This window comes from Talpa europaea (genome assembly GCF_964194135.1).
Source record: "Talpa europaea genome assembly, chromosome: 1".
NCBI lineage: Eukaryota > Metazoa > Chordata > Mammalia > Eulipotyphla > Talpidae > Talpa > Talpa europaea.
Window position 1 is genome coordinate 6,715,955 of NC_140073.1, and position 138,924 is coordinate 6,854,878.

Here is a 138,924-nt window from a genome sequence, read left to right on the forward strand (position 1 = left end):
GCTTGCTCAGGGCAAGGTTAATCCCAATATGTGCCCTGGCATCCCTTTATTAGTGTACTTGGCCCACTGCATGCCAGTTATCCCTGGCAGGAACCCAGAGTAGGAATTCTGTATTGACAGTCCCTAGCACATAGTTGTTGCTCAATATCTGCTGAATGGATCAATTTTAAAAATGAAGGTGAAGATGCATAGTTGTGGGAGACCCTTGCCTTTAAAGAGCTCCCAAACTGATGCCTGGGTGGGGGAGGTGGGCTGAGCACAGACTGAAGAGGTGAACAGTCCCATTGGGGCAACGTTGAAGAAATAACCATGGGGCTCCTGAATTCCTGGAGAGTTCAAACTGGAAAAATCAGGGATGGCTCCCTGGAAGAAGTGGCGTTTGAGATGCGCTCTGGGGGGATGAAAAGACACAGCAGAAACTCAAGAACAGTTTGTAGCTAAAGGTACGGCATCAGGCAAGACAAGGGGGGCCAGTGGGGCCATACTGGAGACGACTCCATTTCAGGCTCACACCTGACTCTTCGAGTAATAGGGAATCATGGACGGTCTTTGGCCAGGGAGCTGGGGAGCGCGGTAATCAGACCTGATCTCAGAAAATCACAGTCAGGGAGGGCACTGGCCTGCGGTAGAATAAACAAGCAGCTGCTTAGGAGCCGCTGCTGAGGTGGAAGGGAAGAGGCTGCCAGGCTGACTTAGGGAAGCACTTACTAAGTTCGCAGTGAGGGTGAGCAGCCCCACAGCAAAGGGTCTGAAGGATCTGGAAACCAATTAAGTGTGGGGGAGGCATGTGGGGACTGGTCTGGGGCTTAGGAGAGTAATGGAGCCCTGACACACCTGGCAGGATCCCAGGGAAGGGCCGCTTCTCCGAGAAGGCAATGAGTGCACCCCACCTGGGTGGAGATGCTTCATTAGAAGCAGATGCCAAGTTTGGGAGGGAGGTCAGGGCCCCAGAGACACACTTGGGAGCTGGGTTGAAGCAAAAGCTGAGGCTGTGGGAGGGGATGAGATCAGCAGGAAAGAGCGTGGGGTAAGATGGAAGATGGCGGCTGAGGACAGAGGGGTGCCCACAGTTGGGGGGTGGAAGCAGGAAGAAAGGGGATCCAGGAGCAAACAGAGCAGCCTGAGCGGTGAGGGGGAGGTTCCCCTACATTCTCCCCTTTCCAGTGCTGTTCCTCTGTACCCCTCGCCCCTCCCATGAGCTGGACCCAACTGGCTCAAGAGCAGACCTGGCATCTGTCCTATCTCCAGAAGCTCGCAAGGCGGAAGGCAGCCAAGCCCACTGGTTGAGCTTAGGTTCTAGAACTGGGCAGAGTGGGTGGGCTCCCAGCCGCCCTCCCTGTCCTGGCTCCTGCTGGCGGGGTGACCTCAGGCAGGCCATGCCTGCTCTGATCCTCGCCTGGCCCGTCCCCTTGCCCTGGGGATCACAAGGCGCTCCTCCTCAGGGCTCTGACTATTAGTGGTATAATGTGCGTTATGCACTTGGCGCTGGGGCCTGGCAAGCCCTCAGAGATCCGTAAGTGGTGGCTGTTGCTGTACTATCACTGCAGCAGGGCCAGGACTGGATTCCCGCGCTGGGTCTGGCCCCACTAAGGGGCCCGCAGCGCCCTCAGCGAGGGAGGGGGCCTGACAACCCGAACTGCCACCTCAGGCGCCCTGGGGCCACTCCTGTGACCCTCCCCAGCGCAGGGCAGGCCCGGTGGGACCGGGGTGGGGGGTGGGGGGCGGTCACAGCCCTCTTGGGACCGACACCATTCGACCCGCTGAGAGATGGGTCCCAACCCCCACTGAGGTCTTCAGCTCCAGCCGAGGCCTCAGTCCCGGAGGGGTGGCTCCTTGGGGCGAGTCGCGCCCCCCGCTCGGGGTGCGGCAGCTCCCCCGCCGGCGCGATGCGTCCCCTGCGGTCCGCGGCCACCCGCCCGCTCACGCGCGCCCCTCCGCGCACGCGCATCCCCGCCCCGGCCCCGCCCGCGCTCGGCGACTCGGGGCGCTCCGGGCGGGTCGGTCCAAGTTGGCGAAGACGCCCGAGCTGGGGGGGCGCCCGTCGCGGGGCGGGGGCGGCCCGGGTCTGCGGCCCCTTCCCCTGCCCCCACGACTCTGCAGCGGGGGGCCCGCCCCGGCGCCTCTGCGCGATCCTGGAGGAGCAGAGGCGCGGGGTGCTGGCGGCACCGCTGGGGCCGGGCGCACGGAGTCCGCGAGGCTCCTGAGTGGGGGGTGCTGACTCCGGTCCCCCCACACGCGCTGCTCAGCCTCAGACTGAGACCTCGTGTCCTGTACCCGGCAAGCAGGTTAACCCACCCCGGCCCCCCCACCCCCCAAGCCCGTCTCTGCAGCCTGGGCTGCGCCGCAGGAAGAGACTTGCTCCCACCGGAGCCGGGCAGGGGGTTTGGGGGGTGCTCGGAGGAGTGGGCTAGACCGAAGCAGCCCCTCCCCCGGCTGGGCTGGGGCTAGGGGCCCACCGTTGTCGGGGAGCCCTCCAGCCCTGGGAGGCCCCCATTAACTAGGCCACCGCTGGGGCCAGGCAGTGGCTGCTGGAGCTGACCGGCTTGGGTCTCCGGGGGAGGTGGCCAACAAGGGCCAGGGCTTTGAACAAACCACAGAAGATTTCTGCGATATCAAAAGAGCTCTTAGTCACTAATACATGGGGGAGGGGGGCGCTGGCGAAAGAGCCGCTGCTTGGTTCCCATCAGCGGAGGATCAAAAAGCATTTGGTCAAAGAACCTTTAAATACCTTGAAAGGCAGGTGAAGCCTGTTCAATAGCCTCCTAGAGGGATTGAAATGCTGGTCTGAGCTGCCGGCTAGCTGGCTCCAGCCACTGCCACCGCGGGGGGAGGGGAGCTGGGGTGGGGGGTGCTCCCAGCCCAGGGGCGCCATCACCCAGGAATCACTGGGGAGGGCAGAACTGGGCTCAGGGACAGAACTGGAAGGGACCGTATAGACGTCTGTGTCAGGGGGTTTTCTCTGCACACTGCACCCCCCTCCCCATTGTGGACACAAAGCACTATTTGTGAAGATGCGTTTTTCTGAGGACACGTGTCCATGAGCTTATTACATTGCCAAAAGAGTCGATATCAAATCAGGATTAAAAACCAACAGCCTTGCGGTACAGAGTGGTGAACTGAGGCTCGGAAGGATGGACTGATTTACCCCAGGTCAGTCAGCTTGTAACCTGCAAGCCCAGCTGCCTCCACAGTGCATCCTGATAAGGGCCCCCATCCTTCTCAGGATCCCGGAGTTGCGGGAGGCTGAGAGGTCAGGGGTGTCTGGAAACAGAAGCCTAAGGCCAAGATTCTGACAAGGATGTCCGGAGAGAGGCTGGCCAGGAGAGGGGGCACCGGCTTTCATCATTTGGGGTGACAAGGGGTCACCAGGGTAACCCTGGAGAGAGAGATCTGGGGTTGGGGTGGGGGCCAAATTACAGGGAGAAAGTATGGGGATGGGAGTGGGGAGGGGCTTCCCATAACGTAGGCTTAGGACAGGAACGGGGTTCAGAGCTGTGGAAAGTGAGCTTGAATCCAGGTCACGGTGTCTGGAGTCACCCCCCCAATCCTGGCTTGCCATCTCCCCAGTATGTTCTCACCCAACTGGTGCCATTATTTGCCCTATTTTGGGGGCGAGCACACAGAGGCCCAGAGACACAATAACACACAGTAACACACTAGAGACACAGTAACACACTAGAAAGCCGGACAACTAGAGTCAGAAGCAGGATCCGAGTTTAAGTGTAAAATTCTTGGTGGCTGCTGTGGGCCAGACGCCGCCTCCTGGGTAGCAGCAGCGTGTGGTAGAAGCGCCACGACATTTGTGGTCACGAGATCGGAAGGGGGGGTATCTGACCCGCAAGCACTGGTTCAGTCTCCATTAGCGACCGGGGGTGGGGAGGGCCACAGCGATGGCAGCCGCTGCCTTCCAGGAGTTTGCTGTCCCCTTCTTTCTGGGGAGATGAAGTCTGTTAATTTTACGCTTTTCCCTTTTCAAACTCTTGGCCTCTGCAGAGGAGGGAGGGGAGCCCAGGGGAGGTGGGTAGCTGCAGGGACAGGATGCTCCAGCAGGTCCAGGCTTTCCAGCCACCTCTGGCTGCTCTCTGAGCCTGTCCCTGTTCAGCCCAGTCTTGCCACATGGACGGTGGTGAGGAGAGAGGTGTGTTTGTTGTCACGTGAGCGGCACAAACAGCTTCCTCAGCATTTTTATTAATAATTCAGCCTGTGGCCAAGGGGGTGGGGTAGGGGGGACAGGAGCTGTGGAGAGACGTAGCAGCAGAGACCAGTCCAGGTAGAGGCCAGCAGGGAACCCAGGAGCCCTGCCTCCCAGCCGTGGCCTAGCAACAAAGCCCAGTGGCCTCAGGGGCCCTGTTTAGGAGAGTGCAGGCCTGGCATCTGCTCCTGAGGGACAGAACGTCCCTCCCTGCTTCTCATCCCTCCCCTACCCGGCCCAGGACACCTGGGCCCTGATGACAGCACCAGAGCGGAAACAGGCCTGAGGGGTCCGCAGCACGCAGTGTGGCAGTCCTGGGGGAGATAGTCCTGCCAGCATTTCCTGCCACGTCATGGAACCCATAACACTGAGGCCAGCAGCATCATGGAATGAGAGGACCTCTGTGGGCCCGCCTCTACTAGAGGCCAGAGGGGAGAGGCAGAACCCCCAAGACTCAGGCCATCACCTGCTTGCCAGGGCAGGACCGGGGGACAGACCAAGGGTAACTCCCACCCTCTGAACTTTCTCGGGGGCCTGCTAACTTCCACAGACCCCGCCTCCTGCCCAGTCCTCCCCAAGTGTGTGGGAGACAGAACTCACAGTTAGCCTGGTTCTCACTGGTGCTCCAGCGAAAGAGAGTAGCCTTTGAGTGCAGCAGGGTGATTCCAGGTTAGACACCTGGAAGAACTTCCTTGACAGACAAACAGGGGAATGGAGAGTGTTTGTGGCATCTCTGTCCAGGATAAACAAGTAGCAACAATGGCATTCACTATCAAGAAGAAGTTCTGTGCTCCAAGTACCATTTCAAATGCTTTAATTGCATCATCTCATAGGTCTTCAGAGTCAAAAGAAACAGGAAAAGCCACCCAAGATTCCCGATGCCCCGATGACCTTGGGTTCCACAACCTTATCTCAGGGGGCTTGTCCAGCTCCGACATCCTAGAACATTGTCCAAACCCTGCTGGGAAAGAATGAGATGGGGAGTTTTACTTTCTCGCAAGGAACAGGCTGTGAGCTCCTGGGTGGGACCAAGCGTGGGTCCTGTCGTGAATCTCACCACAGATGGCAAAAAACTGGGAGTCAGGACCGAGACTCCCTCGTCAAGTCGCTGTGCCGTTAGCTCTGGGGCCCTTTACTTCATGAGTGAGTTCCTGTCTTGCTAGAAGCCTCCAGCTCCTGTCACCGGAAGGGTGGCCTGGATCATCTCTCAGATGTCCTGCAGACCCTGAAAACTCCAAGATTCTAGATGCTATAAAGACCTGTTGAGCTGCATGGATGGATCTGCTGTCCCCTCCCGGATTCTCAGGTTGATGGGTGTGGGGACTCCTGAATGGGAAACCTTTTTTGGGTGGTGCCCACTGATGAGTGGGCTGGGGGAGGGGTGTCACAGGGTGGGAACAGGAATATGTGCACTTATTTGCTCTTTCTCACAGCAGTGAGAGAGGCAGCTGGGGGAGGGATTGGAATCTGCCAAGGCTGGAGACCCTGAGTCCCAGCTTGTTGGCTGGGTTTTCTGGGTTTGCTAAAAAACAAGCATGCGGTAGCTCCTGGATCTTGGCTGTGTGCAGGGGAGATGACGGCGGCTGTGGAACATAGGGCCATCCATGACCAGGGGATGCGGGCTGAGATTTCTGGCCACTGAGGAATTGTGGGCTAGAAACTACAGATGCCTCTTTCCTTCCATTTTTAATTAGAACATTCAATCCAAGGAAATCTGTTCTCCACCGGAACCATCTTCACGGAGGTTTGCTTGGGGGAATTTCCTTATCTGTTTCTCAACCAGAAAAGCTGTGGGTGGAGGTGTATGTGTATGCCTGTGTGTGTGTGATAGGCTCCATGTGAGTTCAAGGGGCTGGGGTGTGTGTGTGTGTGTTTGTGTGTGTATGTGTGTGTGTGTCTGTGTGTGTTGGGGGAGACTTGACACAGAGGTGTCCCTGCGGGTGCTGGCTGACTACTGAACCAGTGGGGGTGTGGCTGTGCAGTATAAAGTCAGTTCAGTGGATTTCTCTGGTGCAAGGAGGCATCCTTGACTCTGGAGGATCTGGCTTACCTTCAAGATGCATCCTTGACTCTGGCTTACCTTCAAACTGCATCCTCTGTAGGAGGGGAGGGACCAGGATGCTGTGGCATGCCCAGGGATTTTGTCCTTTTGCCACCCCCTTCAGTCCAGGGCAAGGACAGGCCTGTACTGTGGACACCTCCATGTCTGTATCTGCCATGGTGTGTTTGTGTGCCACCGTGTGTGTCTGTGTGTGCGTGTGAGGGTGGGGGTGGAGGTGGTGGCGGTGGGTGTAGCTGATTGTAGTTGTGTGCGGGGAGTTCTCTACACCTGAGACCACCAAGGGTTACAGGCTTCTAAAATCCTGGGGAGAAGGGCCCCTTCTCCCTGCCCCAGAATCAAGCAGTACAATTCTATAGAAAAGGAACTGCGGTTCACCTCATTTGTACTGTGCTGAGCAGACAAAGGGGCAAAGAGGGCCAAAAGAGCCCCAGGGTTGGAAGGGAAAGAAGAACTTCCAACCCCCTGAAGTGCTCCTAGCAAAGGAAGAGGGGGTGTGGGGGTGCGGTGGAGGGTCGGTGCGGAGAGGGACGAACAGAGGCTGAAAGGTCTGTTCTCCTCTTCCGTGGGGCTGCGTTAAGCGGGCACGGTTATTAGTCCCCACCGAGGGTGGCGAGTCTTCTGGCTGCAGTCGCGTGCAAGCTCGCGGGATGGCCCGAGTGGCGGGCCCAGGCTCAGCGCTGGCACCCAGATCCACTCCTGGTTTTCGCACACGCCGGCCTGTCTTCCCGGGACCGCCGCGCGGTCGAGCCGGGAGCTGACGCCCTCCCGCCGCCGCCACGCGGAAGACCCGGAGTGGATTTCCGCGCCGTGGGGAACGGAGTCAAAGGGCCCCTCGGAGGCGGCGGCGGGCCGCGCGGCCCTGCGGGGTGCGAAGCCGCGGCCGGGGGGGGGCGCGCGCGGCCGGCGGGGCCCGCAGGCCCCGAGAGGCGAGGCCGGGGCTCGGCGCCCTCCGCGCGGGGGCGGGCGGGGCGCGGGGCGGCGGTGCCCTCGGGGCGGCCCGGGGGGGCGGGCCGGCCGCAGTGCGGGGCGCGGCCGGCAGGGGGCAGCAGCGGGCGGGGCGCGGCGGCCGCGGAGCTCGGCGGCGGCGGGCGGCGGGCGGCGGGCGGCGCCGGCGGTGCCCCGGGCGCGCTCGCACACGCGCTCACACACACATACACACGGCCTCGTACACACTCACACGCTCCGGCGCGCACCCGCGACGCGCAGCCGGAGGAGGCGGCCGGCGGCTCGGCGCGGCGCTCGCGGGCGGGCGGGCGGCCCCCGCTCCGGCTCCGCGCTCGGTGCAGCCGCGGCCCCCGCCCTCGGACCCGCCCCCGGGGGCGCCGGCCCCATGTCCTGCCGCCGCGGCGGAGCAGCGCGCGGCCGCGGGCGGCTCTGAGGAGCCGGGAGGGAGCCGCGAGAGGAGACCATGTACCGGGACCCGCAGGCGGCCAGCCCAGGTAAGCGCGGCCCGCGGCGGGGCGCCCGCCCCGGCGGGCAGGACGGCGGCAGCGCGGGCGCCGTCTCGGAGCCCGGCCCGGGCCGCCGCGCGCCGCAGCCGCGCCGACGCCCCCAGGGTCACCCCGGCCGGGGCGCGGGCGCGGCGCACCCCCTCGGGCCCCCCGCGGTCGGGGCGCCGCCAGGCTGCCGCCCGGCGCCGGCCTCGCCGTGTCCCCGCAAGGACCCCCCCCCCCCGCAGCCCAAGGACAGCGCGTGCGGCGGAGCGAGCAGCGCGGCCCCCCGCGGGCGCCCGGCGGTGCCCTCGGAGGTATCCCCGGGTCCCCGGCACCCGTCCCCGCGGGTGCCAGCGCCGAGGGACCCCAGGGCGAGGAGCCCGGCGGCTTTGGCCGAGGTTGTGGGCACCGGGGAGCGGAGTGACAGGCGGTGCCGGCCGTGGAAGGAGAGGGGGCCAGGGCCGGGGGATCTGGTGCAGGTGCAGCCGCAGGGGAGGGGGCCGCGGGGGGCGGGGAGCCGCAGGGGCGCTGAGGGGAGAGGCAGGAGTACCTGGGGAAAGAGCGGAGACTGGCGAGAAGGGGGTGCTGGGGAAATGTTCTCCTAGGCTTGGGGAGGGGGGAAGCAAAGAACCCCAAACTCACTCCGGTCCTGGGGGAGGGGGAGGGGCTGCACCCCTTTGCATAGCTCCTGGGGAGTGGCCCGGAGCCCACCGTTCTGCTTGGCCTCTTGGAAGCCAAGCCTGGGAGTCTTTCCTCCTTCCCATTCCGCCTTCCTCGGGAAATTGCTCTGCCATTTCCTCCTGGGCTGCCCACACCTCCTCACACAGTGCCCACCTGTAGGCAGGTCCCCTGCAGCTCCTGCCCGGGCTCAGTCTCAGCTCCACCTGGGGAGCCCCACCCCAGGCCCAGCAGCCCCAGTGTTTCGGTTCTGGCATTAGGGTCTCCACTTTGGGGTTTCTCTTTGACGCTAAAAGCATGACACCCCAGCCTGAGGACTTGCCGCTACATGAAGAGCCTCCTGGCTTACTGCTGCCCACCTCCTCAGGGTGGGGGCCCTGGGGGGCAGCTCTAAGGCCCTCTACAGAAGGGACCTAGCGCCCCAAGGCTTTGGAGAGAAGTCCAGTGGGCGCTGGTGTGGCCAGCTCTTGCCCCAGCCCTACATTTGCTCTTTGTCTCTGGGACCGCCGCAGCCTGTCCCTGCCCTGGGAAGAGTGCTCCCACCCCCATGCGCTCCTTGCAGCCCAGGTAGATTGAGGAGGACCTACTGGGTGCCAGGCACGGCGCTCACTCAGCACTTGGGTACAAGGGGGAAAAGGACTCGGTCTTCCTCTCGCGCCTCAGTCCCCTCTGCGAATGTCCTGTGGGTAGTAACTGAAGGGCCATGTTCTCTGGAGACCCCTTCGTCTGTCCCGACCCAGGTCCGCCACCCTGTCGTCTTCCCCAGGAGGCTGCCAGCTTCCAGCGCTTGGACCAAGGGCAGAAGCATTCTTACTTGTAACAGTAAGCCACTAGCTTACTCGGAAGCCACTAGCTTAGTTCAGAGACCAGCTCTTGGGTGCCAGGCTGGAAGGGGGGATGCAGATTAGCAGCTTCCCCTTTCCTCTGAGGCCCTGGGCCTGGGCCCTGTCCTCTTCCCCCGCCCCTCCCTGTCATTCCTCCCACGCCTGGGCACCACGGCCTCACTACTCCTCCCAGCACCGCTGCCCTCTCCACGGAGGCCAACGTGATGTGCCTGGCATCGTCTGGGCAAAGGGCCTGAAAGCCAGTGCTGCCCCCAGCATCCTGGCACCCCCAGACCTTTCCCTTTCCCCCATCCTCAGTGAGTTCCCCTGTGCGGGGCAGAGCCCAGTCTTGCCCTGCCGGTGGTCAGGCAGCCAGAGAGCCAGGAGGCCTGAGGTTGACCTCTTCCAGGTGTGGGCTCTGCTCTGAGGCACAGGCTGGAGAGGACAGCATCTGCTTTTGATCCTAGTCCCCCGGGGTGCTCAGTCTGACTTCTGTCCCCCCTGGCATCCCTGCTAACCTCACATAATCCCTCTAGTTCCAGGCCAGAGTTCCCCTCCCTCCCCAGCTTACCCCAGGCCCCCCAGACTCTGCTCCTCTGGCCAGAGCTGTGGGTACCCCATCTTTATGTCCCCTCTGCTCTTTGCCTGGCACTGGGAGGGAGGGAGATATTCAAATTAATTCCCTCCGCTCCCACAGGAGCCTGGACCTTTTATGTCTTGATCCCCTCATCCCGTTCCCAGGAACACCTGCGGCCCAATCCTTTTAAAAATCTTAATCTCCTGTGTTCTCCTGCGCCCCATGTCCCAGGCTGGCTCCAGAGGGTCCCTGTGGCATATCCTCCCTCATCCCACTCACTCAGCAAGTCCCCACAGGCCTCAGCCTCCTGCAGAGTGCCTGGCCCTGACAGATGCCATTCCCTCCCCACGTGGGCCCCTGGCCCCGGGGCAGTTCTCTCCCTGATCCATCATGGCTGAAGCAAGGGACTGTGGGAAAAAGCCAGCGCCCAGTAAAGAACGAAGACCAGCCCCCCTCCTACACACCCCCATGGGCTTTTGCTCCAAACTCTGCGCGGCCTCCCCCAGCCGTACTGGCAGCCTCCCCTCTGCCCCTTCCGAGGACTTGCAGCCCTCGGCCCCTGGCTGTTCAGTCTCAAGCTGGCCTGACCAGGCCTTCCTGTGTCCCTCAGGCCAGCCCGGCATCCCGGGCCGGGCATGGCCTCAGCAGGCCTGCAGGGGTCAGCGTTGCAGTGGGCAGGCTGGAAGGCAGCAGGGAGGGAGGAGGGAGAGGTGACCTTGCGGTGAGCTAGTGAGCAAGGCCAGCGAGGGAAGGAGCTCCCGGGAGGGAGGTCAGGTCCTGAGGGTGCCTGGCCTGCCCTCCAGGCCTCTGTGCTGGTCCCCCGGGTAGCAGCGCTTGAAGCCTCGTCTCACCTGTTAGTGAGCTCTGTCCCCGAGAGCAACTCCGCCCAGCAAGGGATCCCTCGGGGACAGACGCCGGGGTAGGGGACCTCGGCAAGGTGGGTCTCAGAAGGATCCAGGGGCAGAGGCTGTTGGGCGATGTGAGGGGCGGGAATTAGGGGTACAGCTGTAAGTGTAGATCGGGGGTGTTCTGTGAGGGCCGTGGGGTAAGGAACCAGGCCTGAGGGTGTGGGATGTTCCCAGGAGATCTGACACTGTATGGCCATTTCGTTGACAAATCCCTCCCCGCCCGGCACCCCCACCTGCCAGGCTGCTTGGGCCCAGACCTCCCTGGCCTGCATCTTGGGTCAGAGTCCCCCAGAGTCCTGGATGGAAGATCAAGCGCTCTCCCACAGGCCATGGCCTGGAGGGGACCCAAGCTGCTGTGAAGCTGGGGCCAGGGCAGCCAGTGCCCCCCAGCCCTGGATTACCATGGAGATGGAGCACTCCTTGGCCTGGGGTCGAGCTATTCAGTGGTCTGGTGGGGACAACTTGACTGAGGGGCTGGGTGCTCAAGGACCAGGGGATGGTGGGAAAGGAGAGAGCCTGAAAGCCCCCCTTGTGCAGGAAAGGGAGCTAGAGCTGTCTGGCTTGGGGTGGGAACACAGGCCTGCAGGTGACAGGCAGGGGCAGCTGGAACGTAGGTGAACAGGTGGGTGTCAGGTGGGCAAAAACAGACCCTGGGCAGCTGGGTCCTCCTCCTGGCTGGCCCCAGGCCTGAGGGGCGCTGAAGGCCCACCGGGCCAGGGGATGCCTGCCCTTCCCTCCCCTCCAGCCCTGCTGTGGCAGGAGGTCTTGGGAAGGGAGGAGGAGTGGGTGGTTCTTGTCCTTTTTCACAGCCCCTTTCCCCCACCCCTACTCCCCGCCCACCCTATTCTCTCAGGGACTTTGAATCCTTATTGAATCTGATGGACCGTTTTCAATAACTGCTTCCCCCAGGGGAGCAAAGCCCAGAACAACAGGGGGAGAAGTGTGGAGGGGCCCTGGTGGGGGGGCGGGAGGCCCAACCCTGAGCAGAGGGCTCTTGGCTGAAAGAGGCATCGTCGGGACAGACATCCTCCGAAGCACTGGGACATTTTGTGTGGGCGTGGGTGGCCCTCAGTGCCCTGCAGGTGGCACACTGGCTGGTGAGGTCAGCCCTCTGTTGGGGCGTCACCAGTCTGGCCAGGTGCCGGAGCCAGCCTGTGCCAGGCCCAGCCCGGGTGCCCGCCTGCCTTGCCAGGGAACCCCAGCCGGTGGTGCCAGGCGGATGGTGCCAACTCCATGGACATGGAAGTCCCTGACCTTCCAGGCAGCAGGGGCAGCCGTGCTGGGCCCTGTCCAGCTCGTGTCTGGAGGGCAGGGCTTTGGTCTCACCCAGCAGAATTCTCCGAGGGCTGGACCAGAGTTGGCAGACAGCGTGGGGCCTGTAGAAGGGGCTGGACGGCGCCCAGAGCCTGCGCCTGGGATTCTGGACCCGGTGGGTTGGAAGGTGGGTGGCAGGTGGGGTCTGCTCTGGGGGGCTCTGCAGCTTCCACCTGGAAGGGCCCTTGGGAAGAGGTGTGTCTGGGCTGGGAGCCGGCGTGTATCATCTCGAGCCAGGGTGTCTGGGGAGTTGACATTTTTGCATGATTAGTGTGCAGGCCACGGCGGCAGTGGGAAGGGGTGGGCCAGCGTGGTGTGTCCCTGCGTGCGTGTGCGGGTGGCAGCTGGACCTAGTGCCCTGCCCGCTGTAAACAGCAGCTAATGAGTGTATTTGTAGCACCGTGTGTTGAGGTGCATGGGGAGCAGTGGCGGAAAGTGCTGGGGGAGGGCGCCTCCCCTGGCCCTGTACACAGGCAGGGCCCGTGCCCTCCAGGGGCCCTGCCTGCCCCTGCCACACCCTCCCACCTGCCGACTTGGCTGCCTCTGAGGCCTCCATCTGCTGGGAGCAGGGCCTCACCTGGCCTTTCGGCAGGGCTGGGTGGAGGTGCTGCAGCTTTGGCATATTTTCTCTCTCTCTCTCTCTCTCTCTCTCTCTCTCTCTCTCTCTCTGTCTGTGTGTGTGTGTAACTGGGTACATCTGTGTGTTTGTGACTTTGTCTGATTTTGTGTGTGTGTGCCTCTCCCCTCAAGCCCTAGAAGGGCTCCCCCATCTTGGTAGTGGCCCTTCCTGAAGGGTGACGGGCAGGAGACTGGGGAATCTCCAGGGGGCGAGGGGGTGATCTGTTCTGCCCATCAGAGGAGACAGGAGAGCCAGCTCTGCGCCCCTGCCCTATAGGCTTTCATGGTTTCCGCTTGCATCACAGAAAAGGGAGAACCTGGGGCCCACACAGCCAGACCCCTGAGTCTCAGGGACCCCCCCCAAGTGAAAGAGAAGGGGTGCTGAGCGGTGAATGCCTGTGGGTGGGGGGTCTCATGGTGCCAACCAGTGCAGCGTGCCACCTGCCCACAGCCGGGGAAGGGTGGCCTAAGGTGTGGGAGGCCATGGGTGGGGGAGTGTGGCGCCTGCGTGAGCCCCGCGCGCGGGAGCGGAGGGGAGAGCTGTGTGGCTAATGTGTCCAATTAAATTACTTCCAACCCTGCCGCGGCAGCTGCTCCCGGCGGGGCCCTGGGTACAAATTGGATCCGTCTCATTACCATGGGGTGGTTCGCGGGGCCAGAGAGCGGTGGCCAGCCCCCGGCACGCGCTCTGCCCAAACTGGGCCTCGCATGGCTCCTCCTGCATTTACTCACTCCAGCACCCCTCGGGTCCCCTGGGCCCACACATTAGGGCTCCTGGCCATTGTGACCCCCGTCCCTGGCAGCCCAAGTCCCTCTGAACCCTCTCTCGCTCTAGGAATGAAGGTTTCATGCTTTAGAGGGATGCAGCTGAAAGAAGCCCCCCGGGTCACCCAGCACATACATCCACTCCCTGATATTAACAGCCACACAGTAATAGTCCATTCTTTTGTGTGGAGCGCTCAGTATGTGCGAAGCACTTTATGTGCAGCGGAGGTGGGGCTGCTTCTGCTGAGTCTTGGGTCCATTTGAGTCTCGGTGGACACTTGCCACGGAGTCCCTGAAGTGTGTCTCCACCACTCTGGCCTTGGTTTCCCCCCTGCTAAGTGAGGATGATGGTGATGCTTCTTCCCCTCCCAGGTGGCTGGAGGAGGAGGCGAGATGAGGCGGGAAACGCCTTTCGCACAGAGCCCGGCACGTAGTAAACACTCAGCCAACGGCAGCTGTTATCAACATTGCCTGTACCGAGTGATTGATGTGTGGGACGAGGGTTCCGGAAGCTCCGAGGACATGCCTGCTTCAGCCCCGCAGGGGGAGGAGCTGGGGAGGGCTTCACCGAGGCGGTGTCAGTCCTCTCCCATCACAACAGCAAAGCTGTCTGCACCCTGTGTGTGCCAGGCTGTTTTAAACACGTGACGTGCCTCGGCGCATCCTGAGACCACCCTGCAAGGGGAACTGTAGTTAGAAGTCAGCTGGGCCTTCCAGCCACACCGCTGGACCCAGGAGCATGAGCTCTGGGCTCAGGACCTTGGGTTTTGAAGGAGAAGTTAGAGCCTGCCAGGGCAAGCAGGGGCGAGGCAGCTGTGAGTGTGCTTGAACTTGGCGGAGGGAGGCCTTTGGGGAGCAGTAGCAGGAGTTGAGGCCCACAACAGGCAGGTTGGACCAGATTAGGAAGGTCCTGACATTCTGAAGTAGGAAAAGTGCTTTAAAAAAAAAAAAAAATTAGGCCACCAGAGGCCCATGGACGGCTTTCAAATAGTTCTTTATAAAGACCTTGATCCCGACAGTGGCGTATGTAAACACCCACCTCTGCCCAGCCCCGCCGCGGTCTCACCTGCACAGGGCTGAGTCCAGGCACCCATGCCCTAGGTCCTTGGCGACGAGCTGGACTGGGCCCTGCCATTGGGAAGCGCATGGTGGGTAATGGACAGTCATGGGGACAGCCTGGTGCAGACGGACAAGTGAACAGGCAGCCCAAGGGGCCTGGGGTACCAGAGAAAGCCTTCCAGAGGATGTAGGGCCACGGTGGGTAGGCCCAGTGCCCGGTGGGCATGGTTAATGCTCTTGAGGTTTGGTTCTACACCCCACCCTCTACCGTGGGATTGGGCCAGGCCCTGGGGGAGCCACATGGCTCACACTCCAGCTGCCAGGCCTGAGCTCCTGAGCCCCACCAGAGCCAACTGTCTCCACGGCAACCAGGCGGGCCGCCCCCCTCCCTGTGCCCACGGCCCCTGGCGCAGGGGCCCATTCGCAGCAGGGCCTGGGTACATCTTCCCACTTGCTTAGGAGGTCATCCCAGGGCAAACACCCTCACACCCAGGCGCTGGCAGCACACACACGTGTTGGTATTTGGGTCCACGCGCACGCATGAAGCCTGTGTGTGGCCTGCAGCAGGAAGCAGGAAGGCAAGTACCGTGTTTGTGGGGATTTACTTCCCTGGGGGAAAAGAGGACAGGTGGGCCCCCAAGAGCGTAAGGCCAGGCTCCTGCGAAGGCAGGCAGGAGAAGAGGCGGTCAGGAGGACGGGCAGGTCAGGGAAAGAAGCAAGGGAGACCCTCCCGGCAGTGCCTCGTGGGTGCGCAGACCACTGCGTCCTTCACTGGGTCTTCCCAGCATCCTGCAAGGGCCATAGGTGGTGCAGAGGCGGAGGCCCCAGGTGCCCACCAGCTCACTCAGCAGGGCAGGGCTGAGAGCAAGGTCTTCTCCGCCGGGCCCCACTGCCTGCTGCCTCCCTGATCCCACTAGGATCTGCGCCAGCCTGTGTCACCCGTCCCTCGGGAGGGAGTGCTGGGGACTGGTGTTGGAGGCAGAGCTGGACTCCTGGGGTGTCCCCCGGTAGTGCCGGAGGTGTCCCTAAAGCTTTTGTTCTCAGATCCCTGGAGTAGGGTGGAGCCTCCTTCCCACCCTATCTCTTCTCCCTGCCTGCAGGCGCCGTGGAAGGATCCTCTCAAGGGGAGGAGCCCCTCACTCCCTACTGGGCACCTGCCAGCCCTGGAGGAGCCTGATGAATTGGCTGTGTGTACCCCCCCAACCCTATTCCTCCCTCTCCAGCCCCCGCCTGGTTGGGGAGGTGCGAAGGGAGCGATTTCACAGCCTGTCAGCTGAGGCCTAAAAATACCCAGAACTCTGAGATGCTTGGGCAGGGGGAGGAGAGCTCAGGGACCAGGGATGGGGTGGGGGGGGGTGCGCGATGGTAACTTGGCCAGAGAACCTGTGGTGGCAGCGCAGTCCTGCCCGGGAGTGATGGGCAGCTTCCCCGTCTGGCCCTATATGTAGCAATGACAAAGGAGGGGGTGGCATCTCCGGGGTCTGGAGAACTGGGGTCTGGCACGGAGACTGCAGGGAGGGCTGAGTCCCAGACAGGAACCGTGGCCCCCCGCCCCCCAGAGCCTCCGGTCGATGCCTCTTTTTCCCTCTCCACCCCCGGGTTGGCTGGCGTCTTCGGGCCGTGGGAGCCGGGCTGGGTCTGTGCCTGCTTCCTTCCTGGAGAAGGTGCCTGCTTCTGTTGGGGAGAGGCGTGAGGAAGGCAGCGCGGATGGGGGTGCAGCAGGTGTGCGATGTGACGTGAGAGCCACCCAGGCACTAGAGGGGGCAGAGGAGAAGGGGTGTGGTGCCCACGTCACCGCCATGTGTCTGTGTGCTGAGACATGGTACCCGGCCCCCACGAGAGTCAGCCAGTTCCCCAAAAGGGGGACGTGCACGACCTGTGGCCGTGCTGGAGTTGCCCCGTTCTTGGTGCCCCGAGGGTGGTGGCGATGTCTGACCCAGCGTGGCTCTTCCAGACAGACCTTGGCTGAAAGCACAGGAGAGACACGCATGGTATCATGCAGACACACAACAGCAGGTGTGTGTCTCGCGTGGGAGCACAACGTCACGTGTCCCAGCCCTCCCGGGGGCACACACAGAGCTGGGGGGGCAGGGGGAAGAATGCAGAGTGGCAGCCAGGGCATGGACCTGAGGATCCAAAGGCCTGGGCTCACATCCCAGGTCTGCCATGAACTTCACTGTGTGACCTTGGGCAAGTGACTTAACCTCTCACTGCCTCCTTTCCTGTCTACACAATGGAGACGAGGGAGCGCCTCCTCCAGAGGGCTGCCAGGGGGGGGGCCTTTGAGTTCATGTGAACCACCTGGAATGGCAGTGCCACACCCACCATGTGTGGGTTCACTCTTCTTACTGGCCCTACCCTTTGACGGCACGAGTGGTTACACCATGTCCAGAGAGGGCAAATGACCTGCCCAAAGTCACACAGCAGGCTAGTGGCAGAGCCAGGACGAGAGCCTGGACTCCAGTGCCTCAGAGCCAGGACGAGAGCCTGGACTCCAGTGCCTCAGTGCTTGAATGAGCCTGCAGCCCCCCCTTGGGCTGCAAGAAGCCCCCTGTCCCACTCCCCTTCCCCCTATTGCTATTTGGGGCCTAGAATCTGCCAGGGCTGGGCTGGGATCTTGGGAGCTCAGAGATCTGAGCATCTTCAGATAATGTCGGGGTGAGGGGCCCACAGGCCAGCGGCCAGGCCACTGGTTAGCCTCGGGCTTGCCAGTTCCTCAACCCTCCCGAGTCTCAGCTTCTTCCCTAGGAGGGAGTCCCGGGAACGCACGCTGTAGAAGGGGGTCGTGGGGACTCGCCATCCTGCACAACGCGTCTCAAGCGGCTGGACAGCGTGCCTAGCAAGCGCTTAGCAGCACTAACGGCCGCCCTCACTGGAGCAGAGCCTGGGGGCTGCTGCACAAGTGGGACTTCTCTGCCCTCCTGCCAGCCCTGGCCACCGTCGCTCCCTCCTGCCTGCCATTCTGCACTGCACAGGCCTCGGACTGATCCGAGACTGAATTGCTGGCAACCGAGATGCCTTTATGTCTCCTGTTACCCAGGAGGGAACAAGACCCACCTGGGACTTAGCCCCTAAGCCCCCACATCTGGTCTCGTCACCCACTTGCTGTATGACCTTGGGCACACGCCTTCCTCTCTGGGCCTCGATCCTCCCTCTACAAAGTGGAGAGGTTGGTGCCATGTTGCTGTGTGACCCAGGAGGGCCCCTGGCTCAGCCAGCTGAAGGGGGTGGCAGGTTGGCAGGAAGGGAGGCCGGCGGCTGCCCTGGGTGATGGAGCATCTGGGGCCTGAGCTGGCTGGTGGCCTGCCATCGTGCCTGCCCGCACCTGTGGCTGCGTAGGAGGGCGTGCAGGCCCGACTGGCTGGGCACTGACATTGGGGGAGGCTCAAGGACAGTGACGTAGAGAGAGCCCTTCTTGGGGCCCTGGGAGCTGCCACTCCAGCCGTCCTCCCCCGCTCTCCTCCCCTGCTCCCCGGGGCTTTCCTTCAGCAGTTCCTCCTTCCTCCCTGTCCTTCCTCTCTCCTTCCCCTTCCCGGAGTCTCCCCGTATCTCCCTCTCTCTGCCCCTGCCACTTCTGTAGTCTTAACTGTTTTTTTCCAGGGCACCTTCTTCCTTCTCCCTCTACAGAGGGGAGTTGTGTCCCCACCTTCTGTGTCTCTGCTTCCTGAGATTTCTCCTCCTTTTTCCTTCCTGGGATGACGTGTCCCTGTTTCTCTGGATCTTCCTACCCACCCCCCCCACTGCTCCTGACTTAGGTGTCTCCTAGTCTGCGCGGCCTGTCTGCGCTCCTTCCAGCTTCTTATCTCCTGGCTCTCTCCCACTTCAGAGTCCCTCCTTCCCCAGTGTCCACTCCCCCCCTTTCCAGTTCTTAGAGCTCCTTACTCCTCCACCAACCTTCCCCTCAAAAAAAAAAAAAAAAAAAAAAGTTTCCCAGCCTCAGACAACAGGGCTGATTTGGGCATTTTCTGTGACTGGTTCTGCTACCCACTACCTCAACACCCCGCACCCCTGTGCGTTGAGAAAGGGGGTCAGCCCAGGGCCCAGGGACTGGCAGCCTTGCCTCCTAATTAGCAGAAGGTAATTGCCTGGAAAAAAATTTCATTTAGAATGAGACTCCAAGACTCCAAGTTGAGAGCTGAGCCAACTGATGGCCTCTAAGGAGCAGGAAGGAGAAGCGGCCCAGGTCAGGGCCACAGGATGCCCCTCAGGGAGTGCTTGAGGACCCCCCTGGTTTGCCCCCCAGTACCCTGGACTCTAGGAAGTGGGGAAAGAGCACTGGCTGGGTGTCGCACCCTCTTCCTCTGAGTTCTGACTCCACCACTCACCGTGTGACTTGGGGCAAGCCACTTACTCCTTTTAGCCTTAGTTTTCTGTCCTGTAAAATCAGAAGAGGCCGTCCCTGCTGGCCTCACCCCTTGGTCTCTTGAGGGTTGATTTGGACAGTGACTATGAGAGCACTTTGTGGGCTGTAAAGCATTGTGGGAGTGTGAAGTGTCACTGTCTTCCTCCATGTGGCTTTCAGCTGAGAGGGAGGAGGGAGGAGGGGCGGGTGGTCTTGGAAGCACCTGGAAGCAGTGAGGCATCCAGGACATGACAGGATGGTGAGATGGATCCATCTGAGCTGCAGAATTAAGGGCAAACAGACGTGGCTTCCCATGACAGTCTCCCCAGTTGCCACTCTGAGTGGTCACCTCGGCTCTCTTGAACACAACTTTCCTCACCTGTAAGATGCTGATCTTAATGCTCCTTAGGGAGGGGCAAGTGAGGCTAAATGAGATAAGGCTTCCAGAGCTGTTAGCACAGTGCTTGGCCTCTAGTAAGTGCTCAAAAAATGATATTAGCTGTATCTGCTGTAATTAAAGGCCATTATCTTAACTCCTTGCCTGGATTCAGAGAAATTGTGTTTGGGTGTTGCCTTCAGGTGGTTTTATTTGTTTGAGGACCAGCAAGGTGAATATCAAGTAGTACCTAGAAACACCACAGACCTGCTTCTCAAATCACCCGCACCTGTAGGGTGAGGGAACAGGTGTGGGCTGCATTTTTGACCTTCTCGCCTCAACTCCCTATTTTTTCCCTAGGGAGGGACTCTAGGTTAGTTTCCTGTTAGGTCAGGAGCCTCTGCCCTTTGTAGTCATCATGGTAGGACTGGCCCTGCAAGGGGAGGAAAGCTTGTGTTTTTTTAAGCATATCTGCCACGCCTCTTTGGGGGAGGGAGCAGGAAGTTTCAGCTGGTCACCTGGGTTGATAGTTCTTGTTAAACCAGGCAGCATGCACAACCCCCATCCACACACACTCCCTGGCAGGCAACGCACAGCCGGGCAGCCTGAAGGGTGAGGGTGTTGGGCATCCTTGCATCTTAGAACGCCAGATTGCCCCAAGAGGGGTGAGGGGGTGGCGGGGGCCAGACCGTCTGCCGCTCCTTTCCCACTCTCCCAGCTCCACAACTGGGGACCTTCTGTGTTCCTGCTCCGAGCGCAGTACCCGCGCCAGCCGCCAGGAGGCAGTGCGGCAGGCTTCCCTCGGGGGAATGGGATGTGACATTTGCTTTAGCGGGGAAGCTCGCTCTCCCTTCGAGCTCCTCCTCTGCAGCTGAGGACTTCACTGAGGATCTGGAGGTTGGCTGGTTGCTGCCGTGGCTTCAGCTGGTACCTCATCAGGGAAAAATTGGCGGAGGAAGGTGGGATCACTTCTCTGCGACCTGAAGAAGGTTCCAGTCGCTTAGATCACGCTCGCCAGGAGTAATGCACAGGGCGGCCAGGAGGAGGGCTCGTCCCGGGGCTGAGTTCTATTTCAGCACCAAGGACAGCGGCTGTTGCCGCAGTTTCAGCACCACGGACAGAGTCCGGGTCGTGCACGGACCTGATTTTTTTTTTTTTTTAAAGATTTATTTATTTATGCATACAAGAGCTGGAGTACAGGCCAGAGGTGCGGGGTGTAAGAGGATTCACCAGAGACAGAGCGGGGAACAGAACAGGCAGACTGATGAAATACACTGCTGAGGGGAGCAGCGGGTGCAACAGGAGAGGTCTGCTGCGCCATGTGGGACCCTCGCCCGGCTGGCTGGGATCGAACCCTCGCTGCAGAGGCCGCGGACAGCTTCACAGCGCGACGCTCAACCGCCTGCGCCACCAGGGGAGGCCCTCGGTCCTAATATTTATGGTGCAAGTGATGCCCCAGAATATGTCAGAACTGCATTTCTGAAAGAGAATCTCACATGCCCTATATTTTAACCAGATGACTTAGGGCCAGAGTGTTGAGTTGGCGTCTAAGGTCGCGCAGCCACAGTGACACAGTGGGAGGCAGAACTGGATCAGATCCCTTGTGGCCTCTCTTCATCCATCCCCCGACCCCTGGAATCCCACTGGTTCTCTCCCTCCTTCCTAAATATCTCTTGGATCAGCTTCACATTATGTTGCATCCCTGAGAGTCTTTGAGCTGGTAAAGATTAAGTGTACCTCCCTCTCCCACTGAAAGCCCAGATCATGGATCTGAATTGCTGTTGGAAGATTCCAGCCCCTGTGGTTTCATGACTCTGAGCCTCAGGTGGGAGGGTGGACGGCAGGTGCCCTGGCCTGTAAGGAAGCCTGTGACTTGAGGAGGTAGCATTGAGTCATCAGCATGAGGAGTCTAAAGTGCTCCGAGATCCTCAAATAAAATATAGCACATCATTCCAACTCAGCTTCTTTGCAGTGTGTATTATTAATAACAATAAGATGCTGATTTAGGCCAAGGCGCAACAATGCATTATTCATAGGAGTAACTAGTGGTCAAGGCCTGCACTTAATCATCACACGTCCCTGATCCTGCCCCCGCTCCACACTCCTGGCGGAGAGGCCCTCCATCTGGGCTCCTCCTGTCCTGGTGGACATGAGGGTTTTTCATGGCTGCCTAGGCAACTCATCAGCTTTGGGATCAGGTTGGTGGGAAGAATGGCCAACTGCAGGCTAACTCCTGACTGGATACCCTTCTGCACGGGCTCCCTCTTCAGTCTGGCACCTGGAATGTCCTGAATGGCTTTGACCCTGATGACTCCGGATTCAGCAGTTCTCTGGGGTCTACATGACGTGTCTCTCCCTCCCCCTCATTTGAAGCTTAAGACTGAAGCCAGATGCAGGCGGCTTCTCCAAGGCAGGACCGGAAGTGGGGGTAGCTGTGGTGAGGGGAGGGGCATCACCAGCAGGAGATAGCCCATCCCCTCTCTTATGTGCAATAATGGATCAGTAACAGACATGAAACCCTCAGTAAACTTGTAGCACTTTGTAAACTGTTCTGCGCTGAACAAATGTGAGCTATTATTACCAAGGCCACGCTCTCTGCTGCAGGAGAAAGCAAAGGTAGGGGAGGCCTGGGTGAGGTCCTCGGAGCTCTCCAGGCCTCACTCTCTGAGGAGGAGTCGGTGTGCTTGTGGATCCTGACATGTCCCCGTCCAATTTCTTGCTGGAACTGCTCCTGGCCCACCCAGATAATCCTTCATTCGATGTTTACTCACTTGGCATCTCCTCTGAATTCTAAACTGTCTGCATCCAGGCGGCCTCTGCGGCCCCTGCCAGCGCTCTCTCCCTAGCTCACTCACGCATTATCTGTTTTTATTACAGTCAAGGTTGAGGAGGCTTGCTCCTGCTAAGCCCCTATTTGAGCTACTTGTAACTTTCCAAAACAATTCCCCTCGGGCCTCCTCTTTCACTGGCCTCGTTCCCACCTGGGGTGAGGCCTGAGGGGTCGTGGGTGCCTTCATCCTTCCTGAAGGACACTCAGGGAGACAGTCCAGAGGGCCTGGGGGCAGGGCCAAGACTCAGCTTTCCTGGGAAGTGAGTGCTGGCTCTCTTCCCCTCCTTATACCTTCCCATCTCAGTTTCTTTTCCGTATTACAAGGAGAGCGCTGCCCCTGTTCCCAAGGTGGGTGGCCCGGAGTGGGGAGTTTTATTAGAGTGGAAGAGGACAGAAAACTCAGCTTGACGGGAGGCCTGGAGCTGTGCCCTGCTCTTCAGGGTTCAGAATTTAGCTCATTGGTTTTCTCTTGCTTTTTCCCCAACTCTGCTCTTTTTCTGGCTTCCTTGTGTGCGTTGGGTCGGGAGGAGGAAGGGAGATGGGGTACTACCAAAAATGTCCCCCTTTTCCATGCCCGAACAGCCCTGGGGCTGGTAGGCCCTGCACTTGTGAATTCTCTGCCACCTCTCCCCATTTCCATCTGCTCAGCGTGCACGTGGACGGGTGCTTCCTCTGGAAACCTGTGACTCCAGCGTTCACTGCTTTCCACTTTGAACGGCATCCTGCAGCCAGGGGATGGGGGGGGGCAGTGGGACATGTTCGTCTTACTGCAGAATCAGGTGGGAGGAGGCACGGTCAGGACGTGAATGCGCTGGCAGATGTAGCCCCAATAGCCCCAACCAGCCCCAACACCCGTCGGCTACCTCCTGGAATAGTGGCTGCACTCCGGTCAGCACCAGAGACAGGGCCCTGGGCAAGTCCTCCAGCCACCCAACCTCCCCCTCAGGTTCCCACCCTGTCCAGCCCCAGGCACCCGACCTCTGGCTGCTCTGGGGACTTTAGGTGGGTTGAGCCTGTCTAGTGAGGTCAAGGACCGGACTGGTGGAGAAAGGAGGGATCCCCAGGAAAGGTCTGTATGTAAGAGAGGTCACTGAAAAAGAGCATGGCTCCTTTGGTAAAATTCTCGGCCATGGCCTCCCTGGTGGCGCAAGGGGTTAGGCACTGCACTATGACGCAGTCCGCAGCCTCTGCAGCACGAGTTCCATCCCCGGCCAGCCAGGGAGAGACCACATGGCGGGGCAGACCTCTCCTGTCTCGCTCGCTGCTCCCCTCAGCAGTGTATTTCAGTCAATCTGCCTGTTCTGCTCCCCACTCTGTCTCTGGTGGATCCTCTCACCCCCCCGCATCTCTGGCCTGTACCCCAGCTCTTGTATGCATAAATAAATAAATCTTTTTAAAAAAATAATGGTTATTTAAAAAAAAATTTCTTGGCCAGTGGAAGCCACCCTTTCCCTGCTCACTCTTTATTCTGTGTTCACTGAGTTTCTTTTCTTCCCTCTAACCTCCACATGACGTGCTCCAAGGTTCAGTTCCTCAAGGGTGGAACAAGAGTGGAGCTGCAGGGTTTGCAGTCTTACAGACTCCAGGGCCAGTGCAGCCTTTCCTCTCTGCCATGTGCGCTTGAGCAAGTATTTGACTCCCATGAGCCTTAGTTTCCTTCTTTGTAAAATGATCACACAGTATGTACCCTCAGAGAGATGCTGAGGACTGTGAACATGATTCAATGTTGACTATACATTAGTTACTATGATGAAGTAAGGAGAGCCCTGGTAAGAAGAGCGAATGGCCTGGGATGCCCCCAAAGGGGAGCAGTCTAGACTGGGAGAGTATGGGGTGATGGGACAACTTTAGAAGGGCTGGGTATGGGAAGTGTGCATTCACTGTCTGAGAGTGCATAGATTTCCAGCCTGTCCAGTGACTTCTCCATCATGTTCTGGACCACGGGTGATGGGGGACCCTAAGCAATGGGGAAACATGATCTCACCCCACTGTCCCACAGGCTCACCCCTAAGAAAAGGGGACTGGACAGAGAGGCCAGTTAATTCATGTTTGGAAAAAGAAGAGACTGCTGTGAGTACTTGTCATCAGGGAGGTCTTCCTGGAGTAGGTGGGCGTACCTGGAACCTTGAATAATTTCACGCATTTGTTCAGCACTTATGTAGCCTCTCCTAGGTACCAGACACTGGGGTACATAATGATCTGGGGTCACAATTCTCCAGCTACTCTCAGTAGGGGAAAGATATACAAAGTGCTCCTTATTAACCCATAATTATGAACCCCATAGTTACAGAGGAGGCAAAAAGGAATGTGGGAGGAAATGAAGACCCTCTTTGTCTAGGACCAGTGAAGGTGCAGAAGAGAAAGGAGGGCATTCCAGGCAGGGAGAACAGCCTATGCAATTCCTCAGGTCTGAAGGCGTTGACCTTGGAAGCAGGAGGAAAGTTGAGTGCAGCCAGGCTGGGCAGTGGAGCGCGTTACAGAATGCTGGCACATCGTCGCTCAGAGGGAGGCAGGTGTATTCTGGCAAAAAGGGACAAGCTCAAGCTGCCTTAACTCTCCACGCCTGTTTCTTCCTCTGTGAAATGGGCATAAGAACAGTAGAAGGTAATGGAGGTCAGTGCGCAGGTGCATGCAAGCTCCCTGACACAGGGTCTGCCACAAAGGCATGTGCTTGGGGAATGTTGGTTGTTTTTGATCCTGACAGGGCCCAGCAGGGGAGGTCGGGGCTTAGTATCATCATTTGAAAATAAAACACGGAGGCCTGGAATGGAACTTGTCCTGGGTTCCTTGTGGGGGGGAAGCGGTGGCACTTGAACCCAGATCATCTGCTGCCAATTCTCCTGCCCGGTCCACTGCCCTCCCTCAGGGGCAGCCAGGATGTGAGCAGGCCATGTGGGCGAGGAGGGAATTCCAGACCAGACCAGAGGAAGAGCTGCATGTTCACCTAGACCTCACCACAGCAGAGTAGGCTGGGTATCGGCTCATGGCTGTGATGTAAATATGTGTGTGTGTGCGTGTGTGTGTGTGTGTGAGAGAGAGAGAGAGAGAGAGAGAGAGAGCATGGTGTCCATGCAAGGGGTGAGTCTTTGAGGCTTCTGTGTGTTTGTGTACATGTGTGCACATGCAGAGGGGAGGCATGGCGTCTGTGCTGAGGCTGAGTCTCTGCGGCATGTGTGTATATGTGTATGGGTGTGCACACCATGGTGTCTGTGTCTGTGGCCTGTGTGTGTGCCTGCCCCCCCCCCAGCTCCCCTCCTGCTCCCCCCTGGGCAGCTGGCGAGCCTGCCTCTGAAGTCCATTCCTTCTCCAGCAGCTCCCGGGGGCATCCCAGCAGCCAGCAGCCCTGTTTGATTCTGTTCATCCATAAATCATGACTTGCTGAGGAGATGAGAAGCAGTAGGGAGTGGGGCTGAGCCCTGTCGAGGGACAGGGTCAGGTCTGCAGTTCACACCTGACGCCCAGCCTGACTTCCAGCTGTCGGCCCTGCCCCACACCCCCACGTCTCAGCCGCCCATTCTTTGATGCTTGCTCTTGGCCAAGCCTGGGGCCTGGCCTTGAAACATGAAAAGGGGGGGAGGGGAGCGCTATAGGATTGAGACAGACATAACCCCTGGCCTCTGTGCTCCCTCGGGAGGGCTGGATGAGTATCTCGTTGGCGCTCAGTGAGCGCCAACTGCGTGCCCCAGATGTCTCTAATACAGAGCACGTTGTCACAATGCCGTGGCAATAGCTGGCGTCTATTGCTGACTTATTCTGTGCTGGGCACTGTGCTAAGCGCATTATATGTGCTAATTCCTGTGAACCTCACAATAGTCCTGTGAGGCATGTGCTACTGTGAGCCCCCATTTACAGCTAGGGAAACCAAGGCAAGCAGAGATTAGGTGGCACAACCTGGAATAGGAGCCAGAATTTGAGCCCTGACAGTTGATCTCCAGAGCCCTGGCGCTTCACCACTGAGCCCGACGACAAGGGAACCAGCATTGTGTGGGAGCTCAGAGGCAGGAGAAATTCATTCCCACTAGGGAGATTATGGAAGGCTTCTTGGAGGAGGAACTTCTCATCTGGGTTTCAAAAAATCCAGATTTGTCAGACAATGATGGATATGGGGGAAGAAGGGACGGGATCCTGACTGTGTGTGTGTGTGTAAAACTCTGTCGCTGCAGCCTCTCCCATTTCTTCTCCCCCATTTTGTGTGGGTAACGAGGAGATAACATTGAACATAGATGAAATATTTGCTGAGTACCTTCTGTGCGTTGGCTGTGCCCGATGACATGGGAGTGAGCAGAGCAGATATGGCTCCTGCCTTCCTGGCCCCTGTATTCTGGCACACAGTAGGTGCATAATAAATGGCAGCCTCTGTTATTTTTCCTAGAGATCTGGGGTTCCTCCTCACTCATTCTTTCAATAAGCATTTACTGAGCGCCTGCTCTTCACCAGGCTCCATCACTGGTGCTAGGAAGACAGGGGTGAACAGACGAGCAAACCCCACCCTCCTGGAGCTTGCACTCCAGGGGAACCCTTCAGAGGTGGATCCCCCACCCCCACCCGGGAGCGTGTCTGCTGGACCCTGAGAGCCCTGAGGGCTGGCATGGTCTGGATCCAGCGGTGCCCACAAGGCCCTGTGGGTCATCACAAGCCCTGGGTTGTAATCAGCAGAGTCGCCCACCACCAGCCTGGGCAAAGGGGCAGCGATGTGCCTGGACTCAGCTCTTGCTCCAGAATAGCCCTGGGGTGGGACCCTGGAGGCCTGCTCTCCCCCTCCCGCTCACCCTGCCTCCCCGTCTCCCCATGTCATCTGTCTGCCCTTGTCAGTGTCTCACCCCCTGGGATCCAGGATGTCTCCTCCGCCCAAGGATAGGGCGTGGAACTCAGCCCTGCCAGAAGGCTGACTCGGGCTGCAATATTTTCGTTCCCCACATGTTAATATGCTGATGCTAAGGGGACTTGAAACCACGCATGTCCTCGGAGGCAGGGCTGGAAGGCCGGGTGGCTTTGCCTGGGGAAGACTGGAAGGGGACATGCGAGCTGTCGGCCAGGATTTGGAGGCCTGTCATGTGGCAGAGGGAGTCGATTCATTCCCAACAGCCTGGAGGGCGCGCTTAAGACCACGGGGTGTGGGGGGAATGTTCCAGGGAGACAGGTTGGGCTCAGTGCAGGGCACAGCAGGCCTCCTGAACAGTCGGTGGGGGGCTTGCTTCCTGGGGGTTGTGCTTTGATGGGGTCTGGCTCTGACTTCTGCGGTAACTTCTAGCGGGAGACGCAGTGACTCCGTGCTCTGGATGCGCTCACTCCAGCTGGCATGCGAGGACATGCGGCCCCCCCTGGTGACAACAGCGCGTGCTGACCGAAGAATCATGTCACTTTTGTTCACAATAGCGATGCAATTTGCAACGGCAAGAGTTGATCTCATCCTGGCTTCAGGGGCTGTCCGCGGGATGCTGGGGGGGCTGAGAGGATCCGAGGGGTAGCGGGCAGTACCTGGACGATGACAGCATCCACCCAGGCTGCAGGGGGTCCTATGAATGACACATCCCTTTTCTTCAAATGGAATTTTCTACAAAAACCCAAGATTTAAAACAGGGAAATGATGCCACTTCAGCTGAAGAGAGCTTGAGGGACCATAGCTTCATCTGCTCAGCACCCGCCTCTGCAGCCGCTGAAAAATTCCTGGGAACCCTAAGGGTTCCAAAGAGCACACTTTAAAAACCAGCAACCACCCATTTCTGTTGTATGTATGATGTCAAGGCAAAGAGTGTAGATGCTGAGCCAGATGGCTTGGTTCGATGCCAACTCCACCACCTAGTAACTCACTGACCTTGCACGAGGTACCCCCCTTTGTGCCTCAGTTTCCCCATCTGTAAAATGGGGACAATCAAAATGCTTCCCTCAGTTGTTGTTGTGAGGACTAAGTTATTACTACATGTGGGGCACCCAGAACACCAGCTCATCCTCAGAGGAAGGGTCAGCTCTTCCACAGCTGTAGGCACAGGTGTCCAAGAGGCTGAGTACCTTGCCCGGGGCCACACAGCTGGGCAGAGGCCAGAACTGGCCTCTCTTAGTTCTTCTCCCTTAGCCTCCACACCCAGCACTCATCCTGCTTAAGGTGCCCCTTCCCTGGGGCTCTGGGTGTCACTTGGACACCCAGAGGTGCCTGCTGCCTTCTGGGAGTGACAGGCTTCTGTCCTCAAGGGCTCTCCAGCATACAGCAGGGGTTGAAGAGCAGTTTTCGAGAAGGAACTTGTCGGGCAAAGAGAGGAGGGTGCTCCAGGGAGGTGAGCCCTTAGCGAATACCCCATGGCAAGAGGTATGTTGGGGAAGGGGGTCGAGGGGACAGCAAGGCAGGGGGTCCCCCTGGAGTTGTGTGCAGATCCTGAGTTTGCTACACCCTTCTGATCCCGCCCGCGCTGCTCAGAGACCTCCCATGGCTCCCCCTTGCTGTCAGGAGCTGCTCTCCTGCTCTCCACCACGTCACGCCCCAAACCTAGTCCAGCTCCTCACACAGTGGGCCTGGCACTTCTTGCCCCTCCTCGCCTGTGTTCTTGCTGTTTCCTCTGCGCTCGGCCCCAAGCCCCAGGTCACCTTCTCGGGGAAGCCTTCCCAGATCGCACCCTAGTTCAGCCATTATGTCTTCCCTTGAGCTCCAAGCACCTTCTGTGTACACCTGAGAAAAAATAATCATGTTATCAAGAAACTAATGATAAGACCTATCTATGAAGCGGCAACAGCAGCCCAGTAGGGCGGTGCCACTATCGCCTTCACTTGGTGAAGGAGAACATGGAGACACCGCGTGGCTAAGACACTCAGCTGGGGCCGCACAGCCACTGCAGGCAAGGCTGTGCTCACACGCGGGTCTTTCCTTGGTGTTTCGGATGTCCCGGATGTCCTGCCCTGGCTCTGGGGCACCAACAGGGTAAGACATTATGAGCTGGACACTTCTGTTTCCCACTGGCTGCTACTTATGTGGGCAGCACCTGATTCCCCTGGGGCTCGCAGCGATTCTTTTTGTTTTAAATATTATTTATGTATGTATTTATTTATTTATACAAGCACTGGGTACAGTCAGAAGCACAGGAGGGTGAGAGAATTCACCAGAGCCAGAGCGGGGAGCAGCGCAGGCAGAAGGACCAAAGTACACTGCTGAGGGGAGCAGCAGGCGGCAGGAGAGGTCTGCACGCCATGTGGGACCCTCGCCGGCAGCTGGGGATCGAACCCACACTGCAGAGGCTGCAGGCAGCTTTGCAGCCCAGCGCTCAACTGCTGTGCCACCAGGGGAGGCCCATCTCGCAGCGATTCTTCATGGAGAGCCATTGAGGAGAGCTCAGCCTAAGAATGGAATTGACTGTATTTAAAAGTGTGCCGAACAAAGGAAGGTGTGGGGTCCCCCATTTCCCAGCCCACACAGCACCCCCCAGACCTTCTGATGGGGCAGGGGCAATTCCTGTACAGACTGTAAAACGTGCACCCCCATTCCCTGAAGGCGCATTTGCCCGTTGCTATCACAGACCTGTCTCAGGGGGCTGATGCCTCTGCGCCGCGGCTGTCACGCCACGCGTCCTGCCCCCTCTCCCTCGGAAGCCTGGACATTAAAGATGGAGGCCCCCCATTTGGCCGCCATGGCCCTGAGTCTGGCAGAGCTGAGAGCTCCTGGGTGCGTAGCCCTGAGGCTGACAGCGAGCTGTGTACGGGGCTTCCTGGGGCCAAGGCTGTGGACTTGGAACTAGTTAGACAGGCACGTGCACAGGTGGCGGCCAGGCGAGGAGGCTTAGGGAGCTGGGGAGAGAGATGGGGCCCCGAGGCGTTCTAGGGGAGGAGGTAGTGAGCCTGACACCCAGGGCAGTGGTGCGGGGGTGGGAGGGAGCCCCGGGCACCCTGAGAGCTGGGGATGACCACTGCCCCCTACATTGCCCCCTCCCTGAAGGCCCCGCCGCAAAGCAAGAGAGACTGGGAGGCGAGAAGCTAAAGCCACAGGAACCGAGGCCAGACGTAAAGACACTGTCGGCTCTTAATTACCACCATCCCTGGCACGGAAGAGCCCACGCAGGCGCCTCTGTAAATAAGCAGCGTCTCCTTGACTTCAGGACTCACCCCAGCGCACACACATTTACAGCGCACTGTGCCCGGGCCACCTTCTCCCCGGCCGCTCCCCCGCAGCTCACTCCGGTCCGGTCTTGTCTTCCTGGCATTTGGTTTGGGCTCATGTTTACAACCACCTGTGGGAAGGCAGGGAGGAGGTTTAATTGACATTTCCAGGCGAGAAAACGGAGTGGTTATGAGACTGGTCCTAAGCCGCACAGCTGACAAGAGGCGGATTTGCAGACACTAGACGTCAGGGTTTCCTCACCTCAAGTGGGGGACGCTGAGCCCTGGCGTGGAACCTGCGAAGCAGCCCTTCCGCTCACTGCAAGCGGCTGGGGCCGAGCCCACAGGATGGGGGAAGGGGGCCCCGCGGAGCTCAGGTTGCGGAGGGCAGGTGTGCAGGGGCCAGCCTGGAGGGGCGCCCCGCTGAAGGGGCGAGATCCCGTGCTTGTGCTTGGATTCCAGGGATCGCCTCTGACCAAATGCGCGGCTGTTGAGTCTTGACCTAACTCAGAGGGATGGGGGATCTGAAATGACCCTTGATCACATCGGGCTGGAGCTGTGGCTCAGAGGACGTGGGGATGTGGGGTGGTGGGCGCCAGCTGGGCCGAAGAAAGCGCTGGCTTTACAGAGGGCTGAAGGGCACTCGTGTTCTCTCCCTTTGAGGTTGTCAAGTGTGGGGCATGGTGTGGACCCCCCGAAAGGGGTCAGCCCGTGCAACTTCCCCATTTTACAGATTAGCAAACTGAGGCCCGAGGAAAATACCACCCAGCAAGGCAGAGCTGGGAGTAGAACTTGGGGTTCAGAGCTGCCAGTGTGGGGGCCAGATGGAGGGGGCTGGCTGTCCTGGGGGGCTCTGGGCCAAGGGGGGATCACTGACCCTGCCCAGAAAGGATCTCACCTGTGCCATGTCCTCCCCAGGGGCGCCTACCCGCGATGTCCTGCTGGTCTCTGCCATCATCACCGTCAGCCTTAGCGTCACTGTCGTCCTCTGCGGCCTCTGCCACTGGTGTCAGCGCAAACTGGTGAGGCTCCTGAGGGCCCCGCCCCGCCCCCCGCGACGACAGGTCCTGCACACAGCCCGGCACACTTGGTGCAAGTCCACGCAGCCGGCGTGTGGGCCCCCAGGTCTGCGTGCGCGCCCGGGCCCCGCTCCCCACCGCGCGCGCTCGCTCACCTGCCGCGGAGAGACCCGCCGGCCCCCCCGCGCGCCCGCCCGAGCCTCGAGGCCCGGGCCCGGCCTCCTGCGCCCCCTCCCCGCGGCCCGGGGCGGGGCGCCCCACGGCCTCGTGGCCAATGAGGAGGCGCCGCCGCCCGCGCGCCCCGCCCCGCCGCCGGCACATCCATCCTGGTGCTGGGGTTTGTACAAGCACAAACGGCTCCTGTTCAGTTTTAACGAGGGCTGGGGAATTGGCGAGCGGGATTAGGCCATCAATAAGTAACGAGGCCGGCGGGAGAGACATTCATCACCCGAGGCCTCCAGGGGGGGAGCGGGGAGCCGCCCGCCGCAGCCCGCAGCTCCCCAGGGCGAGGGCGCCTGCCCCGAGAGCCCCCCACTCATCCCGAGCCTGCAGCCCCAGCCCAGAAGTGTGGTGGGGACTTTGGGGGCGGCAGGGGGCCACCCGCGAAGGTGCACCCAGAGGTGCCCAGGTGTGTGGTCCTCCCCGGGGCCAGTGGAGAGCAATCTCCGGAGAGCACCTGCCGCCTTCAGCCCGAGAAGGCTGCGAGTGGGGCCGGTGTGGGGTGCCGCCTCTGGGAGCCCCATTCTCTCTCTCGAGGCGCCTTAGGGGGCAGGGCAGTGGCCAGTTGCACTGTGTTCATGGGGGGCTTCATACCTCACTTCTACGAAAGAGAACAGCCAGGGCGAGGGTTTGGGGGTCTTGGAGAGGGGCGCTATGGGGAGGACCCAAAAGACCCACAATCCAGCAAGCCTCCTTCAGGATAGGCAAACTGAAGGACTGGGAGGGTGACCGCCCCCTTCCCCTGGGGAGGAGCCACGGAGAATGCCCCTTTGCCCCGGCGAGAGTGTGCTTGGTGTGAGCACCGGGCTGCTCTGGGGCTGCACTGTCCCTGGGTCTCCTCTGTCTGAGACTTGGGGGGCGGGGGGAGGGTGGCCACGTGCTCTGTGTGTCCTCAGAGGCCGGGAGTGACTGCGCTGGAGGCAGGCCCCTCAGGCTTGCTGTCTGCATCTGAAAGCAGGGGAAGCTGGATGAGCAGGTGCTGCCAGTGACCTTGAGTGGGGGTCTTTGTGCTGAGTGTGTCGACTTTGCGGTGTTTGGTGCAGTGTGTGTGTGTGTGTGTGTGTGTGTGTGTGTGAGAGAGAGAGAGAGAGAGAGAGAGAGAGAGATTTCATCCTGCATGGATGTGGATCGTCTCATCAGATCCTCGGGTGAGCTGATGCTCATGCCCGCCCCACTGTCCCAGCCCCCCGTGCAGCCAGTTGCTGCAGTATGTGTGTGTGTGTGTGCATGCACACACACGCATGTCTGTGTGTTCTGTTGGCACACTGAGCACCTCATCCCCACCTTACTCACCTGGGGACGGCAGTTCAAAGATGACTGCTTCTGTAGCAGGTGGGAGGCTGGAGAGAACTACCTTTGGCATCTGAGATGCAGAATCTCCCCTGAGCCCTGCCCCTTCTGCAGCCTCCACCCTCCAGGGAAGGAAGCCTCCCCAGGGGTCCACATCACAGCCTGTCCCTCTTGCCTTGCCCCCCAGAGCTGCTTTGTTACTTCTCCTCAACCCTGCCACCACCCCCCTTCCACCTTCAAGTTCCAGAAGCCAGAGAGCCCCCCCCCTCCTACTCCCGCAGGCTGCCTCCTTGCTTCCTGGGAGGGGTTTAAATGCCCCCTGCCAGTTGCTGGGCTCTCCTTGCTTGCCTGTCCCCTCAGAGTGGTGACGTGATACCTGCCAACCCAGATCCCATTTCCAAACATTAATAACTTCCTTAATCTCCAACTGGCTTTTTCCAGATCAGCCCAGCCAACCCCTTCCCTGAGAAACTGGCTGGTGGGTGGTATTGGGCTCCTCTCGAGCCTCCTAATGTCCCCTGGGCCCACCTCAGTTTCCTGTCATGCTTCATTAATGCCCCCCTCCCCCAAATCTAGTCCTGCCCTGGTTTCTGTCCCCCTGAGCACCCACTTTTGTGACAGCAGCAGCGAGAGAGGAAGAGTCTCTGGGCTATGGGAGGAAGAGGGACCAGCAGAAGCTTCTAGAATGTCCTGGGTGAACTAGGGGTGACCCACTCCATCCAGGCCTGGCCTGGGGGAAGGGGCAGCTGACCAGTCAGCAGAGGATGCTGGTCCTAGGCCAGTTCTCTGCCACTAGAGAGAAAGAAGAGAGGTCATGAGGTGGGGTTGGGGCTCTCAGTGGGACACTCGCTGTCCCCCACTGCCTGAGGGGCTGAAGAATGGAGGGTCCCAAAAGAGTCCTTAGCCACCAGGGAGCCGCTCTGGCTCCAGCCAGAACTGGAAGTTATTTGGGATTTGAACTTCTGGGTAACGATGGGAGGTATCCGAGAGACTGCGGCTTTTGTGGCCCAGAAGAGCTAGCAGCTCTGGATCTAGTTCTTAAGTTCAGGCCCAGAGGCAACAGCCTGGGCCAGGGACCCCAGAAGGGGGCATTCGAGGGGGCTTCCAATTAATGCCTTTGAAAACTTCCAAGTAGCAGGTTCTACAGCAAGGACTAGAGACCAAGCAGTCCCTGCCTGTGGGGGCCGCCTTCCCGCTGGAGGTGGTGAAGAGAGAAATGCCTGGTGAGAGCCTTGCAGGAAGAGGGCCGGGCTCGCATCGGGACCCCACGCCATCCCAGACTGGAGGAGAAGGAGGCTGGAGAGAGCGAGGGACTTGAGCGGGGTGATACAGGGGAGGCGCGCCACTGCTGGGACCAGGACCCAACACACCTGAGGTTTAGGGGTGCTGGAGGTAGGATGAGGGCCCTCCCACCCCACATACCCTTTGGGGAGCTTCCGCTCCCACCCCACTCTGGCTTCTGTGCGGGAAGGGGCTGCAGCTGGCAGCAGTGTCGGGGAACACGGCTGTGAGGCTTTTGTTGTGCTTTGAGGGGGGATGGAGTAATCTGCTGTGGTGGCTGCGTGTGGCGCACATGACGGGATGTTGGGGAGACGGGCGCGCCATGTGAGTGCGTGTGCCCATCCCCACTCAGCTGGGCAGGGCGGGCCAGGGCCTGAGGGGCTGCGGTGGGCAGCCCCAGTCCCTGCACACACCGCGCCATGGCCCCTGTCAGCCCTGGGCCCAGCCCAGGCCCGTGGCCCACGGTGCGCGTGAGGACTCTCGGTGGCAGCCAGGAATGTTAATGGTGCCCGGCTCTGCAGGAGCTAAATTTAGAAACCCAAACCGAGAAGGTGAATGGTGCTCACCTTCCGGCAGCAGGCCCGGTCCCGCTGCAGCCCTGGCTCATCCTCAGCTGGGGGACCTGGCCCCAGTTCTGCGTCTGCCCTGCCCCTTCCACTCCTCGGCCTGGTCTGAGGGACCCCGGGGGGCTGCGGAGGGGCCCTGGCCTCAGAGCCATGGCAGCCTCCTTCCTTGGCTGCCTGCCTCCCAAGCAGAGCGCTCAGCCCTGTCCTGCCTCACCTTCCCAGGTTACAAAGCCCCCAGACCATGCTGGACACGGCCCTGGGCAGGACTGGGCACGGGGCCCTCTCCCCACCCCCGCCACTCACGTCACTGGCCACTGCCAACCTTGCCCTGCAGGATGCCACCCCCACCATCTGGGGGCGGTGACGTGGACAGTGTGACGTGGCCAGGCGCCTGAGAGCCGTCTGTCCGTGGCAGAGGGAGATGTTTCCGGGAGCCGGGCCAGAGCCCCAGGAGACAGGCGGGCAGGCGGGGCCCCATTCCTGAGGGTCAGGGATGAGGTGCAGGTCAAGGGTGGGGCAGATCCTCCAGCCTGCTGCCAGTCAGGGAGCAGGTTGGAGGGGGCTGGCACCCCACAGTGGTGACAGCCTCACACAGCAGCCCCGGCCTGGATTCGGAGGCCAGGCTGCAGTCTCCTCCCGGTCCCCTGGGCCCTCGGGGAGGCGGGGAGGGCGCCGCCCCGTCTCCGGGATGAACCTGGGCTGTCTCCACAGGGCAAACGCTACAAGAACTCCTTGGAGACGGTGGGCACTCCGGACTCAGGGCGTGGGCGCAGCGAGAAGAAGGCCATCAAGTAGGTGTCAGGCTTCAAGTTCGGGGAGGGGGTGCACAAGCAGCCTGAGTCGGGGGAGCCCTGTCCCAGTCTGGCCACGCACACACTCAGTTTGGCCGCCACCCTACACCTCAGGGTGGCTCCAGGCCTCTGCCTTTTCCGCCTGTGCCTCTCAGAGCCCCCAGCCCCGGTTCCTGGCCTCTGCCTCCTGCCCCAACCCTGGGTGCTGGTTCCTCCATCCACCCTCCTGCCACGCACACTGTGCCCCCCACCCCGCACCTCCAGTCTCCTCCCATAATCCCTGCTCCCAGAGCCCTCACCTGGGGGGGCTGGGGCACCTTGCTCAGACCCCACCAATGTTCTGAGGGTGACCTGGAGGGGGACAGACCCCAGTGACGACCACTCAGAGGAAGCAGAGCCCTTCTCTTCCCCATCACCCCAGTCCTCACCCAGGTTTCCCCATTTTGCTGAGAGCCCTCTTCACGGGGACTGGAGAACCCCCGGCCCCTCTGGGATGAGGCTCTCCCTCGAGGACTCTGGCCTCACCAGTGATCCCTTTCCCGCCCAGCCCCAGCCTTCGCGAGGAGGCTGTCAGGTCAGAATACCTGGGGGTTATGCGCCCCCACCCCAGGCCCAGCCCACAGGCAAGGGGCTCTGCCTGAAGCCGAAGCCCCCCATCCCTGTGCCCTTGCCTCCTTCAACTCACAGTCCCTGCCCCCTCCTCATGCCACCCCCTGCCCTGCCCTGGTCTTTGCCCGCCCCCCCACTTCCCTTCCTCCTGCCCCCTACTCCTGAGGGCTCCCTCCCCGCCCCACCTCTGCCCCCTCCTCTTTTTTCATGTCTTGCTCTGACCCTGTTTGGGACTGGCTCAGAAGCTGCAGATGGGTGCATTGGGTTGGGTGGTAAGTGGAGGGGTGGACCAGGCCGAGGTTGGGGTGCAGAGGAGCCGCGGAGAGCCTTTGAAGCTGGTTTGATTGCACTCTACAGCCTTCAAAGTGGAGCCCTGGGAGTCTCAGGCTGTGCAAAGCCCAGGCCCAGGCTTTCTGAAGGTGTGAGGGGCCCCTGGGGGGGAGTGCAGGGCCAGCCCGGTTCCTGGGCCACCTCCAGACCTGCCCCTCACCCAGCTCGCTGCCCAGGGGACCTGCCCCTGCCAGGTAACCATAACCTTCCTGGATCGGGTGTGTGGCCGGGTCAGGAGTCCTGGAAAGGACCCATGGGAGGAGATGGGTTTCCCAGCAAGGGGAGGGCGCGGGGGGGGGGGGGGGAGGGCCAGGACAGCACCCTCCCCCACCCCACAAGGGCTGAGCCAAAGTGAGGGCACATGAGGGCCGTCCTGCCTCTCTGGTGGCCTGCAGACCTGCCTGCCCCCTCCCTCTGAGCAGTCAGGCCCACTGCCCCAGCGGAAGGAAGCCACCTTCCTCCGTGCCCCCAGGTTCCTGGGCCTCCTGCCAGGGCCCACAGCTGGTGGCAGGAAGCAGGGCTTCTCACTGCACCATCTCCCCGTGGACCTAGGACCTCCTCCAAAGGGACCGTCTCCTGGAGGATTCTGGGAAGCAGCCTTCTTTAGCTGTGCTTCTCAAACTGTGCCCCCCGGCATTTGCTCCCCCTAAATGATTACTAGTTATTCCATGAATCAAAGACCCTGACTAAGTTTGGGAAATGCCATATAGTCTCTCACCCTCTTGAAGAGACTGACATTCATTGTCTTACTAAAGGCGCCGACAAGTCCTGCAGTAGGGGAACCAGTTTCCCAAACTTCCTCCATTAAAGGTTCTTTCTTCTAGTCCCACAGCGGACAACCTGAGGGTCCCCAGAGCTCCCTGGATCACAGGGTGGGAGACCAGGGCAGGGATGCTCCTGGGGGCATCTTTCTCTGTAAGACACCTAGGGTTGGGTGGCCCTTGAATTTGGAGATGCCCGGCTGGGAGAGGGGATCAGAGGACCATTCTCGTGGGAACAGAGTCTTCTGTCCAGGGATCTTGGCCAGGGAAGGCCTCCTACTACCTCTGGGGGTGCCTCCCCCACGCCCAGCCCCATCAGCCCCTGTGAACTTGCTTTGAACCCCTATACACACAGGCACACGCCATATCCACCAGGCCATACCCACCCCTAAGTCAGGGCCCATGTCTCCTTGGGACCTGTGGCTTCTCACTGTCTTACCGTCTTTTGTTCTCGAGTCTGAGATTGAGAACCAAAATCAAGGTTAACCTTTGCAGTAGAGAAGCTGCTCCCCCTGAATATGTTTTTGGACGACCCTCGGGGGTATGTCATTGCACCCCCATTGCACCCCCATCCCCAAGTAGGGACCTCACCTTAGCCTTGAGCACAGCAGCAGCACATGCAGCCCATCCACATTACTCCTTCTCAGAGCCCCTTCCCTAATGCATTCCTGATGGCTCAGGCAGGCTACCTTCTGGAATGTTCCTTCAGCCTGTGAACTGCCTCTTCTCTCCCTGTGCGCCTAACTCTGCTCCTCTGGGCCTTTGGAACCTGACAGGCTGGTGAAGACCCTTGCCCTCCTGGGCTTCCAAGCCACACCCTCTGCTGACTGAGGTTTCTCCTACTACCCCCCAACTCCTCTAGGGAAGCCCCCCATCCATTCTCTGTGCTTCCAGCATATGTGCTTTTTTGGCACCACATGTGAAGAGGCAGGAATGTGGGCACTGAGGCAGACCCAGCATCTCCACTTCGGAAAGGGACCAGGACACAGGGTGAGGCTGCCCCAGCCAGCAGGGCCCAAGGCCCAAGGCTGAGACTGCCCAGCATCTTCCCCAGAGAAGGGTAGGCTCCCCGAAATAGGTCCCAGAGCAGAGGACCTGCTGGGCCTTGGTGACCCTGGTTACCCCCACTAAGGTCAGAGGCCTAGAAGCACTTCCCTTTTCTGGGGATGGCCCAACCCCCACATCTGCAATGAGTAGCGAGGGTCTCCAGCTCTGCTGGGCTCCTGACCATCTCACGTGAAGTTTGTATCCCAGTGTTTTTCAAAGGGGTTGGAGACAGGGGGCTGCAGGGGTTGGAGGTCCCCTCAAGTCAGTGGGAGGACGAGGAGAAGGGGGGCAGGCAGCTGGGCCTCTCCTGAGTGGCTCTGTGGAGAAGGACAGAAACGGGGAGAGCCTCAGGTGTCGAGAACCAGGCCTCCGCCCCGCGTGGGAGAGCCGCCGGCCTGGTGGTCACAACCACCCTTCTCCTTCGACAGGCGGGGGCCTGAGGCCTGGAGAGCTGGGGCCCCGGGGGTTGGCAGCAGAGCCCAATCTACCTTTTAGCTCTTTACAGCCAGAAACCAGCCCCCGTCCTTCTGCTCCCCACCCCACCCAGTCCTGGTCCCCCGTCCCTTCCCCCCTCCTCTCACCGTCTCTCTCTCTCCCACCAGCTTCCCAGGTGCGAGGCTCGTCCACCTGCTGCAGCTCCTCCTGGCCCGCGAGTGCCTGTGCGCGTGGCCACGGCGTGTGCCTGTGTGCGTGGCCGTGGCGTGTGCGTGTGCTGGGTGCAGGCTGCCCCCATCCCTCCCACCCCCCGCCTCTCTTCCTCCCGCAGGAGCGGACCCCGCCCCGCCCTTGTGCCCACGCGCCCGGCCCTGCCCCTCCCTCTGCCCCCGCAGGACTTGCAGTTCTTGTTTCTTCTTGTATCTCCCTGTTTTCTCCCCTCTCTCTGCCCCTCCAGTGATCTAGACAGAGACTTTTGGAATAACAATGAGAGCACAGTGCAGCAGAAATGGAGCTCCTACCCTCCCAAGGAGTTTATTCTAAACATTTCACCCTACGCCCCTTATGGCGACCCACGACTGTCCCTCAAGTGAGTGACTTTACTGGCTTGATCATATGTTCCGAGTATCCGCGCACGCCCTCCTCCCCCTCCGGCCCCCCACGTCCCCTCTCTCCCGCTCCCCTCCCCCACTCCCCCACCCAGGCCCCCCATGGGCAGGCTGGCCATGGAGACGAGCAACCCCTCCTGCCCCCCTCGCCTGCCCGCCCTCGCCTGCCCCTCCCCCAGGGCCAGCCACGCAGGAGCGTCCCCCCCATGCCCCGGCCCCCAGCTGGCCCCCGCCCCACCCCGCTCTGTGCAGTCAGGATGGGGTTGCCCGTTTTGGTCCCTCCTTCGGCGTGGCTCGCTTCCTCCTCCCTGCTGTGTGCTGCTGCCCTGGCTGCCCGGTGGTGGTGGTGGTGGTGGTCGGTGTCGAGGCGGTGGTGGCGGTGATGGTGGTGGTGATGATCTCTGACTAACACGGCTTTCTCTTTCTCCCTGCCTGGGGGCCTCCTGGCCTGGACAGCCCGCTCTTCCTCCGTCGTTAACCCTTCGTTGTCCTGTGGGATAGAGTTGGAGGTGGCTGCCCTCCCCCACCCCCGCCGCCCCAGCCCCAGGCGGTGGGGAGGGGCCCCCCCTCCGTTGTCGTGGTGCGTTGTTCTCCGACCCTGGCCCGCCCGGTCCCCTCTCTCCTCTCTGCAGGCTCCGCTGTTAACACATTTGCAGTGCTGATGTCTCTCTCTCTCTCTCTGTCTGTCTCTTGTCCGTCTGTCTCTCTCCTCCTCTCTCACTGTCTCTTTCTTCCTTTTATCTGTCATTGTTTTTCCTCCTCCCCCCACCCCCCCCTGTGGCCTGTCCTCTCTCCCCCACCGCCACCCCGGTGCCCTTGGCCCGGCTGCCTCCTGCGTGCCTCCAGTGGCACCCTCCTGTCGGGCGCCAAAGTGGCTGCCGCGGCGGGGCTGGCGGTGGAGCGGGAAGGCCGGCTGGGGGAGAAGCCGGCGCCGGTGCCGCCACCTGGAGAGGACGCCTTGAGAAGCGGCGGGGCTGCCCCCAGCGAGCCGGGCAAGGCGGGGAGAGGCCGCTGGCGGACGGTGCAGAGCCACCTGGCCGCGGGGAAGCTCAACTTGTCCAAGTGAGTGATGGCCCCATGGCCGCCGGAGCCAGGAGGTCAGGCCTGCCCCCGCCAGGGTGGACAGCGGGACCCCTGGCCTGCCCGCTGCTGCCCCCAGAGGTGCCGTCCTCGGCCCCTGGCTCATTCCATCCTCCACGGACTCCCATCGTCCTTGCCATTGGGCGCAACTCAGCCATCCGGGGTTGCATTCCGGCCTCCGCCCCGCACCGCTCCTGGCCAGCGACCAGACCATTGCATTTTCTGCCCCAGGGCAGCTTCATTTCAGCCCTGGGCTCATCCCATCCTCTTTGGCGGTCCCATCTCAGCCATCGGGCCATCCCTCCGCGGGCGGCAGGCCTGCGGGCATCAGCCGTCGGGCCGTCCCATCCTTGGGGCCGGCCTCCCTCAGCCTGTTTCCTGCTCATCTTCCCTCTTGCCGCCAGCAGGTGGCTCTAGACCAGCGGTCGAGCCATTTCATTTTGACCATCAGGTGACTCCATTGGCTGGGTCAGTCTTGCTTGCCCCACACCCATGTGACAGATCCCCCCACGGGCAGCGGCTGTCCCATTGGCGCTCCTGCATCTCAGCCGCCCCCCTCAGCTGTCCCAGTCTTGGTCAGCAAGCCCTCCCACCAGCTGTTGGGATTGTGTGTTCTCGGAAGCTGGGGCGGTGAGTCCGGCTAGCTTCTCTTTGCTGGCGAGGGTGGTCTGGACATCAGACAGAAGAGCTGTTTGCTTTGAAGTAGCTGTCTGAGCTTGCCAAGCGGCCAGTCCCACCTCAGGCGAGGAGCGTAGAGCCGGCCCCTGTGCTCAGCAGGTAGTACATTCCCCTCGCCCCACCCTGGGCCAGTTTTATTCTGCTCTTGGCTTTCAAACCTTCAGTTTCCCCTCAGCTGAGCCCTTCCAGGCTCAAATCCCTTGAACTATCACCATTGTCACCCACTGGGACGGAAGCTCCACATGCAGCTATTAGAACTGCCTCGTTCCCAGCTAATGGAGTAGCCTCTCGCTCAGGAGGCCGATAGCTCTGACCCTTCCTTAGCTGTCCTGTTGCCTCACTTCCGAGCCCTCCAGATGTCTTCAGAAGACCCGTGGTTGCCACCATCAGGGTCCCTGAGGGTCATTGTGCCGGCACCATGTTTCCTTGTTGACCCAAGAGAACACAGATTTCTCCCCTGACACCCAGTCTTAGGAGGGTCCCAGAGGGCAGCCCAGCCCCCCTCGGAGAGCCCAGTGCCCCGCCCTTCCCAAGCTGCTCCGGCCACAGACTCCAGGCTGGCGGAGGCCTCCATGCCCTCCACTGGCTCCAGGCCTGGAGGAACCAATTTTAGTTTCCTGTGACTGAGAGGTTGTAAATTGGACTAATTTTGGATGTGATAGGAAACCAAAATGAGGTCAGCAAGGAGGAAGAGGCGGCCGTCCAAGTGCCGTCCTCCCCCTGCTTCGGCCGGCCCCCAGGGAGCTGTGGGCCCACCTGGCCGCCAGGTCTGGGCCTGGCCTGGCGGTGGCCCTGATTCCAGGCAAGGCTGCTGCCCCCCCACCCCAAGACCCACGTTTTGCTTTTTCTCTCTTTCATTCTCTTACTATTCTCTGACTTTCTCTCTCTTTCTCTCTCTCTCTCTCTCTCTCTCTCTCTCTCGCTCTCGCACTCTCTCTCTCTCTCTCTCTCTCTCTCTCTCAGCCCACAGGGGCAGCCTGACTGTTGTCCTCTGGTTCCCAAGGCAAGCTCAGGGGGTGAGCAGAGCGGAAGCCTGGCTGCTGTGGTGAAAGTGGCTCTGAGGGCCCTGGGGCCTCCTGCCTGGGCAGCCCTAGGCTACCCTGAGGTCCAGCACCAGGCGTTGGCAAACTTTCTCTATAAAGGGCCAGGTAAGACGAGGCGTTTGCCCTTGTCATCCCAAAGCCGCCCCACAGTCGCTGTGGATGAGCTGTAAATTACTGAGACTATCCACTAAAACTTCATGTACAAAATCAGGTGGCTGGCCAGATGTGGCCCACAGGTCAGAGTTTGCCAACCCCTGCCCTAGACCATTGGATTGGGAGGTGGAGGGAAGAGACACAGAAGAAGGAGCTGAGCTTTGGCCCTGCCCATGGGTGCCCTATGTCCCTGCCCCGACCGCAGAGCTCCAGGTGGCCCAGGGTCTGACTCCTTCTGCCTCCATCTCCCACGGTACCTGCAGCACTGACCGGTGCCCCCGATCCCTGCACCCCACCTCATTAGTCTTCCTGGCAACCCTCTTGGAGGCAGTTTGGGGGGTATTTTTTACCCCCAATTTACAGGTGAAGAAACCAAGGGGGTCTAACTTTTCCAAAGTCCCACAGTTAGTAGGTGGCCTAGATGGGGTTTGAACCCCAGGTCTCTGACCCCACACTTGCTGGGGTCCATCCTGGTTCCTTCCTGCTGTCTTTGCCCCATTCCCAGCCGCTTCAGAGTTGCCAGTGAGCCCGTGGGGCAGGGGCCTTGCAGCTGCATAGAGGGCGGGACAGTCCCCCTGTTCTCCGTCAGATCTGTGGCAGAGTGGCCAGGCTCGTGGGTCCTGGGGCTCCCACCTCATCTACCCTTTCCTCGGTCTCCTCTGACTGGGGGTCATCCCCAGGCACGAGCGGCAGGAACACGGGGCCCGGGAGGGGCAAAGAGCTGCCCCGGAGCCCAAGTCCCAAGGCCGCTCTGACCATGCCCAAGGACCCTCCCTCCCCTCGTGGACAGAGCAGAAGAAATGCCGCCTCTCCCCACCCCCCACCCCGACTCCCCAAGCATTACTAGGCCGGCTCTGCCCTGGCCTGGATTTCCTGGCGTCTCCAAAGGCCAGTCGTACTTAGAACACAGAGGTAGCTGTTCCTGGCATCCCCTGGAGAGACAGTGGGGGGACGGCAGCAGCGCCCTCCCCCCCTCCCTTTCCAGCAGGACTGGCCACCACAGGGCCACCTTCGCCACGCAGCAGCCGCAGCCTCCGCAGCTCCCCAGCCCACTCGGGGGGAGGGGGCGCAGGCACCAGCCGAGCCAAGGCCAGAGGGCGGGCTGGGCAGGGCAACCTGGGGGCCTCCGGGTGGGCACAGGCCTCTGCGGCCTCTGGGCTGACATGGTGGCAGCAACCAGCAGCGACAACACCAATGGAGGCCTGGCGAGGTCCTGCAGAGCGCGCCCTGCACCGGGGCCTCCCAGTCCTGGCCCTCGGCTTCTTTCTCCTCCACTGTGATCCCTTCACCTGCTTCTCCTTTCTCTCCTCTCCTCCACCCGCCCCAAGTTTCGAGGACTCCACCCTGTCCACGGCCACTACCTTAGAGTCTATCCCCAGCTCCGCGGGAGAGCCGAAATGCCAGCGACCCCGCACCCTGATGCGGCAGCAGAGCCTGCAGCAGCCGCTGAGCCAGCACCAGCGGGGCCGGCAGCCCAGCCAGCCCACCACCAGCCAGAGCCTAGGCCAGCTGCAGGCCCACACGGCCTCGGTGCCCGGCCCCAACCCCCGGGCCCATGGCCATGGCCGGGGCCAGGCTCGGCAGGGCGCCTCCGCTGGCTCCAAGTACCGGCCGGCCGGCGGCCGCAGCCGCTCCAACCCAGGCAGCTGGGACCACGTGGTGGGGCAGATTCGAAACCGAGGCTTGGACATGAAATCCTTCCTGTAAGTCCCCCCTTGAGCGGGCCAGCCCCCACCCCCTGCCCCAGCCTCTTTCCCCTGTGCCTCCCAGAGTGCAGCCTGCCGGGCTCTGCTCCGGGGCGGGGTGCCAGGCAGACTGGCCGCCCCCCAGCCTTTACCCCAGCCTCTTGGGGCTCAAGTGCCCAAAGTCCCCCATGGAAGGATTCATACGTAGCCCACTGCTGAGCACACCAGCCCCACCCGGTGCCTCTGGGGCTCGGAAATGTGCCGCCTGAAAGTCAGTGTTGACACTAGGCAATGCTGCTAAGGTCCCAGATCTGTCCCCTCCTCCCTGCTGCTCGTCCCCAGCTGCCCCTGCGTCCCGTCGTCCTCGTGGCCCTGGCCAGTGCCCGGCTCCTGTCACCTATCTCCTCCCCTCCTCCCGAACCTCTGGCTCCCTTTCCCCCACTCCCAGGCCCTGCCTCCTCCCCTTGGTGTCTTCTCTGTAACCCAACTCTGCTCACCGTCCTGCCCCCGCTTCCTCTCTCCCTCCTTCACTTCCCCTGTCCCTCTGTGACCCTGTCCTCTGCCTCTGTGACCTCTGTAGCCACCTGTCCTCCTGCTCCTGCACTGACCCCTGAGGACAGACCTTGATGTTCTCTCCAAAGCTGAGAAAAAGTTGTTTCCCCTTCAGAACCTCCCTTCAAGTGTCCAGGCCTGACTTTCCCACAGGTCCCCCTCTTTGTCCATCCCCCCTCGTGCCCCTCCCCTCCCTGGCTGGTGGGCACCCGAGGTGGCCCTCTGCCTGCACCCCCCGCCCATCTGCACTCACCCTCAGAGCCCAGGGCAGGCCTGGGCTTCGTCCCAACATCGCCACCCCCTCCAGCCTAACGTGACCTTCCTTCCAGGCTCTCGGGGATGATTTATCTCCCAGGTGTCCCCTGGGAGCACTTTTCTCGGAGCAGACCAGCACGCGAAGCCTGGGAGAGGAGGAAGGGAAGGCCAAGGCCAAGGCCCAGCTCCCTGGCAAGATGTGGGGATTCTGTGGCCAAGCAAGTCCTGCCAAACACCCTGCCTCTGACCGAGACCCCCAGGGCAGAGGCCCCTGACGCCAGGGTCCTGCCACACCAGCTTCCTACCGCGCAAGAGGCCCGCGGCCCCACCTGGCAGGACCTGCTGCTTGGCAAACTGGAGTGGCCCATCTGCGGCCTCCACGCTGGGCCCTTGGGACTCCTGCGGGACTGGACGAGCATCCTCCCTCCCGGGCCTCCATCCTCTGTCCACCCTATTTCTGCGCACCCCCCCACCACCTCCTCTGCTTGTCAGCCCTCACAGCAGGGGTCTGCATAGCTTTTTCTATCAAGGGCTAGATTATAAATATTTTAGGCTTTGCAGGACACATGTGGTCCCTATCACATTTAAAAATGTACATCCCATTCTTAGCTTGTGGGCTGTACGAAAACGGGCCACCAGCTGTAGTCTGCCGCCCTGACCTCTGCCTCGCAGCGCAGCTGGCAGGTGGCTGAGACCCTTCTCTTGCCTCCACGCCCCTGCCCCGTGCTGGCGGTGCAGGTCAAGAGTCAAGGTGAGAGCACTGGCCAGGCCCCCAAGATCCCACCTTCTTGTGGGGATGGAGATATTCCTCCTGCTTATTGGGTGTGATCCCCCATGACCACCAACTTCTCCCCAAATTCTCCCCTTCTCAGCCCTGCAGCCTGCGATGCTGCAGAGAATGACAAATTGGGGATCTATGGAGAAGAGCTGCTTTGTTTTTAAGACGAGCAAAAGGAGTATCTGAAAAATGCATTAACCAGGGAAAAACATGTTGTTTTCCTTGGGTTCGCCTTCCCCCAGCTCAACTAGCTCCCAAGCAGCCAAATGGAATTTTACCAACTCTAAAACAGTACCGGTGGGCAGAGAACAAAGAAATGAGGATTTGTCCTGAGGGAAGGGGGGAGTTGTTTCCCAAAAGTTCGATGCCAACGCAGGTGTCAGCCTGGAATAACCGTGCCCAGGACAGAGACGACAACTGGAAGCAGCCACTCAGCTCCCTCACGCTCAGACCCCGTGGCCACCCCTGCTTTCTGAGACCCCCGGCCACCTTGCCCCATCCAGATGCCCTTCTTACAGAGTTCTCTTCTTAATAACCTCTCCAAGAATTAGCCACAGCCCGCTCTTCCTCCCTAAACCTCGCCCTCCTGGGTGGGAGTTGATGTGGTAGACCTTTTCACCCCATGTCCCTTGCCTCTGGAACATTCCATCGACTTTCATCTCCTCTTGGCCTTTCTTGAGTCCTGCTTTCATGCCTGCCTGGAAACCTTCACACCCCCTGCTGCTGCTGGGGGCATGACCCAACACTCAATGAGCTTCTGGAAAATGCCCACGAATTCAGATGTTTTTGAGAGGACACCTTTGGAAAATACAGGTGACCCTGCTGTGAGCCAGTGGTGGCCTGGAATGATGACCTTGACCTGTGGCCCCAGGTAGTGACACCTGTCCTATTCGAGGGCCTCTCTCGCCCTGTCCAATCTTCCTAGATTGGGCCTCCCTCAGAGCGGGATCCCTCCAGACCCCCCTACAGCTCCCCTCGGTCCTGCCAGGATATCTCCAGGCCACACCACATGCCTGCACTTTCTCTCCACCTTTGGTCTTCGTGCCTTCGGAACTGCGTCTTCAAGACCCCAAAGCCTTGGCGGTCACTCCCAGATCTTCAGGAAGGCAGATGCAGAAGGCCTACCACGGCCGGCACCCGTGCGGAAAGGGGTCCATGCTCCTCTGAAGGGCGTGTGTCCAGGGACCTGGGGGAGGGAGCTGCTGGCATCAAGGACACCTGCCGAACACAACCCAAAGGAACGTCTTTATCGGACCTTCCGTAAGCAGAGGGCTCGGTGCCCGCTGGATCCTGAACTTTCTAAGAACCTCCCACCTGGAAACCCACACCTGCTTGCACAGACCTGAAGCAAGAAGGCACCAGAGCCCTCCCTCTTCTCCCAGGGACCCTGTGGTCAGAGCCAGTAGCCTCTGGCCTTTGTGCAATTCAAATGAATTAGCCCTGGAAGTCAGGGTGCCCCAGGGCCTGTGCTCTGCTCCCCAGCAAAGTCCCAGGCACAGCAGCCTCGGCCATCCCTGCCTCCTCCCTCTCCAGAGAACCTTGCTCTGGCCCCCAGGGCGCAAGGCCTGGGGCATGGAAACGCCCTCCCTGCCCCCTCCCTGCCAGCCCCCTCTGCTCTACACCTGTTGACAGTGCTGAAGTTTGGTTTCTCTCCTGCAGGGCCAGTTTCTTACGCTGTTTTCTTCTCTCTCTTTGTCTCTGTCTCTCTCTCCTTCCCCTCCCGCCCCCGCCCCTGGGGCCTCCCGCTTCACCCCGGCTGGTGGGCTGCCCGCCCGGGCAGGGAAGGCCGGATGGTGGTGCTATCCTTGGTCTTAGGGCTTTCGGAGCAGGATGACTTTGCCAATATCCCTGACCTGCAAAACCCAGGAACCCAGCAGACCCAGAACGCTCAGGGGGACAAGAGGTACGAGCACAGGCGAGGGCCTGCGGCGCGACGGCAGCGGCAGAGAAGGAGGCGCGAGAGGCCGCCCGCCTGACGGCCCGGCTGCTGGACCAGGCGGCGGGGGCGCCGTGGCCTTCAGCAGATGCTGGAGCGGGAGGACAGCCCCTCCCCGGCCGGCGCCCTCACGGGGCCGCGTGGTGGTGTCCCTTGGGTCTGAGGCCCACGCGGCCGTCCTGGGACCATTCTGGATCAAGCCTGCTCCCCGGGCCTGCTTGCCCGCGCCTCGCCCGGAGCAAGCCAGCCTCTACCCCATCTCCCTGCTTGGCTCCCCTCTGCTGCCCTCATCTTTCATCTCTGCCCCACCCTGGCCCAGAAATCCCTGTTTCTCTGGTGGTTGATGGGCAGCAGGGATGTTAGGGAAGGGGCCCTGGCCCCGCTCCCTCATCCCCGCCACCTCAACCTCCCTCTTGCCTGGGGCCCGAGGGGGCTGTGGTCGCACACTCCACGGTGGGCTGAAGAGGAGGAGCTCCTGGCAGGGAGGGCTGGGGCATGGGAGGAGTCTGGTGGCCAGAAAGAAACAGGAACGCATCCCTGGAGGTCCCAGGAGGAGGGACGGGGGAAGCAGAGGCAGCCAGCAGGTGCCTCTCCCTGTGGCTTCAGCCCTGCTGCTGGCCCCAGACCCCTGAGGGGACCAGGAATAGCCCCTGTGGCCACAGCACAGCCAGGCAGAGGGCTGGGCGCTCAGCTGCGCGTGGGCTCGGGAGCTCAGCCTCTGCTGGGCCTGTCTCGGGGTGGTGGGGGGGTGGGGTGTGGACACTGCTCATCGGAAGGCAAGAGGTTGGAGGTCCCAAGGCCAGGGGTCCTGCACTGGCCGGGTGCCTCTCCCCTGGCCACGGGCTGGGCCACACACCTGTAGTCATGGGAGGAGGCTCGTCTCTGGGGGCAGGTCTGCTTCTCGCCAGGCCTAAGGCCCCACAGCCAGAACGCCGGCCTGTCGCTCCACTTCAGCCAGGGCCTCACTCTGCAACCCTGAGCAGGTCACAGCCTGTCCCTGGGCCACTGTCCTGCCTGTCAAACGAAGACTTGGACAGGGTGGCCCCTTCCAGCTCGGACACGCTACGCTTCTAGTGAGGGAAGGGGCCTGGGGGGTGGGCCGCTTGCCAGATCTGTGAGCTGGGCAGGGGACTGAGGTGTAAGAAGGGACTGTCCCAGGTGGCTGCCAGGGGCTCTGGGGTGGGGGCAGGTCGGCCGAGTCAGACGGCCAACAGGAGTCCCTCTCGTGGCTTCTGGAGAGCAGCCCTCTCATATCCTCCCCATCCCCAAGTCCACAGCCGCATGTCTGTGGCGGGCAGAGGCAGAAGTCCTGGGGTTAGGGTGGGGGGGGAGCAGGACCAGCTCTTTCTCTCAGAGGCTCAGGTGGTGTCACACCTCCCACCCACCTGGCGCTTCAGATGCTTCCTGAGTCTGGCCTCAGAACTGGGCCCCAGGCAGGCCAGAGGGCTGCGGGGAGAGGGCCGGGGCCACGGGAGGGCGAGAGGCTGCAGGAGGGAGGCTGGAGCCCTCTGAAAGTCTAAGAAACCGAGCCCCATGCTGGGGAAAGGTGTGAAGCGTGAGGGAGCAGATGCAGGCTGGAAACGAGATTTCACATCACCCATGTGTTAATTAACTGGCTCCATTTTCACCCACAGCCTATTTTTGCCTCCTTGCCACTTAGGTCTCACTCCATATTTTAACACACCCATCCCTTCTGATCATTACATCAGCTTGTCCCCTGCCATCCTGGGAAAGGTGCGTGTGGAGGTGGAGGCCCCGGGCCCCGCCCAACCTGACTTTCCCAGTGGACACATGCATTCCCACCTGGTCACACCCACCCCATCCTGGAAACTCATTTCTCATGGCTCCAGGGGTGTTCCCCAGGTGAGGCTGCTGCCAGGGGGTCCAGAACTGAGCTCTCCTTCCCCACAGTCTCCCCATCCCCAGGCTTGGCATTGGCACCACCCCCTGGGCGCCAGGCCCCTCAGGGCTCCACTTGGCTCTGGGACCTCGGGCAGGTGGGCCGGGGCCAGCTGTCTCGTCCTGTCCAGCTTTCGCCCCTAGACATAGGGTCTTCCCTCCTGCCCCAGCACCCCCTCCTCTACCGCAGCTGATCCCTGAGGTCAGCTCAGCTGGTGTCATACCCTGAACCTGCCAGATCTAAGGCCCCGGGGCTGTCCCAGGGTCACCCTCAGGGGGGTGGGTGTCCCTTGATGGTTGGTGGGGAGACAGGGAGCCCTAATGTGTAGGCAGCCAGCTCCTGGGAGACAGGAGCGACCAGGTCCCGAGGGAGGTGGGAGGGTTGGTCACCGCCCCTCTCCTGGGTTCCAGGTGGCTCTGAGGCCCCCCATGTGGGATCCCCCATCTCTGGGGCCCCAAGGACTTCAGAATGCCCTTGGCCCTGGAGGGCGGGAAGCCAAGGCCACCCTGGCCCACTCCTGGCTCTGCCATTCCACCTGCCCCCATCTCACCTCATGCTCCCACATCCTCGTCAGCCATTGCTCCTTGGGATCCAAATGGTTTCCAACCGTGGCCCCACCCCCACCCTGGTGGGGTGCAGGGCAGGGACCTGGCCACCCCATCGCTCTCCTCGCCCCGAAGCCGCCATGTTTCTTCTGTCCTGGTGTGTGTCTCCCGCCTCTCTGCCTCTCCTCTCGGCCGCCTCGCTCCTCCTTGTCCCCTTGTCCCCCAGCAGCCTCCTCCGCTCGTCTCCAACTAACCTTTCTTGGCCTCTCTCTCCCCCTCTCCTGCCCCCCATCTGCTCCTCACAGGGATGTCCCGGGCCGGTGACGCACCCCTCCGCCTCTCCCTCTGCCTCTGTGCTCTCTCTGTCTCTCTGTCCTGTGACCTCCGGTAGCTTCCGTGGCGCTGACCATCTCTTCCCAGGCTGCTTTGCAGCTGCGCTGACGCTGTGGTGTGGCCAAAATAACTCCGACTTTCTCATACCTTCAGCAGTCAACCTCGCGTGCTCTCCTCTCCTGCTCTATTTTTAACCTGACTTTACCTCTCCAGCTATTTCAATCTCCTCTTCCTCCCGTGCCTGTCTGCGTGAGCACGTGTCCGTGCGTGTGTGTCCGTGTGTGTCTGTGTGTGGTGTGCGTGCACTGCTGTGGCCGCGCCTCTGGGGGTGCCCGCATGGCCCGGGTGGGGCGCGGTGGGGTCCTCCCTTGTCCAGCCGAGGCCAGGGTCTCGGCAGGCGCGCCCGATGCTCGTGGCTTCTAGTCCCTGAAGCTGCTCCCTGTGCCTTCCGGTCCTGTCCCGACGCCCGCGTGCAGCTCGGCATGCCTGGTCTCCCCACGTGTGTCTCCCGGGGTCCCGTGTGTGCGCTGCTGGGTGTGTTGGCCCCTCTGCTGCCTGTGCCATCCCCTCCCCGTACCCCAGTATCGGTTCGTGTGTGCTCCTGTGTGTGTGTGCACGCCCTGCGGGGGGGTCCCGGTGTCCCCCCTCCAGGGCTGGCACCTTCCGCGCATGTCTGTCTTGCCTGCGGTGGCCAACCTGGCTGGCAGCTGGTCCACACCGAAGCTTGTGTCTGGCGCGTGGGTGGCGAGTCTGTGGCTCTAGTCCTGTGCGCTGTCCCTTCGTAGCCGATCCTGAGCCCCTGCTGCCGTCTGCCCGGCTCTTCCATGCTGCCTGCCCCCGCCTCTCCTCATGGATGTTCCAGCCTGGTCCCTGGGCAGGTTCTTAGTGCCCCCGTCCTGGCCTCCGGCTGGACGGAGCCAGGGCTCATCGCCTGGTGCTGGCCAGAGAGCGCGGCTTCCCAGGGACAGCGTGGAATCGGGTGCAGACAGGGCCTGGCGTGGAATGGTCAGGTCCAGGGGTTCTCGGCGGTGCCCCATGTTGCTCGGACCCTGGATGACAGCCTTGTCAATGTGCAGCCCTAGAGCGGGAGGGTGGGGCCAGGGAGCAAGGGGCGTAGGCTTCCCCAGCCAAGAAGTGGCTCTTCACAGCTAAATTACTTTCAATCAAAATCATTCGCCACACATGGACATCACGGACCTAGGACACTTCTGTCACCATAGAAAGTTCTGCGCACGGTGGCCCTGACCTCACCCGGCCGGTCTCACGTCGAAGGGCACCTATGTACTTGCTGACCTGAGCAAACAGAGGTGGGGCCTCCGGGAGCTAGACGCTGGGCATGTGCCGAGGGCACCAGTGCTAGACACTGGGCGTGGTGCCGAGGGCATCGATGCAGTGAGTTGGTCTGGACACGCCCCACGGAGCCAGCCCTGCCGAGCGGGCGAGTCAGGGTGGGGCAGGCCTTGGGTAGGGGTCACGCCCCAGACCATCGTGTAAGCAGTGACTGGAGGGCAGGAGATTTTTCTGGGGTCACCCGCTAACACAACACCCCAGGGGGAAGTCAAACTGGATCACACTGGGGTCCAGGCCAGGGGTGCCAGCTGTAAGGAGGGCAGGCCCTAGGCCCTGGTCTCTGAGGAAAACCAGGCCTCCCGGTGAACAAGGTGGCAGCTGCGTGGTCTCAGAGAAGGTCCTGCTGCCACCAGGCCCGTGGCGCCCAGCCCAGCCCACCTTGGCCTGTGCTCATTTGGACTCCCTACCCCCAGGTTGCCGGCAGGAGGGAAGGCGGTGAACACAGCCCCGGTGCCCGGCCAGACGCCCCACGATGAGTCTGACCGCCGGACCGAGCCCCGTTCCTCCGTCTCGGACCTCGTCAACTCCCTCACCAGCGAGATGCTCATGGTGAGCAGGCCCAGAGGCCAGGCAGGGGGAGGGGCGCGTGGGGAAATTGGCGACAGCGTGGCATTCGTCCGTCCACTCAGCAAGGCCGCCCACCAGCGCCTGGTGACCGAGGGAGCAGGGCCTGGGTGCTTTCCCGGCTCTCCCACCAAAGTGGCCTCTCTGTGCCTCAGTTTCCTCATATGTCAAGTGACAATAGGAATGCCCGTCTTCCTTCAGTCCCTGCCTGGGCTGAGCAGGGACCTAGGAAAGCCTACTCAGAGATATCCTTATGATCTCGGGAGAGGCTAGTGGACAGAGCACTTGGGGCAGAGGCGTCCCTTCCTTCAGAGTGGCGTCCCATCGAGGGGAGGCCTGAGGAGCTGCTCCCAGCCAAGGGGCCTGTCCTCGGGGCCTTCACCAACCCCTGTTGCTGGGGCAGGTGGAGGCCCGAAGTGAACAGGAGAGCAGTTCTGACCCCTGGATGGGGCCAGCTACGCTGGGGTACTCTTGTCCACACCCCACCAGGACCCCAGTCCGCAGGCTGGGGCTGCCCACCAAAGGCAGAATTTGTGGTTCCCATAGTGGAGGCAGCGGTGGTTCACACTGTTCACCCTGCAGAGCTCAAAGGGCACCACTCGGAGGCCAGGGCCAGAGTGAGGACATGGTGATTGGGCAGCTGAGATTTGCAGACAGGAGTCAGCTCCAGTCCCAGGAAGGCCTAGAGCGCACGTGAGGCTTGGGCCGTGGCCTGCTGTGATGCTAGTGAGCAGGGGCCCTGGGACAAGCCGCTCCCCCTGCCTGGACCTGGAGCCCCTCTCCGCTAGAGAGGAAGGGGACTGGGTGGCTCGTAGTCCTTCCTCAGTCCTGACATTCGATTCAGGGTTCCCTCACCCATAGTCCTGGCACCGCAGCCCCCACCGTCCCTGGGCTGGTCCCCAGCCCCCAGGTCCCACCTTTCTGCTGTTTAGGGTTCCGGGTGGCTTTAACCATCTATTCCCCTGCCCTCATCCAGCCCAGAGCCTCTCGGATGGGCATATGCACACGAATTGCCAGCACCTTAAGTGCGGGTTCCCAGTCAGCAGGCCCGGGCTGGGCCCAGAGGCGGCACGTGTCTTCCCCGCAGATTGGCGTGTCAGAGCTCCCCACTCCTCAGCTGGTCTCCCTCGGGCCTCCCCACCCTCCTCCTCCCTGCCCCACCCGCCATGCGCCAGCACTGCCCTGTCCATCCGCCCCCCATAGGTGGGCCTGGGCTGTGCTCTCCTTTGGGCCAGCCATCGCCACACACTGGCCTTCTTCCCTGCACAGCCTCTTAATTGGCTACAGCTTCCTGGTAGCAGGTTCCCAGGAGGGACGGCCCTTGCCCAGCCCGCCCAGGGAGGGGCCGAGAGGGCAGGCAGAGGAGAAGCACAGGCCCCGGCGCCCTCTCCTTGCTCAGTGGATGCTGAGATGCTGGATCTAACTGCCCCCCCGCCAGGCCGAGGCAGGGTCACTGGCCCATATGACCGCCAGGTCCCCCGCTGTCAGAAGCCGGGGGTCAGAAGACAGGAGTCAGGCTCCCACAGCTGGTCAGGAGAGGCGGCCGAGGCAAGAGGGGTCGGAGAGGAGGATGGGCCGTCGCCATAGCTCTTCCACCAAAATGGCCTCTCTGTGCCTCAGTTTCCTCATATGTCACGTGACAATAGGAATGCCCATCTTCTTGCTCTGGGCTGAGCAGGGACCTAGGAAAACCTACTCTGTGAGATATTTTTATGATCCAGGAGAGGCTGGTGGACAGAGCAAAGGAGGGTGAAGCACGTGGCTCAGGGCAGGCGCGTGCGTCGTCTGCGTTAATAGTGTGTAGAGGCTTCCCACCTGGGGCAGGTGAGTCCTCGCTGGCTTGGGGGGAGGTCTCAGGATTGGCCTGGGATTGCTTTGGTGGAGAGTGGACTTGCAAGGCAGGGAGCTCGTACTGCTGTGCCGTCTCGGACCTGTGACTTAACCTCTCTGAGCCAGTCTCCCCCACTAGAGAGTGGTGATGACGGCCGGCTGTTGTCAGGATTCAGTGAGAAGGTGATGTAAGAGTCTTCTGCCATGGTAGGTGCACACTGCGCGTCTTCTTACCATCTGTGCCATCTAGTATTTCAGAGCCTCGGGGTGCCCCTCCAACAGGAAGGAGAGGGTGCAGAGAACGTTCCAGAAGGGGAGAGGGGGAGAGAAAATAGGTGCCAGCAGTTGTCTCTCCAGCATGGCGCCCTGTTTCCCCCCTCCTGCACCCCAGCTCTCAGCCAGTCTGCTGAGGGGCTTTTATAAACGGATGCTGCATGGACCCCCCAGGCCCGGGGTGGGGTCTGGGGCCGGTGCCAGATGGCTGGGGTGGAAGGTTGGGGGTGGGGCCAGGATCTAAAATCTCCCTCTGAGCAGCCACAGTGGGAACACTTGGTTGGGAGGCCCCCAATTTCTTCCTGTTTTGTCCATGTCAGCCAGGGAGCGGGATGCCTCCCACCCTCCCCTCCCTGTGTCTGTGCGTTGCTGGGGGGCCCAGATGATCATGCCCGGGGGCTGGGTCTGGAAAGCAGGGTAGCCCTCCCCTCCAGCGGGCCTCAGCCCTGGTGAGTGGAACAATCCCGAGGCCCCTTTAAACAATTCTGAGGTCCAGGCCCCCACCCCAGCGCCATCAAATCAGGCTCCCCAGGGACGGGCCTGGGAGTCTATATTTTAAGATCCCTGATTACACAAATAGGCATGGCTCCTGCGAATTTGCCTCTCTCGCTTTGTAAATCACATATGCCTAGAGCCCCAGAGAGCCACCTTCCAGAGAAACACCTCGGGAAACTCTTGTGAGACGTGAACGGCCTCCCTCGCCTGCTTCATAGCAGGGCTTGGCGCTGGTGTACCTCACAGCACCCCTCAGGGCTGTGGCATGGTGGGGAGCCCAGGACCCAGGTGCGCCGCTCAGCTGTGATCTGGGGGGTAGGGGCAGACCCCGACTTCCAGGAATGGGGTGCGCACTGCTCTGGGGTTCAGGAGACAGGGGCTGTCCTGGCTCTGCCCTCCCTCCCTGTGTGTCCCCGGCCGAGGCACTGACCCACCACCTGAGCATCCTCACCTGAATGTGAACATGGACCTGGGGGGCCAGGGGCGGGCCTAGGGGGCCGGGGCGGGCCTGGGGGCAGGGGGCAGGGCAGCTCTCAGCAGCTGGACTGTGCTAAGCTGTGCGGACTTGGGGGACGCAGAATCCTTGCCAACCCTTTCCCCCTCCCCCAGCTGTCCCCAGGCTCCGAGGAGGACGAGGCCCATGAGGGCTGCAGCCGAGAGAACCTGGGCCGGATCCAGTTCAGCGTGGGCTACAACTTCCAGGAGTCCACGCTCACTGTGAAGATCATGAAGGCCCAGGAGCTGCCCGCCAAGGACTTCAGCGGCACTAGTGACCCCTTTGTCAAGATCTACCTGCTGCCGGACAAGAAGCACAAGCTGGAGACCAAGGTGAAGCGCAAGAACCTGAACCCCCACTGGAACGAGACCTTCCTCTTTGAAGGTGAGGCTGGTGCCCACCCCCCCAGCCCCCTACTGCCGCCTCCCACACCACGATGTCTAGATGCACACACGTGTGCTTGCACCTGCCCACGCAGGCCGGTGTCTTAATGCAGTTAACTTGTGTGCACGGCAGGGTTCAGGTTACAGTGCCCTGTGAAGCGGGCGTCACAGCCCAGGTGAGCAAGACGACCGCCCATGGTTTCAGCCCAGGCACAGGACCCCCAAGAAGGGCAGGCAGGAAGGCAGACACCCACAGGACCCAGAGGTGGTGCTTCTAGAACCACCGTCCTGCAAGTTGCGGGCACAGGTGTGGTCCAGGCTACCTGAGTGTGAATCCTGGCTCCATCTCTTCTAGCTGTGTGACCTGGGGCAAGTTCCTGAACCTCTCTGAACTGTTTCCTCACCTGTAAAAGATAATAAGAGTGAGGATTAAGCAGATCAGTAAATGGTAAAAAGCATTTACAGCTGTGCCGGATGCTTTATAAACCACTTTATGCCCATTTGCTAAGTGCCCTCCATCTGTTCCCATCCCCTGACACCTCCCGTGTGGACAGCCCCACCCCCCTGATGCTGGGGAATGATTAAGACTTCTCTTTGTGTCTTATCTCTGAGGATTCACGGTAACCAGGAAGCCAGGTGTGTGATCAGGAAGTGATTTCTGACCCAGGGACTTTGAGTGCCTCAACCCACTTAAAGAAGCCCTAACCCTTTCACCCAGGAGAATAAATCACACTGGCTCTCCAGAAGCTTCCATGTGCACCCCAGGGACGCTTTCCCATCTGGTGCCCCTTCTGCAAGGTGACAGCCAGCTGCTAAATAAAGCCTGCTAGCTACTAAAGAAAGCACTGAGGGGGAGCTAAGGGGTACCCTTGTGTTTATGGACCCTCCCCCCAGGTCAGTGTGGGGGCCAATTTGGAGATGGCACAGCCAGTGAAAGCCTTGGCTCAGGATGGGGGTGTAGCATTGTCCTGGATGCTGGGGCGGCCCTCGGGGCATTCCTGGTCTACACAGGACACAGGTGTGCAGATAACTAAGCCGCACGCTATGTGGCCACAGTCTCAGCACTCCTGGGGAGTGTCCGACCTGGCTGGCCCCTCCTCCAGCCTCCCCAGGGACGGTGACTCCAGCTCCAGACCCTCCCAGGCTCCCTCCTACTCCCCCTCTCCCCCACCCCACCCTCGCCTTAGCTCCCATTCCACACCCATCGCACCATCGGACCACTTCGCCGGCATTTATTCATTGGTTCAATTGTTTATTCACTTAACTTATTTATCGAGTGCCTACTACGTGCCAGAAGCCACGTTAGACACTGGGATCTAGTGGCTGAGGACAGAGATGCCTTCCCGGAAATCCTCTCCAAGGGAGGGAGTCAGCCTCCAGGGGAGAGCAAGAAATCTCCATTACAGCTGGTGATACATCCGTGAAAGGAAAGCTCTAGAGGGTAGAACCAGGGGCCCCACCCATCTGGGGCGCCAGAGAGCCAGCTGAGACTTAAAGGAAGAGAACAGGCCAGATGGCTGTGAGGGATGTGGCGGGACAAACCGGCGGGCTGAAGGGCAGGAGGGCACCTCGAGTGGCCGACCCCCGAGCCCCGAGCCCCGTCAGGAGCCACCCCGTCTTGAGCCGAGCAGGGAGAGGACAGCGGGCGAAGCTGGGGAAGGAGCCAAGGCCGGGCTCCGAGCCTGGAAGTGCCCCGGGGCCTTGAAAGGGTTTGAGCAGGAGCGTATCGTGATGTGAATTTCTATTTTTAAAAGCTCGCTCTGGCTGCTGTGTTGAGAATGGGCTGAAGGAGAAGCATGCAGCGGGAGAGCAGTTTGGAAGCTCTGGGGACTGTCTGGGCAAGAGGTGCCCAGCGGCACGGGTGAGGGAGGTGGCAGTGAGAGCGGACAGCTGAGGGTCCCTTCGGGAAGGCTGGTGGGCCGGCAAAGTGCTGGCAAGGGGCCTCAGGACGTGCAGCCCCTCCTCATTCTGTGTCTTGGCGTGGCCCTCTGTCCTAACCCTCCCGGGGCGCGCCCTCCTGCAGTGGGGCCATCTCTGCTGGAGCCCTCGCCCCGTGCCCCGGTGGCAGCACTGCTGGCGAGCAGAGGGGCAGCGGCTGCTGGGACGGGCACGTGACGACAGGGAGCAGATGCCCCATGCTGCTCTTCAGAGCTCTGAGCAAGTCGCTTAAGCCATCAGCGCCTTGGTCTCCCCGCTGTGAGATGGGCAGGAGACCCTCCGGGGGGCAAGGACCCCTGCCAGTTCTCCGCAACGCAAGAGTGTCTGAGAGGGTGCAGCCTGCTGTGCCCGGCCGGTGGCCCCTCAGCCTCCGCCTCACCTGCACTGTCTTCCCCCAGGTTTCCCCTACGAGAAGGTGGTGCAGAGGGTCCTCTACCTCCAGGTCCTGGACTACGACCGCTTTAGCCGCAACGACCCCATTGGGGAGGTGTCCATCCCCCTCAACAAGGTGGACCTGACCCAGATGCAGACCTTCTGGAAGGATCTGAAGCCATGCAGCGATGGGAGTGTGAGGCCCCGCCTCGGGCCCTGGGCTGGGGAGGGGCGGGGGGTGCTGGCAGGTCTGCCCCCAGTTCCTCCTTAACCTGAGGAAGGTGGAAGGCTGGGCTTGGGTGGAAGCCTGATGAGGGGAGTCAGAGTGACAGGAGGAACAGGCGGGGCGGGTGAGCACCCATGTCAGGGTGGGGGGCAGGGGCAGTTGGGCCAGCCAGGGAGCTGGCTATCATTTCCTCACCCGTCTCCATACCCCTCCCATGGAACCTAAGGGAACAGCCCCCCAGGCCTCCCCACAGCCCAGCCTCACCGCTCCCTCTGCGTCTCCAGGGGAGCCGAGGGGAGCTGCTCCTGTCTCTCTGCTACAACCCCTCTGCCAACTCCATCACCGTGAACATCATCAAAGCCCGGAACCTCAAAGCCATGGACATCGGGGGCACATCAGGTGCGGGCCCTTTCTCGTGACAGGGTGGGTGGGTCAGGGGAGGTTCTGGGGACACTGGGGTCATGCTGAATATGGAGCAGGGGACTGCATGGCAGCCCTCACCCCCAACCCCTGCGCCCCGCTTCTGGCCCCAGCTCCTGCTCTAGAGCCCTTGTTGGCTCCCTTTGGAGCATCCTCGGTGTCAGCCTCCCCTCGGACTCCATCCTTCCTGAATCAGGAGGAAAGGGCACGCTGCTGGGGAGACCTGGGTTCCAGCTCCAGCCCCGACACCACTTGTCTGGGGCCTCGGCAAGACCTGGCCACTCGGGGGCTGGTTTCCTCGGCGGTGCTCACAGGACCCCAGATGATGCAAAGGCTCCTTCCAGCTCTTCCGTGGTGCCCCACACCCCTGAGCTTTCCTTGCCCTCTAGGGAAAGCCTTCAGCCCCTTCTGCTTTGGCTTCCTCACCTGGAGGAAAAAGGGGTCCTGGGGAGCCCCACCTCCTGCCCCACTGATCCTTCCTCGACCCATCCCCCAGACCCCTACGTGAAGGTGTGGCTGATGTACAAGGACAAGCGCGTGGAGAAGAAGAAGACAGTGACCATGAAGAGGAACCTGAACCCCATCTTCAACGAGTCCTTTGCCTTCGATATCCCCACGGAGAAGCTGAGGGAGACGACCATCATCATCACCGTCATGGACAAGGACAAACTCAGCCGCAACGACGTCATCGGCAAGGTAGGAGCCGGGGGGCAGGGGCGGGGGGACACACAGCCAGGTCCGGCAAGGGTTGATCCTTAAAGAAGCAGTGGGTGAACGGCGAACACAGGGGGAGACGGCCCCCCCGGGCCTCCATTTCTTCTGAAAACAAGGAGGGTGAACGAGATCCCGCTCAGAGCCCGCCTGTGGGCTGTCAACTAAAGACAGATCGCCATGAGCATGAGGGAAGAAGGAGGTGGGAGAAAGAAGCTCCACAAAAGTCGGGTTTGGGCGAGGACCCTCAGACAGGGGGAGGTCCTTGGAGAAATGTCACCTGGGGCCCCATCTGCAGAGGGAGAGCTGGGGAGGGGTGAAGGGCAGGCTCCAAAGACCTGGCTTCTGTTCCTGCCGCGCGTGCTGCCTGCAGCTGCGTGACCTCAGGCCGGACGCGGCCTCTCTGACCTTCGGGGTCCTTATTTATAAACAGGAGCTGCCAATACCAACCCTGCAGCAGTCCACAGGGTCGTGTAGAAAGCGGCCTCTCCTCTGCATCTATCAACCCAAAGAGTCTATGCTGGGCCTTGCGTTTTCCAGGACACGGTCCTGTGACATCAGCCCTCCCGGTCTTCGGCTTTGAAATATCTACTGCTGTGGGTGGTTTAGTGTTGGGCACGGGGGCTCGGGAGTCAGACTGGGTCCTGGTTCCAGCCCCACCTGCTGTCAGTTGTATCCTTCGGAGCCTCACTTCTGCCTCTCAAAATGAGAATAAGAGTCCTAACCTCACTGTGTGCCGAGAGGACCAAACACTGAGGAGCTGCTTGTGCAGTACCTAGATCAGGCAGTCCTGAGACCACGCCAGTGGCTGGGGCCGGCAGAGGGATGCCAGAAGCCAGTGAGGGAAGGACAGGGCCTGGCCTCCTCGGGGGGAAACGGGAAAGGTAACCTGGGCACCCGCAGGGAAAAGGACAGAACTGGAGACGCCCCTCAGGTTGATGGGAATGGAGAACTTAGCTGTTGGGGGTGAGGGAGGTGGCTAGTGTCCAAAGAGCTGACCCGGCCCACCACCTGGCCAGGCCCAGGGAGCGTGACTAGCTGTCCTGGGTCACAGATGAGACTGTTCCCCAGGACGGCCATCACCCACACCCTGGCCTCGGGACCTGCCGAGCCTCTTCCTTGTGTAGCTCAGGCCAAGGGCCAAGGAACCACATCTAAGCTCTCCTGAAGCTCACCTGACCCCCTGCTGCTGACCACTAGTCACAGCTCCTTTTGAAACGATTCTACTTCCTGTTGGGTGAACCACAGCGAAGGTGGATTTGTCCTCACTTCAGCCCGGGTAGCTCAGGGCACCCCCTATTCTGCCAGCGTCAGTCACAAGCTAGGGTCAGCTGCACGTGGGGTCCCACAAGGTGTGAGCCCCTAAAGCAGAGGACAGCAGGCTGGGGCTAGTGGTGTAGAGCCAGAAAGACTGGGTCTCAGCCCCTCTGCGCCCTTCATAAATTCCGGGGTAAGTCTCTTAACTCTTTGCACCTCAGTTCCTCCATCTGTAAAATCGGGGTAACCATACACGGCGAGTCCTCACTTAATGCCATCCATAGGTTCTTAGAAACTGCAACTTTAAGTGAAGCACATATAGGCAGGTCCTCCACTAATGTCCTGTTGTCATAATATCACTGGGAAAAACAAAACAGCGGCCAATGAGTGTGACCTTCTTCAAGCACCTGCTATACCTGCCGCACAGGTGCGGATGTGAGGACTGAGCTGTAAAAAGCCCTGCTTCATGCCTGGCCTGTAGCAAGTGCCCGGGAGAGGGAGTGGCTGTGAGTAAGGAGAGAGAGTGCCCAAAAGGTAGAGCAGGGGGAGGGCGTGGGAGCAAGGAGCCCCCACCCCTCCTCCAACCCCCCACTACAAAACAGGCCCGAGTCCGATTCTGGCCAGACATGCCCAGGTTCCCCAGGGAGGCCAACGAGGAAAGTAGATCAGGCTGGGAGGGAGCAGGCAAGAAGGGAGCCCCAGGGGTAGGTGATCAGGCTGGAGGAGGCCTGGCTGTTTCCATGATCACAGGTTAGGGTGCTGTGGAGATGGAGTGTCTCCCCCCAGTGGGGGCATGAGGCAAGGCCTCCGCCAGTACCTCTAATGCCACCCTCTTCCCTTCCTCCCCAGATCTACCTGTCCTGGAAGAGCGGCCCTGGGGAGGTGAAGCACTGGAAGGACATGATTGCCCGGCCCCGACAGCCCGTGGCCCAGTGGCACCAGCTGAAGGCCTGAGTGGGGCCAAGGGAGGCCTGGGGGGCCAAGGGCCTGGGTCCCCATCATGCCCTCACCACTTTATGCACAATGCCCAGCCTGACCCCCCCTGCCGTGGGGGAGGGGAGGACCCTGAGGGCTCGGCCAGGGAGGGGGCCCAGGAATAGTTGGGCCCAGTTTCTAGGAAATACCAGCCCCATCCCCCACCAGTCCAGCTCTGGGGGAGGGACTCTGGGAGCCATTTTCCTGCTTTGCCCCTTTCCTTCCTGACTTGCTGATGCTAAAGAAGTGGGGGAGAGCTCGAGAGCCAGATGGGCAGATCCCTCCAGAGGCCCGCCAGGTGGGCATGGCCCCCCGTTTTCTTTAAGGCAGTGCCTGGAGGGGAGAGAGGCCACCTCCTCCCGGGTCCCCCATGCGGGGCCAGGAGAGGGGAGGCCGAGGCGTTTGGCCCCGGCCTGGCCAGGAGAGGCCCGTCCCGGGGCAGTTCAGGTGCCGGCTGGGCCCTGATGCCGGGATCGTATGCAGCCTGCTCCAGAGTCCTGGAGCACAGCCCTGTGTCCTGTGGCCACCGTGTGTGCGTGTGTGTGGGCGGGGCGCCCGGCTGCCGGGGCTGGCAGTGCTGGGCGCTATGCAGAGAGCAGGGTTTCACGAAGTGAGGTGGGGCTGGAGGCTGGCAGCAGTGCATGCAGAGCTGGGGGGTGGGTGAGGGGTGAGTGGGGCAGGGGCAGCGTGGGGTGGGGACGAGGGACAGCCGAGCTGGGCTGAGCACTGGGCTGCCTCCTGCTGTCTCCCGGGGCCGGCTCCCTGCCCTCCCCGTGCCGGCCTCTGCTCAGAGCTCCCCAGTAGCTCCTACCCCAGCGATTTCATCTCTTGAACACTGGCCCGCACATTTTAGGCACCTACTGTGTACATCCTGCTCCACTGGGACTCACCTGCTCCCTTTCTTCTCAGGGGTCCCAAGCCCCCACTAACTCTCTTCCCTGACACCCTCATCCAAAGACGCCCTCGGCCTTCCCAGAGTTCAAGTCCCAGCCATGTGGCAATATTCTCCATGCTTTCCTGCTTCCTTCCCCTTCCTCCCGTGGGTCTGTGCAGACCTGCCGCCACACGCGCGGGCCCCTCGCCCCCAGGCTTGTGGCCCCAGTCATTGCTGCTGCTCGTGGCCTCAGCTCTGTCGCCTGCACAGCCGCAGCCGCCCGTTTGCCTCTCCCAGTTCAGGCAGAGAGAGCAGGGAGTGTTGAGTCTGCCCCACACAGAGTAGCTGTGATTTCTCCGTGTCAGCTGCTGCAGAGACCGGGCCTGGTTCCCCCTGGAGGCCGCAGATTTGGGGGATGATCCCTGCTTAAGCCCCCTGATCCCTGCAGGTCCGGGCATTGACAGGAGCCAGCTGGTGAATAGCCTGGAATCCGGGGTCCGCGCGCCGGCACCTGACGTCCCCAGCACGCACCGCCAGGTGGCGCCCCAACACCGCAGCCTGGGCGTGGGCTCGGCCCACAGCCCTGCCCGGGGCTCACCCCGGTCCCGGAGGCGCTGGGCAGGCCCCCCTTGCAGAGTGTGGCCACCGCACGGGTATTGGGAAGCCATTTTCCTCCGGTGGGAAGGAGGCCGTAAGTGGGGCAGGAGGCCACGTTTTTGGCCCGTCTCCAAATTTTCTTCAATTGCCTCTCCCAGCCCGCCCGTCCCAGCCCGAGGATCTGAGCATCACACACAGTAGGTGAATCATTCTGTAGAGTCAAGAGAGCTCGTGTAAAGCAAATAGTCAACCACATTCTTGTAAATCCAAAGTTTTCTATATTGTAGCTTTGTTTAAAATGGGGGTCCGCACCGTCTTTATGGGGAAGGCTAGGGACCGGCCCCCAGGGGAGACAGGAGGGCAGCGACTCGGGAGGCTGTGTGGAAGCGAGAGGGTGCTGTGGGAAGTCTCGAGAGGCGGAGGGGTCCTGTCCACCTCCCCCGGAGCCGCCCTGGTTCCCCGTGCCCCGGCCCCTCCGGAGGAGGCCAGGGAGAGCGCCCCGCCCCGGGCCCGGGGATCGAACCGGCGCACTGAGCGGGCGGGGCGAGGCCGTCCCTTGCAGAGCCCCGCCCACGGAGCTCCCAGCCAATCACATGCAGAGGGCGCTTCCCAGCCGCGTCCGAGCACGCACCTTGGGGAACCCTGCTTGGGTTCCGGACCCCGACCAGCCGGGACGTGGGGGTGGACCTGCACGTGGAGGGCCAGGGCCGGGCTGGGGCGCGGAGGGGGCAGGTGGGGGGGTGAGGGCGGGCGGTCTAGGGCCACCGGAGAACAGGGATTGGGGGAACTTGAGGGTGGGAGAAGGACACCAGAGCCTGCCACCATCCCAGGACCTTGGGCACATCACCCGCACTCCCGAGGCCTCAGTTTCCCCATCTGTCAACTGATGGTAATAATACTTCACCTACCTCATAGGGGAGGTTGTGAGGCCGCTGTCACCTGACCTGGGGGTCGCAGTAGGAGGACTCTGAAGGTGCTACCCGTGAGCAAAGTATTATTACCGTTGCCTGAACGCAAGACCCACCTGCCCTCCCCCCCACAGAGCCTCCAGAGATAGCCGGGGCTGGCCTGGCCCCACTCTCTCTTCTCCACTGTGTCCCAGGCCCTTCACGAGCCTCATCTGCCGTCTTTGTGGGCGCCTAGACTTTGTCGTTACCTTGTTATGTGACCGTCTCCCCACAACTGCTATATAAGTCCCACCTGCCCCCGGACCAGGATCCTGTCCACTGGCCCCGGACGCCAGGGAAGGGACCAGGAAAACAGCCACAAAAACAGCCAGGGGGTGGGTGGCCCAGCGCCCCAGCCCAGCTGGGACCCCAGGGTGGGGATCGGTGGCCGCTGTTTGTATTGTGTTTGAGTCCTTCAGCGCAAGTGTTTTATATAAAACAGAAACCCACTATCACAAAAAAAAGTTGCAGTGAAGAGAAATGAAGAAACACTGAAGAAAAAAAGGAAAAAAAACCATACAAAATTTTTCCACCACACGCACCCTCCAAGCCAGCAAGATTTCCTCTTTGCAAAATCATATTTTTGTGGGAACGGGCGCTGCTTTTTGTGGCGAGGCCCGTTCTGACTAATAAAGGATCATGAAAAAGTAGGGCCTTGGCTTTTTCCTGCGTGGGTCCCAGCCCCCTCTCACCTCCCAGGGGAGAGGCAGTGGGGGGACGGGAGCCTGGGGCTGTCTCCCCTCCGCTTGTCACCTTTGGGCCTTGGCTTCGCTGGTGATGAGGTCCTTCCCGAGCTTCCAGCCCAGCCGCACTCTGGAATCCCAACCCACCAGCTGTCCAGAAAGCAGGGGAGGAGCCGCCCCTCCAGGGCCAGGGTTGACCCCAGGCCTCTGGAGAGCAGAGGCCTGAGGGGTGCCCCTTGGCTCACCCAGCCTGCCTTCTCCCCACCCCCCAGAGTAGGTCAGAAAACCAAAGAATGGCCCCTCCAGCCCTGCCCCCGCCCCCTCACCTGAGCTCCAGCTGGGTCACTGTGGGTTCAGGCTAGCCTCTCCTCCTCCTGCCCCTCCGCCTCCCCACCCCCAAAAGGACAGAGCTCAGGGTTTGTTAGCTGGACTCCTGACTTTGTCCTGCCCTTCTCTGGTTTAACCCTTTACGGTTAGAAAATCTCTTTCCCACTCAAGAGCCTTTGGCCAGTCCCTGCCCCTGGGCCTGGCAAGCTGGGTCCCAATCTCCACCAGCCCCTGTGGCCAGGCAAGCTAGTCCCTTTCCATCCCGTTTCTCAGTCCACAAAAGAGCAATAAGCTTCCAGGCCCTTGCCCTGCCCTCGCACGCAAGCCCAGGGAAATGGAGGCCCCCAGCTCTCCGGGTACCTCTGAAGGAAGGGGCCGCCTCTGTTCCAGACACAAAAGGAGCCCCTGCTGTCACTTGTCCATCTGCTGGCCCTGTCCCCGTCTGGACTAAAGGGGGCCTCCTGTTCCCCCATACCTGGGGGGGCACAGTTGCCTCCTGGCGCTGTGCTTAGTACATCCCCCGAAGCTGCTGCACCTCCCTGTCCCTTAATTTCTTACGACCTGGTTTCGAGGTCCGGCGGAAAGGTTGTTATATCTTTTGATATAACTACTGGTCTCTGTCCCAGAGATTGGAGGGCGCCCTAGGGTCAGGTAAGTAGCCCCAGAGCACCCTTCTCCCCAGAACCCCTTGCCAGGATTTCTCTGGGAAAACAGCCTGAGGCAGGGATAGCTCGTCGGGCAGAGGGGCAGGCCCTTGCTGCAGGCTCAGGGCCTCTCGGACTTCTGGCCTCTTCTCCTGCCCTCGTGGGCGGGGTCTCTTCATCCACGCCTACGCTGAGATATCTGCCCGGCCTCTGCCCTCGCTGTCTCCTGCCCCTGCAAGTCCCTCCTGGATGCCACTGCTTTCTGGAAGGCCGCCCTGGGCCCTGGCCTGCTCTCTTCTCCTCCCCACACAAAGACCACCAGAGGCCAACGCTTGAACATGCTGTATGCCCAGCCTGTGGCCCCCGACCAGCTGTGTCCCCTGAAGATGCCCTGCTCCCTGTGTCTGTGTCCTGTGTGTCCGTATTGTGTCTCGTTTAGATTGTGAGCCCCCCGGGCAGGGCCCCCCATCTGAACACATGTTCTGTGTGGCACACCTGGATGTGCTAATAAATGCCCATCCTCCGAACAAGTGTGCGCAGGTGTCTTAAGGAGGCTGGGGCCAGATGGCTGAGCAGGCCAGCGTGGCGGAGGCACCGAAGGGAGGGAGGTGCTCCTGGGCAGGGCCCCCAGTTCCTGAGCACCCTGTTCTCCTACTTCCCCAAAATCCTGGGAGTCGGTGGGAAGAAGGCGAAGGGCAGTAACAGCCAGGAGAAGCCAACCTCCACCCTGCCCCGCCTCTGCTGCTCTGGGGCCCGGAGGGGTCGCAGTCACGGGAGAGGAAGGGCTGAGGATGGTGTGGGGTGATCTCGTGTGCTGGGGTCCAGCCTGGGTGAGGAGGCCTAACAGCCAAGTATGGACAAGTCCCTCCCTCCGAGGGCCCAGCCTCTTCCTGCCCTGCTCAGACCCCACAGTCCCCACCGCCAGCCTTCCCGCTCTGACCTCAGCCAACTCCCTTGGCTTCGGCTCTGCATCCTTGGCGCAAACACAACTCTTCCAGGACCTCTTGCCCTGCTCCCCCCACGGCCCACCCACGCCGACTGTCCCCGGAGGCTTGGGTTATGCGCGCCCTGGGAAACTCGTCTCCCCATCTCCCTGCTCCACCAAGGCCAGTGGGAAGTCCCAGGCAGTGAAGCGAGGGCAGGCCAGGATGCCCAGGCAGTGCTCTCTTCATCACAGGGCGCCTGGGAGCCCCCCTGTCTCCGCAGCAGCCCCCCCACTTCCTCATGCAGACAGCCCCTCAATAATGCGGTCAAGCTGGGCATCAGCACCCACTTTAACCAAACTCTCTAACTTCCCAGGGGGAACTGGCTCCTGATGGTGGCAAGGGAGCGAGTACAAGGCAGGGCCGTCCTGGGGTGGGGGTACCTCACAGGGCTTTGTTTTGTGGACCAGCGCGGCAGGGAACAGGCTGGAGAGAGAAAATCTAGGCTCCCAGAGCCAGCCGTTGTTCCAGGTCACCCCACACGCCCCCTTCCCTCTGTCTAGGATTTGTATGAAGCCCGCCGAGCTGCAGCATCAGGTCAAAAGACACCCGCTCCTTGTGTGCAGATGGAGAAACTGAGGCCACCACTTGTTCAAGGTCATTGGGTCAAAGGCAGAGTCTCAGGCGAGGGGACTGGCTCAGCTCTAGCCCCTCCCCCCAGGGATCAGCTCACATTCCTTCCTCCAAGTTCCCAGACCCCAAGAAGGGCCACTGGCCCTGACAGTGCCTGGCACAGGGGAGACGTGTGGGCAACGAAGGAGGCCAGGGAGGGGGCAGTCCACAGCCAGGCCCAGACCCCAACGCCTCGCAGCTCCTCCCACCAGCTCTTCCTGCCCGTGGGAGACCTTCCACCCCACTTACAAGCTGAATGCTCCAGATCCACCCCCAGCCTCCTCCAACCCAGGCCCAACCCAGCGGGCAGCAGAGCTGCTGGGCAGGGCCTGACCCCCTGGCCCTGGATGACATCAGCCGTGTTGTCACGGGGATGCTGGCCCAGCAGCCGCTTCCCGTGGGAGATGGTTCTCTAGGCTTAAGGTCTAACGAATTTCTTCCTGTAAATCTTTATTTTTTCTTTTTCCTGAACAATGAGGGGAGAGAGTCGTGAAAAACAGGCTCAGAGGGAGAGACAGGAGAGAGATGAGCGGGGCAGTGGGCGAGGGAGGGGCATCGGTACCGTGAAGGAAAGAAAAGTTCAGCCCAGCTGGAGGGGGGTTGAAAATACACTGAAAGCCAGAACCTGAGAATTAGGATGGGGGAGACGGAGGAGGAGAGCGTGGGGGGCTGAGAGGCGGAGAGGACAGCAGGACCCGGGCTCATCCCGAGCAGCCAAAGCCACCGGTGACACGAGCACTTGTCGGGGCCGGCCTGGCACCGAGCTGGGCCGCAGGGACAGAGGCAGTGCCGGAGGGAGCCCCGCGTGCCCATGGCCGAGCGACCTGGCGCTCCCAGGGCTCATGAATAAACAGGCATGTGGGAAATGCACAGTCTTTCTCCAAGAAATATAATTTATGTTTACAGCCAGTTTTTTTTTCTCCTAAAGAAAACACTACCGATGCGGGGCCGCTGCCCCGACCGTGTCCCTGAGTGTCCCCCATCTGGCCCCTCCTCCCATTATTGCTTGGCTGGGGGAGATCTGGCCCTGGGAACGGCCCCATGCCTCACCCCCTTGAGGTTGTCCCTGGTGAGGGAGCGGCGGCACACAGTGCTCCTCGTGCCCCTGGCCGTGCCAGCCACCCTGCCTGTGCCCATTTAAGGGAATGGAGAGTGCAGGCAGCGAGAGGCGCCGGGGCAGCCTCCTAGCGAGGAGCGCTCTCTCTGGGGTGGCAGGCCCTAGAGGCACCAGGCACCGTGGCTTCTTTTCAAACTTGACAGCTGGAAGGCTGGGGCTGTGGCGGGGAGAGGGGGTGCGCTCTCCTCCCAGCCAGATTCCAGGCACAGGAACAGAGTGAAGGGCAGGGGAGGAGACCCTACCGTCTGCGCCCCCATCCCCACACGAATCGCAGGGGGGCCTGGCGTGGGAGGTATGGTGTTCGATGAGCCCCAGTAGGGGCAAGGGCAGCTGCGGTGTTAGGGCCCCAAACCCCATTTCTGTCCTGGGCACCAGCCCAACTCCAAGCCCCTACCCCTCGGCCAGGTTCTCCTCTGAGGGCAGGTCTGTCTCACACGGGGGTGCTGTCCTGCCCAGGGATAGCAGCTCCTGCACCGGGAAGGGTGGGCCTGGGACAGCCGGGCTCCGGGAGAAGGGGCAGGGGTGAGCGCCCAGAGCATCCAGGCTCAGCGGAAGGGGCTGGCGCAGTGGGTGGCGGTGCCCCTGGCTCCAGGAGGAAGCTGGCACCTCTGCTGCGTTGTCAGTGACTTTCAGAGACTGGATGGCGCCCCAGGGGGCTGCGCAGAGCTGAACTCCTTGGTCTGCCAACTGCCCAGAAATCAGCGCCCGCGGTGCTGTCTCCTGAGCACCCAGCAATGTCTGAAGATGGCCCCCAGGCCCGCCTGCTCCCTGCTGCGTCCCCAAAGTGGCCCCTGCGCTGCCCCAAGGAGGGGCGCGCCTGTGCCACAGACCTTCCCAGAGCGCTTCCTCCTCCCAGAATGGCCGAAGTCCATCACCCCGCGCCCGGGCTCAGGTGCCCAGCTCTGGAGCGGCTTCCAGGGCGCGCAGGCTGCCTGCGGGGGGCCCCAGCGCCCGGGAGACCCCGCCCCCCATGAGCAGGTCTTCCTCCTCTTCATCCTCAAAGGCCCGCGCCGGGCGGCGGGGCGGAGGCCGGGAGGGGGGCTCGTCGCGCTCGGCCATGCGCTCGACGGCGCCCTCGCCCACGAGGAACACGGTGTCGGCGACGCGCGGGGGCCCCGTGACCGGGTTGTGGTCGTAGGAGAAGACGCGCAGCGCGCGCAGCGGGTGCAGGTCGGGGAAGCCGCCCAGGCGGTTGCGGTCCAGGTCGAGGATGTGCAGGCGCCCCATGCGCAGCAGCGCGGGCGGGAACTCCTCGAAGCGGTTCCCGTAGAGCCAGAGGCCGCGCAGGCCGGTCATGCGCGGCAGCTCGGCGGGCAGCGCGCGCAGGCGGTTGTCGCCCATCTGCAGGGACTGCAGCGCCGCCAGGCGCAGCAGCGGCCGCGGGAAGCGCCGCAGGAAGTTGCCCTCGATCCAGAGGCAGCGCAGGCTCTGCAGCTGCGCGAAGTCCGCGGGCAGCGCCAGGAGCCGGTTGCCGCCCAGGTAGAGGCGCGTGAGGCGCGGCAGGCGGCACAGGCCGTCGGGCAGGCGCTCCAGCTTGTTGAAGTCGAGCGCCAGGATGCGCAGCTCGCGCAGCTCCTCGATCTCCTCGGGCAGCTCGCGCAGCCCCGTGCCGCTCACGTACAGCTTCTGCAGGCGGCTCAGCGCGCACACGGCGCCGGGCAGCCGCCGCAGGCGCCGCCCGCTCAGCTCCAGCTGCTGCTCGCCGCTGCGCAGCTGCTCCTCCGCGTCCGACGGCAGCTCGTCCGGCGTGGACTCGGCGATGCCCATGGTCAAGGGCCCCGGCCGGGGCCGCCGACGCCGCCGCCGCCCGGCATCGCCCCGCCCCGCCCCGGCCGCCCCCCGGCTTCCCCGACGGGGCCGAGGCCGCGCGGGCTCCGGGGCCCCCCGCCCCGGCCGGTCCCTGCGCCGGGAGGGGGGCCGGGCCGGGCCGGGAGGAGGCGCCCGCCTGGGGCCGCGCACCGCGCGCTGCGCTCGGCCGCGCGCCCTCCGGCCTCCCCCGCTCGGTCCGCCGGAGGCCGACTGGCTGGGCTTGGCGCTGACTCGCGGCGGAGCGATCCGTCGCCCTGGCAACCCCCGACGCGCGTGCGGCTGCCAATGAGGCGAGGGGGGCGGGGCGGGGCGGGGCCTCGGGGCCTCCCGCGCGGGGTCCGGGCGCTCGGGCCCGCCCCCCGGCGCCCGTCGGGCCCGCCCCCCAGCTCGCGGAGCCGCGGGCTCAGGTGCGCTCGGGCCGGGTCTGGCGCGGCCGGCACAGACCCGACGGCGGGCGGTCTACGCCTCCGCCCACGGCCAGCTGTTTGGGGCACAGTGGGGTGCTCCCCAGCACGGCGCGTCCAGGGAGGGGGCCAAGAAACGCGGCCTTGCGGTGCAGGACTCGGGACAAGTGGCTCTGGCGGAAGAACCGAGGGGTGCGGCCATCGCCGGCCACTCTGGGCCATTCCAGCGGCCTAGAAACCAGTCTCCTTGCTGGGGTCACCTTAGGGTAGTAACTCAGGCGGTGTTGCTTTCTGACCCTTTGGCGAGGGCGAGGGAAGCTCATCTGGGAATTGGCCGGAACCCAGAGGTTGGCGCTGCCTCCCTGGCCTCCTGGGCACCCCAGTTCCCGGCAGCTTCGTCCTGGATGCACTCACACCCCTCCGGCTTCCTGCCGTGTCCCTCCAGCTGTGCTCAGGCTCTGCGTGTAGCTGGGCGGACAGAGGACCCGGACTCGTGCCTCTGGGCACCAGCCAGGGTGATGGTGCGTCCTTAACTCTTCCTCTTGCGCATGCTCCCAGCCACAGCCTTTTGCCCTGCCTCCCACCCCACCCCATTCAGGGCCCTCCTGCAGAGTTCCTGGCAGAAACTGCTTTGTGGGGGGCTGGCCCTGGGCCAGCTTTGTGCGAAGCATTGCATTGATTCTTTGGACAACTCAAGGAGGTAGGTGCCTTCGATTCCCTACTTCAAAAAATGGAGAAACTGAGTCTGGGAAGTTGGACTTGAGTTGGGTGACTAGTCCGAGCTCACCTGAGCTCACCTTGCTGGTGCACTGCTGGGCCTTGAAACCATGGAGTCTGCCTCTCCAAGTCAGTGCTCCCAACTGGTGTGCCACCAACAAGTGGAAACAGTGATGATTCCACCCCGGCAATGAACTTGCTCACAAAGGACTCTGTAACTCTCATGACAAAACCACAAGGAAGGCATTAATAAGCCCATACGGAAGGGGAGGAAAGTGGTCCCAGAGGCATGAGGCAGCCTGCAGGAGGTTGCCGGTGAGTGGAGGCGATAGCAGGCAGCCAGCCCGCAGGCTCAGGCCCTCCTTCATCCCGCCGGCCCCTGACTCCTGCAGGTGCGAGCTGTGTGACTGGATGCGTGGACAGACCTCCTCTGGGCGCGCGCCACCCTTTGACCTCCCCCCTCCCGTGCCCTCTGCAGGCAGGGAGGGAGCGCCGTCCGTGGACAGAGAGCAGGGGCCGGCAGGACGTGAGAAGGAGGGCCACGCAGCCACCCAGGCAAGTTCGTCTCCGTCCGGGCTGGCACAGGGTCCAGCAGATGGTAGCCATCAAGGAAACGTTTCGACATTTTTTCAAATGGAGGCCAACTTGGCATACGGTGAAATGCATGGTTCAGAAGTGTACAGTTTGATGAGTTTTGACAAATGTCAACATCCATGTGATATTGCTGTCACTCACAGCGATCCCCAGTGCCTCTTCCAGTCAATCCCCACCTCCCAGGGGCAGCCGTCATCCTGACCTCTATCTTCATGGAGCGGTTTTGCCTGTTATTGAATTTCATAGAAACGAAATTGCTCAGTGTGTACTTTTCTTGCTCCTGGCTTCTTTTGCTCAGATACTCAATATCTCTGTGTTGGATAAAGGAGCAAAAGAACAGAGCAATAGCGCTTGTCATCGGGGTGTCATGGGGTGAACAGGTAAGAGGAACACAGAGGCAGTTATTGCTCTGAGTTGGGACCCAGCTGCAGATCCAACCTGGAAGGGAGGCTGCTGGGGCTGGGGGTGGGAGTCCAGTTTCCAGACCGGAGCGTAGGGAGATTCTGAGCCCCAGCCAGGGGGCGTCACACACCTTCCTGCCCTCCCCTCTGCCCCAGTCCAGCTCTCCCTTCTACTCATTTCGGAGAACTTCTTGGAAGAGGCGATACCTCAGAGTCTAGAAAGGCTTAGAAAACGCAGCCAGGATGATGGGAGGAGGGTGAGTGCCTCTCCCATTGCACCCCTTGCCACCCCCCTAGCAGTTTTCCCCAGAGAACATTCACTGTGGAGGAGGAAGCCCAGCCAGCCCCCCTCACCACATGCTCGGAGCTGCACTCCCTGCCAGGAGCCCTGTGGGCTCTGCTGGCACAGGCAGAAACCACATGAGCCCCTGCAGCAACTCCTACCAGCCTGGCAAGCTCCTTGGGTTCAAGGGCACAGGGGACCAACCCTCTCCTTTCTCTGAGTCTTTTTCTTGCTCTGGTAGATGCTGTACCTTTGCCTCCCACCAGGCCCTTCTCAGTGGGTAAAGGTAAAATGTGCTGGCGTTCCGGGCCCACGCAGGCTGGCAGCGGGGCAATCATGTTGATGAATCACGCTGGCACCGCGGGCGCCCAGTCCTTGTCGAGGTGTCGCTAATGAATTAGTTTCACCCCAGCAAGGGGCCTCTCAGCCTTTCCCCACTCCCCAGGAAGGCAGGAAACTGAGACCCGGGAGGGGGGAGCAGGAGAGGAAAGGCCCTCTACCCCGACAGCGCCAGGAACGGCTGAGACCCTGTCCACACCCACAGATAAATGTCCAAAGACACGCCCCTCAGGCCCCTGCAAACAGCCCCTCGCTCCTAACCGTGAGCTCTAACTGCCCTGCCCACCTCCGAAGCTGGATTTTTAAAAGAAATTTGTGCAGCCCAGAATCAGTAAGAGCCCTCCGTGCCGAGCCTCCGTGCCGAGCCTCCGTGCCGAGCCGCTGTGCCCCCATCCGGCGCTGGCAATTGCTCGCGTTCTGTCACACTAGCTTTGAGAGCCTTTTCTTTTCAGTAAAAGGAAGCAAGCGGCACACGTGGCGTATCAGCCTCCTTTGTCTCTCCTCCCATGTCCCACGGGCACCCCTGCCCCAGCACGCTCTCCCTTTGGCCCCCACGCCCTCTGGAGCCAGGTCCACCAGGCTAGTGCCGCAGGTCTTGGAATGTCAGGTTCTTAGAAAGCCGGCCAGGAAAGTCCCAGCAGGGAGGGGGCCTGGCCGCCCTTCTGGGTCACAGGCTCTGCTCGGTGTCTGCAAGAAGCCTGAGACCCCGGTCCCAGAAAAACACCTGCAGGCAGGAGCACTCCCCATGGGTGTGCACCACCCCCTGGGACCCATGACCCCTAGGGGTCTCATCCTGGTGGGGGGCGTGCCCTGGCCCTCTTCCTTACCTGCACTCCCCCGCCCCGACTTGAACCTTCGCCGCCCTTCAGCTGCCTACTCAGCCAACACCAAGCTCCTTGGCCTATACCTGGGCACAGCGTTTGCTCCGAATGTGACTATAAGAGACCCCAAAACCCTGCCTGTGTAGCACACACATGGAGAGAGTGGGGTACAGGTGATCCACAAAGAATAGTGCACAGCGTCAGGCAATGGAGGAAACAAAATGAGAGCGAAGGAGGCCTGAGGACTCCACTTAATTACCTGTTTATTTATTTTTAATAGTGGTGTGAGGGAAGTGCATTCTCCTATTAGCTTCAGGTGTATGACATGGTGATTCAATATTTCCATACTGGGACATGTCCCCGCGATAACTCTAGTGAACATCCATCAACATGCACGGTTACAAAACCCTTCTCAGATGAGAACGTTCGAGATCTGTGCTCTCAGCAGCTTTCACATCCACAGCGCATATTATCAAGACAGTGGCCAGGCTTTACCTTCAAGGACTCCAGTGAAGACAGAGCTGCCGGAGGCCAAGTTGGCAGGTTGCCCTTGGAGCCAGGATGGGGAGGAGGAAGGGAGGGAGCCGTAGGCAGATATCTGGGGGAGCGAGTTCCAGACACTGGGCCTGGCAGCTGCCAAGACCCTGGAGGGAGAGAGCCTGGGTGGCCCAGAGCAGCAGGGGGTAGGTGGGGCTGCAGATGAGGTCAGAAAGAGAAAGTGAGAGGCACTGGGGGTCTGAGCAAAGGAAGGCAAGACCTGACACTTTTTTTTATTAAATTATTATTTTTGTAAAGATTTATTTATGCATACAAGAACCGGGGTTCAGGCCAGAGGTGCCAGGGGTGAGAAGATTCACCATAGACAGAGTGGGGAACAGAACAGGCAGACTGACTGAAATACACTGCTGAGGGGAGCAGCGGGTGAGGCAGGAGAGGTCTGCTGCGCCATGTGGGTAGCTCCTTGGCTGGGGATGGAACTTGTGCTACAGAGGCTGCGGACAGCTTCATAGGTTGCGTCTTAACCCCTTGCGCCACAAGACAGCAGCAAGAAGGAAAAGCTGGGAGGGATTTTGTGCCTCTCCCGCCCCCGTCATCTCTGTGTCATCTCTTCCACCGATGACAGCGGTCACTATCATCTGAGCATGATGGAGTACCTAACCGACCTTTCCCCACGCCCTTACCGGGCTTTCTAGGCAAAGAAACAGATTCAGAAAAGTTCAGTAACCTGGTGAAGGTTACACAGCTCTTCGGGGGCAAAGACAAGATCCAAGTCCTCCTCACTGGAAAGTCTGTCTCCAGTGGGTCTTCTGGAAGCGGGTCTTCTCCTGCTGTGTCTCATGCCTCCCGTAGCGGGGCTAGAGAAACCAGGACGACCCCGCCCTGCACACAGCAGAAAGGTTTGCAGGACTGCCCTGCTTGGAGATTTTGATTCCAGAACACAGGGCTCCCTGAGTTTCCCAAACTGGGGGTTCCCTAGAATCCTGGGCAAGCCCAGGAGGCCCAAACCAGGTTCAGGAGGGCAGAGCAAAGAGGATCCCAATACCAGGGGCACATAGGACTATGCTCTGGGCCCAGGGGTTGCCCACTGGCAAATTTGAGGCAGCGTCTGGCCCATCAATGCCCAGAACCCTTTATTAGGTAGCTGAGGTCATGAGGCTAGCTCAGTCGCTGCGGGCCTGCTCCCCAGGGGCCCTAGAAACTGAAGCCTGGTGGAGAGATCACATTCCCAGAACCTGAGCTCTGAGAGCCATCTCCTGACCTGCTGAAAGCTGAGAGTTCTCGGCCCCTCCCCGGGCTGCCAGAGCAACGAGGCCAAGGGAGTGAAGCAGACATGGTGTCTCCTAGCCGGTTGTGGTAAGTCTGCATGTTGCAAAGTGGGTTCTGCGCATCATGGCTTCTTCTTCCTGGAAGAGACTGCTGTGGTCATGGCTGGCAGCTGCCCTAGATCTGTGGCCAAGAGCAAAACAGATGTCCTGCTCCCAGACTATCAACCCAGGGCCTCCCGTGGCCCCCAAGGACTTCCCCGAGGACTTGGTTAGTCTCCTGTGAAAAGCGCTCCTGGAGGTGGCCAATTTCTGTTTCTGCCCCTCTTCTTCCTGAGCACCCAGCAGGATGGGATGGAGACCTGGAGTGGGCACTGGGCCAACAGAGGAGGCCAAAGGGACTCACGCCTCATCCTGGAAGAATCTCATTGTCTTTTATTTTCTGCAGTGTTAAAGGTGGAAAGGAACTGGATCCCTGCGTCAGCACGTGAAGAATATGGAGCAAGTGGGAAATGACATTTTTAATGTTTAGTCATTTAACTGTAAGGGCTGTTTGTTTCAGACTCCACTCAGACTGACTAACACACGGAGGTCAGTTCCTTAAAATCACCAACTTTTTTCGGTCCCAGGACCTTTGCACATGCTGTCTAACCCACTTCATTTGTCTCACATTGCTCATTATTACGGTTTCTGCTAAAGCCTTCCTGTCTCAGAGAAGCCTTCCAGGTCCTCCATAGCTTGTCAAACCCCCATGTTATGGGTGCCCAAGCTCCCGCATCCCTCCTTCAAAGTACTTATCATTCTGATTATAATTCAAGAAATAATGTTAACTGTAAATAAAGTCTCAGCGATTAGACAAAAGTTTATTAATCAAAGTGAGGATAGTTGTCTGACACATTTTAGCCTGTGAGAGCTGTTCCAATGAACGCAAGTTTGAATCCACTTTATGTAGATAAGAACAGAGAATCATTGACATTAAAAATATAATTATTCTTGACAGGGATGCTTCTGCTTCTAGATTGCCCCTACCTGTCATGCTGAAGCTAGAGGAAGGTTACGCAGGATCTAATCTGCTTTCTAAAGAACGCCCTGCAGAGATGAAAGGGCTGCATGCCAGTTGTGACAGTTCCTTGGGCATTGGTGGGGGTAAGAAAACTGGCATCAGATTTTACCTAACTGATTCAGACTTCAGGTCTGTGCTGATGACCTTGCTCTCCTACATGTCAGAGGAGTCATTTTCCCAGAACATTTTACTGCATAGTGTGTCTACAATTGCTCATAGTGAATTATTTGAAATCTGTTTTCTCTGCACTAAGACATAAGCAACACAAGCTTAGGGACCTTGTTCACTGATGTGCCTGCACCAGGTGTATCTACTCCAGGAATCTGCTGAAGTCATGAACGGGAAGCTCCTCTCCCACAGGTTCCCTGGGGCCATCTGATGGGGCTGAGGGCTGGGGAGAAGATTCACCAAAGGTAGATTGGATAACAGAAAAGGCGGATTTATTGAAATACCCTGCAAGTGGGGGGTGAGAAATGAGAGTTCTGCAACCCAAGAAAGGTTTAAGCCTTTCTTTTATAACCTGTTATCTGCTGGGATGTCTGGTCTTGGCTGTTGACCTTTGTACTGGCCTTGCTTCTGCATTTTTGGTCAAGTGCTTGGTCTTATGGACTGGTTTCCATAGCAACCTTATCCATTCTCTTTATCTAGTCAAGCCTCCCAAACTTGTCTGCTGGATAAGGAGTTGGGGCTTAGGTTTTAACTTTATTAAATGTTACCCTGACATTGAGATCAATAATAGTTCAATGCACCAAAGACAGGCTCAGTGCCAATGGTGTGATGAGCCATGCTGGCTGTGCCAAAGGGCAAAGCAGTAGTACTAATCCTACCTTTATTTAAAATGTTGACATTTTGTTCATCCTTTATTTTTTGCATCAACTTTTATTTTTAAAGTGATTTCATGAAATGCTCTTTATCTTGATTACTGAGTTTTGTGGCACTTCTTTAAGTTCTGTGCCTGTTTGGTTTCCCTCACCCTAACCCCAGCCTGGAAGAGGTACCTCCCACCAGGCTCCCTCCATGACTGTCCTGCAGCGCCAGGGAGCTGGGTATTATCACATTGAGATGTTAACTGAAGCTTCCAATAGTCCTGCTCTCCAAGGGAAGTACAGAACAAAGATCAAATCCTTGGCTTTAAGCTGCAAAGGAAGCTTTGAAACCCCAGCCGAGATGAGGTTTGGAGAGAAAAATGGTTTTTCTGAGTCTAAAAGCTTGGCTTTGAACTTGGAGAGCTGAGAGCAGACACTGGAAGTCCTGGAGAGGGGAATCATGTGTCATCCAGAAAAGAAGAGGCCCAACCAGTGGGTGGGAGAAGAAGGGGCAGCAACGCCCCTAAATGTGGATGCCAGCTCCATCTACTGGGGGGCTGAGCCTGAGGGTGGCGTGAAAAAAGGCACTTTTGGAGGAGCTAGGGCAGAGAGGTTTTACACTTCCCTTAGGATGCAACAGGCCTCTCCTCACTGGTATGGAGAAGCCTCAGTAGACCAGAATGGAGGTGAGCTAGTCTCTCCCCGAATCCTACACACACAAACCCGCCCTGGCTTGAGGGGGAGCATGCAGAAGTTTCTGTACTTCCCAGATGGATGTGTAGGAGTAGGTAGCTGAGGGCAGACCGGGACACCTGGAGGGGCTGCATGGCCCAGGTAAGGCAGCAGAACTGAAATTATTAGAGGGAAATGATGTCCTGAGCTAATCCCATACAGGCTTTGTGGACCCCACCCCCACTCCAGACCAAAGCCATCAGGACATTGGGAAAGACAAATCCCATCACCACCAAAGGGAAGGTGGCTGGGACCTGAGGGTGGAGTTAAGCAGCCAGGTGTGGTATAAAAACCAAACACGTGGGCCTTGGGGGGCTCGCTATCGCTCACCTCCTGGCTTCACGGCTCCTGGCTCGCGGCCAGCTCTCAGAGCGCCATTTGGGATTCCAGATCTGCGGATCGGGTAGGACGCATTTAAAACTTTGTCTCCCACTTTTCTCCCTGAGCTGTACATTTCCTCACTTGCCCTTCCCTTGTCAATAAACCTTTTATTAACCTTTCGCATGTGCCTGCAGTAGAGCATTGGTAAGTCCTTTTAAGCGCGCGGGTGAGGACCCACAGTCAGGCACCCCGTTTTGTATCGGGGCTGCCCTATAACAATTTCACGACCTTGGCATCCAGAGATCAGGGGGTCACAGTTGCTTCCTGGCAGGTGCTGGGAGAACAGATGTGGGTGATCAAAACCCCCAGAGATCACACATCTCTCGGGGAGTCAACATGGTTGGATCCTTTTCCCCAAGACTGAATTGCAAAAATGCATGCCCTCAGGACAGAAGGCAGTGAGAGGGTGAGGCAGGCAGAATTCCTGTTCTGATTGGATCTGAGTCCTCAAGGCACAGTGTTCAACTTCAAAGGGGACTGAGTAGGACTGGAGTTTAGAGTGGACTAGACAGATGTCACCGCTAAGCTCAGTTACAGAGAGACCGTGTACGTTTCTGAGCTCCTGAGTCTGCGCCTGTGGAACTGAGCATGTCCCGCCATTCAGCGCGACCAGGTGTAAGAGAACTGAGCTGAGCGGCCCCGGGACCCTCACCACACGGTGAAGAAGTTCCCCTCTTGCTGCGTCTCACCAGGGGGCCATCAGGGCCAGCAGCGTCCCTGCTGGGAGTGTAAAGCAGCTGGCTCCCGGGGCGGGGCGGCTCCATTCCCTTTATAACGGGAGGGGAGGGGCCCTAAAGGGCAAGGCTGGAGCCAAAGGCTGTTACTGGCAGAAGCAGCCCCCGGCTCTGCCATTTCAGAGCTGAAATGGCCTTCCAGACTGTTCTTGTAGATCTCCAAAGGGCGGAGAGGCTCCAGCCGCTGACCACAGAGGAGAGAAGTTGACAAGCTCTGCAGGTAGCCTGGCAGCTGAAACTGTTCCCAGCTCTGATGCTGTTACAGCCCAGAGGGGGCGAGGGCCTGGAGCTGGGTGCCCCGCTGAGCTGAGTGGGCCCTCGGTGGGGTCTTCAGTTACTGCTGCTCTTCCCAGTCCTGCATGTCTGACACTGCGCTGTTGCCTCGGCCACATCTTGGCGGCTCCGGAAAGTCTCCTGCTGTTGTGGTAAGTGGGATCCCAGCCTGTTATCTCTGCTGCTGCTCGTTGGCTCGTTGCTGCTCAGTGGCGGGGGGACGCCATCTTGGACACCATTTTGTTTAGGACTTCTGAACACTTGGGGTGAGATAATCGGCTACTTGTGGCCTTAGTGACTCATTTCTCCCGTTTGTTAAATAAACCCCATTATTGTTGCTCCCTAAACCAGAGTGGCCTTGTAGTTGCATGCACAGGTGAGGAGCTCAGTGACCAGGAAGCTGTCTGGGTGCTCTCTTTGACCAGTCGTATGCCCCTTATTGTCCAGTAACACCTTCTTGCGGATGGAAACCCACAGGTGGAGGACATTTGGATTATTTGGGCCTCGCGGTATCTGAAGCCCCTTCCTATGTCAGAAAAACCCAACTACCTCACCCAACAGGACCACATGTTCCACCTTGGGAGCTGGTGACCCTGGGAACTCCTTTATTAGCTTCCCTTGCAGACTGGGTGCAGGTATGTGTCCTGAGAGCCGCCCATCAGAGGCACCCATCACAGATGTTAATCAGAAACGAGAGCTGCATTTCAGAAGGGGCAGCGGCAGCAGGGGCAGTGGCCAGGGACCAGCCACAGGGAAGGTGGACTGGGTCTGTCCTTGCAGCAGGGGCAGTGGCCAGGGACCAGCCACAGGGGAGGTGGACTGTGTGGGTCCACGGGGCAACATTGGCCACGGGTCTCGACTGGCTGGACTCTGCTTTGCTCTCAGGCCCACCTGTAGATTCTCTGAGCATCCAAAACCTTTTAAATAAATGCCTTGTCTGCTTAAATTAGCTGTGGCTGGTTTCTGCTGCTTGCAACAAGTGCTGTCTGCACGGCCAGGCTGCAGCCTGTGATCCCTGAGGGGGTCATGTGATCACAGTGGAGGGACTGCTGCCCTGTGTCCCCAGGCCCTTCACTGTCATGCCAAGGTATCCCCACCCCGATAGATGCCCCCTAGGTACACAGGAAAAAGTTTGCCACGTTCGTCAATGCAGCCTCCAGTCCCCAGCCCCACAAGCCCACAAGGAGAATGCGGACCTGCTACAGACTGTCCTAGCAGAAGGGACACCTTGTCATGGGCCCCCCAGGGTGGCCCCTTGCAGTCTTCCTTGAACACAGCTCCTGCAGCATTAGGCCCAGTCTCGCTCTCAGGTGAGCCATTCAGCTGTATCTCCCCAGGACCCATGAAGATGTGTATGCATGTGTGCTCTGCCAGGAAGCGTCCAACCCTACTGCTGCCCACTTGAGACCCTGGTTCAGGATGTGATGGGAAAGACCCCGATTAAAGGGCAGAGAGTCCCAGGCCTGCACTCCCTGAGCCTCATAGATTTGGGAGGCTGCTTCCTCTCCCACACAGGTGACTGGTCATCACAAAGGTCCCTCCGGGGTGGGGGGTGATGTCTTACAACTCAGAACCTTCCTGACAGCTCCTCACCTGGAGCTTGTGTCCAGAGCAGGGGACTATCGGGATGCCTGGGAGATCTCCACAGACCTTCCTCTGACCTCGAGCAGAGGCCTTATGTGGGGGTTCCTGGGTCTGTCCTTGCACAGTTGGCTGCTTGGGGAATGTTTCTTTCTCCAGATGGTCAGGGAGGAAATCAGGGATCAGATTCCGAGTCCCTGGCCCTCCATCTGTCTGTGTGTAGCGTGCCCACCTGCCTGCCACCCCCAGGCCTCCACCTCCCACAGACAGATCCCTTTCCTCAGCTGGCCAGCTGTCAAGCCCATGAGCTGGTGGCTGTGTGTGTCACGTGTGACCCGGCCAGATGGCACCTGTCAACATCAGCTGCCACTACACCATGATGGGCAGCAGCCTCACGCGTTTTAGTGCGTCAGAAGTGGGGCCTGATGGCGCGGCCCCCAGCATCTGTCCCAATCCTGCCACCCCGCTGGGTCCTCTGAACTCCACGCCTCCACACTGATGGCGTCAGCACAGCCCCCACCTGCGTCCCCAGCCTTCCCCATGAGGGAGGCCCCTCCGTGTTCTTGCTGCAAAGCTGCAGGCCCACGGAATATTCCCAGCACCAGGGAGGCTGTGGGCACCTAGAATCAGGTTAATCATCCTCATTGTGCACCTCAGAGCAGCTTCTGGAATATCTGCGGGGATCGCAGCAAACTTTTGGTGGCAGCTACAATAAGCACCCCTGTAAGGAGTGACACACCCGCGCCCTAAAGCCTGCTTAGCAGGTGGGGGAGGGGAGTGGCAGCTTGGGGGGGGCGGTGTGCAGGCAGAGGCTGGCCTTGGGGATAGAGCAGGGCACGGCCCCCTCTAGGAGCAGCCAAGTTCTCAGGTAGGACCGTACAGGTGGGTCACCCCGTCGTGTTCTCCCTTCTCCCATAGGAGAAGTGTCCTGTCCAGGCCCAAGCGGAGAGAGGCCCTGTGACTCAGCAGTTTGCCTGGCCCAAGGCCCCACTCCCACCTGCGCCTGCCCCAGCGCTGGTACACCCTCCCGAGCCCATGGGGCAGCTGCTCCCTGCTGGGGCCCAGCAGGGGCACTTGGAGGCAGCCTAGGAGGTGCAGCGAGTGCAGCGCTGGGATTTGAGTCCAGGCTCCACAGCTCAGTTCTGGGAGACGGCACCACTGACTCCCGGGGCCAGGAGGGGAAGGGCACCGGGCGGCCTGGGCCAGCGGTCAGGGGCTCCAAAAGTGAAGTCGCATCCTCGGTGCCCACGTTCTCCTGACAGCAGAGGGAGACGTGGCAAAGGCCAGCCCCTCCCAAGTGGTTTCAGTGACCTAAGGGCCACGGGGAGAAGCATCTCTCCTCCTTCCCTGGGGACCCAGAGGGGATTGCTGGGCTGTGACCTACCCTAGCCTTGGGTATGGTGGGCAGGGGTGCAATGTGGGGGCCCCCTGGCCACTGCGGGGAGCTTGGTTGGGGTCGGTCAGAGGCTGGGCACCATGTGAGGGGAATGCAAGGGGGCACGTGATGAGAGGGGACAGCCTGGAAGGCAAAGCTCAGTGGTCCTGGGGGTCACTGGTAACTGTGGCCTGGCCAGGGGCGGGGGCGGTCGGCACAGTGGACCTCAGCCTCCAGCCTGGACACCTGCAGGGAACAGTGACTGCCATCCTGACATTAGCATAGGTGATGCCCAGAGACCCACATCTGGCGTCCCCCACGGCAGGTAGAGTCCGGTCATTGTCCATCCACCTGAGGTTTACAGACAAATGTGCCTGGACTGTCCTGACCTTTGAGCTTCTGCCTGGTCTGTGCCTCAGTGCGGGAGGGGACAGGAACAGGTCCCCCAGCGTGGATCCCTGAAATCTGGCCAGGCTGGTTTCTCTGTGGGGAGGCCCACCTCTCAGGCTCATCATTCGCCCCGCCCCGTGACCCTTGGGCTGGCCCGCCACCGCATCCTTGACCTCAGCCTGGCCTCCTCCAGTGCCCCACACTGGTCGCTTTGCCCACTTAACTCAAAGATTGGCTCACACCTCGCCCCACCCGGGGCCTGTCTGGGGTGAGTCCGTGGAGTGGGCCACGGTTAGGAAGCTGGAGACCAGTGGTCAGCTCACGCCCACAGCTGGCTTCTCCCTCCTGGGCTCCGCTCCTCCCCTGCAGGCCCCGCCACAGTCCTCGCTGGCTGCATGAGCCAGGCCAGGACCCTCCACCACTGGGAGATGGACTGTGCCAGGTGGACTCCGGAACCATCCGGGCTTGGCCTTGGCTCTTCCTGCCCGCCCGCGCCTTGGGTCATCCCATCCTGACGCAGACCCTGCGCACTGGGGCCCAGGACCGCTACAGGGTTGGAGATGCGTTCCCTGAAGACCGGCTGGCTGTGGGGGGGGGGGGGAGGCAGGGCCCAGGCAGCAGGGGGTGCTATTCGGCCCCTCCTCTTGGGGGCCAGCCGCAGCTCCAACTCTGGAAAGTCGTGGGGTGAACCCAGCTCGGGTGCCCTGGAAACAGGGTGCAGACAATGGGAGGGGACGGTGATGGAGAGAGGGTGACTCAGGCTCCGGTGTCCCTGACACCATATCCTGTCGCGCCAGGCAGAGCCACGGTGAGCAGGAAAGAGGAGCTGCAAGCCGACCGGGGGGCAGGAGATGGGGAAGTGAAGTGGGGTGTCTGTCCTGGCAGTCTCTCGCATCTGTGTCTGTTTGTCAGTGTGTCCGGGGTCTGTGTGTGTCTGCCTGTACGGGCATGCTTGGGTAGCGAGTCCATGGCACTGTGAGTTGGCATGCGTGTGCACACGTGCGCGCGTGCATGTGTGTGTGTGTGTGTGTGTGTGCATGTTCAGGGGTCCGTGTGCCTCCTTGTTTTTATGCAGACGGTATTATTTGTGTGCGTTGAGACTGCAGGTAGGAGGGACTGATTACCCCCCCTTCCTGGGGGCCAACCTTGTCCTCGAGTTGCTCCTCTGGTGACTCACCAGGAGCTGGGGGCCAGGGACCAGCAGGCCCCGCCCACAGCTGTGGGTCTGTCACCGGGTCCTGGGCTTGCCGGGCTTTGCAGCCGAGAGACACGAGAGACACGGTGTCCCTCCTCCCTCCTCCAACGCTGGAGCCAGCTGGAGCCGCCCACGTGCCACATGGAGCCCCAGTCAGGCCCCGGACAGCCCCCGGACCTGCCGCGCAAGAATGCTGCGAACAGCCAGGCCCCGGGGCCAGCAGAGCCACAGACACCCACTGAGGGGCAGGGGTGGAGGGGGGCGGGGAGCAACTGCTGCACCTCTGAGTCAGGGCTGGGCTGCAAGGTGAAAGGGAGCTCCCCGGGTGGGGCTGCTGCCACCTTTCTGTCCCTGTGTGACCTCGAGCAGCTCACACACCCTCTCTGGGCCGAGGCTCCTCAGACACACCGTGCACAGCTGTATGGTCGTGCACGGCCCCATGCAGCTGGCCGAGGTGACAGAAGGGCCCTGCAGTAGCCAGAGCAGCCTTGCAGGTGGACCGCCGCGGCGGTCTGCAGCACTGGGACCAGAGGCCATTTTCCTTCCCACAAGATACTTGCTCTCTAGGTCCTGCTCCGGGGGGGTCAGCATAGGAGTGGTCAGCTTCGGGGGTGGGGGGTTCAACCTAAGGGAGTCAGCCTAGGGGGGAAGTCAGTCTAGGGAGATAGGCCTAGTGGGGGAGTCAGTCTAGGGAGGGTCAGCCTAGGGGGGGTCAGTTTAGGGGTGCCTTGTTTGGACTAGACACCCGTACCCCTGTGTGGCTGTCCATAGACCACAGATCTGTAGTCTCTGTCTCTGGAGAGAGATCTCTGTGATTCTTCCTGGCCTATTGCACCCTTCTCCTTGAATCATCCTGTGGGGGACCCTAGAAGGGCCCCCGGAAGTCCTGCCTGACACCTTATCCTGCTCCACAGGCCAGGTGAAACACGGCCTTCACTTACCTCCACCTGAGCCTCTCCACCTGCGCCTCTCCGCCCGCCTGCTCCCTCCCAGGCGTCCTCGCCTCCACACACAGAGTACGCAGGACAGCCTTTGGCAGGGGAGGAAACTGAGTCTCGAGAGTGACGTGCTCTGTCCATAGGCTGGTGGTGAGTCCACCCGGGCCTCGCTGACCCGCATCCGGCTCCTCCACCCCTGGGGCCCTGCCTCACCCACCCTGCAGTGATGGACACAGCTCTCTGCTCTGTGCCCTTTTAATTCTTTAGGAATGTCACGGGGAGCCCCAGCAGGAATGGGGTGAAGGTAGGGACAGCAGCCTGCTCCTATCCCAGTGGGATGGCAAACCTGTAAGAAACAAAGAGGAGGCCTGAGGGGCTCGGGGGCTCAGGCACTCTCCCCCATATGAGGTCCCCTGATGTCTGCATCCCACCTCCCACCTATCCCCAAGGAAGGCCGGTGTGATCCTGTAATGACCCCCATGGCCACCCCACACAAGAAGCAGCTGTCCGTGGGGACCCGGCTGCCCTTACCCAGCTCAGTTGGGCCCAGTGAAGCGGCTGCTGTGAGGCGCGGTTCTGTAGAAGGGGTCGGCTGAGATCAGGGTTCTGCAGGGAGGAAGCGGGCACAGACGGGGGTGAGTGGCCAGCCAGACCTTCTCTGCCTGCCTCTCCGCGCTGTGCCAGCGCCAAGCCTGGCAGCCAAGCCATAAAACACTCCTTGCCTGGCAGCTCTGGGCCGCTGTGTGTAAAGATGTGATTTTTGAGGAATTAGATCGTGGAGTGAGGCGTCAGAGCAAGGCTGAACCATACTTCATCAGCTCAGCTTCCCCAGCCCCTGCCCTGGCCTGGGGGAGCAGCCTTTCCAGGAAGGGGTCACTGGGGAGAAGGAGGAGGGGCGCACTAGGGCAGGACAAGCAATGAACAAGGTAGGGAGAGAAAATGGGCCTCTCAGGAGGACAGACGGACGGAGGGACAGAGGGGCAGAGGAGAGGCTGGGGAGACCCAGATGCAGCACAGGACAGGGAGGCAGGGCTACCTTCCCACTGTGGGGTGCAGGCGCCGCAGACTCTCTTCGGGGCTGGGGGTGGCCTCCATGCGGGTGACTGGCTGGTTGAGGGCGTAGCCTCCTGGTTTCTGGGGCTGGACGCCACCTCTAGTCCAGCCTTCTCGGTCTAGACCCTTAGGAATGTTCTCGAAGTACCTGAGACACAGGATGGGCTGGTGGTAGAAATGTGGCCTCTGTCCACCCTGCTGCCTTGGCCCTTCTCCAGCAGGGATCTTGGCTCCTTAGGGCATGGACTGCCTCCGTGCCTCCAGCCTCCTGGACTTTGTCCACACCACCTCTTCCTGGCACTCCACTGGCCAGTGTTTACCCAGGAAGCCTGCCCTCGTCCTGCCCGCCCCGGACGCCCCTCCAGTGTGCCGCCTCGGTGCCCTGCACCATGACATGCATTCGGCTTTTTCTTCCATCTCGCCAACATTCTCTGCAACTAGGTTCTGAAGGTGCTATGTAAGATGTGGGGCTCGCCCCTGAGCTTGCAAAGAAGGGGTGCAGATAGGCTGATGTGGAAATCATGATTCCGATCCCTGGGGTTCCAGGCACAGCAGGAAGGAGCTCAGTAGTGCTGAAGGGTGGGGGAAGGAGCCAGCAGAGGTGCCTGGGCCAGGGATCTGCTGGCGATGCAGGAGGTGGCCGGAGCCTGGAAAGGGCCAGGGACACTGTCCCCCAGAGCCCAGCGGGAGCCCCCGCCCCTCCCACCGGCCCTCCACGGAACTGGGGACTGGGGCAGCCCTTGTGCCACCGATGTGCTTGCGATTCAGGCACCTCTTTTCCCCTCAACCTCAAGGGGAGGGGTTCAGCCTTGAACATGGAGGGACACCTTGGGGTACAGAGAGGGTGGGGACCAGTGTGGACCCAGAAGACACCTGCTGACACACACATGACAGATGCTATCAGGACATGCTTTCGGCTGAGAATGACACCTCTATTCTATTCCTGCCCCCGCCCTGAGCCTTCCCCATGAGGCTAAGGACACTTCCTCCAGGTAGCCCTCCCTGATGCCTAGGGCACTCACTCTTTGCCCAGGACTTGCCCAGCGCAGAGTTTACCTTCTGAGGGAGGATGGAGCCCCCCTACTGTGAACTGGAAGGAGCATTTTTTAGCAGACACTATTGTTGCGCCACGCACTGCCCCTTTTTACCCCTTTTTCTTCCCGCCCACCAGCCTGGCTGCCAGGACCTGCACCCCACCTCTGGGGAGGCTGCTCTGCCTGAGCAAGGAGGCCCCAGGGGCTGATTTTGCCTCTAGGGACAGCCTTGAACAAATGCTCCCCGAATGTTTGGGTGTACAGACACCACACGTCCCCCCCCCCCCCCCCCCGCTTTTCTGGGATAATTCTGAGTTGCGTGCTTGGCATCGGTTTCTAGTCTCCCCTCCCTCAAGGGCGCTCAGGCTGCAGAACCCCCATCGCTGTTGCTGGCCACCCTCCCTCCCCCACCTCCCCCCTGCCCCATAAAGGCCTTGTGTTCAAACCCTTGGCTGCGGTCTGGGGGGTCCCACGGGAACTCAGCCCTGGTCTTCTCCGGGCTCCAAGCCCCTCATCTTGCCCCAGTCTCAGTCCCCCAGTCTGTGAAATGGGGGCCAGCTCTGCAGTCCTGGTTTGGCGCAGGCTGGGGGCTCACCCTTGGTTGTAGGTGGTCAGGTAGCGATTACCCAAATCGGGGTCACAGGTGCTCCGGACATAGCCCTGGTTGTTCAGACTGTACCCCGTGGGCTCCTGCGCAGGCGGATACAGAGGGCACTGGTCAGGTCGGGTGGGGTAGGGATGTGGGGGGGGGGGCTGTGTATCCCAGGCCTCACCTTGTTCCCCACCGTCTCTCGGCCAAGCAGGGCAACATTTGTCTGTTGCATACGCTGGGGTGCCTGGAATTGCCAGGGTTCTGGGCCAGGAGGGGGCATCTGTAGGGGAGCAGGAAGCAGGGTGGGGAAGTCACAAAAGGGTGTCTGGGTGACCAGGTTGAGGCAACAAGAAGGGAGGGGCAGGCTGAGCCCTACCTGCGCTCCCCCAACCCAGGACTGTGCCCTTGCTTTCCAACCAGACACCCCCTGTTTCTGAGCCCTTAGGCCTCTAGACCCTCCCCCAGGAGGCCTTCCCGGGTCCTCCCACCCTTCAGATGTGCTGGGTCCAGGAAGCCTGAGTTTCCTCCCCCACAAGGGGCTCCCTGCGCCCCGCCTTGTCACTCACTCTGGGGTTCAGAATCCGCTCATTCGCTCGGCTGAAGCTGGTCTCTCGATCGGAGCCTCTGGCCAGCGCAGGCAGGAACTCATCCCCCTGAGCAGGGAAGCAGCCAGTGACCCCTCGCCCAGCGCTGTCCCAACCACCCCGGGAGAGAACCCGCCTCACACCGCGGGGACGGCAGCTCTCCCCAGCCCGGCTCACCTGAGGGTGGCTCATGGGGAGGAAGTCAGATTTGGTGACGCTGCGGCTGGGCAGGGAGACCTGGCAGGATGCCCACGAGGCCGGTCAGCCTGGCCAAGGCAGCCGACCCCCACCCGCCCCACCTCCAGGCTCCCCGCCGGTGCTGAACTGGGGTAACTGAGGAAGGGGGAAACCTGGGGGGAGGGGAGGTTGGGACGCAGCGTGGACGCTCGCAGGCCAGACTCTCGGCTGGACTCCGAGGAACCGCGGCTGCGGGGCCCTCATCTCTGCGCCTCCGAGGCCCCGAAACGGGTGAGGGGACCAAAGCGGCCTTTGCAACTCTTGCACGTGTGGCTGGCCTCGGGTTCTGCAGCTCCCGCTTTGTTTTAAACAGGCTAGAAGTCCCCACGCTAGAAGGCGTCGATGTCCCTGAGCGTTCAGTGGGGTCCAACCTGACTTACTGGGTCCCCGGGGAGGGGCTGGGAGGGGGGCTGGAAGACAATGGGGTTCTTGGTGGACCCCTCCGTGAAGCCCGTCTCCTCCTTGGCGCCGATTGATTTCTTCTGCAAGAGATCTGCCAAAGACAGCCGCGCCGCCGGTCACCCTGTCACCCGCCCCTCCCACGGCCTCCCAAGCCGCCGTCCTGGCAGGCGGGGCGGGCGCTGGCTCCAGCCCCGGGGACCTGAGCCAGGATGGTGGGCACGGAGTCTGGGGTCTGGGGCAGAGGAGGAGAGTGGGCAGGAGCAGCAGCCGTGGTGGCTTGAGCAGCAGCCTAAGCCGGGGGTGGCTCCCCTTTGGGGTCACCAGGCCCAAGGCACCAAGGCCCACCCTGCACCCTGAAACAGCCTTAAGTCCTTCTTTCTTCCCCTGCCAACTTAGCCCTGTGCCAGCTCCTCTCCCCTAGGACTCTCTCCTGGGGGGTAGGCAGGTGGGGGGTCACGATCTCAGACATGCGCCTACCTGGCTGGTTCAAAGGCTCTTTAAGATACTTGGAATTATACTCGGAAGTCATGAATCGTGGCCCCTGGAACAGAGAGCAGAGCGGTGGGGCAGGAGACAGACTGGACGAGGCGTCGGCGGGCGAGGGGGGGGTGTGGGGGCGGTCGGCCTGCGGTCATCTGCGCCCTGAGGGGGCCTGTGTGGTACGTTGTGAGAAGGGCCAGCTGGGACGGAAGCCCGGATGCGAAATCTCACTCAAATTGGGCATCACAGTGGCAGAAATCCCACCAGGAGAGCGTGGCTCCCCGTGACAACGGACACCAAGTCACGCCTCACTCGGACGCCACAGCGCGGCCAGAGCCCAGGTGTCCAGGCCAGAGGGGACCCAGAGAGAGGGGGAGTCCGACGGGTGAAAATGGGCTTGCTTCTTGCCTTCCTGCCTGGGGCTCAGGGCCCCTGGGTGGGGTGGGGGGAGCTGAGCTGGGGCATTAAAATCCTAAAATACCGAGGCAGAAGTCGGTGGTGACCACTTTGACGTTGTCTTGGAAACACCTACTATCACATCCTTCGCTTGCCTCAGTCTTTTTAGGGCCCTGAACATTCATTTAATTGGCTCTTAAGCTGCCTCAAAGGGAGACAAGGAGGGTTTGCCCCTGCCCAACCCCTGCCCTGCGGGGGGACCGTCCACTCACGTGCCGGGAGTTCTCCCACTCCAGGGAGCCCTTGCCTTGCTGCTGGTGGAGCAGGGGCACGTCCTTGGGCTCCAGCCCCGTGATGGCCTGAGGCCCATAGTCCTGGGTGTCAAAATGGACCTTCCTGACCTGGGAGGAGGGTGCAGCCAATTACTCATCCAGGTGAGAGGAGGTCAGTCACTTCAGACACTGATCGTGCCCTGCTCCCCACAGAACATCTGTGGCGGCCAATGGGGAGACCCCACATGACATCAGCCAAGACCACCTTCTACTCAGAGACCAGTGGATTTCCCATGGCACAGAGCAGAACCCCACGTCCGACTCCACCAGGACATTGCTCCTCTCCCCTCCAGCCACTTGCCTCCTTGATGACCTTCCTTGCACCAGACTCTGCTGCCTCAGGGCCTTTGCACTTGCTCTCCATGCTGCCTGGAGCACTTCCCCCACATCACTGCATTTGGAGGAACACTAACCCCCTTCAAGTCTTTGTCAGACATCTCCACAGCAAGCTCTCAGGCCTCCGAGGTGGCAGTGGCAAACCCATCGCTTCTGCTTCGTCCTTACCTCTTCCCTATGGTATTATTCCCCAGCACTTACCATCTTCAAACAGAGAAGAGAGCTCGGAAGATAGTGAAGGAATGGGTGAGCATCCGTTCTGCTGGGGGTGGTGTATGATGACATGGGTGAGAGTCATGATGGTGATGAGAATAAGAGGATGGTGATGCGGTGGAGATCCGGGGTGGGTTTGGGGCTAGCATGGGGAGGGGATGGAAGCAGAGGTGGGGGTGGTGGAGATGGGCTGGCCATGGGACGAGGGGTGGAAATGGCGGGAAGGTGATGGTGGGGCGGAGTAGGAATGGAGCTGACGGCGTGGGAGGGACGGGGAAGGGGACGGGGATGGTGGAGGTGAGGATGGTCGTAGTGATGGGGATGGAAATAGAGGGGGAGGCGATAAAGACGAAGATGATAAAGGCAAGTGGCCCCCACCCCACAGGTGGCTCCTCCACGCCCAGCCACATCAGCTCTGACCACCTGTGGGCAGTGCAGCCCTGCCCGACACTGACCTCCTTGCTGGAGGTGGCCCCAGTGGACTTTTCCTGAGAGAAGCCAGAGCCGGTCTGGTGCAGGCTCCAGGGCAGCGGGCCCTTGCCGTCGGGAAGCTCCAAGGGCCGGTAGCTCTGGCTGCTCACTGTCTGGAGATTGTCGTGGGGCGGCTCCCTGAAAGCCAGGCAGGAGCTGTCACCATGGGCCACCTGCTTCGTCCTCTGGAGGCTGCGGTGCTAATCCCCAGAAGCAGCACATCACCTCAGACCTCCTGCCGATGCCTCTGGCATCTGCCTGCCTCGGAGCCCTTGCTCCCTGTCCCCCGGGATCCCAGACCTCAGCCAGCAGGGTCCCGGTCCCCACACGTGGCGCCCGGAGCTGGGTTGACAAGCTGGATGTCCCTGAGCCGAGGCGGCGGGCGGGCGGGCAGGGGTGGGAGGGCCCGCACAGGACGTACCCCACAGCTGGCTTGTCCAGGCCATCCAGATTGGCGCGGTAGGAGGCCAAGGGCCGGTAATTTGACATGTAGCCTGTGCCCCCATGACTGCCCATGCGGGGCCTGAACTCTTCCCGACCTACCAGGGGCACGGGGGAGATGGGTGGCCTTTAGCCCAGTGGGAGAGAGTTGGGGATCTTCCAGGCGGGACCAGCACCTCCCCAGGGGACCCTGAGATGGAGAAAGTGCAGAGACAGGAGCAGGAATGGGGTGATAGGAGCCCCGAGAGCCTGGCCTGGGACAAGGCCAAGGTGATGGTATCAGATGGAAGATTTGGGGCAGGGGCAGGGGCGGGCCAAGTCATAGTCCCTGTGAGGCCTGGTCCCTCGGGGCATAGGGATGGGTGGGTTTCAGGTGCCGGGGTGGCTCCAAGTGCCCTGCTTCTACCCCATGTCCTGCATGGGGCTCCCCCCCTAGAGGCTCTCACCGTAGGCTGTGCAGTAGCTGGTGGCGTAGAATTTCAGGGGGTCCGAGCAGCCCCCTGAACTCATCTTCACATAAGGGGAGACAACCCCCAGGGGGAGTTTCCCCATCATGATGCTGTGGGGCAGGCCCCAGGGGGCCTAGAAAAGAAGCACCAGGAACCCCTTTTAGTCTAGCAGCCCTAGAGTCCCAAGCCCGCCCAGGCCCCTGGGGTGTGGGTGATGGAACACCCAGGATTGTCCCTCTCCACTGACACCCACCCCCAAGCTTACAGAAAGGACAGAAGGTCCTCAACACTTGTCTCAGGCCCCTGTGTCCAGCTCACCTTCCTCACTCCTTGTCACTGACTCTCCAGGAAACTGGGGTTCCGAGTGACAAAGGATTAGCTCATAATAGGTGGTGGGCGCTGGCTCAGACCCAGGGTCTCTGACTCCTGGGATGGATCTTAACCTCCGCTCGCCTCCTCGCCCCTTTCTTGCCCACCTGTCTGGGATGAACAGCCAGACCACCTCCTGGCCAAAAATTCTCGGCCTCCCCAGCTGGACTCTCACTCCCAGCCCCAGACTCCTGTTCTCCCTCTCTGCTCCCCTCCATCAGCCTGGCCTGGCTCAGCTGGAAGTTGGCTGGGCTCCCTGGGGCCTGACCGCAGCTGGCCCCACCCTCACCTGCCCTCTGCAGGGTCTCTGAGGTGGAGAGAGGCTGCAGGAGGAAGGATCCACTCCAGAGAAGCCTGGGTCCTCGGGGAGGTGACCAACCAAGCCAGAAGAAACAGTGTGTTACCTAGCAACCAGTGCCTGGCAACAGCGTCCCCACGCCTCTGAGGCCCTTCTCCGGCAGGGTCCACTGAGAGGGCCTGACCTGGCTGGGAGGCAGGGGAGGGCCAGCTGCCCAGGCCAAGTCCTGTCTCCAGGGCTCCGGGTCTCATGGCCAGTCACCCTGGGGAGGACAGAGCCCGGCGGGCGGGGCTGCTGGCTGGGTGACACGAGACAGGCGGTAATCCCAAGTGATCACTCCACTGACTAAGGGCCCACTCCTCTCCAGACGCTTTACACCCTTATCTCCAGTCCCCTGAGTGGCTCTTCCCTGTCGCTATTTTTATCCCTATTTTCACACAGGGAAAATGAGGTTTAACAAGCTAAGTGGCTTCGTTGGCCAGATATCACAATCAGAAAACAGCAGAGATGACATTCACATGGGGCAGCGGGACCCCACTCTCCAGCCTCGGGGAAATGAATGTTTACTCCCTGGGGCTTTTCTACGCGTGCCACTCCCCCCGTCAGCCCCCCACCTGCCCAGGTCAGGGCTGTCCTTGCAGGGTCCCGGGGGCTTCAGCGCCAGGAGTGTGGTCCCCTCGCCTCTTTTTTTTTTTTTTTAAGATTTTATTTTATTATTTATTTTTAAGATTTTATTTTAGATTTTATTTTATACAAGAGCTGGGGTACAGGCCAGAGGTGCAGGAGGGTGAGAGGATTCACCAGAGAGACAGAGGGGGCAGCAGAACAGGCAGACGGACCGAAAGCACTGCTGAGGGGATCAGCGGGCGAGTCAGGAGAGGTCCACTGCGCCATGTGGGTTGCTCCCTGGCCGGCTGGGAATCGAACCCGTGCTGCAGAGGCTGCGGACAGCTTCACAGCGCCGGGGAGGCCCCCATCACCTCCTCTTAACCTGGCCTGGACCTGCACCCAGCTCAGGGGGCTGTTGGCTGGTTTAACAGAGCAGAGCTGGCACTCCGAGAAAGCTGCTTATTTTACAGATGGGAAAGGCCAGGCCCAAGTGGCTCAGGCCTCGCAGTCGGTGGAGGCAGACCCGGGGTTAAAACCGGAGGCGCCAACCCCACTGTCCCAATCCTCCCGTGAGGGGCAATGTCCCTCCCGTTGGCCCTAAGGCTTATGAGTTTAACAACTGGATTTCTGGGGAGGAGCGGGTGGAGGAGTCCCGATCGGCAGCATTTGCCAATTCCCGTGGTTTAAATGCTCCTCTCACCACCACCTTCAAGCCACCCACGCAGGGTCGCCGAGCAGGGAGCTGGGGGCTCAGCGAAGCCCACCGCCACACAGCCCAGCAAATCCACACCCACCCTCAGCAGGTTCTTGGAAACTGCGACTTTAAGAGAAACGTCTACCAAAGTCAATTTGACCAGAGGCTAATTGATATAAACAAGAGTTACGTGCCTATGACAGATTTCTGGTCATAGTACCGTCACCAAACTTCTAAATAAAGACTCAAGTCCCTTGTAATATTAAATAATAATTGGTATTCATTTATTCATTCATTTTCCAATCCACTTATTCCAGTTCAGGGTTGAGGGTGCCTGGAGCTTCTCTCTGCACCTCAGGGCTCAAGATAGGAGCCCACGCTGGACAGGTCACCCTCTACCACGTGGGACAGGACACCCTCTACTACCAGACTGGATGCACTCGCACCCCCACACACACTCATTCAGACAGGGACAACGGAGGCACATATCTTTGGGATGGAGAAGGAAGCCTGGAGAAAAGCCACAGGGGCACAGGCAGAAGGTCCACACAGAGTGGTCCCGGCCAGGAGTCGATTTTTTGTTGTTCTCATCAACGTTATAGCAAACAAGATTGAATGGGGCATTATTCCCTCCCCCATGAGACTTTATTTGAGGCCTGCCTAGTTTCCACCATACAGGCACAGTGGTCAGAAGTAACCTCAGAGCACAGATGACAAAAAAGGAGTAGCAATTGGGAGGTGAAAACTCTATTTACTATCTTTGTTTCTAATATAATAAGTCTGTATGATTTCATTTTTAACAATGTTACCATCCACTTACACATTCCTTGGAAGTTTCATCTTCAGCTCTCATGCATTGGTGGGGGCTGTTCCAGGGCACTCCTGCCCTGGGGGGAGAGAGGTGTGTTAATGAGGATGAAGGGGGCCGCCCTCACCCCAGAGATACCCTTGCTACATTCAGCCTCAGCTGACTAGGCCTTGTGTGTGGGGGGGGGGACCCCCATTGAGCCCCACAGAGAGGGCCTGGACTCAGAGGTGACCAGGGCCAAGCAGAGGTGTGGCCCCCAGTCTGCAGGGGAAGGACTCAGGGGCCAGAAGCTGCAAAGACAGAGGTGAGGTGCATAGCCCGGCCCTCCAGCAAGGGAGCTGGACAGGGTCAGACGGCCGAGGGTGGGGGCTCACTTAGCACAAAAGGAGGCAGCAGCCCTGAAGCCAGAGGGCAGGGGTGCAGGCTCTGCCTCTTAATAACTATGAGACTGGGGCAGCTTACCTGTGCCTCAGTTTCCCCTTTTGGGCAGTGGAGGTGATAACAGTACCTTACCTGTGGGGTAGTGGCACATGTAAAGCACTGAGCTCAGGCCCTGGCACATTTGCACGGTAAATACCATCTAAGAGTCTGGGAGACTGGGGTTATAAATAGGAATTCCAGAGGGCCTTGCTCTCAGGGATCCCACAGTCTATAGGTCTCGGGCACTGCCGGTGTGATGTAGCCAAAGAAAGTTCAACTCAGGGCCTCCCTGGTGGCGCAAGGGATTAAGCACAGCACTGTGAAGGAATCTGCAGCCTCTGCAGCATGAGTTTGATTCCTGGCTGCCCAGGGAGCAACCCACATGGCACAGCAGACCTCTCCTGTCTCGCCCGCTGCTCCCCCCAGCAGTGTATTTTGTCAGTCTGCCTGTTCTGCTCCCCACTCTGTCTCTGGTGGATCCTCTCACCCCCCACACCTCTGGCCTGTACCCCAGCTCTTGTATGCATACATAAATAAATTTAAAAAAAAAAGAAAGTTCAACTCAGCAGCAGGAGCGACCTGAGCTCAGAGCGCCTCCTGCCCTGGAAAGCAGACTCTGTTCCCGGGGCGCGTTTCTGCACCCCCGTGCCGGGCCGCCCTGCAGGCTGCTGGGGGTTGGAAGCGCCCTGCGCGCGCTGGAGCTCGGCGCGGAGGAGCAGCAGAGCAGCAGCCGGCAGGGCGCGGAGAGCGGGGCAGGGCTCGGTCCTGCAGGCCGCGGAGGGCGCGCCTGGCTGCGGGCCGCGGGCCGAGCGCACGTCCAGGACCCGCAGGGATTGCGAGGCGCCGCCCTCGGGTCCGCGAGCGCTGGGGTCCGGCCCGCCGGCCCGCCCGGGACCTGCGGTTCTTGGCCGTGCAGCGACACCCAGCGGCCGCAGCGGGAAGCGCGGCCCTCGCCCTGGGAGCACCTGGGGCCTCCGGGGGCTCACCGGGGCTGGCCCCGCAGGTGACCGAATGTGACTTTGGATCCCTCACTTGTGAGTCAAAAATCCCTCCAGATTTCAAGTTAGACGTCCCGGCCGGCTCTGAGCCCAACCGCCTCATCGCTTTTCACTCCAGCTCTGCAAGACAGGAGCTGTTGTTCTCAGCCCGCTGCAGAGGTGCGACTACTGCCCACGTCCACCCCAGCGGGAAGCAGAGCCGGCTTTGACACCGGAATCCTCACCAAACCTGCTGGAATGTGCCCTCAAATCCTCTGTAAAGTGCTGGGACTGTAGCCCTAGCTGACTTGGTGGAATTCCAAGGGCCGGGCTGCCCCGGCAGACGGCTGACCTCCTTCCTAGACCCGCTGGACCCGGGTGGAGAGACTTGTTTCCCTCCTGCAAGAAGGCAGGACGGGGTGGCCCTGGACCCCAGCTCCCCCCACCCCTCCACCCCCGCCAAGCCTAGGAGGTCGAGGCTCAGGGGCCAGTGAGAGGACTTCTGGGGCCCGGCCGTGGACAGCTTTGCTGGGACAGGCATCTGAGGCCAGCACATGACGCCTCTTCCCTGCTCAGCCCTGAACCAGTCAGGTCTACACCCTGGCCTGGGCTGCTTGAGCTGCAGACCCCAGGGGGCTGACTCCAGCCATGAGACAGCACGCCACCAAGTTTGGAGTTGTGCTTCTGTGGACATGTCCTCGCTGCTGGCCTCCCGGGGCAGGGATGGGGCTCTTTTCAGCAGAAGGCAAGTTAAAGAAAAAAAAAAAAAAGGAGAGAAAAGCTTCCTCATGCACCCAGCCTTGAACAGGGCACAGTAGGCCCTGGGAAGAGTGAGCTCCCCATCCCAGGAGGCATTCAAGCAGAAGCTTGACGTTTCTTGCATCTGGATGACATTATACAAGCTCAAGATTTTAGGTACCAGGCGCTGGGCTACGTGTTTCACAGGTGGGGAGACTTTGAAACCGCACCGCGTTCCTGTGTGGTGAGTACCAGCAGCACCTCCACTTTGTGGGTGAAGAAACAGAGACACAGAGAGGCTGCCTGCCTTGCCCAGGGTCACACAGCGCATGAGGGCAGGGGTGGTTATTTGCATCCAGGCAGGCTCCACAGCTTGTGCTGGTGGCAGCTGTGAAACTGCTTTGTGGGTGGAGGGGGTGGTTCTCCGAGCTGTTTTCAAATCTGACCCTCGATGATCGTTTTTATTTTTTAATCCTTTTCTAAAAGTGTCACTGGGCAAAGATCCACAGAAGAGAGGTTTAATATCTTCCAGCAAGGCCAAGATGATTAAGAAGTGGGAAGCAGGCTCTGGGGTGCACTTGAGGGAATGGGTCCTCGTGCACCAGGAGGTGGGGGTGGAGAGGAGCCGGCACTTGATTTTACTCATACTTTTCCTGATGATTGTGGTACAATATATCTGACCTGAAATTTTACACTAACCATCTCTGAGTCACAGTTCTGGGATGCCAAGGGCTTGCTCCCCAAAGCTGACCCCTTCCACACTGGCCCCCGGCCCCCAGCAGCCACTCTTCTACTCCCCGTCTGGGAATCTGCTCTAGGAACTTGACATAAGTGGGAACAGTATTTGTCCTTTGCGTCTGGCTTATTTCACTGAGCATAGTATCCGCCACGCTGTGTGTGTATCAGAGCCTCCTTTGTCTGGACCTTTTGCCTATTTCAAATAATATGATTATGACCTGGTGTGCCAAGCTAACAGCCGCCCCAGCTGAGCAGCTTCAGCCTGGGCTGTGCCACGGCAGCTGGGTTTGATGACCAAGGCTGTCAAACGCAACCACGTTTGGGTTTTAGGGGAAAAAAGGAGAGAAAATGTGGCAGTTTTAGAGACACACCGGTCAGGTTTGAACCTGGTCCGCGCCGTTCAGATGCAATGGAGCTCACCTGCCCAGCTCTGGCGCAAGGCGGTACAGGGCAGGGGGTACATCCTGCTGGGGCTTTGGTTTTGAAAGCTGAGCTGGTTTTGAAAACAGGTGAGTTCTGAACTCCCACTGGCGCCAATTAGGGTCAAGCTGGCCCCCGCGTGCCTTAAGTCTTGAAAACGTCTGGTTTGGAAAGTGAACCAATGGGGCTTGAAAGGAGGGTACCCTGAAGGGGGGTGTAAGCCAGGGCTGGAGCAGCTTGAGGGTAGCTGGAGAGGCTGGGACAGGTACACAGGGAATGCTGGGAAAGGCTGGCGCCAGATTCCTGGGAGAGGCTTGACTCGGCGTGGGAAGGCTTTGGTGGGCTGGAGAGCGGCTGCTGGGGCAGGCCTGAGTGGGCTGAGAGGCTTTGCCCCAGCTTGAGGAAGCTTCAGGAGGAGACAGACTTTGGCTTCAGGAGAGACACTGCTATGACGCGGCCTCAGCAGCCCCAGCTGGGACGGCCCCAGGTGCCACAGGTTAGCTGGATCCTGGTCCGCCTCTTCCCGGGGTGCCACCAGTCCCATGCTCTCCTCAGAGGGCATCGCCATCTTGCACTGGCAGCTTTTGGTTTGGACACTGGGACACTGTGGGCACTAGCTGGGGTGGGGCGGCAGCCACTCGGCCTTGGAAACACTTTCCTTATCCTAGTCTCCCCTTCGTAAGTAAATCCTGTTGCTGTTGCACCCCGAGCTTGAGCCGTGCCTTGCAGTTGTGACCGCAGGGGTAAGGAACCCACAAACTGTGAAATCTCCCCAAACTCTGCACATTTTCACAAATATCTCTTCAAGACCTGGCTTTCCATTCTTGGGGCCTAGACCCAGAAGTGGAATTGCTGACTCATTTTATTTCCCCCGTGCCAGAGGCTGGGACAGGTACACAGGGGAATGTTTCCAGTTTCAGGTGGGCCCTAGGGTAAGAAGGTTGGGGGAGGGGGGCAGGTGAGGTGTTGCCCCCAGGAAAGTCCTGGTCAGAGACCTTTTGGGCTAGAGAGGAAGAGGGAAGGATGCTGATGTTTTGGGTGAACTGAGGATGCCGCCCTGCTCCTTCTGAGCTTCTTCTAGAACTTGGGTTTGGGGTCTAGCTCTGGCACATATAGTGCTGTGTGACCTTCCTTAGTTAACTGTCCCCTCTGGTCCTACTGCTTATTTAAAGAGGGACTGGACAGGAGCAGGAGGTCTGGTTTGTTGTTTGGGGCGTGTGGTTTGTTGGTCCTTGGGGCCCTGGAACTCTTTCTGCACATCCTGAAGTGTTGACTGGTGCCGGATCTCCACCCTCTTCCCCATGTCTCTCAGACAGCAGGAGTCCAGCCCATTGCCTTCCAAGGTCCTCACCCTCTGCCTTGTTGCAGGGGCGTGTGGAGGGGAGTCAGCCTCACCCTAGCCCACACTCAGCCGGCTCTCTGGGGGCTGCTGGACCCCCCCCCACACACACACACCCTAAAGACTTTCTGGGCCCAGACCCTGAGGTGTGTCCATGGAGACCACAGGGCCACAGAACAGAGCCCATGAAACCCCTCATTCTGCCGACAGGAATACCGTTACTGAACCCAGATTCTCTCGTGCTTACCTGACAACCCCTACCTGAGCAGGTGACCCCACTGTGGCCGCCCGGATCTCAGCTGCTCTGACTGGCCCTCTGGGGAGGAGCACTTTGAAGCTGGGGTGTGACATGAAGGAGGTCATGGCAGGAAGGGCTGTTTGGGACAGAGCCAGGCCCGGAGGCCCTCTCGTCATGGGATGGGGGCAGCAGGGACAGAGTGGCCTGGATTCGCACAACTGCCTCTTGGTTTTGGGAGTCGCCTGGGACCGTGAGCTGCTCCTGAGAAGGGCAGAGGGGCTCTGAGGCTGGCTGGGTGACAGAGCTGAGGACCATGGACGTGGAGGCACCTGGGCCTGAACGAGCAGGCGTTAGGGTAGGAGCACTGGCCTCAGGCCTCCCTTTGCTCCCTTCCCTGACTGGGACAGTGGGTTGCTGGCTGCCCCCTGAGTCTGAGATGAGGAATGCAAGAAAGGGGCTCAGCCTGCTGTCCACAGGGTGGGGACACCCACGCGTGATGGGGTGTGGTCATGGGTTGGTATGGTAGCCAGGATGACTTCGGGTTCTGTTTCCACCTTCCCTGCACTGGAACTTGGGTGCCTGGGGAGGATCCAGCCTCAGTAAGGAGGCAGAGCTGCGGGCCTGGGGCTGACACCCCCCACCCCTTCACACCCTGGAGGTCCTGCTCCCTGAGCGCCACAGCCGGGAGCCAGAACAGTGGTATCTGAAGCCTAAACCCAGCCTGTCCTGCTCTCTCTCCAAAAGGCAAGTTTCCTCCCACGGTCTGAGCCCCTCGCTTCACCTCCCACTGTGCAAGCACAACCTCTGCTAGTTCATCCCCTCGGAGGATGTTTCCTGGAAGAACTCTGGGGCCCACTCTGTGACTGGGCTGTTTCTGCCTGTTTGTTCTTTGTCTCCTCCAGTGAACTGGTTGATCTCACACAAAGTTTAAAAATTCATGACTGCTCAGGAAGATGAAAGGAGCCGCGCTGAGCAAGTGAACCCCAGGCCCCCAGGGGGTAGAGAGATGCTTGGCTGTGATCAGGGAGAGCTCAGGGCTGGGGTCAAAAGGGTGTGCTCTGGGTGCATGGAGACATGGGTTCGAGTCTCGGTCCTACCTTTCTGGGGCAGTGCTGCCCACCCCCCTAGCCCCTCCCAACCTGCTCTATTAGCTGGAGGATGATGCACAGGACACACACAGGCTGAGGACCAACCCAAGGGGGTGCTATCTAGATGCTTAGGACACAGCCTGGAGTAGAGAACGTGTCACTGACTGTGATTCCTTTACACTTCCCGGCCGCCCTTGCGGTGAGTAGGGTCCTGCAGGAGGGTCTAGCTGATGGCTACGAGGAACTGAGATGCGCTCGGCCCAGTGAGGTAGCAAGGACTGGCTGTGAGGGTCCCTCTCTCGGTGGTTGGAGACCCCAGGTTGGGGTGGAAGCACCCAGAGATGGAAGTAGCCTGGACACTGAGTCACCCCAGGGGGTACCCACTTCCTCTCATCAGACACAGCAGGAAGACACCTGCAGCTTCCAGCCCCCAAGGCCTGGGGTTCTGTTTGTTAAGGCAGCACAGGCAAGGAGCTGAAGATCTGAGGGCGACTTGAGGAGGAGCCAGGACGAGCTTCTGTGTCCCCATCAGGGTTCTCCAGGGAACAGAACAACAGGCTGTATAAGAGAGACACAGAGACTGACAGAGATGTGGCAGTAGGACCTGGTTGTGCAGTGGTGAGGTGGTGGCCAGTCCTGGGTCTGCAGGGGACTGGGGGAGGGCTGGGGACCAGGAGACAGGGTGTAGGTGGACTGAGGCATCCGGGGAGCCCAGGTTCCCATTTTAGGCCAAGCCAAAAGGCCAGTGGCCTGCGAGGGAGATGGCATCTCTCCCACCTGAAGACAGGCGGCCTTGAGACCCAGGAGGAGCCCGTGTCTGTTTGCATCCTGCTTTTCCCTGGCCATCTGGGCACGGGGAACACTTTCTGGCACCTTCTGGGGCCAAGTGGCCAGCTCTGGCCAGTGAGTCCTGAGCGGGAGTGAAGGGGTCACTTCCAAGGGGAGCATTTCACTGCCACGTGGGACGCTCCAGGGCTCTCGGCTCCATCTGCTATGGACTGTTCTGCCCCAAACCCCAATTTGTAGGTTGAATTGGGGACTGTAGTGGAGACAGGGCCTTTAAGGAGGTGGTTAAGGTGAAATGAGGTCAGAAGCTGGAGTCCTGATGTGACAGAACCGGTGTCCTTCCAGGAGAGGAAGGGTCCCAGCGCTTTCCTCCTCTGTTCTCTCTCGCTCTCTCCACCATGTGAGAATAGTCAGGGTGGGTCCTCACCAGAAGGACTAGATCTTGGACTTTCCAGCCTCCAGAGCTGTGACAACATCAAGTCCTGTTCAAGCCACAGTTGATGGCTGTGCTTATGAGGGCCCGAGGGGACTCCGCTGTGCCCGGCGGAGCCCCAGACAGGCCTGCTCTGCCCGAGGGAGGAGGGACTGAGGACAACACCGACGTCACCCCGACCTGCATCCACCTCAGCCACGCGAAGGTGAGCAAGAAATGGATGTTACCACAGAGCAATCTTGCCCCGAAAAGGGCATTACCACGGCACAGTCTTGCCCCGCCGAACTTTTACTTTATTTCTGAATAGAATATTTCATATATATATATATATATATATATATATATATATAATATGAATTATTTCCAGGCCTCACCACTCACCTTTCCCCCCAGGTGCTCTCTGCTTGGCCTCCCCAGCAAACCCTCTTAAACCCCCCAAGCCTGGCCCCGCTCACCTGCCGCTTTTCCCACACGGTTCCCTCTGCCTGCAGTGCGGTTCCCGGCCACAGTGCTCCCTCCACAGTGCTCCCTCCACAGCTCAGATCTAAGCAAGTCGCCTCTCTGCTGACATATTTTGCTAGTTCTTGGGGGAAATGCCTCCAGGAGGTCATTCTCACGGAACTGAGGGTTTGTCTTCCCAGCTGAAGGAGCTGTGGAGCCCCCAGTGGGGGAAGGGAGAGGCGGTGTGGCTGCTGACTCCGGCAGAGGCCTCACAGAAGAGGTGACTGGGAAGGTACAGACCCCGGGTCCCCGAAGTGCAGGGATGGGGTCCCAAAGGGAACATGGTCCTTGCTGCTTTTGGAGGGATGTAGACAGAGGGCTTTTAATTTTTTGTATTTTAAACAGGTTATATACTTAAACTACCGAGTAATGCAGCAGTTGATAGAAACAGCTGCCTGGCAACTGAGAACCAACAGGGTGGTCCCCAGGCCAGTGTCCCCCCACCACGGGCAGTGCAGAGGGGAAGTCCAAGGGCCCAGCCGAGGAGTGGGCTGGGCTGGGCACATTGATTTAAAATCTGGGACTGTTGACAAAAGCCCTGAGACAGAAGGCGGCAGCGAGGGTCTTCGGGACCATCCGAGACGGTCTCCCGCTTCCTTCCCCGCTGCCAGTAGGCGAGAACAGGGAGTTGGCGGTTTGGGCTGCACTCAGCAGTTCACCCGAATTCTCAACATGGCCGTGAGACTAGAGGGGGTCTGTCTGACTCGAAGTAATTCTGCAACGGCAAAGCCCATAGAAGACAGGACACAGAGGGTGAGGAAGGTGGGCTCCACGGCTCACCCCCCACCAGCTGAGCAAGTTCTGGGGGGCAGCAGCTATCCTGCACCCCACTTGTCCACTTAAAGGGATCATAAGCCTGCTTCTGCCTGCTCCTGCCAATCAGGAGCGTGCTGGATGCATACACAAGGCTCCCAACTAGTCCAGGACAGGGCTGGGGGTGCGGGTATGGCCTTGGCCGGCCTGACAGTGACCAGCACGCCAGCCCCATGGCCACGTGGCATGTCAAGGTAGTCAAGGCCAGTGCAGGAGGCAGGGACTGGTGGGGGGGGTCAGAGCAGTGAACTTACATACACACACACACACACACACAGGAGGGCAACAAACAGCTTCTGGACACTGACAGCCATTTGTGATGTGGCAGTGATTGTGTTAGGGAAGGCAGCTAAAAGCTTTTGCTCGCTCCACCCACACACCTATGGCTGTTGGCATCCTCGGTGCTGTGTAAAAAGAGCATTGCTCTCTGACGCAGAGCTCCGTCTTCATTTTTGACATAAAGGATAGTAAACCAATGAGCCCTTTGTGACAGACCGGTCCTAACCAGTTCCATTTATCTCCATGAGGAATTTATGTTTAAATATGGATCTTTATAAATCAATTAGACTTCTCTCATGTGCACTTAATTTCCCTCAGTTTCTGGCATGTGCGCTGACACGGCTCAATCTCAAAAACAAGCTGAGGGAAAGCAGGCACAGGGGAGGGAGTGTGTGAGGTTTGGTCCCACACCAGAGATGTGGGTGCTGGGGTGTCTGGCTGGGGGTCTTGTGGGGTGACGGTGAGTTCTGTATTTCAATAGGAGTTGGGTGTAAGCATTTGTCAAAAATCAGCACATGTACTCTTTTTTTTTTTTAAGATTTATTTATTTATTTATCCATTCATTTATTTAATTATACAAGCACTGGGTACAGTCAGAAGCGCGGGAGGGTGAGAGGATTCACCAGAGCCAGAGCGGGGAGCAGAGCAGGCAGAAGGACCGAAGTACACTGCTGAGGGGAGCAGCGGGCGGCAGGAGAGGTCTGCGCGCCATGCAGCACATGTACTCTTAAGAGTTGTGCCTTTCATTGGAGATATATTTGACAGCAAGAGAAATAAAACCAATAAATATATGAGCTGGATGACCTCCAGGCATGGGTGACTGCAGCACGAGTGGACAGAGTGGCTGCCTCTGGAGCAGTTTCTCAGCTTCAAGTGTCAGGATCTCAGCTCTGACCTCTGACGCTGCATATGTGGTCTTGGTCTCCCCAGTTGCAAATTGGGGATCAATCTGGACTCTCTCCTAGGTTGTTTTTGGTTTGGAGCACTAAATACTGACTCAGTAACATTGCTGACTCAATAACAACAGGTATCACTCGTCAGGTCAGCAGATTCAACTGGCAGGATTGTGTAAGATGCATCCGCTTGGCCATAAAGACAGTCAACATTGTATGTGCTGTTTCAGAGTGACCTTGGCCAGTGACACCATTGAGAGGATTTTTCCACTTAGAGGAGTCATGGAGTATCCTTTTCAAATGAATTGGCTTGGACTGGGTGGTCTGGGCGCCCCGGGCCTGCGGGCTGTGCTGGAGGGGGTCAGGGGTGGCACCAGCAGCAGTTCTCTCGTGTGAGGCTGAAGGTGGTGGTTCACCGTCCCCTCTGCGTCTTGGCGAGGAAGTTGCATCAGCCAGAGATGCAGTTCAGCAAACACATGCTTGTGGCGATTTTGGAGGTGACTCTCCAACAGTGCAGAACTTTTGCCACAGACCTTGAGATGTTTGCAAGATTCATGAACAGCAGCACAGCTGACACCGAAGACGTGAAGCGCTCAGATGGGAATGCTTTGTGGCTAACATACATCACAGAGCAAAATGAGGCGCTCACGCCATCTACTCTAGAACGAGAAGCAAAGAAGAAAAAGTGAGAGGATGAAAATAAAATGCGGCGGCGCCAGCAGAGCCTGGAGGGGTAGACAGTGGGAATCCAACTCTGCCACGCGGCAGGAGAAGCCTGCAGGCAAAGCCACCAAAATGCCACCAAGTGGATCGTATCTTTGTCTTTTCCACCAAGGGATTTTTGAAGGAATAAGTGGAGATTTTAAAAAGAGGGTGGGTGTCTTTCCATGCTGTATTCTACATCAACGACCTCCAAAGCTCGTTTGGAAGAGAACTAGATATTCTTAAGAAAATGCTCTCATGTTGTTTGAATGGTACGGTACTGGAAAGTATTTCTATTGCAATTAATATACTCTTAGCAATTAAAAAAAAATAAAGTGAACAGGCTTAAAAAGAGACTCTGGGGGCCTCCCTGGTGGCGCAGGGGTTAATGTCTCAGCACTATCGTGCTATCACCAGCCACTGCGGCACGAGTTTGATCCCCGGCCAAAGAGCTGACCCACATAGCACGGCAGACCTCTCCTGTCTCCCCGCTGCTCCCCTCAGCAGTGTATTTCAGTCAGTCTGCCTGTTCTGCTCCCCACTCTGTTTCTGGTGAATCCTCTCACCCCCCACACGTCTGGCCTACACCCCAGATTTTTTAAAAATCTTTTTTTAAAAAAAGACATAGAGTAAATATGAATCTCGGTGGGGTAGACAGAAGTCCCACCAAGGCCAGGAGTGGACAGGATGAGGCTGGGACAAGTGGGGTGTCAGGAAGCACAGATGCTTTCAGGGAATCTGACTGTCAGTCTCGGCCCGGGCTTCCCAGCTGCCCGATGGTGGACAAGCCTCCGCGAAGTCTCCTCCTGTCGCTGTGGGCAATGCTGTCCCCTCTAAAGAGAGGCTGGTGAGACAACACCAGGAAGTCGTGGCTGGGCAGGTGGCCGCACCTCCCTCCCTGCACACAAGAAAGGCAGAGAACACAGCCCAGTGGGGAAAGAGTTGCAAGGCTGGGCCGGGGGCAGGGAGCAGCGGTGCGTGTGTTAGCCGCAGGCAGTGGGGACGGATGCTAAGAAGTTCCACCAGCCTGAATGGGGGGTAGAAAGCAGAGAGCGAGCTGACATGGAATGGAGCACCCGCCTTGACATGGTTCCCGGCTCCTTCTGCTTCTCTTCTCTATGAGCAGCGCAAGCCTTGACCCCAGCGAGGGTGGAAGGACCCCGGCGCGCTGGGCGCCTGGGCGGGGGATGAGGCGCCTGTTGAGTGAAGCACGCCTGGATTTGGGAGCTGCTGCTTCCAGGGCCTGGGCAGAGAACCAAGAATCTCCACTTTCTACAGTGAGAGGCAGATCTAATTCATTAAAACCCTTCTCCCCAGTCCGAGGGCATCCAGCCACCTGGAAGGCTGGGGCCCAATTCTTCGAGTGCACCGAACCACTGGGACTGGAGAGGGACCAAGGAACTCTCACCCCAGCAGGAGGCCTGAGGCCTCCAACTCCTGCACGCCCAGGCGCTCACTGCTGGGAGGCTTTGCTTTGAGCTCTGCCATCGGGGTGACACGCCAATTTCCCCCTCATTTCTTAGACGCTTAGCAATACTTTGTAGGTGGCAAGTGATGTGCCAGGCACGTGGGAGCAAAAGGCTGACACAAACAGGTCAGAGAATCACCAGATGGTTTGAAAATTAAGAGGCAAGAGGAGGCTTCTCTGGGGAAGTGGCACCTGAGCTGAGATCTGAAAGAGGACAGAGCTGAAGGGGGGAAGTGCATGCTGGGCAGCGGGAACAGCATGTGCAAAGGTCCTGAGGAGGGATAGTAAGAGACTAAAGAGCGACATAGAGACCAGGACACAGAAATGGAGGGCCTGGCCAAGGTGCACTTCACGATGGGGGCACCCCACGCTGGGCCCTTTAGGGTTAAGGATTTTTATTTTTGAAAGAACAATGGCAGCTTTGAAGAGTTTTAAGAAGGCGGAAAATATGGTCAGAACAGTACTGAAACATGCTGCTTTCTATGTCCCAGGGAGGGAACAGATGCCCACGGGTGTCCGATGGCTGTAGTGGTTTCCAGATGCGGGTGAGAGGAACTTGACCGTGGTGGTGATGCTGGAGACAGAAAGACGTGGATGGATTCAAGAGCTACTTTGGAGGTAAGTCAACAGGCCTTGGTGATGTCATGGAGGGAGAGGGAGGGTCAGGTCAGTTCCTAGCCTGAACTGGATGGATGCCAGCACCACTCCCTGAGACTAGAGGGAGAGACACAGGGGAGGGGCTGTTGGGACAGGGAGGGGAGTGGCCTGGTCTGCTCCGACATGCTGAGTTCAAAGCGCCTTGGACACAGAGGGTCACGCTGGCAGGTGGCTCTGCAGACTGCAGCTCCAAGGCAGGCATGGATTTGAAATGCAGTTTTGAGACTTGTCTGCTTATCACCTTGGGGGGGGGGGCACCTGGGAACACTGAGAAATGGGGGCTCATAAGGCAGCATTCGAGAAACCTCAAATTTAGTGACTGGCCATAAAGGCAGAGGTGTGGCTGGGGAGGCACAGAGAAAAAAGTTTGCTCACGAAAACCAAGGAATGAGGCGGTTTCTGTTGCTGGTCAGAGGCAAGAGCCACGTTTTGAATCACGTCAGTGGGTTTAGCAACACGGAGGTCCTGGGTGACCTTAGTGGGAGAGGCTTTCCCAGAATGATGAGCTGGGAATCTGGCGCGGTTAAGCAAAGGAGTGGACGAGACAAGGAGTGGACACGAGCAAAGTCACCCTGTGAAGAAGGTGGGCTTTGAGGAGGAAGAAGGGCGGGGCAGCTGCTGGCTCTGGCTCATGACTGGATACAGCTGAGCGCGACAGGTGACCGCGTGAGAGAGGGCCCCTGCCTGACCATGCGGAACAAGGCACAAGTCAGGTAGAGGGCCTGGGTGGGCGTGGGAGGAGGGGCGGCGCCTGTGTTGTAGCTGGAGAACGAGGGACGTGTGAACACAGGGAGACCGGGGAGCCCCTATCTGCTGGTTTTTCTCTCAAGGAAGTCAATGAGGTCAAATTCTGAAAATGGAGGGAAATGAAAAGCCAAGGGGTTGAGGAATGAGTGGAAGGTTTACAGGATCGTTACGGAGCATGAGAGCATTGACCAGAGACACGGGTCACGTGCAGAGGCCCTGTGGTGGGAGCGATTGTGGAATAGGCTGAAGGGGCACCTTAGAGCCTGGAGCACAGATGCTGAGGGAAAGCCTGGCCAAGGTGAGCTCTGAGGCCTGTGTGACGATCTGCTAACACTCTGACATAGGACGTGATAGCCTTGACTGACGAGGCTCTGAGGAGAAAATGCTCACGCACCATCTCCCTCTGACTTAACACAATGAAGGTTTATGCCTCACTCACACCCAGTGTGAGAGTTTAGGTGAGCGACCTCCTTCGAGTAGCCATACTCTGGGGCCATGTGGCCTGTGAGACCCCTGCCACAGAGCAGCCCGGGGCTGGGGTTCACTCAGGGTGTTTCTAAGGCCAGGCTTGGAGGTGGCTCTCACGTCTTGTGCCCATGTCCTGCTGGCCAGGCTCAGCCAGACAACAGCAGCCTTCTTAGAAGCCTGGTGCAGGGATGTCGTCTTCCTGTCTGCTCAGGGAGGAATGGCATGGTGGACAGGCGCCACAGTCTCAGCCACAATCCACCCTTGTTTGCCAAGCCAGCAAGCTTTCCTTCTCGCTCACAGCACACACTCACTTCTCTCAAGGGACAGCACCATGCCAAGTCCTGTCCAGTTCCGGCATCTGCGCAAAACCAGGGTCCCCTGGTGATCCCAGGGCGGCAGTCACTTCTCATCCGATGTGGGTCTTCTTGGTCTAGCTACACACGAACTACCAAGACAGGCAAGCCCCACCCAACCCATCCCACACAGGGCAATGGAGCAGGGACAGGGCTGCAGCGGAGCCTCCCTCCTTGGCTCTGCTTCTGCCCTCCGGGAAATTCTCCCATCTGATCTTGTGGACCTCAAGTCCTCTCTGGGAGGCCCTCCTTGGCACATCTGCAGTGGGTGTGGCTCGAGCCTGACTTGTTCTGCTGGCACACCTCCACCCCTTCCCTTTCTGTTCCATGGCTATCTTGAGGCCACCTGGAGCAAAAACTAGGAGGTCCCTCCTTACTCTGGTTTTGTCCTGAGTCACTTTGGTCAAAGAAATGTTTTACGAGACCTTTGTGGTCACAAACTTTTCTTACATCTCAGCTTTCCCTATTTAACTGTATTGATTTTCCAACCTTGGGGGCCCCTGGGCTTCCAGATTCTCTGTTCTCCATTATGACTCGAGCACCAGGTAACGCTTTCCTGACCTCCTCTCTTCCTTCAACACTGCCCACAGCAGCCAAGACAGGACGAGGCTTCTGCCTCCCCACCTCCTCCCTGTGGGCTGCCAGCTTGGAAAGCACGTGGTTGCCCCCTCGTCAGAGCAGGCAGTAGCTTGGCCCGACACTTTGCTGGTTCATTCACAAGACTCTTACTTTTCCAGGGCCCTTTACCAATTTCTTTGTTCACTTCTGTCAACTGCTGAGCCGATGTCCCACGGGTGAGTCGTTCAATTCCTATGGGCCTGTTTCTCCACTGGCAAAATGAAGATAACAGTACGATCTGCTGCACAGGGCGGCTGCAGGAACTAAGCGAGCCAGGCATGCCAGGGCTCTGCCCAGCACGTGGTCTGGGAGAAGTCAATGTTTGCTGTTACTGCTGCTGCTCAAATACCAAGGAGGATATTTGCTCACTTGAGACCAATATCCTAAGTTCCTAAGAGTCTGACAGACCAAGCAGTTTCCTTTCTTAAAAAACTGAAGCGAGAGCCACCTGCACACAGGCAGGATGCCCACTGATGCTGACCCATCGGTTTTCCTCTCTCAGACGATCGCCACGGGAAGCCTAGTTACCATCAGTGCCAGTTAGCTCCGTTAATGCTGCATAACAACGCACCCCAAAGCTGATGTCTTAAAACAAGATGTATTTATTTGGCTGTAGGGCCTGTGGGTTAGTGATTTGGATTGGACTTAGCTGGGTGATGGACGCCCCTCCCTGCCGCCTGGCTTGTGACTGCGGTGAGTTGGACACACGTCTCTCATCCTCTGGAAGGCTAACTTGGACTGGTTTTGGGGTGGTGGCCAAGAGCTATGGCAAGCCCAGTTGTGCAAGTGTTTTTCAAGGCTCTGCCTGCTTCATGATGCCAACATCCCAGGAGTCCAGCAAGGCCTGTAGTAGCTGACCCACGTCTGGGTGGAGGGCCCTGCAAAGTGACATAGCCAAGGGCGTGGAACCACAGGTTAGCAGTCTCACAGACCTTCATGAAATGAATGGGTGATGGTATGTCTAGAACAAGAGAAGTTATTCCTAGGACATTAAAAGCAGGTGTCCCAGTGCTCCATGGCCTGGACACCCCATCCCTCCTGGGGAGCCAGGCCTGCCACACAAGGCTGGATATCCTGCTGCCAGCACTCGGGTGGGTGCCTGAGACACACAGACTGAGCCTCGCTTCTGCTCCCTTCCTGACCCCTGCAGGTGTCCTCTGGGGCCTGGCACGATCTCATTCATCTGTGTCTGCTGCGCCTGGCACTGGGCCTAGCACAGAGTATAGTGCAGGCAGCTTCTGCTTGGGAATCAATACAATAAAGAGTGAAAGAATAAACAGTGAATTCCTCAAGGACAGACGAGATCCGTTCCCCCCTGCTTGCCAGCGTCCAGTGATGCTGTTCTAGGCAATCTTTCTAATGAGGGTTCTGAGCAGCACTTTTCCTGTCTGGATCACGCTGGCCGCCTGTTCCCACTTACACTGGAGACACAGCGTCTAGAGCGACTTCTTCGAGAACCTGCTGACCTCCGCGTGGTCCTGCTGAGGGGCAGGGGCTGACAGAAGGAGCCGGTGGGTTTGATGGCGTTAGGGCACCTCATCTTGGGGACCTGGAGTGGGGTTCGCATGGTCTTCTCCACCGGGCACATCCAGCTCTCAGAGCCAGTCTCCAACTTGGAGGGAAAGGGCAGACAGTGACAAGAAGACCCAGAAAGCTCCAAACAAACTGCCCTATGTCCGGGGCAAACACCACCATTGGCTTATCCCTCGGAGTGTTCCCAGGGTGCCCGGTGCTGTGCTGAGCACTTTACAAGTGCGTTTCATTTAGTTCTTACACCCAGGTTAGGTGAGGTTTGCTTTCTTTCCTCTTTACAGATGAGAGGCTGATGGGCAGAGGTTCAAGGCCACCCAGCCGACAAGGGGCCCCGGGCTCCCCACTCCGCACTGACAGCGGAGGCCGCCTTCACCGCTCGCCTCCACTTCCCCCAAGCGCGTGTCACCAGAGGCGAACAGTTCACCACACACCAGCTAATAACCTGAAATCCACTGGGAAACAAAATGTACATCTTCATGTCAGAGTTTTCTTTTTAAAACGACGTGCCGTGGAGTTACGTAAGACGGTGTGCCCACGCTGCCTTTCCAGAGAACATTCTCTTCCTCGGCAGGAGTGTCTGGATTCAGGTGAGACTGGGCCCCAGCAAGACCTGAACTCCTCTCTTGTGGCTACAGGCTACAGGGCGCTAGAGCTCTTCCCTCCCCAGCTTTTCCCGTCAGCCTGCTGTTTCTCTTGGGTAGCTTCGACTTTTCTATGAGCCGCCCCCAAAACGGCTATGGGGAGGTTTGCTTCTAAAAGTCGCAAGGACATCACTTGCCTGAGGCCACCTGTCCTGCCACAGTGCCATCTCCTGGCTGGGGAGAGTCCAGCACCAGGCCTCATCCTGAGGGGCCACTGGGAAATGGAGGTGTCACATTAGAAGCTGATCAGCCATCAGCAACGTGACAGCTGCGAGCTGGAATCCCCCCCCCCCCCCCCAAGACATTGATCAGGGCGCTGTCAGCGCAGACGCCTTCCAGACCCGATTGCCATGTAAGGCTCTTTGCGTTTCCTGGTCATGGAATCTTCCTGGACAGCCAGTGACAGCGCCTGGAAGGGAGGGTAAGTGTGAGGCTCTCCACACTCCCAGTGGAATCTCTTTCCCTGGTGATGTTTGCAAATATGAACCAGGTTTGTGCTGGAGCTGGATCAGATGACCTCCAGAGAATGCCCCAAACTGGTAAGAGGTGCCTCTAGTGACCCCTGACAGAAACTCCACCTGAGGCACAGTGCTCAGGCGCGAGGTGCCAGGCTTATGGATCTTTAAGGCTTAAGATGAATTAAAGAAAGGAAAGGTGAGAAGGGCAGAGCCTTTACTGACCCAGTTTGGCATGTCACGAGGGAGCCTGTGTGGCCCAGACGCTCCTCTGCACAGCGCGGCTCTGCATGAGGTCAGGGAGCAGCGATGTGTCAAACTGAGAGCAACGAGTCCAGCTTCTGTTCACCACGGGCCCATGGGGGGCTGCTGGCCCTCTATATGTTTATTAATTTTTAAAAATGCACTTTAGCCGGCCTAGTTTTACTTAATGCCTAATAAAGAAAAAAACTGTTTACATAGCACCCCTGGGCCTGACACTGAGCAGCTGAGGTTAGCAAGATCCTTCGCTTTTAGGGCAGACACAAGCCAGCAGCCTGGGAAGAAAACCATGCTTTCCGAAGCACGCCATCCAGGTGAAAGTGGCAGCCGCCCAACAGCACGTCAGATGAGACAGTGGGGTGAGGGGAGGTCAGAGCCCCAGGGAAGAACTGCACTGCACTTGGCTCCTGGCCTCTGTTGCATAACGTGTCCAGGAGGGAGAGTAAGTCACAAGTCACAGCCCGATTCATGTGCGTTCCTGCGGCCCAGATATCTATCTCCCTGTATAAACTCCCTGCCTGTTTAACATTCTCCCCGCAGCACATCAGAAGAGGCCAGAGAGAGTGGCCAGAGTCTGCCATTGGCTCCAGGGTGACGTCTTCTCCCTGCTCTGCTGCTGCCTGCAGGTCTCACTCCCATTCCTGGCTTAGGTGAGTGCTAAATTTTTCCATCAAAGGTCTTGTTACCAGCGCCTGTTTTCTCTCGTCTGCACTGGCTCGTGAGACACCTGCGGTCACTTGAACAGGTTTGGCTTTCCTGTCTGCAGATGAGGCTGCCCCACATGCAGCTCTGGTGGCCTCGCCCACAGCCCAAGTCGCGTCAGGAGGCAGGTTTAAGTCCCAGGAGGAAGCCAGGACCAGATGCAGACACCTAGTAGCTACTGAGCGCGTGCTGTGTGCCGGGGGCCAGGCAACAGCCCTGCCTACTTGAGCTCGTCTGATGTGATATTCTCTACTGGTTCAGAGAGGGAGCATCACCACCCCCATTTTACAGATGAGGAAACCGAGGCTCAGGCCAACGCCTTTATCTAGAAAAGTGGCAGCGGAGCCAGGATTTGAACTCACAACCCACGCCCATGCTGCCTCATGTCTGCGTCGCCCTGGGGCCGAGTGAGAGCAATTGCTCTGGGAAGCACCAGGGCACACAGGTCAAGTCTCAGAACTGTCAGGTCTCCTTGCCACAGGCAGGGTCCTACAGTCTGCACAGTAGTGAGTCCCAGTAGAAAGTTCATGAACTCTGAACTCCAGAGATACACAAGTGTGTGACTACGCAGCCAGCTGACCTTGGGCTTATCACTTCCTCTGCGCCCACTTCCTCAACTACCAAACAGGCCTAATGGCCCTAGTCTGGGGGCTGACATGAGTAAAGGCGACCGCGTCCCTTCTCTCCAAGGCCAGCACCTTGAAGGGCAGGTGGGACCAGGTTCTGTGGGAACCCCATAGCTCAACAACACCTGGGCGGGAGCTTCCTCCCTGCGCGCGGCGCAGCTCATCATTGCCGACCACCTCCCCATCCATTCCGGCCTGCCCACCTCATGGCCAGCCGTCGCAGGCCCAGCCCACTCTGCCCGCACAACCCCTCCAGGGAGCTCAACTCTTCCAACTAACTCGCTCTGACATATGATTTCCTCTGTGTTGTTATCCTGTCAGCTAAAATCACTGTGCAGAGTAGAAATGCAAAGTTTGTTATAGCACCACATGGAGCTAAAACCTACGATCACGGCTTGCAAAACCCTATAAAGCCATGACTATGGATTATACGAGGAGAGAAAATGAAAATAACTGCAAGGGCTGGGCACTGTGATTTTCCTTGTTTTTTCAATGTTCTTTAATATTCAGTCATCTTTCAGCTTACAAAGTGAACATTTTAGACACACCCTGAGGAGGAGGTTGTTGCCGCTTAAGCAGCATGCCCACACAGGGCTGCCTGCTGCCCCCATTCTGCCTGCTGTGTCTCTGAAGGGTTCAGCTCAGGGGGTGGGTTAGCTTTCCTGGCAGAGAGGATCACAGCGGGTCAGAAGGGGGAAATGCACTTAAACAAAGCTTTCCCTCCAGCCCGAGGCTGGCTGCTTTCCACTAAGCACGCGCAGCTGCCTCACCATGGCCTCCCCTGCAGCGCCCCCCTGTGGCACAGCCTATCTCCAGAGCCAAGAGCCAGAGAACAGGCTTCGAGCCGGCCACACATAAGAGCCACTTCTGAGGCTCAGAACTGAACAAAAGACAATGTCACAAAGAGTCAAGGAACATTTACTTGTCCTAAGAGAGGTGGATTCATCACCTGCGGCGGGACCCATGGTCTGGGTGGGCTGCATATCTAAGGTGAAGCAGGAAACACAGGCCGGTGTTGATCAGGAGCAGCTGGGGCCAAGGAAAGTGCCCCGTGACAGGCAGGGTGCCCTGCTCAGCTCTGCTTTTCAAAAAGGTATTCGAGATCCGGGGCACGCAGTCTCTGCTCTTTGTTTTTGTTTTTAGCAAAATCTCTCAGCAGTGCCATGACTTCGTTTTCAAATATCTCCGGGGCTGGCTTTGCTTCTGCAGAAGAACAGGCAGACAGGAACATGGCAGTCAGTCAGTGCTCAGGTCCGGGACCCCAACACCAGCAGCACTGGCCTTGGCCCAGAGCCACAGTGGGCACACACGGGCACAGCTGCTCCACTGTGCTTTGCAGACACTGCATATGTATACATATATATGTATATTTTAACAAAGTGTGGCAAAAAAAGATTACAATTCACTGAAGGCTCGATGCTTAGCATTTTTTAGCAACAAAGAATTTTTTAATTAAGGTCTATATACATTTTTAGACAGAATGCTGTCGTAGACTCAACACTGTATAAACAACGATTATATGCACTGGAAAGCCAAAAACACCATGTGACCTGCTTTATTGCAATAATTGCTTGATCATGGTGGTCTGGAGGCTGACCCAGGGCATCTCCAGTCTTCCTGTATGTGGACGAGCAGCCAGGGCAGGAGCTGGCCCCCCACAGCACCCTGCGTTGTAGACTCACACTGGAACAGCTGCTCCCACTTGTTTATGACTCGTCTATGGTTGCTCTGTGCTAAGAAGGCAGAGCCGAGCAGGCGACCGCACAGCCACCGGACTACAAGGACTCACTATCTGAGCGTGTACAGACGAGTGTGCCAACCCCGGGCCTGTCCAGTCTTGGCTGCACGACCTTGCTCTACATTTGGCATTTCGGCTGTGTCCTGAGATTATGTTTTCCCGTCTAGTCTACAAATTTCCTAAGGCAAGGGGCCTTAGTTGTAAGGAGAGAAGCTAATCATTCTTATAAACGTAAGTAAAAGGGAATTTGGGGAAAGGACATTAGAGGCACAAAAATGACCCAAACTGGGAGACCCAGATACACACAGCCAGGCACAGAGGCTCCCAGAGCAGAGAGCGCCAGGCCCTCGGGCGCGGGTGCACACTCCCCTACACCTTTCCTTCTGCCCAAGACACTCATCCAAGACCCAACTGACAAGCAAAGACTCCCACTGGGAAAGCTTAGGGCACGTGCTCTAGGATGACCCACCTACCACGCCTGATTAGAGCCTAGGGGAGGACGTTCCTCAAAACCATGTTTGGGTCCCCTCATTCAACCTAGGGCCTGGCATCTGTTTTTCTGTAACAACCAAAGCAAGATAGAGATTGGGAGCCATCCTGCACTCACCCTAACGAGAGCACCAGGTAAACTGTTAACAAATGAAGTTATTTAGGCAGAAGGAAAATTATACCAGACACAAAGAAAGGACAAGCTCTAGAAATGGCTAAAATGAAGATAAATATAAAATATACTTGGGCCTCCCCTGGTGGCGCAGCGGTTGAGTGCTGGGCTGCGAAGCTGCCCGCAGCCTCTGCAGTACCTGTTCGATCCCCGGCCGCCGGGGAGGGTCCCACATGGCAGGGTCTCTCCTGCCACCCGCTGCTCCCCTCAGCAGTGTATTTTGTCAGTCTTCCTGTTCTGTTCCCTGCTCTGGCTCTGGTGAATTCTCTCGCCCTCCCACGCTTCTGACTGTACCCAGTGCTTGTATAAATAAATAAATAAAATATACTTTGTACTTAATATCTAGACATTATGTCATGTATATATTTGTACATTATATGCTGCAACTTACATACTTACAAATATAAAACAAAATGTATCTTTGCCCTTGTTTTAAGTCACTATGAAGATAAAAAAATGGAAAATGTGGCTTACAACATAAGTAAAAGTAAAAAATATGATCATGATCACACAAACGGTGGGAGGAAGGACTGATAAATGGGGCACTGTTTAAAATTGCTAAATTTGTGGTAACTCATTACATAGCAATAGAAAACCAATATAGAGAGAATCAAAAGAAAGCTGGTATAGTGTCTACATTACTATCAGACACTTCAGAGCAAGGAAAATTATCTGCAATAAAGACAGACATTCTATAATGATAAAGGAGTCAATTCATTAATATACAACGTTAAATATGTCTTCCTATAACAGATCCAAAATACATGAAGCAAACACAGAGAACTGAAAGGAGTAACAGACAAACCCACAATTACAGTGGGAGATTTCAACAGTCCTCATTTAGTAACTGACAGAACAAAATCCAGAGAACATGCATCAGACTAAAGAAGACACTCATGGGAGGTCCCAGACAGTGCAAGAGAGCAAGTGAAGTAAAAGACATAAAGGGCAGACAGACTGAGAAAGAAGAAAATGCCCTCTGTTCAGATAGCACAACCACCTACCCAGAAAATCCCAAAGAATCTATAAAAGGGCTTCAGGAACTAAGTGAGTTTAACAAGGTCACGATATACAAAGTTAACACACAGAAATCAGTTGCATTTCTATAGCCAGTTTACCAATGATGGAAAATTGAAAAGGTTTTTAAAGGTCCATTTATAACAGCACCAAAGTATGGGAAATGCCCAGGCACAAATCTAGCGGGTGCCCAAAATATACTGAACACTGCAGAACACAGACTGCAGCAGGCAGTACCCAGCTAGTTCAGGACAGTGCCCAGGTAGTTCAGCTGCTGGTACCATGCCCCTGTGTGACCCTCCTTGAGTGTGGTAGACCCTAATGACTGGATTCTAACTAACAGAATATGGCAGAGAGGACAGAATGACGTTTCTGTGACAAGGTTACAAAAGACAGGGACTCCATCTTGCTTCTAAACTGTCTCTACTGCCTTCCTGGCTGGCATGCTTTAAGGAGCAAGCTGCAAGGGGGCAGAGGCCGTGACAAGGAATAGAAGGTGGCCTCCGGGCAACAGCCAGTAAGGAACTGAGGTACACAGGCGAAGAACCCAAGAGGAACTGAATTCTGCCCACACCGGTGAGCTTGGAGGCAGCTCCTCCCTCAGTGGAGCCTCCGCATGAGACCCTGGGCCCCTGACCTGACAGCCTGTTGCAATTTCAAGACAAACTGAAGCACAGAACTCACCTAAGCAAGGAGATGCTAAGTACACATGGGTTGCTATAAGTCAGTAACTAAGTTTTGGGATGATTTGTTATGCAGCAACAGATAATTCACTGATTAAAGAAATCAAAGGCCTAAATAAATGGACATATACCTATTTCATAGATTAGACAATTCTAAATTGCTACAAGAATCTTCCCAAATTGACCCATCATTTTACTACAGCCCCAATCAAAATCCAGTAGCTTTTTTTTGAGTAATTGAAAAGCTGATTCTAAAACTAAGAAATTCCTAGAATAAAACAAGGAAAAGTGTTCTATCTTGGGGTCAGGTAGAATTCTTAGACACAGTATAAAAACACAATCCACTAACAAAAGCTGATACATTGTATTTCACTAAAATTAAAACAAAAAAAACAACTGCTCTCTGATGGACAATGTTTAGATAAGCCATAGATAGGGGGCCTCCCTGGTGGCGCAAGGGGTTAAGAGGCAACCTATGAAACCGTCTGCAGCCACTGCATCATGACTTCGATCCCCGGTCCCCTGCCAGCCAGGGAGCAACCCACATGGCGCAGGAGACCTCTCCTGACTCACCCGCTGCTCCCCTCAGCAATGTACTTTGGTCAAGCTGCCTGTTCTATTCCCTACTCTGTCTCTGGTGGATCCTCTCACCCCCCACGCCTTCTGGCCTGTACTCCAGCTCATGTATGCATAAATGAATAAATCTTAAAAAAAAAAAAAAAAAGGCCATAGGGAGAAAGTATTTGCAAGATATCTATCTGATGAAAGACTTGAATTAAAAACACTTAAAACTCAGCAAGAAAACAAACAACTGAATTTGAAAAATAGTGAAGGGAAAATGTGAAGAGACACATCACCAAATAAGCACTTGAAAAGATCTTCAATATTATCAGGATCAAGTCCATGCCAATTAAAACTACTATGATACATCTCTGCATATTTCTTAGAATGGCTAAAAGTAAAACCGAGGGATACCCTGGCAATACCAAATGCTGTCGAAGATGTGGAACACCCACCCCTCCCTTCACGCCCAGGTCCTGCCAATCGCTGGGCTTCTGCGCCAACAGCCGAGCCTTTCTGGAGGGCCGCTTCTACCTTGAGAAAGAAAGCATCAGTCTGTCTCGTTTAAGAAGTTTTTGTTTGGGGTTTGGTTTCTTGCTTTCTTTTTTTAATTCTAACCAAAGCTAATTCTAACTATACACAATTGGAATTTATTCTTCACAGTGCCGGAGGGCAACTGCCTCAGGACTCCTGCGGGACAGGCTCTGAGGGCTGACGGCTCCCACTCTACTCCCAGTCTGGTTAGTGACGTCCCATACAATTCCACTAAAACCCCTTCTCTGCTGAAGTTAGACAGAATAGGTTTTTATCGCTTGCAAACAAAGATCCTGAACCTAAACAAATTTTATATACTTGGAAGAATTCAAAGTGTGTAGGCTGAGTGTCTGTTGTGTGAAGAAAAGAAAAAAAAATTGGCCAGGATATAATTCCAGACTCAGAGCAGCACCGTCACCCCCGCTTTCAGATGCTGGTGCTGATCGCACCCGTACCTGTGGCCCAGTGGTAGATGTCCCAGTCATTACTGGGTTCGTTGATCAGGCGATCGTAGAGGTTTAGCTGCTTCTCTGTCATACGGTGCAAATGTTCTTTGGCAAAGAGGCTAAAAACGAGAACGAGAAAGACGTTAAAAAGGGGGTCATTTCTGCTCAAAGCCCAGTAACGCCAAGATCCCCAAGACCCACCTCAGCAGAATGCAGTTTTCCAGCATCCCCCTCTTTCTGCTCTCATAGAGCAGGCGGGCTCTCTTGGTTTCTATGGATTCATCGGTTCGCTCCTGCCATGGAGGCAAAGGGATTTCAATCATGTCTTTTTGGGAATCTGCTGGGCTGTCACCTCTGTAGCAGCGTCTGAATGATGTCACGCTGAGGGAAGGTGACACGAGACGGTGACTTGACAGGGCAAGCATCTGAAACAAATGGGGCACAAGCACCTTCATGAGAACAACTGTCATCACTGTCACTCACTCAATGCCTGCTGGGGCTCAGGGCATCCGAGCTCATGTGGTCCCTAAGACGTGACGCTGACGCTATCCCCACTTCACAGCTGAGGAAACCGAGGCTCACAGACATGAAATAACTTATCAAGGTCCCCCAAATAGCAATTCCAGTTAGGACTGGAACCCAGCCCTCACTGCGAGCATAACCAGTGCCTTCCCAGAGATTCTCCAGCAGAAATATTTCCCACTTCCTTGCATTCCCTTAAAATTCCTCCAGTATGGTATGTATGCTATCACTACGTCTATGTTAAAATCGAACCTGAGCATGGAGGGGGCATGCTCCTTAATCCCTGAAAGCTCCCATTCCAAGAGCAAAAACTATCAAGATGTGATGAGAAGGTGGTGATGTCAGCATGATGGCTGACTAGGAAGCCTCACACACCCCTCTCGTAGAGACACAATACACAGACCAGTTTCCTTTACAAGGATCCAGAAACCTGTTTAGAGGCTCCTGAACTGCAGGAGCGGACAACAACTGCACCAGAGCAGGAAGGGAAATTCATGGCATCATTCACTGTAGTCCCTTCCTCTTCCCCATGATGGTGTGATGAGAGGAAACTCCCCGCTCCTGGCTTTTCAGGGGGCTGTCTAAAGGACTCGTTTTTTGCCTTGCCTACATTTAAGTGCTGACAGGCAGAGGCACCAGGGTGGGGGCTGCTGAGGACAAGGGACACTCACCCACTGTGGTCCCTAATCCTCACTTTGCACAGAACAAGCAGGAGAAAACCTCCAACTTCTGACTTTTCCCTGGAGGAAAGAGTTGTAATGTGTGTCCAACATTCTAGCTTTTTCGGGAGCTACCTGTGAGACTGGTTTCTGCCTCGCCTATCAAAGCACCAACAGGAGCCAACAGTTAAAGATAACTGGGGGCTTATGAGAACAGAGAGCTGGGAATGTCATTGCTGCTTCCGAGGACCCCATGGTACAACAGACAGAGGCCAATATAGCTTGGCAGCCTGTCCTCTGGAGTGGGTTGGGCAGAAGACGTGCGGAACATGCATCCAAAGTTCCTGATTTTCAGGGAGCTTCCCAAATAACTGTTTCTGTCTCTGCCAACTTGCAGCACTGATAGGACCTGGCATCCCTAGACATCTGTAGAAACGTGGTGGCTGCGGAGAACAAGAGCTCCAAGAACCTGCAGTACTACAGACAGACACGAGAGGGGGCAAAAGATCATGCGCTCCTGAAAAAGGAAACAAACAAACCCCCTCCGAATGAGAATTTACACCTTCAAATGCAGAGAAAACATATCCACAGAAAAGGTTTGAGAGGAACCCAGCATCTCTGGATGGGATGACTGGCGAAGATCTCTCCCTGTACGGGTCCAGCCCAAAAAGTGTGGGTCCCAACACAAAGTTTCAAAGGGCAGCAAGAAACAGGACGCATGATCTGTTCAAAAGAACAAAATAAAATCCTAGAAACCAACCAACCGAAAGAAACGGAGGTTGAAGAATTGCCTGTCAAAGAATTCAAAATAATGGTCATCATGTGCACAATGAGTTCAGTGAAACAAAGACTGTTAACAAAGAAAATATAAGAACTGAACAGAAGTTTTACAACTGAGGAATAACTGAATTGAAAAATTCACTGGCAGATTTGATCAAGCAGAACAATCGATGAACTCAAAGACAGGTTACGTGGAATGACCCAAGCAGAGGAAAAAAGAATGAGCGTGAAGAATGGCGAAGGGACTTCTGGGACACCATCCAAGGGACCAATAAACACACTATGGGAGTCCCACTAGGAAAAATGAGAAAGGAGCACAAGCTTACTTGAAGAAAGAAAGGTCAAAAATTTCCCAAATCTAGGGAAAGACATGGACATGCAGATTCAAGAAGCCCAAACGATGCTAGACAGCAATGACGAAGCACAAAGTTCACCGATAAAGGTAAATCCTGCAATATTGTACAGTGGCGTAAAAGACAAAAATATTTTAAAATCTACCAAAATATGCTAGTGGACTTACAAAAATGTGAAATGGTGACACATCAGTAACATAAAGTAGGAAATAAAGGAACAGTTTTGCATGAGATTAAATTGTTAAATTATACTGTTATCAGCATAACTTGTTTTATGAACACTGCATCCTAACCACAAAGTTGTACACATTAGAGAAAGGAATCGAAGCAAGTATCTATCAAAAAAAAAAAAAAATCAATGACACAAAGGATGTCAGCAAGCGAGGAAAACAAACACAGGAGCTACAAGACAGAAAAAACCAAACGGTCACAGAAGTCCTTCCACAGATTGAACTCCCCACGTCAAAAATATAGAGTGGCTGCGTAAGTAAAACAAGATCCAACTATATACAGTACGTAAGAGACACACTTTAGGTGTAAAGATACACACAGGCTGAAAGTGAAAGGATGGAAAAACATCCTGTGCCAGTGATAACCAGAACATACCAATGTCCCTAGTTATGTCAGACAAGAGATCTTCAGTCAAAAACTGTCACAAGAGCATTATATGACAGTTTGATTCACCAAGGAAGCTATAACAATTACATATGCAACCAACACCAACGAGAACACTCAAATGTATGAACCAGAAAACACTGGCAGAGGTAAATGGAAAAATAGATACCAACACAATGTTAATAATTTAATACCTGAGGACTTGAACATGACAGAGCAAATGGAACATACAGAGAACATCCTGCCCAAGCCCCCTTCAGGACAGTTCATGAATAGGTCACCAAACAAGTTAGCAAATTTAAGACAGAAATCATCCCAGGTCTCCTTTCTGAACACAATGAACTGAACCCAGAAATCAATAGATGGAAAACTGGAAAATTCACAAATACTTGAAAAATCAAATGACATGCTTGCTCCTGAACAATGGCTGCTTTAAAGGGGCCAAAGAAGAAATCAAAAAGGAAATTAGAAAAATATCTCGAGACAAATGAAAACATACAACATACAAAAACCACGAGCTGCAGCACCAGCAGCCGAGAGACGTTCCGCAGCGTGGAAAGTCTGCATTAATGAGAACCACCTCACGATCCGGCATGAAACCACCCCAGGGCAGCAGGAGACACGAAGGGGCGCCCAGAGGCGGTCGGGCGACCTTCACCTGGAAAATCGGTAAAATCCGAGCCGGGCTTCCCACGAAGAGGACTCGGCCCGCGCATCCCCACAGACGCGCGGCGGGCTCGGGCGGCGGCGCAACGACCCGCGTCTCCTCCTAAGTGGCGGGGTGACCTCTCCAGGGCCGCCCTCGCCGGGCGCCGCCAGGCAGCTGGACGCGCCCCGCGGTCTCCATGACAGCGGAGGACGCCGAGACCCAGCCCTCGCCGCGGCCAGCCCAGAGCCCTCACGCCGCGCGATGTGCTCACCCGCGCCAGAGCCGGGGCCACGGCCGCCGCCGCCATCTTCCCCACCCGCGCCGGAAGCCCGCTCCGGCCTCTTCCGGGAACTCCCGGACGCCAGGCCCGAGGACGCGGGCGCTGCAGCCCCGAGCCGGAAGCAGCGTCCGTGCGTGTGGCGGAAGTGGCTGTGCGTGTGACGCCGGCGGGGGGGGGGCGGGACCCGGGGCTGAGAGCGGTTCGCGCGCTTCGGGCCTAGTCCGGACTCGCCAGCGCCGCCGCCATATTCCCGGTAACGGGGGCGCGCGACCGAAGCCCGGCTGGGCCGGAAGAGGGCTCCGGGCCGGCGCCGCGGCGGGGAGGGGGTCGGTTGAGTTTGGGGCTGCGGGACCCCGCGGGCAGAGGGAGGCGCGGGCCTTTGAGGGCGGGGGCCGAGGGCGCCGGGCCGGGTCTGTGGGGAGGGAACGGGGCGGGCCTCGCCGGGGGCGAGGACTGGGCCTGGGAGGGATGCGGAGCGGCTGGAGCTCCGGGACGCCCGGGGCCTCCGGCCGGCGCCGCGCCGGGCCCTAGACAGGTGCGGCGGGCCGGGGCTGCGGGCTTCGCCGCCGTCGCTCTTCGGACGCGCCGGCCGGGGCCCCGAGGAGCAGAGGCCTGGACCTTCCCGGCGCGCCTCGGGAGCTGCGGCGCCACCCGGGTCGGGCCCGAGGGTGATGGGCAGCGAGGCCCGCGAGCCCGGGAGACCCGGGAGAGCGAGGGGCGGCGCGAGGCCGGGGGCGGGGCGGAGCGGGTGGGGCCGAGCTCGGCGGCCGGGATGCGGCGTCTCGGGAGACGGGAGGGTGGCAGCCTTTGCCCTCCTCCCACCCGGGACCCTCCTGCCTGCTAACTCCTGCCTTTTTCTGGGTACCGCAGTGGCATCCCTTTCACTTTGTCCATTCTCCGGGCTCGCGATCACCCTTCCGGAGCCATGTCAGAAGGAGTGGACTTGATTGATATATACGCTGACGAGGAGTTCAACCAGGTGAGGGCTCTTCGTGAGCGCTGGGATCTACCTCGGTCAGCCCGCGAATCATTTCTAGCAAATTTGCAGCGGTTCCGTGCTGTGCCAGCCCTTGAGGATTTGCTAGGCCTGAACACGCCTCTGTCAGGTCTACAGTTTTACCTTTAGCACAGACTTCCAAGACTTAATGATCACGCCACTTAATGTTAAGTTAAGCCTCCAGGCTTAATTTTAAAGGCTTTAACTTAAGAGTAAATAAAAATCGGGCTTAATAGAATGGTGAATCAAAACGGGTGGAACTTGCTCCCCCAGGAAGCCAAAGTTGATGTCTGTCCTCAATAGCTAATCATACTTTAAAGTCAGAGTTGTTTGCTGTGAATGTTGAGGGCAGTGGTTATACTTTATGATTCACCCCATAAGACAGTGCAAAGGCACACTGTAAAAGATCTCTTAACATTTACTGTCAACTCCGTTCTGATTGTTTTACCTTTAGTAGCTTGACTCCAGTTTGAGAAGTCCATAAGCATTTTGGTGTAGTAAGTGTTAATGATGAATATGATTTTTCAGGGGTACAAGGGCTGCTGGGAAGAGGAAAGTGTTAGACAAACCAGTTAATAAACAGGTATAGACCCACTCACCCTAAGTCACATTTGTTCCCCTCTTTATGTTATGTCAGGGAACAGCATACAGTGATTCAAAACAGTACTCTCCTGCAGCATAGTTCTGGCCTCTGCATGAGGTCAGATCTTAAGCATGTTCTGCGGTCTCTTGAAAACTTACTAACGTTTGGCCTGGATTGTTTTCATTACCATTGTACTTGGTGAGCTGGCTTTTCCCACTGGCATCTTTCAGTGGGTACACATACAGACCTGTAAAGAGGATAAAAGCAAACTAGAGGAGAAAAGTACCTCTGCTTTACCCTGACTTTTATATGAGACAACAAAAGAAATTGACCCATGTCATTTTTTTCACTTGGCATGGGTTAACATATACAAGTCATTTTTTATGTATTGTGCTTTTTTAACTTGGAGATTTAGAACACACACCAAAGTGGAGAAAATATTGTAATGACCTTGTACTTATTATATATACTTTTCAGTAGGCATCTTACCATGTCTCTTAAGGTAAATTAGTCATTTAAACGTGGTTGCCGATAGGCTTAAATATACAAAAAGCTTTTTTAATTTCAGAAAAGGTTTAATATGGGAAAAAGAAACGTTTAGTATATTAGTTTAGTTGTAAACCATTACCTTCCACATTTTTTCATATTGCTTTGAATCAGATTTTTACTACTGGGTGCAAATTACGGGGGTGTTTTAAAAGTTAAGACAGCAATGAAATAAGTTTCTCTTCATTCTTTAATAGTGAAAAGCCTCCCCCCACCCCCACCCCCCACCCCCCGTCCTTCCCCACCTCACGTTCCCTGTCTGTGGGTGGTCACAGCACTGCCGCTCGCCTCAGGAAACAGACTCGGTGACCGCAGCTTGGGCTGCATTTGTCTGAGAACATCAGATTTCATGATTTCTTACCACAGTGTGGGCCATAGAGAGGTCGCTGGTTTCATCCGATGGTCATTGCTTGTCAATGTAGAAGTTGTTTGGCTGGACAGCTTTTTTTGCCTCTTTAGTTAAAAAGAAATTTTTTTTTGCATTTGTGATAGGCCTAAGATGGTTTGTGGGCGCTAGTAGGCGTTTATACCCGACAATAGTTGATGTTTGGGAAGCTGAAGAAGTGTAACTGATGTTGAATGTCTTACGGAAAAGGTGAGGGGAGAGGTGCTTTTTGCCCCCACGAATGAGTTAATTTTGGGTAAAACTGGTTTTATTGAAAACTACTGAAGAAATAATAAAAGTTCTGTCTGGCTAAGATTGTTAGTAACAGGCTTATTCTGAAAGCAGCTAATTCCAATTGTGTTTTAGAATGTTCCTTATTCACCCCTAGCTTACCTGTGCACAAGAACCCCATCATATATACTTTACTCCATAGGGAAATTGAACAGAATTCCTAGCTAGAACCCCTAATCCCTTACAACATGTGCTGCAGAGGCCTCTCTCGCAGAGCTGCTTTATTCCTGTTTCGTTGGAGTCTTGGGCTCTCTTGAGTAGGGGAGAGGAACTTCAAAGGGGACTGAAAGTTGCCACTCAGCTGAGTGTTTTGTCTCTCTTCCTTGTACTAAGACAGGACAGTATGAACAATTTTCTTCCTTCTATCAGTATATGTTTATTGAATTGCTGTTCTTTGCTAGCCAGTGTCAGAACTAGTCAGAAAGCAGGGAAAAATGAATCCCTGTTTTCAAGTGGATCCTTGTGTTCTGTTCCCACTGCTGGAGAGCAGTGGAATCTGTGAAAAATGAAAATAGTATTTATAAGACCAGAAGCCTTGAGGTTTGGTTATAAAGAGAAACAATGGAATCAAGTAGGTTGCTTTGAGAAAAATAAATGCAAGACTTTACTACTTCCCTTAGATATCAGGGAGGGGGAGGTGGGAGGGTGAAGGATAGGGACATCAGGTATACAGGTAGGGGAAGATATAAATTCAAGATCAGGGCCTCTCTGGTGGCGCAAGGGGTTAAGTCTGAGCACTATGAAGCTGTCCGCAGCCACTGCAGCTCAAATTTGATCCCTGACCAGGGAGCTGACCCACATGGCGCAGCAGACCTGTCTCACCTGCTGCTGCCCTCAGTAGTGTATTTCAGTTGTTCCGCCTGTTCTCCCTGCTCTGTCTCTGGTGAATCCTCTCGCCACCACCCCCACCTCTGGCCTACACCTCAGCTCTTGTATGCATAGATAAAATAGATCTTTTTAAAAAAGAAATAAGTAAATTCACGATCATTCCAGTTCTTTGTTAACCACACAGTTCCATGCTAAACACAAACTTCTTCCTGAGTTGTCCAGTCAGTATTAATACATGCTTATTAATTTCCCTGGAATGAAACCTGCAACATCAGTGCACATAAAGCCTTGGTTTCTTTCTTTCTTTCTTTCTTTCTTTTTATTTAATTTGTAGAATTAGGTTTTTCATTAACCTAATCCCTCATTGCATAAATCTCCAGCTCATTTGGTGACCAGCAAAACCTCCGACCTTTATTTTTTTCTTAGCAGTAGAATTAAAGTGATTTGGTGTTGCTAGCAGATTTTAGTCCAGGCATAATTTGATACATTGTTTCTTCAGTAAAATCTTCAACAGAATTTTTAGAGGCCTGCCCTATGCTTGCAAAAAATTCTGTCATCTATGAGCTGGGAATCTGGTGACAATTTTACAGTCATTGAATCCTTTGTGTTTCTTAAAATGGCAAGGTAATCTGTGCACCATGGTCTTCCAGGGTTGAGTCTATCAATCTTTCCAGGGACCCTGGAATAGTAGATTGTTTACCTAGTCTTTTAGCATAGGAGATTTCCTGGTGATACATTGGATCTTTGAGCTGTCTAGATTTGCACTGTCTAGATTTGTCTAGATTACCAACTTTTAGTGGGAATTTTTGTATTACAGCTTTTAGGCACACATCTCTGAATCACAAATACTGCGTGGAAGGAATCCACTGACTATCCAAGATAGAGTGTTTCCATGTTTCCCTGTAAGTTCCATTTCAAGGTCCTTGATCAACAAATAAAGCACTCTAGTGTTGAGGTAGTGCCTTCTAAGGGTTAGAGCAGTGGAGAGCAGTCTATGGTGTCTGCCTTTCTCTCTCTTAAGCCACAGGGCAAATCTCCATACCTAGTACATGAATGAATGAAAAAGTGTTTTGTCTAGAGTTGGAATTCCTTGGGGCATAAGGACTGTGAAATGTTATACCTACAAAATGTCTCTTAAACACTAGCTACCTTTACTTTGTTACTCACCCTGTACTCCCCAAGTATTTTTTCTCTACCTGTTCTCTTCGTGCTTACCCTTTTTGATGCAAGCTACCTACTTACAGGGTTAGCTACTAGATGATAGTTCATTTATCTCACTGATGCCTTTTCTTGTTTTTAAGTTGCTCCTAAAATGTTTACTCTTTTGCCATTTTCATTCTGATGTTTTTATAAGATTTAAACTCTTCTTAGAGTATTTATAATGTTGGAAATTTTTTTTTTAGAGGCATGTTTTATTTATTTATTTGTTTGTTTGTTTGGTTGGTTTTTTTGTTTGTTTGTTTGTTTATACATGCACTAGGTACAGTCAGAAGCACGGGAGGGTGAGAGAATTCACCAGAGCCAGAGGGGGGAGCAGAGCAGGCAGAAGGACCGAAGTACACTGCTGAGGGGAGCAGCGGGCGGCAGGAGAGGTCTGCACGCCATGTGGGACCCTCCTCCGGCGGCCGGGGAGCAGCGGGGGATCGAACCGGCGCCGCAGAGGCCGCGGGCAGCTTCGCAACGCAGCGCTCAACTGCTGCGCCACCGGGGAGGCCCTATAATGTTAGAAATTATTGACATGTCTCAGGAAGCACAATCCTTTCTCCTTCACTATCAGAAATATTTGATAGTTTTATCTTAGTTTGTGTGTTCTTTGTACTTCAGATCAGCTGAAAAACTCTTTCCAAAAGTTTGTGTTCTTGTGCAGTCTGAGAATGAATTTAGTAATGAGTCGCTGCTCTCTAGGCTTCAGAATAGGCCGTTCTTGTGATGAAAGTGAAGGGAAAGTGGAGCTGCCTGTCGGAAGCCGCATTAGAAGAAGTGACTCTTTATTCAGGGAACCGGACAAGCTACCTAACTTAGGTTCCTTCGTTGCCTCTTTACAAAAGAACAGCAATGACGTAACTGAGCTGTCGTTTCTGTTAAGCACCTTGAACTATTGCTTGTCTCTTATCATTTTGGCAGCATCACCTTTAGCTGGAACGTTTCAGAATCTTACCTGAAAGAATGGTGTCTGACTCTTAAATACAAAAGATCTGAGTTGATGACATTGCAAAATCTGGAACATTTGGTCCCTTGATAGCAGAAAATTAAGATCCCTTGATAGTGGTTTTTGTGGTTGTAGGATTTTGGGTGTATAGTTGTAGCTTGAACTGCTATGACAATACCAAAGCGGGGGTCATCTCTCAGACTGCAGTCTGGAAAGCCAAAATGAGGTTCAGTTCTGACTGGATTGCATCTGCTTTTTACCTCCTCATATCAGAGCAGAGCAGGCAAACTCACTCTTGATTCTTATAAGGGGCACAAATCTCATTCGTGAGAGCGCCACCTGAAGACCTAGCCGAATCCTAATGGCCTCCCAGAGACCCAACCTCTTAATACCATTACACTGGGTAGTAAGGTTTCAACATGTGAATTTGGAATGTATACAAACATTCAGCTTACAATGTAATAATATTGCATAGGCAAAAGGTACATCTTAAGTATCTTTCAGAGTACGCATTCATATTATAAATGCTTGCTTTGACAGCATATGGTGTGAATGCTTGTCCTGTGTGTATGTTTGAACACCTCTGGGATTACTCAAGGGTGTCTTTTAAGTGTAATGGAAATGTATTGGATCTGCATGTCATTTGAGAAATAGAACTTAATAAGGGAAAACCCTCAGTTTTCCCTTCCCATTTATTTATATTTTTAAGTTGTCTTTGATGGTTGTTAAAAAAATGGGATTATGTACTGACTTTTAGAGCCTCTCTGAATTGTTTGTGTAAATCAGTGGTTTAAATCAGTAACTCCCAATTGTTTGCATTTTGGTACCATCTTTGACATGCTCTTTCTTTGCTTTCTATTTCTTTTCTAATTTATTTTATTTATTTATGCATACAAGAACTGGGGTGTAGGCCAGAGGTGCAGGGGGTGAGAGGATTCACCAGAGACAGTGGGGAGCAGAACAGGCAGATCTACTGAAACGCACCGCTGAGTGGAGCAGCAGGTGAGACAGGAGAAGTCTGCTATGCTGTGTGGGTTGCTTCCTGGCCAGGGATTGAACTCATACTGCAGTGGCGATAGCTTGATAGCACTGAGACTTTAACCCCTGAGCCACCAGGGAGGGCCTCTTTGCTTTCTATTTCTAAATATTACTGAATTTACTCTTTAAGTAGTTTTGTGTAACTCTTCATTTTGGAAATAACTAAAGGTGTTGAAAATAAATTTTCATTAGTGTATTTCAACTTCAGTTTTTAGAAACTGACAGTGATTTGTAATACACCTCTATGCATCCCTACTTTTTGTTTTATCATGATGTCCCTTTTTCTCACAGGTGACTAGAGATAGAAACATTGCAGATTATTAGCAGAGTCTTGGGAAAAACCCTACATAAGCGTAATTAACTGAAATAGTTTTAAATGGGCAAGTTTTTCTTACCCTCGTTTGCTAGAGTAGAGGAAGTTTTCTATGTTACTTTACAGAGTATCTGACTGGATTCTAGGTAAACTAGAGTGAAATAGAATGAACAAAATAAAAGGTTCGCAAACCCACCTTTGCCAACCCCCCCATCTCTTAGGACCCAGAGTTCAACAATACAGATCAGATTGACCTGTATGATGACGTGTTGACAGCCACCTCACAACCCTCAGATGACAGAAGCAGCAGCACTGAGCCACCTCCTCCTGTTCGCCAGGAGCCATCTCCCAAGCCCAATAACAAGACCCCTGCAATTCTGTACACCTACAGTGGCCTGCGCAATAGGCGAGCTGCTGTCTACGTGGGCAGCTTCTCCTGGGTGAGCATGGATAACCAAAAAGGCTTATGGGTGGCTGGAGGGAGAGCCCTGGGAGGTGATGGCATTTTCAAAAATGGATGTTGCACTGTTTTTGTGCTCTGATGGGGTTGGATTTCTTTTTCCTGGGATCAGGTTGGATTGATCTCTGAAAGAGAACTATCCTGAGGACGTACTGGTGCCGAAGAAAGCAATGATTGAGTGGGTAGTTGCTTTTTCTGCCATCTTGTTACAGGCCCCTGACCCTGGGGCTTTATGTCTAGCAGGGTCCTCTGTGGGATGAGATTTCAGAGTGAACACCTTGAGCTCTTGGTGATCATGAGATCATTTTGTTACAATGGTGGGTGACAGGGATCAAAGACCTTGATAGCAGTAGTACACTTGGGTGTGATTGTTGTTCTGGGAGTTATTGTGTAATGTGGTTTTAGGCTAGTGGTGGGTGAAGTTTTTCCAAAGTATAAAATGCATTTACTGAGAGGAAAGTTCCTGGCATTGGTCGATTCTGACCTGTCAGATCTGTAACTTAAAACTGCTAGTAATCAGCGCTTGATCTGATGGCCAGGCAGCCCAATTGGTAGTCAAATTTAAAATAGGTTTTAATCTTCTTAATCTGTAAGATGGGGGCTGGGGAGGGGGTGAGTTTGGAATTCTGTATCTGTGAGAACAATAAGAAAAGTCTGCACTAATGGAAACATGAATGGGCTTTGGGGTTTCCTGTGGAGGTCATGAGGTTGTGAGTAGAATCCTAGGTTTGGGACAAGGGATTGGGACATTCTGGGGTGGGGGTTGTAGTTCTTGACATTTCTTCCTTTTCCATCTTGCCGGCCCCAGTGGACCACAGACCAGCAGCTGATCCAGGTTATTCGCTCTATAGGAGTCTATGATGTGGTGGAGTTGAAATTTGCAGAGAATCGAGCAAATGGCCAGTCCAAAGGGTGAGGTCTGGATTTGAGAAGCCCCTTTTAGTTTGTAACCATTGGGATAACAGATCTGCACTGAATTTTGACCCTGGATTTTAATCCCTCTCACCCCTGGCCCAGTTTTTCTGCCTTGGTTTTGGCAAACTGCTTTAGAATGGGGACCTCACTGGAATGTAGTAGAATATCCATCACTGAGGGGCAAGGAAAGCTGATTTTTAATTCCAAGTAAATAGGAAGTTTATAGGCTTACACCTTTTTGTTGTTGGGAGTTTTATGAATGTGTTTAATGTTATTAGGATACCCTTTGCTTTACTAATCTTTACTAAAAGGGGAAGAGAATGTCTTGTTCATCTCTCAGTTGTCTAGTAGATCTCACACATTTTTAATATTTCTTCCTCAAGGTATGCTGAGGTGGTGGTTGCCTCTGAAAACTCTGTTCACAAATTGTTGGAACTCCTGCCAGGAAAAGTTCTTAATGGAGAAAAAGTGGATGTGAGGCCGGCCACCCGGCAAAACCTGTCACAGTTTGAGGCACAGGCTCGGAAACGTGAGTGCGTCCGAGTCCCAAGAGGGGGTACGTGGAGACCATCTGTATGAAGGGGGGAAAGTTGTGGGTTTGTTTTCTTTGATGTAGGCCCGGCCTACAAATGTGGAGGCATTTAGGGGGAGGGCGGTGGTGGTTATGTTTGGTGGCATGGTCAGTGATTGGGCCAAAAAATGAGGCTGTGTACAAAAAAAGAGCACTGTGCTGGGAGTCAGGTAGGTTCAGGTTATAGTTTGGTTTTGTTACTAACTCACTATGTGACCTTGGGCAAGTCCCTTTACTGCTTATTTCCCCTTCTGAACTTGATATATGATGTTTAAGTTTCTGTGAACTTTAAATTATGTGTTTCTATCTAAAAAAAAAATAAAAAAAAAAAACCTGCAGTGAATATGCGCTTAACTGTAAAACATACCTCTAAATTATCAAGAAGCAGCCACCCTAAAATGTAAGTAAATTATGAAAAGATGGCTGTAATCTTGTCGTAAACATACATCGGTAGGGCGCTCTGTAAGGAATGCTGAGGAATACGAATTTAATCCATTTCTCTAGCATTATCCAAGAAAGACGGTGCCCTTTTCATTACCGAATATTAGGGGGAAAGCTTGCACAAGCCTGCCTCAGCTTGATGGTAATCTTCCTTACGTTTACCTTACTCCCTGCCTTCTGCTCTGTACTCGCCAGGCCACCTTCTGATACTAATTTGGTTTCCCACCGAGGCTCTGCTCCTAGGAAGAGAATGCGCTGCCCAGCGCCACAGTGTTCGGGTCCGCTTGGCAGTTAGAGTTCTCATTGTAAATTAGTAAGTTGGTGTTCTGATTCATGATTCAGTGTCTCGTGAGTTTGGTTAGTGTGGATCAGTCTCCTAGAGTCCTGTCACCCATGGGTAAAGTAATAAACCAAGTTTCTGAATCTTCACAACCTGAGGACCAGACCTTACAGTGTCCCAACCTTGCAAGATGTGGCCTTCCTACAAGGCTCGGCCTGAAGCAGCCAGCCACCTTTATACTTTTTTGTACAGTGGGGAGGAGGTGGGAGATGGCAGAGTTTCATCATCTATGTTCTACACAGGTCCTGCTTAGGTGCTGCTCAAAATAGTGCCTGTATTGTTTGGATGGTCCACTGGGACCTTGTGTTGGTTGGTTGGAGGTAGAAAGGTACTCCTCTTTGGCATAGGAGCTACGATTTTCTTTTAACGAGATCAAGAGCCCAGAGGGGTGTGATGTGAACTCCCACTACTCTAGGTTAAAAGACACATCTCTTGACAACTTGAATTTTCAAGTTCCCTCTGTTTCAGAATCTTTGTATAATTCAACCCTCTCTGACTTCCTTAAGGTGCATAATTTTACTGCTGATTTGAAGATTCGTGTACACCTCCACTTGAGTGTGTACACCTTGGTGTGACCTTTATTTGCTAAATGATGGCGGTGACTGAGTGTTACTTGTTCTGTCACATTAATGGGCTTGAGTTCTGTTAATTCATGAAGTACAGTGGGCAGACTAACTTTGTCTAAGAATGCTTACTACTTTTGGGATTTATAGCTATAGATACTCTAGAACCCTTGCAAAAGTGGGAACAGTAGCTAGGAAGGTGGCTGACTCTCAGAGGATCATACTTACTCTACCTCCTCTTCACTGTGGGAGAACTCCGGGAAGAAGCAGATTGCCACATGCTTGAGACATGAAAAGCAAAAGAACACTCATGCGGCTCTGCGGTGGGTGCGCCAGGGTGAAGGTCAGGGTGATCAGTTCCACCTCGTGCTTTCACCAGGACTTGGGGGTTACTAACAAGTGTTAGTGTGGGTCCACTCCTCTTCTTCTTCACACTTAGCTGGCGGCATCTTTCTACCTCTGATGCTGTCAGGGCCTTGTGATTGTGTTCTCCTTTCGGGTTCCACTTCAGCCAGGCTTAGATCATTAAATGGAAGAGGGAACAAGTGTAACCAAGTGACTTGACAGTGTCAGAGCCATGTTTCTAACAGTGTAAACATGTTTTGAGCCCCTGTGGTGCACCACAGCACGCAGCAAGCGGTGATGCTACTCCCTGCGGACTGCCTATGGGGTAGAGGGTTTGGGCTATTGAAATGGAATGGGACTTCCCCAGACTTGAGGTCTGTCTTGTACTAAGGTTTTGGTAGGAGCTCCTCCTGTCATCCGGCGGCAGATCTTTCCTTGGCTTATCTCCCATTTCTCTGTACATTCACTTAACCTTCAGTCTTCCACTCTTGTGTCTCTCTTCCATATCCAGGTAGCGGTTTTGGTAACTGGATGGAGGAAGTTCATCTTTCCCCTGCCCTTCCCTTTCTTTGCCCAAGTTCCTTGGCCGAAGTGCCATGGCAGAGAGAAAGCCTCAGTGTGCTGCAGGACACAGATGGTCAGCTGGTGCTGGTCTCAGAGACAGGCTCTGGATGCCTCTCAGGGGTGTGGGGTGTCAGGTCAGCTTGAGCACAGCTGAGCAGTGGTGAACATCGCGCTGTCATTTGCTTACATTAGAAGTCTTCTGCGTATGAGAATAGGAACAAAGCTAAGGGTAAGTTAAATGTGAAGCAGAGTTCTGGACACAGAGAATTTAGTTTGGTATTGCTTCCCAGGTTTATGTCTTCACTAAGAGTTGCCTCTGACCTTTTTTTCTATGCCCCCCCCCCCAAAAAAAAAAGTAGTGGACGATTTTTACCTTCTTTCTCAGCTACCTCCATCACCTCAGTTTGGTGTCAGATGACTTGCCGAAGGACGAACTGGTCCAGTGGATACGTCTAAATCATGAGCAGTAACATTAGTTTTGTTTTGTTTCATAGGTATACCTCCACGGGCCCACTCCCGAGATTCTAGTGATTCTGCTGATGGACGGGCCACACCCTCTGAGAACCTTGTACCCTCATCTGCCCGCGTGGATAAGCCCCCCAGTGTGCTGCCCTACTTCAATCGCCCTCCTTCAGCCCTTCCCCTGATGGGTCTGCCCCCGCCCCCGATCCCACCCCCACCTCCTCTCTCCTCAAGCTTTGGGGTCCCTCCTCCTCCTCCTGGCATCCACTACCAGCATCTCATGCCCCCTCCTCCTCGATTACCTCCTCATCTGGCTGTACCTCCCCCTGGGGCCATCCCACCTGCCCTTCACCTCAATCCAGCCTTCTTCCCCCCACCAAATGCTACAGTGGGGCCTCCACCAGATACTTACATGAAGGCCTCAGCACCTTATAATCACCATGGCAGGTAAGGACCATCTTGTTCCCTTCAGATCTAAGCCAGGTGTAGTAGGGTAAAAAGCTTTGTTTCCCCTGAGGAAGTAAGTGAGCACTGAACTGTTTTCCCTTGTGGAAACTGTTGCCATAGTGTTGAATACTGGGAAATAGTTGACTGTATATTTGATACTGGTTTTATTTGGGGTTTTTGGTTTTGTGGGGTTTTGTTGTTGTTGTTTTTGCATCTTAATCACTTGATCCAGACTATGTCCTTCATATCCCTTTTAAGGAGCTTGATTAAATTGAGGGCCTTAAGTGACTGTTAGGAAAAGTCTAGCACTGTTGGGTCATGCCAAAATTACAGAATTACATGGTATACATCCTGTCCTTGAAGAGAACATGAGCATGTGAACAGGCTAAGAACCATTTAAGACATCACATTGGAGAGCTTGACCAAGTGACATAGGCTGTAGAATACGGTAAAGATGAGGGGTGTGGACAGTCAGGAATGCTGTTATCTCTGTGCAGCCGAGATTCGGGCCCTCCGCCCTCTACAGTGAGTGAAGCAGAGTTTGAAGAGATCATGAAGCGAAACAGAGCAATTTCCAGCAGTGCCATTTCCAAAGCAGTAGCTGGAGCCAGTGCAGGTAACTCAACTCTTACCTTTGCTACCTTCTTACCTTTAGTTTTCCCATCGTTTTGTCACTTCCACTGGCAAGTAGTTAAAGTTGAAGCACTGTTAGATTCTCAAAAGTGGCATCTTTTGAAAAGCTTTATGTAAACCTGATTTTATGACTTTAGAAAACTAGTGATGTTATTTAATTAGTCTGTGTCTAGACCTACCCCCATGAAAACCAACTAATACCATCAAGCTGCGATATTTATTGTAGAATGAAATTCCTGCATCATGGAGATCCTGATCTCAGTGGCTATGGTGTCTGTGTAGTGAGGCCAGTACCAGGTGTAAACTCTGTGTTTTTAGAAATAAAGACTTGCTATGGAATCTGATTACATTTGGGCATGTAGGTAGAGCCACTCGACCCTGTGTGGCCGATCTTGAAAGAGACAAGTCTGTGTCAGGCATAAAACGGCCCTTACGGCTGACTCTGGCTTTTCTGTCAGTAGTTAGTGGGCAGAACCAGAAGCCATGATTCTGAGCGTCCTGGGCACAGAATCTTTGGTTCCTAAGAAAAGAGAATATATGAAGTTTTGGGGTTTGGTCCAAGTTTGCTATTATTCACTTCCTGCCTGTGAGTTTTCCACATGAATATCTTATCAGATCACCTAAGAAATAGGTGAATCCTAAATAGCATCATCTGTTTTCCATCTTTGACTGCAAAATTTGGACCCACAGAATAGGTTAAAGACAGGAAAGTGTGTACAATCTCTTTTTCCACCAGAAAACTTCCGTTGACATCTGGGCGTGGCTTTTTTTAAATTACAAAGTAATACGTGATCATTGTAATAAGTCCAATATACAGGGTGTAGAGAAAATAATCATTGCTCTTCCTGCTGATCCCCCTTCATAGTGAGATGATCTGTGTAATAAATAAGCAAATCTCTATTGCCCTACATTTGTGTTGTTCTCATTCCAGTCATTGAGACCACAAATACCTGCAGAGTAGGCCAATGGCCCTGCCCTAACAGAGCAGACTTCCTCTTGTTCCTCGGGCAACATCGCAGCTCCTCCACTGTCTTTATTGCTGTTGCTTCACTCAGAGGAAGCTGCAGTCCTCACTGTCATTGGGCCCCTGTGTGGTGTCATGCTTTCTTGGTATCGTCTTCTGTGCTTAATGCTCCTGACCTAGCTTGGGAAAGGTTCTGCAGCTACTCCCCCACTGCCACAATCCCTGAGCCAGCATTGCTCACATTTGGGGTGTGAAGGGGCTAGTTTTTGATGGCAACATAATTTTACACACGCATACCAGAAGTATGTGTTTTATATATGTTACCTATATGAATGCACGTGTGTGATAGGGATTAAAATAATTCAAACTTTGAAATGTGCAGTGTTAATAAAAGGTCCTCTCTATAGGAACCACCATTGAGACCATCTTTTGCAATTTAGTGTTCTCTAGATTTTTTGTGAGTGTAAAACAACATATAATTTTGCTTGATTTTACAAAAATGAAACATTGCAACTTTAAATAAAGTATATATTCTGGGCATCTATTATATTTCTAATGATAATACCTAACACATAGTGAGCCCGTTCTGGGTGTCACTGTGTTAGCATTTTTCATGGATTATTGTGTTGACATACACATTTACCTTATGCATTTTAGTTACTATAGTATTCTACAGAACCAGTGTTCCCTAATAAATATATAACTAGACTCTATTGCAGGAGCTTTAACTCGTTCCTAATTCTACAGTACAAAAAATAATGCTGAAACGGACATTGTTTATTAAAAATAATAGAACAATTTTTAGACTTGTTGGGCTAAGAAGTGTGCTGTTTATTTTAATGAATGTTGTCAAATAGCCTCCAGACAATGACCCTCCAATTTATTCATCCCCGGGCAGTGTCTGAGAACATCTATCTGATTCCCGACCATTGGACCCTAAGTGCCATCCTGTTTTATACCTTCTACTTTTGCCTCATCCATTTTATGGTGATTCTGTGAGACATCTAGTTGCTCATGGTTTGTGTCCTCCCGAGGTCTCCTTTTGGTCTAGTGAGTTTACTGCCTCAGCTTATCCTTGGCCTTTCCCATCCATCCCCTGTCAGGGGATTACAGTGACGCGATTGAGACGCTGCTCACAGCCATTGCTGTTATCAAACAGTCCCGGGTCGCCAATGATGAGCGTTGCCGTGTCCTCATCTCCTCTCTTAAGGACTGTCTTCATGGCATTGAAGCCAAGTCCTACAGCGTGGGTGCCAGCGGGAGCTCATCCAGGTGAGTTGATGATTGTCTCTGCAGTCTACCGGCCCCGAGCAGTGCTCTTCCAGGCATTGGCACAGGGAGGAAGTGTCTGGCAAGAACCTGACTGAAAGAGCAGACCTGGCCCTCATGTCCTTAAAGGGAAGAAATTAATCAGACGTTTGTATTTTTAAATGTTGTCATGTCTGGAATCTGTGTGGGATGAGACAGTGAGCTTATTGAGCAAAGAAGACACACTGATACAGTTAAGAACATGGGCTTTGGAGCCTTGCATATTTGGATTTGAATCCCAGTTCTGCTCAAAACTACCTGTATGACCTAGAGTATGGATGTTACTCAACTTTCCAAGCCTCATTTTTGAAAAGGGACAGTAGTGGAGTTGTTGGGAAGTACAGCGCTGTAGTGAAGGTTGGGTGAGATAATGCATGTAAGTCTCTTAACACCACCTGATGTAGTCATTAGATCTCAACAAATCTAGCTGTTACTATTTAAAAAAGAGAAAAAAGACTAGTCCTCAAAGAGCTGATGTCCTTAGTGTGTCCATGACAGACTGATGTGGAGTGGCTTACACCAATACCAGGAGACACCGAGACACAATACTCTTGGATTTTGAAGTGGAAAGAATGTGGTAGTCCCTGTGAGTGAGTGAAGGATCTTTCCCACAGGAAAAGACATCGGTCCCGAGAGAGGTCACCAAGCCGGTCCCGGGAGAGCAGCAGGAGGCACCGGGACCTGCTTCATAATGAAGATCGACATGATGATTATTTCCAAGAAAGGAACCGGGAGCATGAGAGACACCGGGATAGGGAACGGGACCGGCACCACTGAGAAAGGTGGGACAAAGCCCCATGCCTGGCTTGGGGGTGATCTTCATGAAAGAAAATGATTTCTGGTGAAGAGTTCTCTCTCTTGAAAGCAAATAAAGAGGATAGGGGACTTTTGCCTTAGTTAACTGAAAGTTCGAGAGGACAGATTTCCTGTTTGTGAGAACTCTCACCCAGAGCTTGTTTCTTGGCTG

General features: G+C 57.3%; 5 protein-coding genes across 6 annotated transcripts; 2 read left to right on the plus strand and 3 right to left on the minus strand.

Annotated features, from left to right (window-relative positions):
- Positions 1-30,962: 30,962 nt before the first annotated feature.
- SYT7 (synaptotagmin 7) lies at positions 30,963-61,220 on the plus strand (the record flags this gene model as incomplete). The annotated part of the gene is made up of 12 exons (XM_084254209.1): positions 30,963-31,079; positions 35,144-35,223; positions 38,863-38,994; positions 39,860-40,075; positions 43,296-43,670; positions 47,018-47,140; positions 51,715-51,850; positions 55,073-55,343; positions 57,679-57,848; positions 58,163-58,277; positions 58,795-58,994; positions 61,116-61,220. 12 exons carry the CDS (start codon positions 30,963-30,965, stop codon positions 61,218-61,220), a joined length of 2,040 nt encoding a protein of 679 aa, XP_084110335.1.
- A 7,693-nt stretch (positions 61,221-68,913) lies between these two features.
- LRRC10B (leucine rich repeat containing 10B) lies at positions 68,914-69,792 on the minus strand (the record flags this gene model as incomplete). The annotated part of the gene is made up of 1 exon (XM_084241559.1): positions 68,914-69,792. One exon carries the CDS (start codon positions 69,790-69,792, stop codon positions 68,914-68,916), a length of 879 nt encoding a protein of 292 aa, XP_084097685.1.
- A 15,108-nt stretch (positions 69,793-84,900) lies between these two features.
- SAXO4 (stabilizer of axonemal microtubules 4) lies at positions 84,901-91,750 on the minus strand (the record flags this gene model as incomplete). The annotated part of the gene is made up of 13 exons (XM_084241691.1): positions 84,901-84,970; positions 85,156-85,230; positions 85,661-85,825; positions 87,307-87,401; positions 87,485-87,583; positions 87,870-87,956; positions 88,065-88,124; positions 88,505-88,617; positions 89,004-89,067; positions 89,675-89,803; positions 90,739-90,892; positions 91,176-91,293; positions 91,642-91,750. The coding sequence occupies 12 exons, from the start codon at positions 91,748-91,750 to the stop codon at positions 85,161-85,163; spliced, it is 1,263 nt and encodes a 420-aa protein (XP_084097817.1). The 3' UTR covers positions 84,901-84,970; positions 85,156-85,160.
- Positions 91,751-114,273: 22,523 nt separating this feature from the next.
- SDHAF2 (succinate dehydrogenase complex assembly factor 2) lies at positions 114,274-122,841 on the minus strand (the record flags this gene model as incomplete). Its single annotated transcript, XM_084229620.1, has 4 exons — positions 114,274-114,519; positions 118,966-119,075; positions 119,158-119,381; positions 122,806-122,841. The coding sequence occupies 4 exons, from the start codon at positions 122,839-122,841 to the stop codon at positions 114,389-114,391; spliced, it is 501 nt and encodes a 166-aa protein (XP_084085746.1). The 3' UTR covers positions 114,274-114,388.
- A 334-nt stretch (positions 122,842-123,175) lies between these two features.
- On the plus strand, positions 123,176-138,734 carry CPSF7 (cleavage and polyadenylation specific factor 7; the record flags this gene model as incomplete). 2 transcript variants are annotated; one of them, XM_084255621.1, is made up of 9 exons in its annotated part: positions 123,176-123,224; positions 123,685-123,793; positions 130,166-130,384; positions 131,213-131,316; positions 131,703-131,875; positions 134,638-135,052; positions 135,550-135,668; positions 137,753-137,921; positions 138,572-138,734. In XM_084255621.1, 8 exons carry the CDS (start codon positions 123,740-123,742, stop codon positions 138,732-138,734), a joined length of 1,416 nt encoding a protein of 471 aa, XP_084111747.1. The 2 variants fall into 2 exon arrangements, with proteins under 2 accessions (XP_084111747.1, XP_084111746.1); XM_084255620.1 differs by lacking the exon at positions 123,176-123,224 and having other exon boundaries at positions 123,740-123,793; positions 131,703-131,848.
- Between the last annotated feature and the right edge of the window lie 190 nt (positions 138,735-138,924).